The 116,377-nt window shown below is 55.0% G+C and overlaps 1 protein-coding gene and 4 pseudogenes across 5 annotated transcripts; 3 read left to right on the plus strand and 2 right to left on the minus strand.

Annotated features, from left to right (window-relative positions):
• Positions 1 to 1,216: 1,216 nt before the first annotated feature.
• Positions 1,217 to 91,907, minus strand: TSPEAR (thrombospondin type laminin G domain and EAR repeats). Its single transcript, XM_082459878.1, has 12 exons — positions 90,945 to 91,907; positions 35,246 to 35,466; positions 27,726 to 27,964; positions 25,775 to 25,865; positions 24,501 to 24,657; positions 23,095 to 23,226; positions 22,122 to 22,348; positions 20,614 to 20,800; positions 19,457 to 19,686; positions 8,287 to 8,474; positions 5,741 to 5,842; positions 1,217 to 2,784 (listed from the first exon to the last, which is right to left on the minus strand). Exons 1-12 carry the CDS (start codon positions 91,027 to 91,029, stop codon positions 2,631 to 2,633), a joined length of 2,013 nt encoding a protein of 670 aa, XP_082316004.1. The 5' UTR covers positions 91,030 to 91,907; the 3' UTR covers positions 1,217 to 2,630.
• LOC309659802 lies at positions 30,284 to 30,914 on the minus strand (annotated as a pseudogene). The gene has a single exon. The product of its transcript is annotated as an uncharacterized misc_RNA (transcript).
• LOC309659591 lies at positions 43,303 to 44,070 on the plus strand (annotated as a pseudogene). The gene has a single exon. The product of its transcript is annotated as an uncharacterized misc_RNA (transcript).
• On the plus strand, positions 49,408 to 50,065 carry LOC309659592 (annotated as a pseudogene). Its single transcript has one exon. The product of its transcript is annotated as an uncharacterized misc_RNA (transcript).
• LOC309659593 lies at positions 76,866 to 83,912 on the plus strand (annotated as a pseudogene). The gene is made up of 4 exons: positions 76,866 to 76,883; positions 77,002 to 77,136; positions 77,342 to 77,480; positions 83,331 to 83,912. The product of its transcript is annotated as an uncharacterized misc_RNA (transcript).
• Positions 91,908 to 116,377: the final 24,470 nt, after the last annotated feature.

Below are 116,377 nucleotides of genomic sequence, written 5' to 3' on the forward strand. Positions count from 1 at the left end.
CGGGACTAGACCCAGCTGTCCTGACTCCCGGGCGCCTTTGCCCGTTTGAGCCTTGTGTCCTCGGGGGCTGGGGGTGGAGGACTCTCCGGGAAAACTGTGTGTAGAGAGGAGATGTTATCAGAACTGGCTCGGGGGATTGTGGCGGCTGCGAGCCCCAAACCTGCAGGGAGGTGGACCTGGGGGAGAGCTGGGAGAGCCGACGCGCAGTGCCGGGCCCGGGGCGGTCTGCTGGGGAAGCCCTCCCACTGATTGCGTGAGGCCCCACACATCACACAGGGCGATCTCTGTACCCAGAGTCCACTGATGCAAGTGTTCGTCTCGTCCAGACACACAAAGGCAACCATCCCAGGCGTGGAGACAGGGGTCTCGGAGGCCCTGCTGTGCTCCTGGCCCGGAAGGCTGCCCCTCTCCTGTGTGGGTGCCCTGCCTCTGGGGGCCCTTCCGGGGGTCCACCTGTGCAAGGAGCCTGGAGGTGACGTGGCACCCCAGCCCCCAGCCAGCCCTGACTGCAGCTGCCTCTCCGCAGGCCCCCTGGCCCGTGACCCTCCTTCTGTCCCTCTCACGGGCTGCTCAGGCCCTGCCTCAAATCCCGGTTAAAATCAGAGCCCCCAGCTGACCAAATGTCCCTCTCAGGGAGGGTGGACGGTTGAGCAAATCAAAATCGAAATGGGAAGCCTGCTTGAATCTGAACTTCAGATAAACACCAAGAACTCCTTTAGTATATATTCTATGCAACACTGGGGCTATGTATTTTTTTTAAAAAGCATTCATTGTTTATCTGTAATTCAAGTTTAACTAGGGATCCTGCATTTCTGTCTGGCACCCTCGGCCCACCCTCCCTGCACCAGCAGATCCATAACCCCTGGGCCAGGCCCGCTGGGGCCCCCGGCTGCCCAGGGCAGGGACACAGCCAGGCCTAGGGACCATGACAGTAAGGACATGTGGGTCCAGCAGGGATGCGGGACTGCAGCAGCAGGACCTGACTTGGAGTGACGGGGCACATCCTCTTTCTCCAAAGCACGCAGCGTATACAAGGGCACGGAATTGCCCCGGGGGCGTCCTAGACCTGGGCCGTCTCTCTCACACAGGTGCCCTGGCCTGGCCCCAGAACCCCCCTCCCCACCGCCCGTTCTTTGACATTCTCCCGGGCAGGGGACATCCTTGTCCAAGGTCAGCCTCAGCCTGCCGAGGCACATGGCTCAGCTACTGGCCTGAAGGAGGCTCTAGAAAAATCTCCACTTTGGGAATTCAAGAGGGCCCTGGTCACAGTCTTGAGATCCCAAATCTGGTCAGGATAGACACGGAGCCGGCTCACGTAGCTTTCCTTCCTGGGAAGTTGGGCCTCCCCAGTTCTCGCGTGGAACCGACCACGGAAAGCCAGGACTCTGGCTGCCTGGAGCTGCCACCGTGCCCCTGGCTGTGTGATCCTGGGCAAAAATCAGCCAGAATTTCGAGACGGAAAGAGCAGAACATTAGACCAAGCATGGGGCCTTCCTGCTGCTGAGGTCCTGGCTCCTATATCCCATCCTAGAGCAGGCGGGGCCTGGGTAGTGGAATAGGCCTGGCTTGGCTACTGCCCTGTGGTCTCCTGGCTGGATTAGGACCCCACAGGGTCTTCCCAGCAAAGCTCCTGGCATGGAGAATTCCCCTTCCACCGAGGAGGCTCCCCGGTGCTGATGGCACCTCCCCTCCTCCTCCCCTAGTTCCTGGGGTGGTGTCATGTCACACCTAGCAGCCATCCCAGGGAGGCAGGAGGCCCACGGCCGGTGTAGGTTCAGGGCATTGGACATGGGAGGAGCTAGACGAGCGCTGGCACTTCAAGTCCATCCGGTACACCCACAAGGCCAGCCACGATGACCGGGGACGCCAGCCTGGGTGCAGAGGCAAGAGGGTCCCATCGACCCGGGGTCTCCCATGGGTGTGTCTCAGGGAGGAGACAAGACCCGTGCCATGCATGCTTGGGATTGCTGACCTGACCCTACCCCACTGCATTCATGGGTAAACTGAGGCTGGAGGAAAAAGCTCCTGCAGAGGAGAGGCGTGTTGGTGACCAGGGACCCAAGGGCACATCGGGCCGTGGCGGCAGAGTGCGTGCTACGGCCCCGTGATTGCTCTCGATGAGGGTCGAGTGTCCGCCAGAAACACACAGACGCAGCAGAGCTTTTTGTAGAGAGCATCATAAATACATTTCAGTATAGACAGAATACAATAAATAGCTGGTACAAATATGTCAAACAGCATCAAGCCGGTTCCCATGTCTGGGCTCCCCAAGCAGAGCCGAGCATCTGGCCACGTGGTGGGTACCACGGCAAGGTGACCAGGCCCCGCTGTTTTTGAGGTAAAACTTTGTATGAACTTTTCCTTTAAAGTGAAATCCCTGCAGGACACCAGACTTGCAGGGGCAGCTCTGGCCTTCCACCTGGACACCCACAGAGCCACATGAGTCCGGCCACCATGGTTACTGGGGTGGAAGTGAAAACATCCCCGGCTGGACAAGAGCCAGGGGTGGCGAGGTGGTGGCTCTGGAAGCCACAGCTTCTCCCAGGCTCGTCCCCCTCCCCGGAGGTTCCTTCTCAGGTGGGGTTCTGGGGTGCGGCCAGATGGGTCCCATTCCTGGGTCTCTGGGCCCATCACCCTGTCCTCAGCTTCAGGACCCGGGACAGCGGCTCCTTGGCGCTGGAGTAGACCAGGTAGGAGCCGGCAGCCGTGCGGAAGGTCTCCCAGTCCCTGCAGCCGAAGGTCGGGAGGCTGTGCACGGCCACGAAGCCTTCGTACCCCTGCCACCTGTGGGGAGAGACACTGTCAGCCTCGGGGCAGGGGCGCCGGTGCCAGGCTGCTCTGAGAGGAGAAGGTGCCTGGGCGTCGGGGCTCCCACTGGACACCCCCCCCCCTGTGATCCTTGCCAGGCCTTCTTCACCTGCTTCTCCCACCGGGCACAGCATGGAGGGGCCAAGCATTCCAGCCTCACAATCCCCCCAGCTTACAATCTTGGGGAGCTGGGCCAGGAGGGGCCTTCTCAGCCTGCATGAAGAAACTGAGGCCGGGAAGGGGGAACCTGCCCTGTGCAAGACCCCGCAGCTGCTCTGATCCACCCAGGGTCCTGCTCCCGGCCCAGAGTGCCTTCGGATGCCTCCATCGGGCGGGGGATGGGGAGGGGCTCCGGTGGGTTAATAGCGGGGTCCGAGCTGAAGCCCCCTCTGCACTGCTGGGGTTGACAGTGACGCACGGCCCTCAGACACACACCTGGCACCACTCGGGTATGGCACCCATCTTTGGATGCAGGAACCCCACGGCCGGCACACGGCTCTGTGACCCCCGCTCCCACACGAGGACGCTGCACCCAGCCCTTCGTCCTGCCCCGGCACAGCCAGCGGTTTCTAGGTTTTGCCCTTCAAAAGGGATTTATCGACAGGTAGCTGTTTCCATTGGGTGGAGGCCCCAGAGTGGGCCGCTTGGATCAAAAGCCATTGTAGTCTTAATTTAAATGTTTTTCCAGATGACTTTCTGGAAAGGTTGGGGTGATTCTTGTCCTGGTGGGGAAGGGCCAGCCCCCCCCCAACACACACACACACACACTCAGCACTGTGGGTCTTTAAACAGCGTCCAAACAGATGGGGAAATGCGTCATCCTCGCGCTCTGCAACAACAACTTCTAACGTGTTTATTCACATTGTCCATTTTTAGTTCTGAAGACCCCTATTCATATCTTTTGCCCATTTTTCCAGATTCAAAAAAAATCTTTTATTAATTTGTGGAGTTCCTGTTCTGCCATATGTGTGGTGGACAGTTTGTCCTTTGATTTTGAATGGGACGCCCTTTCCATAAAAAACTTTTGATGTAGGTGGTCGGCCTGGCGGCCTCTTTCCAGCCTATGCAAGGTCTCACATCTTCTCTGTAGAACTTTGAGGTTTTACAAAGTCATCTTAGCTTTTCTTCTAATATTTCTGTTGTTGAATTTTTGACATTTAGGTGTTTGCTCCTTATAAAATTTACTTTGTGTATAATATGAAGCAGAGGTATAGGTGTGTTTTCTTCCAGATGGACAGGAAATTATTTTATTAATTCATCTTTTTCTCATTGAGCTGAAATATAGCATTATCACACTAGATGATTGTGAAAGATCGGCTCTTTTCTGGACTGTATTCTACTCCTTCTACGTATTTGTTTATGTTTAGCAAAAATCATACTGCTTTATTTGCATGCTGTCAGGACCTCCTTCACTACTCTCCTTTTCAACATTTTCTTGGCCATCTTTGAAAATTTATTCTTCCACATGAATTTTTAAATTACTTAAATTTTTAAAATTTTAAATTACTTAAAAATTTAAAATTACTTAAAGTTTTAAAATTATTTAAAATTTTAAAAATTTAAAAATTACTTGAAATTTAAAAATTACTTAAAACTTAAAAATTACTTAAAATTAAAAATTTTTTTTAATTAATTAAAATTTTTTTAAATTTTAAATTACTTAAAATTTTAAAAAGCTTTAAACTACTTAAAATTTTAAAATTACTTTGTCTTGTTGAAAACAGCAATTAATTAGAAAGTCTAAAGAAAATTGATGATTTTTCTAATAAAGTATGGGTAAGCAAACTTGTCTCAGGAAGAGACGTAAAACTTGATTAAACCAATAGCCACGGGGGAGACTGGACAAGCTGCTCCACAAACACTATTGAAAAGGAACCAGGCCGAGACGGCTTTGTAACTGAATTTAACCACATCGTAAAGAAAACAGATAAGTCCTACTGTTCAAACTATCCCAGCCCACAGGTGTAGGTGGTGTGCCTATTAAGTTAGGTTCCATATCAAGTGTCCAGAAGAAATCACAGAGCAATTTCATTTCCTATTACAGATACAAAAATCTGAAATCAATCATAATGATTGGTAGCCAGTGACACGTTAAATAATTGCACATCCTCGTTAAGTGGAAATCGTCCCGGAGTGCAAGGTCACCTCTCATAAATCATTATGTCAACAGATTGACCGGGAAGATGCACGCCAGGCACTAAAGAGTGCCAGCGGGGCGAGACTGCTCACATCCTGTCAAACTGTGTAACGCCCAGACCGTTTCCATCACATCAGTCGGACGGAATGGCCGGTCACTGCTCCTACGATTCGAAATCATCCTGGAATTTCTAGCTAATTGAGAAAACTAGACAAGCAGTAAAAACATTAGAAATACAGAGGCAAAGTTGCTTTTATTTGTAGGCGTAGTTATCCTTCTAGAGCTCCCACAGACATTTCTTCAGGAAACCATTAGAACTGAAAGAGATAACGTGGCTGGATGGCCAGACACAACAATTAATTGTCAGGATACGCAGATGGAAATGGACATGTGCTTACAACTCGGAAAACTCCCAGAAGTGAATGTATTGCGAACACCACAGTGCCTCTATGACGAAGTGTAAAATTTTATTGAAGGACACATGAAAAACAGAGGGATCTACCATAGGCCTGGATGGAAACATTTAACAGGATAATATACGACTAACTCTCAAATTAGTGTATCCACACACTGCATCTCTGGCCAGAATCCAAAGTCGTGAGCATCAGCGAGACTAGTGGTCACCTGGCTAACCCAGGGGCATCACCCAGACTCAGCCTGCACTCAGGTGCGCTGCGTGCCAGGTGACACACAGGGCCCGATAACCTGTGACTCGCTCTGAGCCTGTGGTCACCAGTGGGGAAGGCAAGCACACCCCAGGTGAACCGAGGTGGTGAGGAGGGGCAGGGCCTTTACCTGTAAATAATACTGTTTACCGAGAAGGTATTTCCGTCGAAGGAGTTTGCAACCACCAGGAAATAATCTTCTCCCACTGAGAAGAACTCCCAGTCCAGAGCACTGCAAAAGCAAGTGAGCGGACATTAGGACACAGGACTCGGAGATGTTGCCATGGAACTCGGGGGGCTGGAGTCCAGCCAGTCCCCCCCCAATCTCAGAATTCAGGGGGGTAGGTCCCACTTCCAAAATCCACAGAAGGGGGAGAGATTTTCTCAGTCACACAGCCAGTTGGTCTATTCCCGGGAAATGCAAATTAATTGTTCATTTTTTTAAATTAAAAAAATTTAATTGTACTAAAATACACATAACACAAAACTGTCTGTTTCACCCATTTTTAAGCGCACAGCTCAGTGGCATTAAGCACATTCACACTGTTGTGCAACCATCACCACCATCCGTCTCCAGAATTTTTCCATCTTGCCAAACTGAAACTCCATCCCCATGAAACACTCCCTCCCATCCCCTCCTCCAGCCCCTGGCCCCCACCGTCCTGCTGTCTGTCCCTATGAATCTGGCTCCTCCAGGGACCGCATATCAGTGGATCGTACGGCATTTGTCCTTTATTGACTGGCTTATGTCACTGAGTATCATGTCCTCAAGGTTCATCCGTGTTTTCACAGTTGTCAGAATGTCCTTCCTGTTTGAGGCTGAACAATATTCCATTGTAAGGATGGACCACATTCTGTTTATCCATTCCTCTGTCTATGGACACTTGGGTTACAAGTGTCAACGCTGATGCTATGAACATGGGTGCAAAAGTCACTCACTTAGAAGAGGTTGAAATAGAGGAACAGTCCCAAGCTTGTGGTCACTCCATGAAGGCCTGCAGCACCCTCTGGAGGCGGGAACTTGAGGACACTGGCCGTGAGGTCACCCACTCACCCGCTCCTTCCCTGACACCCGTTCAGGTGCCAGCAGGGTCTGCTGACATAGAGACATTCCCCTACATTTGCAAGCTGTGGTTCTTACTGCAAACAGACCACTGCATCCTGTCTTCAACAAGTGCCTCCTGAACTTGCTAAGGGCGAGTCTGTGCTCAGAGATGGCTCAGTTCCCAGGGGTCTGACAGAGGGCTTCCAGGAAGGACATCCCAGAGCGCTGTCTATCCAAGGAGGCCAACTGGGCATCAGCCATGTTCCCCAGTCACCGCTCTGATTACTGCATTACTGTCCTGTGTCCACTTTACAGATGAGGAAACTGAGGCCACAGCCTTGCAGCAAGTGGGAGTCACTTGGATGCCAAAGGTCAGGCCGGTGCATCTGCATCCAGTGGCCTCAGGGTTATGGCTTATTCAGGCAGTAGAGGGCCATTCTCTCTTGGTCGATACTCACCTGTGGGCTCCTTCTCAGTGGGGCACTGAGGGTGCCGGCCTAGAGCTCCTACAGGACCCTGGATGTGAGAGGGCCCACGGGGGTCCCTGGGGACATGCAGGGGGGCCGAGGCCAGTGGGGGCCCTGGGGCTCATCACTGCTTCCTTCTTCTATTGTTTGGGATCCTGTCTCAGGCCACTTCCAGCCATGGCCAGTCACGATTCGGTCATTAAAAAAAGTGGTGGCCATGACCATGTTCATTGAGGGGCAGCACGAGGTGTGGCTGTGGGCAGCAGGGCAGCCGTGTGGTCCCCGTGCGGTATTCTGCCAGTCGCAGCTGGGTTCTAAAACCGAGGCCGTGGAAAAGAAGCAAACAGCAAAGTGTTGAATGAAACTGTCTGCCCCACAGCTCACATCAGAAGCTGCTTCAGCTTAATCCAGGAGGAAGTGAACGTCTGGCGTTACTTACTGTTCTTCCTCTAAAGCAGCACGACAGTAAGCCCGCTGACAGTAATATGAAGCATATTTTTATTCTTCAGAACCACACCATTTGGTCAAAAGGTGGAAACGGACAAATGTCCATCAGCTGATGAGGGATAAACAAAGTGTGGTAAATAAATACAGCGGAATATTACTCAGTCTTTAAAAGGAGTGAAGCACTGAGGTACAGCGTGGATGAGCCTTGAAAACATGCCGAGTGAAGGAAGCCAGACACAAAAGACCACATCGTATGCATTCCATTCACAGGCAATGTCCAGAACGGGGAAACCCAGAGGAACGGAAAGCAGACTGGTGGGTGCCAGAGGCTGGGGAGGTGGGGGGAGAGGCAAAGATAGCTAAAGGGTGGGGTTTCTTTTTGAGGAGATGAAAATATTCTAAAGTCACTGTGGTGATGGTTGCACACACCTGTGAATTTAATGTAAAAACACTGAATTGTAAAAAGCACACACACAAGCCACATCGTTTGAAAGCAGAGTCAAGATTACAACAGGAGCTGCAATCACTCAGCGGGCCCTGGAGAAAGTAGGTCTGCAGGGAGTGGGGAGTGAGACCACGTCACACCTCCAGGAAGCGGGGCGGGGGTGGCACCCGTGGCTTCCGGGTGGCACAGGCGCGCTGCCGTCTGTGGGCTGCCGGGCGGGAAGCGGGCACCCTTGGATCCCTGCCCCGCCCCTCTACCCCGCGCCCTGGTACCTGCATGTGCGGATCTCCTGGAACCTGACGAACGTCTGCGCGGTGACATTCAGTTCATAGATGACGGAGTTGATGACGTAGGAGTCGTTTTGCACTTGCATTTCCACGTCGTAGCGGTGACTATTCGCGACGGCGAGAAACACCCTCTCCCCGATGTGGAAAACCTCCCAGTCTGCGGCGCCAAATGTCTGGGACGGTGAGAAGGGGGCCAAGAGCACGCGTGAACGGAGACCCTCAGGACGGCCACCCATGCGGCTCCAGACCCTGCACGCTCCAGGCGCCAGGTCGGGACCCTCCCGCCAGCGCTGCGCTTTCCCAGCCTCACTGCACGTGAGTCAGGGGGTCATCTGCATAGAGCGCTTCTTACCACCTGTGCCGCCCCTCCCCCACGCCCCAGTGTGCCCGTCCGGGAGGTCCAGCTGCTATGACATCTCTTCCGGGGAGCCCTCCCTGCTCCCCCCGGTCAGGCTCTGAACTCCAAAGCAAACTCTAGGGACCTCCGGAGTTTCTCACTACACACTGTCCCTGGCCTGAGGCTCTCCTTTGGCTCTAGGGACCGTCCCATCTCTGGGTGCCTGTGCTGTTCCTCTGAAATCACTTATCGCCCTGGACGGTGAGGTGTGCATGGGGCAACAGGGCTGGACCTTTACATGAATAGCCGGCTGCCAAGCCTTGGCCCCAGACGTCGAGCTGCATAAGCTGATTTGCAGGTGGGACCCAGGAGGAGGAAGTTACGGCCAGCATCTCGGTGGCACTGGGGTGGGGGTGCATGGGGAAGGGGAGGACCAGAGGAGTCCAGATCCAGGCCCTGGTCTGAGCCCTGAAGAGAGAGGGCGGGGCAGAAACGAAAGGAGTGACCACCCCGGAAGGCAGCAGATGGCAGGGGCTTAAGTGGAGGCAGGGAGAATGTGGCAGCTCCCCGCAGCAGGGAGGGGCCTGTGGCTGGTGGAACAGCGTGCCAAAGCTCCTGGGGACCCCAAACCACAGCCTGAGGAGGCTGCTGGGGTCTGAGTTCCTACGTCAGCAGAAAGGGGTTGACTCTGTCATGGGCTGGTGAGGGCTGCAGAAGCTCCGATGGAACACTTTGCATTGAAATTGTCTTTAAATGTTTTGCCTCTTGACTTCTGGCTTCTGATACTGGTGGAGAGACTTACATTAGACTGACCCTCCTGCTGATAATAATCGTGAACTCTGGATGCAATGCTTAAAAAAGTACACAGTTGTTTAAAGGTGTTGGACAAGGGCCAAGGGCAGGTGGAAAGTGGGGGGGATGCAACCCCCGAATGCATGTTTATCTGACGTTTTCTCTGAGGGTACTCCCCATCCTGTGTCACATGGGCATGACACTCAAATGGAGGCAGCAGGCTGGTTGGACCGGGGAGTCCAAGGTAAGAGTTTGGGGCTTGCAGAGTCTCTAGAAATGGAAGGGGACTACCCTAGGAAGGAGGGAACCCCAGAAGGGGGAGCCCCAACGTCTCCTTATTAACTTCTTTCAAGTCCTGTCCAGCTCCTGAAGTGCACACACAGGGGACAAGATCCCAGGGACCCAGAGACAAACAACAACTGAGAGGCTGAAGGAACTGACCAGAGAGTTAAACACCTGGGGAAACAGGCAGGCGAATGTGACCCATAATCAAGAGAAGAAATAGCAAGTAGAAATAGGCTGACAGTGCAAATATTGGAGTTAACAGATGTAAACTTTACAGTAGCTATGATCAGAATCTATAGGGAAATATGTGTGTAATGAACAATGAGATGGGGAGATTTGGAAAGCTAGGAAAACTCTAAAAGGAGCCAAATAGAAATCCTGTACCTGAAGAGGAAAATATCTGTATTCACAAATCTATTGCATGGGATCAAGAGCTACCTGGACAATCCAGAAGAAAGAATCAGTGAACTAGAAGATAGACCGATAGACATTACCTGAATTGAAGCACAGAAAGGGGGAAAAAAGTTTACAATAGGGATTTCCCTGGTGGCACAGTGGTTAAGAATCCGCCTACCAATGCAGGGAACACGGGTTCGATCCCTGGTTCGGGAAGATCCCACATGCTGCAGAGCAACTAAGCCCGTGTGCCACAACTACTGAGCCTGCGCTCTAGAGCCCGTGAGCCACAATTACTGAGCCCCCGTGCCACAACTACTGAAGCCCGTGCACCTAGAGCCCATGCTCCGCAACAAGAGAAGCCACCACAATGAGAAGCCCATGTACCGCAACAAAGAGTAGCCCCCACTCACCACAACTAGAGGAAGCCCGCGTGCAGCAACGAAGACCCAATGCAGCCAAAAATAAATAAATATGTTAAAAAAACGTTTACAATAAAGGTGAACAGAGCCTCCATGAGTGAGGAATAATATAATGCAGTCTAACATGCATGTAATTGGGTCACAGAAGGAAAAGAAAAGAGAATGAGGCAGAAAAAGCATTTAAATAAATGATGGCTAATATGTTTCCAAATTTGATTAAAAACACCAAACCACAGATCCAAGAAGATCAGAGACCCCAACCAGAATAAAGACAAAAAAAAAAAACCCCACACCTTGACACATCATATTTAAATATCCGAGAATAGAAGGAGAAGATTGCAAAAGCCACCAGAGGAAAAAGACACATTCGATATAGGGAAACAGTGGTACCAATGGTACCCTGCATCTCATCAGAAACAGTGGAAGCTTGACGTCAACAGAAAACCATCTTTAAAGTAAACGAAAGAAAAAACATGAACCCAGAGTTCTACAACCAGTGAAAATATCCTTCAAGGTAGAATAAAGTCATTTTCAGATAAAAGTGGTAGAATGAATTGCCAGCAGACCTGCTTTACAAGAAGTACCGAAGGGGGCTTCCCTGGTGGCGCAGTGGTTGAGAATCTGCCTGCCAATGCAGGGGACACGGGTTCGAGCCCTGGTCTGGGAAGATCCCACATGCCGCAGAGCAACTAAGCCCACGCGCCACAACTACTGAGCCTGCGCGTCTGGAGCCTGTGCTCCGCAACAGGAGAGGCCGCGACAGTGAGAGGCCCGCACACCGCGATGAAGAGTGGCCCCCGCTTGCCGCAACTGGAGAAAACCCGTGTACAGAAACGAAGACCCAACACAGCCATAAATAAATAAATAAATAAATAAATTTAAAAAAAAAGAAGTACCGAAGGAAGCTGTGAAGCTGAAGGCCGATTACACCACAGGAGAGTAGCGTCTGCGAAAGGGATGCAGAGGGCGTTGGGAATGGTGAGCATGTGGGTGTAAAGACAACCGACAGCAAAAATGATAAATTGTGGAGCTTATAACCTAAGTAGACGTGTGAGTATATACATGCTCACAGTAGCCGGACAGACGGGTGGGGGTAAATGAAATCATGTTGTTGTAAGGTTATTACATTATATGTAAGGTATAATATTAATTCAAAATAGATTGTACACCTGAAACTAACACAACATTGTTAATCAGCTATACTCCAATATAAAATAAAAATTTTTTTAAATTTGAATTGTACATATTAATAGGGACTCATGGTTAATAAAAAAAAGTAGATTGTAGTAAGTTGAATACATATACCGTGATTACCGGAGCACACAATTACACAACACATTGAATCAATACAAAAAAGAGGAGATAGAAGACTATGTATGTGACAGAGGGCTTGCATCCAGAACATATAAGGAACTCCTACATATCAATAATGAAAGGCAAAAAATAAAATAAAATATGGGTAAAAGACTTGAATAGGCATTTCGCAAGGGGACTGTAGCAAGCCAGCAGGTGGATGGAAACCCGCCATCTAGTCACCAGGGGATTTTGACTTAAAAACCACACTGCGGTGCCGCTTCACACCCAACAAGTAAAACTGCAAATACAGACAAAACCCGGTGTTGGCAAGAGCGCGGGGCGGCTGGGACTCATGCTGTTCGGGGGAGTGTGTGAAATGGTAGAATCGTTTTGGAAAATTGCTTGGCAATTTCTTCAAAGTTAAACATCCGCCTACCTTATGGCCCAGAATTCCACTCCTAGGTTTTTACTGAAGAGAAATAAAAACAATTTGCCCACGGAAAGCCTTGTATGAGATGCCTTTAGTAGGTTTATTCATAATAGTGAGAAGCTGGAAACAGCTCAGGTCGTACGACAAGGAACTGAGCCTGGAAGCCATGCAGCGGGCAGGCTCGGGCCCGGGCTGCTTCCTGGGGACACCGCGCGTCCCCAGACGCAGGGGGCCGTGGCGGGGGCACAGCTAGTCATCCGATGCCCAGCGACGCTGGAGGAACACTCGCATCCCCACCCCACGTGGGAAGCAGCTCCGCTTTTCTTTACCCAGGCCGGGCAGGGCGGGTCTGATGGGACCCCTCCTCGGAGGTCCCTTCCCCGCTTGCAGGTGGGTCCGCGCCGCCCAGCGCGTCCTCTGGCCCCGGCGGGTCCGGTACCCGGCCCGGTCGCCCGGCTTGGTGTTTTCTCCACGCCCAGCAGAGGGCGTCGCCGCCCGGTTCGCGGAGCCCCGATCCCGGCCAGAGCCGCTGCTGTAGAAACAGGCCTGGGCCCGTCCTGAGGAGCCGAAACAAGGGAGCTTAAGCTAAAAGTGACACACGAGGACAAGGACAGGGGCCAGGACACCTGGCGTTGCCAACGCCTTCCGGGCCAGGAGCTGGGCTGAGGCCTTCCTGCATTGGCGTCCTCTCCTCACCGCGGCTCTGGAGGTGGCACTATGTCCCCTGGGGTCACCCGGAAACTTCCGAGCTGGTGGGGACACTCGGGCCCGCGGGGCCGCCAGCCTCATCTGTTCAGTGGCCGCTTCATAGAGGGCCGACGTTAAAAGACCCGCACGAGTGTGCAGAGTGACACGCGCGCCAGCTCCGCCAGGTCGCAGAAACCACCGGAGCGGCCGGTGGGTGAGATCGCCGGCTCCTCCCACCCCGGTGCTGATGAGACCACGTCAGTGCGAAACGCACACACCCGCACACACACCTGCGTACACGTGCACGTGCGCAGACACACAAGACACCTGCATGCACACACCTGTGTATACACGTGCACACACCTGCATGTACACGATTTTACACACAATCCTGCATGCATACAAGTGTATACATGTGCACATACCTGCAAGCACACATGTGCACACACACATACCTGCAGGCACACAAGTTTTTATGTACACACCCACATGTATACACCTGTATACCCTTATACCTGATGCACACACATGCATTGTGTATATCCATGCACATGCTTGCAAGCACGCACGTGTACACACACTCCTGCACGTGTGCACACCCGCACAGGACAAGGGGCCAGGGCTGGTCTGAAGAGGGGGTATCTCGCAGATTGCCAGGGCTGCCTTCCAGTTCCGAGTCACTCCACCCTCAGCTCACTTGCCTTGAGCCCCAGCGTGGAGGGGGAGGGGCGTGCAGATGGGGGTCGGTGAAGGGGCTGCCAGGGCCTGGGAAAGGTAAGAAAAGGGCCAGGAACCGAGGAGGAAGGACGGGGGCGTGGCCAGCGGCAGGGAGGCGGGGAGGAGCATCCAGGTGGGCGTGGCTTAGCGCGGTTGGGGCCGGGCGTGGGGGTGGGGGTGGTGGGGGGGTGGTCTCACCCTACCTCCGCGCTGTGCAAGCAGCTGGGTCAGGCGCCAGATACAGCAAGTACGCGGAGCCCCGTTCAATTTGAATTTCAGATAAACAATGGTTTTTCAGTGTATGTGTATGGACACGCTTTTACTAAAAAATGATTCGTTGTTTATCTGGAATTCACGTTGAACTGGGTGTCCTGTATTTTATCCGCCAGAGGCTGGCAGAGACCAGCATGGGGCCCCCCTGGCTCACAGCCATTGGCTGGCGATGAGCTCTCCTCGCGGAGTGGGACCAGCGCCTGCGCCCTCAGCCAGAGGCTGGGCTCCTCCCGCTCGGAAGTGAATGGGGGACAGTCCCCACCCAGGGCTGCTCCAGCCTGGGCAGGGGGTGGGCGGGCCTGAGGCCCCGCTGTCAGGCCGCTCCTGGGTTCTAAGTGCATTAGGGACTCATCAGGGAGAGAAGAAGGAGCTCCCGCATCAAACAACCTGCCAAAGCCTGCCTGGCACCGGAGCAAGGCCAGGCACCTGCTGGGCTGGTGGGCCCTTCCCGCCCTCCTTCTGAGCGGAATTCCCCTGGAGCTCTGCCCCGGAATCCCCTGGCAGCGGGCCTGGCAGGCTCTGGAGCACCTCGAGGGATGATGGTGCTTCCAGCACTTGGCAGCCGGGAGCATCTGGAGCCCCTGACAGCCTCCCTCGAGGGTGGGTGGGCTCCCGGTAATCAGCGGATCACTTGCTGGGGGGGAGGCCCTCAGGTTCCGGCTCCGAAGGAGCAAAGACCCAAGGTCTGGGAGTGCCTGGGGAGGGAGGGGCGGGGCGCACTGCCAGGGCAAGGCAGGCAGCCCCCCAAAGGGCCCTGGGGGGACGCTGCCATCCTCACTGTGGGCAGCTGGCTAAGGTGGGTGAGTGTCCCATCCTAGGAGGCTTCAGGGGGTGCCCCTCCCAGCTCTCCCCTGGCCCAGCAGCCCCTCCAAACCTTGCTCCTCCCCAGGCTGCCTGGTCCACTGCCCTCTTCTACCTCACAGAGCAAACCCGAGGCACAGGAGGAAGTGCCAGGGCCCTTGCTAGCACCTGAGCCCGGCCCCTCCCGGTGCTGAATGCTGAGGGCGCTCTCACACCACCCTCCTTACAGACGTGCCTCCTTTTCCTTCGTTTCTGGACGTCTACATTCCTGGTGGAGACTACGTTTCTGACAAGCCCACAGCTTCACCCTCGTCCCCAGACAGCCACTGATAGCTCTGGGCAGCGCCTCTGCCCGTCCCCTCCACCTGCCCCGACGCACGCCTTCCTGGGGTTCACTGGCCCTCTCCACTGGGGCCTCCATCAGCCCTTGGCTGCCCCCTCCCCCGCCCTGAATTTCCCGCTGCTCTCGGTTCTCTTTTCTGCCAGTGGCACCTCCATCAGCCCCGCCTCCCAGGCAATAAAGCCCTAATGGTGGTCCACCGTTCCCCTCTCCCCTCCCCCGGCCCCTCCATGCTGGGTCTACACGTGATGACCGTGACCGCAGACCCCACCGCCAGACAGCTCAGGGAGCAGAAATCCCAGCGCTGGAGGCTGGAGTTCTATGGACAGAGCCCATTCCTTCCTGGACACACCCCGCTCAGACCTCCTTTGGTCCCCGATGGCGAGGCCAAGTGGTTGGAGCTGTGGTCTCTGCCACCTGAGGAAGGTTCCAGAATTCCTGGTGGGAGAGGTGGGGAGGTCTGGAGGGTGGGGCTGAGGAATTCGTCCAGGGTGGGCAGCCAGCCTCCCACGTACACCTGAGCCACAGACCTGGCGTGGGCACGGCCCGGGCCCTCCTGGTGAGCTGAACTCACCCCGCAGCCCTGGGACCCCGCCCAGCGCCCCTCCCAGCACCGTCTGTGTGCACAGCTTCGCAAACACCGGCGTGCGCCCCTTGCCCAGCTGTCCCTCCAGAAAGGTTTCCCTGTGATGTGGGCGCCTCTCCACCCACACATGCTTTCAAAGCACCGGCCTCTCCTGCTTCAAAGCCCATGGCCGTGAGAGATGGTGCAAAGCTCCAAATCAAGTGGAAACACATGAAGACATCTCCAGGACCTAAGAGGATTAAAACACAATATGAAAAATGCTGGAAGAACATGAAAGTGGGATCTTGTGGGTTCTGAGGACTCATCGACTGTGAAGAAACACGGGTCATAAGAGAAGGCGGCCTTCAGGCAGTGCCCCGCCGTTGTTTGCGGGCTCGGGTGGCAGCAGTGCCCCCTCACAGCCCCCGAGTCAGCTCTGCCCGCTGGCCGGAGACACGCTCTCTCGCAGCCACTGTGGTCCTGCTCTCGCCCGCCCTTGTGGGTGATTCTTCCAGCTGACGCCACACCCCTTGGCTGGTACTCCTTTAGGTCATGTAACCCGGATGGCCCCCGCTCTGGCCCAGCTGGCACCATCTCTGCCCCTTGGCCCCGGCCTCCCTTCTGTGTCTGAGGCCTACGGCAGGGCTGGGTGCAGACTGGAGCTGAATCCAGATGCTGCCTGAAATGCAGAGTTTCAGTGTCTCACACATCTGGAGCTGGCACACTGGGGAGCGCTCAAGGAGATTGGCCAGAATCTCCTTGGGATTTGGAACATACCGCACGGGGGACAATGGCAGGAACTGAAGACTATTCTGAGAGATTTGGGGTGACTGTTTCCAAATATCTAGCAGACAAGCCGGTGGAACAGGGGAGCAGACCCCTGTGGTGTCCAGAGAGCACAATCCTGCAGCCTGGCACAGAGGCCCGGCAAGCGGCCTTCTGGTCAACCACACAGGTGCCTAGCAGGGCTGTCACACCAAGCATGTGATATGAAGAGGGTTCCTGCAGCTGGTTGGGGAGTGCATCTTGGAGATTATCATCCTGTAGTTGCCAACACTGTGATCCAGCCTCACCTACATTTGAGCAAAAGGCCAGTTTAGGAAGGTCTTCATCATGGCACTTCATCAAGGGCCTCAACCAGATCCCCAGCTCCCCGGGGCACAGCTGCCAGTGACAATGCCACCCACTGCCATGCTCAACATTAAACATAAACAGAAAACTAAGGGTCCTCCAGATGTTTTATAAAAGACCTGGAACATGAGAGTCAGGCTATAACATATACATACACTCATACTGGAAGAAACTGAGCTGGTTCTAGGAACAGAAGAGAATTTTAAAAAATTATAATTATCAGACTTCCCTGGTGGTGCAGTGGTTAAGAATCCACCTGCCAATGCAGGGGACACAGGTTCGAGCCCTGGTCCAGGAAGATCCCACATGCCGTGGAGCAACTAAGCCCATGAGCCACAACTACTGAGCCTGCGCTCTAGAGCCCGCGAGCCACAACTACTGAGCCTGCGTGCCACAACTACTGAAGCCCACGCACCTAGAGCCCGTGCTCCGCAACAAGAGAAGCCACAGCGATGAGAAGTCCGTGCACTGCAGTGAAGAGTAGCCCCTGCTCGCCGCAACTAGAGATAGCCTGCGCACAGCAATGAAGACCCAACGCAGCCAAAAATAAATATAAATAAAATAAATAAATTTAAAAAGAAAAGAAATTACACAAACTCTTAAAAAATAAAATTATAATTATCTTCAGAAGTATTCAAGAAGATACCGCATTTATAGAGTAAATACAGAATGCCGTTAAAGGGAAGAGTTCTTGGATATTAAAAACACGATTCCTAGCATTACAAGAAGATGCTCATCAACATGATTAGAGAATAAAGGTAAGGAAAGCTTCTAGGTTGTAGAAAAAGAAAAGATAGATTCAATCCAGGAGACCCGAAAGCTGGCTAACCGTTCTAGAGAGAGGGGAGCATGAGACGACCAAGAAAAACTAAGAAAATCTCCCAGGCCTGGGGATGCATGCCTTCAGGTTGAAAGGGCACTGAAACCAATCAGACAGGAAGCACGGGGAACCACTGTGAAGAAACCTGTGGGCACTGAGGGCAGAGAACATCAAAGGAAAGACACCTGGGGAGGCAGGGGGCTGCCCTCAGTGTTCCCAAGGAAACTTCCACCCTAAAATCCTGCACGTGGTACATCAGGCAGGGCAAGGGATGCAGCCACCGTGAGTGTCCACACTTCCTGCCACAGAGGGTGGTTCTCACTGGGATGAAGCCGGCGAGGTCACGGCTCCCCCAGCCTGTGGCTGAGCCGTCGGGGCACGTGGCCCACGTGGCCGCCGAGGGCAAGGGGTGAGCTCTCACCCTCAGCCCAGGATTGACGTGGGCTCACTCTGCTCAACACCCAGTGGCTGGCCCTGGTCACATAACCTGGCTGAGCTGCAGGGACGCTGGGGAGTGTCGGGGAGCACCTGGAAGGCGGGGGGGGGGGGGGTGGGTCCTTGAGGTCAACCAGAACACCGGACATCAGAATTGGACATGGTGGCTCCAGCCAAAGATGGCGGTAAAGGAAAATTCCAGAAAGGGGACCATTGTCAGTTCTAGAGACAGTCAGCCCGGACAGCACAGGCAGGAGGGCCCAGGAGGGGGGTTATGGGAAAAGAGGGGTTTTCACGGGCGCACACCAGCCAGAGACCTTGCAGACGTAGTGGGAGCACCGGCACGCGGGTGGAAACTCAGGAGGCACTGAAGACACAGTGTTCGCAGGGGCTCTCGGGGACGGGGATGGCCAGCAAGAAGCCAGGGGACGTTACCATGTGCAGAGACGGGGGTTTTCTTCCCCAAAAAGGAAAGAAGAGGGAGGGAGGGACTTCGGAAAAAGCAATTAGGAACTTGTCAAAAAACATTATGTGCAGCACATGGGGTCCACATATGAAGTGAGCCATGGGTGGTGGGCTTGTGGCATGAAAGGAGAGTCTGAACCGCATTCAGGGATGGTCCCCAGGCGTGGCACGAAGGTCATCCCACCACTGACATCACTGAGAAGGGAGTGATCACAGCCGTGCTCTTGGCTCTGCACGAACGACACGGGGACGCGGCCAGGACGATGCAAATGCCGACAGTGACTCTCGATTTTAGAATCATCCATGGGGGCTTGGCCTGGGGTCGGACACTGAGAGGGACAAGCCGGGTGGCTTGGAGGGAGGAGGGCGAGGGAAGGTGGGAGGAGGGTTGGGGCCCCATATCGTCACCCTAGACCACGGTGGGCGTGAAGAGGGGATGCCAACGCCGCCCACTAGCCCGGAACCCGGCAGCACATGCGTGGTTCAGCCGGGCATCCGGGGCCACACCACGTAATAAAGCCTTCTTGCTGCCTCCGTCAGAGGTCTCTCCGGGCAGCCTGCGACAGCTGGGACCAGCCGAGGGACGCTCAAGGTCTGCAGGGAAGGTGGACAGTGCTGCCGCCACCCCTGGCCAGGTCAGAGGCCAGCTGCCTGCTGCCCCAGCACAAGAGCCTGACGCCCACATAAAGGTGGGTCAGACTGTGAGGGCCCCCAGGGGCCAGGGGACCCGGCTGAGCAGCTGGGCTGCCGGAAACTCCGTGCCAGGGCAGCCCTCCCGCCTCATTTTAGGGCTCCCCAGGCTACATTTGGGGTCCCAGGGGCTCGGCCTGAGCCTTATTCTGGGGAGGCACCTGGGTGCGGAGGCCCAGGCTGGGGCCCTGGTCCTGGCTCGTGCGGCCCGGGTCCCGTGTCGCCCAGGGGCCAGGCAGGGGTGCGGGGCCGGCGCTGAGCTCAGGGCCTTACCAGGAAGGACTGAAAGATCTGGAAGGAGCCGCCCAGCCGCACGTACAGGTGGGAGTGCAGCCGCGTGGACGTGCCGTTGAAGGCGTTGGCCACAGCCAGGAAGGCGTAGGGCCCCACCGTGAAGAACTCCCAGTCGTAGGCGCCTGACGTGGCGATGGTCTGGTTGGCCTCGAAGAGCCGGGTGCCTGGGTTCCACTTGTAGACGACGCTGTTGATGTTGTGGTTGTCGCCTGGAAGCCGAGTGCCATGGAGGGAGGGAGACGCGCCTCCGTGGCCTCGCGGCGGCCTCAGCAAGACCCTGCCGCCCGGACCCTGCCCCCAGCGCTGCAGCCCGTCCCGTCCAGCCAGGCCCTGCTCTCCTGCACCCTCCCCAGGCCCCCAGCAGTGACAACGCCCTTCACGTGAACTTCCTGCCTCTGTGCCCCGCTGAGAACCCTCGGGGGCCCCGCCTTTGGACGGCTCCAGACCGCCCTAAGGCCTTGCAGCACGCTGCACGTGGGACCCCCGGCCCTCCCCGGCCTCACCCCTCACACTGCCCGCCATCCCCTTCGTGCGCCCCCCCGCAGGTCAGGCCTGCCCAGATCGTGCTCCCTGGAGCCCCTCACCCACCCCCAGGGCTGGGCCAGCCTCTCCCGGGACACTCACTGCCATGGGGGGTATTGGGTGGCGGGCTCCTGGGGTCCCCTCTGCCCATGAGCGGTGGTGGGGTCTCCTCCCCGGCCCCGCCCCCCAGAGTTCCCCGGCAGGTGTAGACTCAGGTGATCGCTGAGCCACAGAGCCTGCCGAGGCCAGAGGTGCCCTGCAGGGCCGGCTGCCCCCCGGGGCCCTGTCCCCCGAGAGCTACAGGGCAGGGAAGGGCTCACTGTGGTGGCTCGGGTCAGTCACCTGGCCCAGAAGCCAGGTTTCCCAGCCCCAGACTGTCCCCCACCGCACCCACCGCATCCCACAGAGTTTGTGCCCAGAATGGGTGAGGGCAGGGACGCCCCCACCTGGACAGATGAGGGGGTGCCCCGGTGTGTGCCCCCTCAGACGCCACTGTCAGATCGCCAAGCCCGAGGACACGGGCCGCGTGTGGTTTATTATACATTTTTAATGAGATACACTGAACCCTGCAGGTGATCCCGCCCTGGCCCTGGAGTCCAGGCCATAGCCCCTACCTTCCCGGTGGTTGGCCACGGCCAGGAAGTGCTCCCCGGCCACCTCGAAGGCCTCCCAGTCCCGGGCGCTGTGGGTGAGGACCCTCTGGTACGGTGTGAACCTCAGCCTTCTCTGGCTCCATTTGTAAATGACAGAGAACTCCTGACCCTTTTCATTCGGTTCAAAATTAGCCACAACCAGGAAGATCTGGGGAGAGGACCAGGACAGCATTCTCGTGATCCGTGCGAGGGGTCGGCACTCGAGGCTTCTGAATCTCGGCCTCGGGACGGGGCTGAGCCGGGGACTGACGGCCTGGGGCGGGCCCAGGAACCCAGCACTGACTCTCCAGATCTTAATTACATTAAGAGCCGTAGCCGCGTCCGTATTTACCAGCCCACGAGCTCCGTTCCTATCTCCCAAACCCAGGAAAAGCTTTATGCGCAGAAACGTTCTTCATCACCCGGGTGAAGAGGAAAAATCTTAACGCCCTGCTGTCTCAGGAAGCCCATGTTTGTCACGCAATCGAGGACAACATGGCAATGCCCTACATGTGACGTGAGCTGGAGGCCAGATGGCGGGTCGTGTGATTGAGGCAGGAGCCAGAAGCCCGGGGGTGGGGCACGCTCAGGGCGGCTGAAGCAGCCCCAGGTATGCTCTGCTGCTGCTTAGGGGACGGGGCAGACTTTTTTCTTATTTTTCTAAAGTTCCCAATTTTTCTTTAATATAAAGTTGTTTTTTATAATGAAAAAAATATAAACCTTTAAAATGTCATCAACCATAAAACCAGAGGGCTAGTCACTCTGTCAGCAGGCTGGCTTGGAGCGCAGGACCCTGAGGGTCGGTAGGGATGGGGAGCAGAGGTTTGTCTGTTTTGCTCAGTTTTGTCCCCAGTCGGGGGGGCCCAGGTGAGGGCAGGGCTGCACCTGGCACACGTGTTAGTGAGCAAGCGACTTGGGGGCGGGCACGGGGAGGTGAGGGAGAACTCTCGCAAGGGGACGACCCTCTTAGCCCTGACCCGTGGGCCGCTGCTCAACGCAGCCCTGGTGGAAGGAAGGGGAGTCTGCCCGCGAGGCTTTCCCACCCAAGGCCTCCGGGCCCGGCCCTCACCATCCTCACCTGTCCCCTCCATTAGGACATCACGTGTCCCCAGTGTTTATGGAGCGAGTAAAGGAAGGCTGGGAATGGAGGCCTATTTTCATTCTGACGTGATGTCCGCCCTGCTGACTGGTTTAGGTCAGATTATCTCAAAGGTTTAAGGAGGCAATGGTGGGTCTGCATGGAGCTGGGGAGCATCTCAGAAACGGGCTTATCTCTATTTTGCGGAAGCCGAACAGACTTTCTCAGTCACATTCTGGACATAGAGATGCAGCCGTGCCTGCCTTTAAAAGCCATTTAGATCCTGCGTGAGGCTTCGAAACCAGTAGAAGTGCTTTTCCCCATAAAATCTACATAAGGAGCCCCAACCTTTGGGCTCTGTGGGGTTTTCCAAGGTAAAAAGGATCGAGAAAGTCTCCGAATGCAGACTTGCCTTTTTTCCAATGGTGAAATGTCTCCAGGACTGTGCTTGGTGCGTGGGAATGTCCTGGTACGAGGAGAACTTCCCGTCGGTCCATTTGTAGATGGCGGACGTGGTTTTGCGGTTGGCAGTGGCCACGAAGAGCCCGGCCTCAGGGATGACGAAGACCTCGATACCCAGCGTCTCCGCGTTCGTGAACAGGCTCTGGTGCTCCTCCACGTAGTCCAGCCTTTCTTTGGCTTGTGACAGAGACACAGAGACCCAGTCAATGCTTCCCAGAACAGAAGCCGGATGGACGTCCCGGGGTGCGACCCCAGGGACCTGGGCCATGGCCCGGAGCATTGTGGCCTTGAGTGCCGTGCCACCCTCACCAGGAGGCCCGGCAAAGGAGCCTCTCATCCCCGCACAGGTTTTAGGGTCTGCAGAGCCCCCAGGGATACTAGGCGGGTGGAACTGACGCGTCAGGTCCCTACTAGACGTTTCCCACGGCTCGCGGCTTCCACGAAAGGCTGTGCCCTGACGTGAACTAGAGAGTAGAGGCCACGGCTCGCGGCTTCCACGAAAGGCTGTGCCCTGACGTGAACTAGAGAGTAGAGGCCACGGCTCGGGGACGTTCCCCTGGAGCCAGTTCCCGTTTCCCGAGGACCCCCTTAGGGAGCATCATGGAACCTCTCCTCACCTCCCTGCCGACAGAACCACTCCCGGGCTCCCGGCACCATCGCGTCCAAGCTTGACCCGAGTGGGCGGAGAGGGTAAGGAGAGCAGGTGGGGCTCCTGGAGCGGGGCTGGCCCCTCAGGGAGGCTCACGGCCTCCCCTAGCCGGCTCGAGAGCTGACAGCCTGCCAGCCTGCCAGGCGGGCCCAGGAGGGCACGTGTTTCCAGGTGACGCACGCAGGCTCGCTGCTCCGTGGGGGGATCGTCCCTGTCCCCAAGTATCGCTGGCTCTGAGAAGACCCCGAGGTCCCCAGAGCCCCACCCACCTCACCTGCTAACACGGAGACCCACTCGCTGCCCACGCACAGGTATAGCCCCTTGCGGCCGGCGTCAAACCAGAACTGGGCGTCCTCCGCTTTGGTACACGGCGGCCGGGATCCCAGCGTCACCTTCATGTCGGCTTCTGCGGGGAGGCAGGAAGATGGGTGTCCAGTGGGCACGTGCTCCCCGGAGGAGGGCAGAGGCAGGAGTGTCAGGTGACCCCTGACCCAGGCGCTCCTGCTTTCGCCTTCACCTCCACCCCCTGAGCTGCCACTCGGGGAACCACTCGGGGTCTCGGGGAGGGAGGGAGACCCAAGAGCCCATGGCCTGCCTGGGGTGTCTGTGCGCGGGATGCAGAGATGCCCCTGCAGTCCGGCCTCCCGCCCACCTAGTTCTTCCCCGTGACCTCAGCCCTTCTGAGAGCCCTGAGTAATCACACCGCCCCGCTCTCCTCTTCCATCTGAGACTCGTTGGCACGCGTCCACCCAACTTCCGTTCTGCTTAGTTCTGAGGCCCCTTGACCCCTGACCCCGGGGGTCACAGCTTCATCCCAGGTCCAGCCCTCACCCTGATGGTGCCACTTGGCCCCTTTACAGCAGCGTCCGCGCTGAGGCCCCGACGGCCAGTCTGTGACACTGAGTGCGTCCTTGACCTCTTGAACTGGCCGGCAGAGGCCTGGGGCCGGACTCCTGCCCGAGGCCCAGCAAACAACCCAGAGGCCGTGTGCCTCTGGGAATTTGGGGACACGGGTCCAGGATTGGGTCTAAGGGCCAACTTGCTCAGGGGGCTCCCCTGACTCGTGAAGCAAGGACCGTGAGGCTCGAGACAGGGTCGGGCTGTCTCCCCGCCTCCCTAGTAGGGAGGAGGGGCTTTCAGATTCTCCACGGCAGGGGATGTGGTTTAAATAAACCGTCAACACTAACTTCACATTGGGGAGGTGCAAACACAAACTAAAGACGGCAAAGCTGGGGACACTCTAGGCTGGGGGTTCGCAGAAAACAGCAATGAACCTCACGAAGGTCGGGGTCCCCGCGGGGGTGGGGTGCTGACGCTTGATGTCTGTTGGAGAGGAAGGGGAGAAAGGGCCCCAAACGCTGCCCTGGGGGCAAAGCAGGCAGCAGGTGGGAGTTAGGGACGCAAGATGTGTCAGCTCAGCCCCAGGTCCCAGGCGGGACGAGCAGTCAATCGAGGGCACGGTCCAGGCGGGGGTTCAACAGCCATGGGGGGCGCCCTTGGGAGGGAGGCGGGTCTGGCGGCACCATCTGCCTTCCCTGCGGGGCCGTCTGCGTCAGGCCCCGGCGTTCCCTTCATCCATGTGCCAAGCGCCCTCCTGTCTTGTGCCCGGGGAGGTTGGAAGTGACAAGGCTCCCAGGGTCTACCATCGGCGTGGGGAGGGGGCGGCTGTGGCCTACTAACCATAGGGATACTTTAGCACCTCATTATCCTCCGGCCTCCCCGTGAGTCCCCGCAGGATAGGGGGGATGGACAGCAGGGCGAGCTCAGGATTCCTGCAGGGACAGAGCCTCGGGGTGGCGTCTGAGCCGGGCAGCAGAACCAGCTGCCTCACCAGGCCCTGCAGAGAGAGTGACAGTGCACTGAGACCTGCACTGCTGGAGAGGGCCCCGACCACTGGGCTCAGCCCACCCGGACCCCGAGGGAGGCGTGGAAATGCGGGCGCGGGTCTAACCTCTGAAGCCAGGAGAGAGGGTCAGCCCGTTGGGTAAGGGGGGCACTGGGAGCAGAGGTGGAGAGCTGTGCGCCATTCGAAGGTGATTACACCACGGAAGGGACTTTTCCTGCGGACTGCCCTACAGTGACTGGGTACATTGCTCATCCATCTATATGTCCATCCGTTCGTCTGTCTACCTATCTGTCCATCCATCCATTCATTGATTTGTCCATCTCTGCCCATCCATCCATCTCTTTGTCCACCCATCCATCCATCCACCCACCCGAATACCCATTCATTCATCCATCCATCTATACATCTGTTCATCTATCTGTCCATCCATCATCTATCTGTCCATTAGTCTGTCCATCCATCCATCCACCCAAATGCCATTCATCCATTCATCTACCTGCCCACCTATCTGTCCATCCATCTGTCCATCCACCATTCAGCTATCTGTCTATTAGTCTGTCCATCCATCCATTCATCCATTCAACCATCCATCCATCCATCCAAGCATGCCATCGGTAAATATTCAGAGCATGGTTCTTTACACTGGACACAGCAAGAAACAAAAGCCCTTACCCTCATGGAGCAAGGTCCCCCCCTTCCCCTGCACTCTAAGGGAGAGACAGGCAATGAGCAAACACACAGCTGGCCTGAAGGTGGTCAGGGCTACAAAGACAATCTGGGGAAGGGGATGAGAGGGCTGGGTGTGGATGTCATCTTCTCAGAGTGGAGGGGAAGGCCTCCATGGTATGAGGGCACAGGGCAGGGCCCCAAAGTCACAGGGAGTGTGCCATGGCAGGAGTGGGACAAATGTTCTAGGAGGAGGGCACAGCAGGTGCAAAGGCCCTGTGGTGGGAGTGTGCCCGGCACGCATGGGACTCCACTGAACCTTTATGCTCCCCATTCCCAACGGCACACACACAGTGTCAAACCGGGGTGCCAGACCAGTGGTGACAGCCCCCCAGGAGCACTGGTGTGGGGAGGTCCAGGCAGGCAGCTCCTCCATACTAACCGTGAACTGGCCTTTGGTCCTCCTCCGGCTGCCGATGAAGAACCGGGCTCCTTGCACCGATAGGGTGGCCGGAAAGGGCATATCAGCCATTCTGAAAACATTGGAGGATGGTTTTAGGGCCATGGGAGAGCAGGGTCATGGACCATTTACATAGAAAAGGATGGGGGCAGCACCGCCTGAGGCTGTCCGGGGTCAGCCATAACGAGTACCACAGGCTGGGAGCCTTAAACAACAGAAGTGTGTTCTCTCGCAGTGCTGGAGGCCAGAGTCTGAGATCAGGGTGTCAGCTGGGTGTGCCCCCTCTGAAGACTCCAGGGGAGGGTCCTGCCACCTCTTCCAGTTGCTGGGGGCTCCTGGAGTTTCCTGGCTTGTGGCTGAATCGTGTGGCCTTCTCCTCCATGCCTCCTTGTAAGGTCACTGTGTCAGGGCCAACCTACTCCTCAGCTTAGCTCGGTTATGCCTGCAGAGCTGCTGTTTCCAAACGAGGTCCCATTCTCCGGTTCTAGCGGATGTGAATTTGGGGGGACGCTCTTTGCCCCAGGATAAGGATCTTCTACAAAAGCGTGTGCTGCGGAGGTGTTCAGTGGCCCCTCTCCATATCACGGGGGTCTCCAGTGGCTTCTTCTGGCATGGGGTCCCCAGCCCGCCCCCCTCCTCTGAGCCCGGGGCCGTGGGACAGATGATGTCGGGGCCAGACGGGATTCACCTCGCTGGTGAGCCGGGATATGTGGGAAGATGTGGCTGGAATTGGGTCTTGAGGTGCAAGTGGAGGCCGAACTCGGGATGGGGAAGAGGTGGGGACCTCCTGGATGGGGCGGCGTGGCTGGAGCTTCTGGGGGAAGAGCCAGGTGTGTGCTTCCTCTCCACTGCCCAGCACCTCCCGGACCATGATGCCACGTCCTCTAGTCAAAGCACCTGCTCCGTCCAGGGTCTGCTGTCTGGCTGCAGCTGGCCATGGCAAGGTCCCAGAACGCCTGCGCTCTGAGCACAGCTCCCAGGCTTCCTGGGTCTGGGTGTGAGCCCTCCAGGCCTGTGAAGCCCGGCCCCGGGGCGTAACTTCCTCCCTGGCCGCAATCAGCTCCAGCACCCGCACCGCCGGCCTTGTCCTCCTGCACATCGCCCCCATCACAGAACTGCCCCACCGCCGGCTCTCCCACCTGAGACGCCATCTCCCTGTAAAGGCCCCAGTGTATTTGGGGGCATGGTGGGGAGGAGTTGTGATAAAGGCATGTTTAAACAGTGTATAAGTGTTAAGGAGAATTTTCTATTCCAACAAGTTTCATAATAACAGAGCAGAGTGAGATTCTACCTTTGAAAGGAATATTTGTCATAATGATAGATTTAATGTAAATGGACCATTTGTGATTAAAAAAGAAAGAGTGGCGAGCCCCAGCCAGCAAGGATGGACGCTGAGGGCCGGTGGGGGTCGTCCCGGCCCAGCTTACTCGGGAGCCAGGCCGTGGGGACCAGGCCACGGCAAGGACAAGAGATGGGCTCGGGCTCTCGAGTGCCCGGGGTTGCGTCAAAGCTACTAAGGTGATTCCGCACGTTTGTTTGGTGTTCTGGTGAATATTTACTCCCTCGTCCCAGAAAAGGAAACTGAGTCAGAGAGGTTAAGTGATGGGTTGAAAGTCACAGAGCAAGACCTGGGCCTCAATCAGGCGGCAGCTCCTTTTGGGCCCCGGGGCCCGAGTTCACGCTGACCTTCCTCTGGGCCTTGCCTCAATGCTACGAGCTCCGCAGCGCCCGTAGATGGGTCGAGTCCCATCCCCCAGCCCCGGCGGGCAGGCTGCGGCTCCCTCCCTGCCCGTGCGCCGCCACCCATCGCCGCCTTTCTGGGGGACGGACCGTTCCACGTCCACCAGCCAGTGAGCCTGGCGCTCCTCCTCCAGCCTGACCCCTGCCGGCAGCACACGGCCCCCTGCCACCCGCTCCGGCGCCGGGTACCTACATGTCCACGGGGAGGCCGCAGTCCGTGGTGAGGGAGAAGGAGCCTTCGGACACGGCCAAGACCAGCGTGTGCCACCGGCCGTCCATCAGAGCCGGGCCGCGGAAGGACACGCGGGCCCGCCAGGCGCGCGCCCCGGCCTCCCTGAGGAAGAGGAAGTGCAGCTGGGCGGGCGAGTAGCGCAGGCCGAGCAGCAGCGAGTCCCGCTCCTCCGCCACCACCGTGAACAGGTACTCGTTCTTCTGCAAGAGAGGGGGCAGCGGGGGCGGGGCAGGGAGGGGGCAGGTGAGGGGGGGCAGGTGAGGCGGCAGGTGAAGGGGGCAGGTGAGGGGGCAGGTGAGGGGGGGCAGGTGAGGGGGCAGGTGAAGGGGGCAGGTGAGGGGGCAGGTGAGGGGGCAGGTGAAGGGGGGCAGGTGAGGGGGCAGGTGAAGGGGGCAGGTGAGGCGGCAGGTGAGGGGGGCAGGTGACGGGGGCAGGTGACGGGGGCAGGTGAGGGGGCAGGTGAGGGGGGCAGGTGAGGGGGCAGGTGAGGGGGCAGGTGAGGGCGCGGTAGGTGAGGGGGGCAGGTGAGGGGGCAGGTGAGGGGGGCAGGTGAGGGGGCAAGTGAGGGCGGGTCTCTGGGCCGCAGCGCCTGAGACAGTATCCACGGTCTGCGATGAAACCAGATGCACCACTCACACCCACAAGGACAGCTGCTATCAGTAAAACAGAAAATTGCAAGTGCTGGTGAGGATGTGGAGAAACTGGAGCCCTTGTGCGCTGTTGGTGGGAAGGCAGCAATAAAATGGTGCAGCTGTTATAGGAAACAGTATGGAGATGCCTCAAACAACTAGTGTGGAGTTACCATCTGACCTAGCGATTCCACTTCTGGGTATATGCCCAAAAGGACTGACAGCAGCGTCCTGAAGAGGTATTTGTACACCCGCGTTCACGCGAGCCTTGCTCTCAATAGCTAAAATGTCAAGGCAGCCAGTGTCCATCGATGGAGAAATGGATAACTGAGATGTGGTCCATTCATGCAGTGGGATATTGTTCAGCCCTAAAAAGGAAGTTCTGGCGTCAGCGTGGATGAGCCTTGAGGACATGATGCTCAGTGGCGTAAGCCAGTCACAGAAGGACAGGTAGTGTACGACCCACTGATGTGAGGTCCCTGGAGGAGCCAGGTTCACAGGGACCGAAGGTAGGTGATGGGCCGGGGCTGGGGGCGGTAATGGGGAGCTGTTATTTAATGCGTGTAGAGTTTCAGCTCGGGGAAGATGAAACAGGCTCTGGAGACGGACGGTGGTGATGGTTGCACAACAGTGTGACTGTCCTTAATGCCACTGAACTGTGTACTTAGAAAGGGTTAAAAAGGGAAATTTCATGTTACGTGTATTTTACCACAATTTAAAAAACCCCGCGCCACCCGCCATTATCGCGATCTCCAAATGCCAGCATCCCCAGCTGCACATCATTTTCCAGCTCGGACCAGGGAGAGACCATATATACTTGACTGTACGTAAGTGCAATTTAGAGTCTGTTCATTTCTAGCCTAACACAATAAAAAGCGTAAAGAAATGAAAATGATTAAACCTGAATGCTGAGCAGATACGATAAATACAAAATATAGTTTTTTAGCAAGTCTTTGCCCATGTAAAACTATGAGTGAATTCCACGCAACTGTTATACTAAAGAAGTGGAAAAACTCCATGGTCCTCATGTTTAATTTAATGCCTAATTTAGCAAAATCAACTTGCACAGCTTGGGTCACACGGCCTCTGGCCACTCCGGGCGCTGAGGGGACACGTGTGGCCCCTGCACTTATCTTCCATGTGAAGGGAGCCTTCCCGTGAGCCAGCTCTCAGGAAGTGCATGGAATGGGTGGAAGTGACACACTAGGACAAAATGCTCACAGTGGTGGCTGGGCCCGTGAGGCGGGTGGCTGGGAAGGACGGTGACGTCACAGCCAGGGCGTCCGGGTGGACAGGCATCTTTACTCCCCCATGTTCACGTCCCAGGACCACGGAGCCTGAGCAGGCGCTGACCTTCGTGGAGAGGGCAGGGGCCCCACCCAGAGGGGTCAGGCCACTGACCTTTGGGGTTCTCAGTCGCTCACCCCTAGAAATACTCGTGGCTGGAGGAGACCAGTGTCTGGTCAAAACCCTGTGTTTCCGCCCAGTAAAGGTGAGAGAAAGGAATCGGATCAGGTGATGAAGTGAGTTTATTTATCCGGGTGCCCGAGGAGGCGCTGACAGGATGGAAGTCGAGGCCAAGTGACCCAGGCAGAGGAACTGGGAGGGGGGACAAGTGACCCAGGCAGAAGAATTGGGAGGGGGACAGGTGACCCAGGCAGAGGAATTGGGAGGGGGAACAGGTGACCCAGAGGCAGGTGGAGGCGCCTCCTGGGAGGCAGAAGCCCGGGGAGCAGCGAGGTCGGGGTTCCCGGGGCAGGATCAGAGGTCAGTCAGGCCAGGACAGGGGGGACGAAGGGGACCCCGTCCCGAGTGGGGGCAGCCACCCAACCCAGGTCAGGACTGAGGGAGGCTGGGAGGACCGAGTCATGGGGGGACCTGAGCCCAGCTGGCCATGGGGGGACGTGCCCGGTCAGCAGCAGGACGTGCCCGAGGCGGGGACGCAGCAGGCGGGGCGGCACACGGGGCGACAGAGCAGGGACGCGGAGGAGGAGGGTCTGCAGCAGGACGAGGGGCGGGGGGTGGGCTGGCAGCACGGGGGTGCTGAGCAGGGGGCAGCCTCACAGCACACGGGCTCGCAGCACACAGGTGTGCAGCAGACAGGTGTGCAGCAGACGGGCACACAGCAGGCCTGCTGGCAGGGGAGCAGGTGCAGCAGGAGGGCTGGCAGCTAGACTGCTGGCAGCACGGGGCCGTGCAGGAGCTGGTGCAGGCTCTTTGGCAGCAGGGGCTGGACACACAGCTCACTGGGGTGCAGACGAGGGTCAGGCGGGGGCTGGGGCGCAGCAGCTGGGGGCGCAGCAGGGGGGCTTGCAGCAGCTCTCTGGGCAGCCGTCCACCTGCCAGCAGGAGCCGGTGGAGGAGTCACAGGGACCAGGCAGGCAGGGCCGCTGCCGTAGCTCAGGGCGCTGGAGCAGACGGACGGGGTGGACGCGGCCATGGTGGGGGTGGGGGGGCTGGAGGAGGGTGAGTGTGAGTGAGTGTGAGTGAGTGTGAGTGTGTGTGAGTGTGTGAGGTGCTCAGGGCTGTCCAGCTTCACACCCGTCCTCCGTGTTGTGTGTTGGCATGGCAGCAGCTTGGTGAAGTCCTTCCTTCCTTGTTTTCGTTTAGTGTCCTGCTCGGTCTTGGCAGCACCGGGCACTGTCTGTAAGTGCCTTTGGCTGGCGAGGCTCCCGAGTGGCGAGTGGCGGTGGGGCTACCCTGGCCTGTGTCCATCTCCAGAGGACACACAGTAGAAATCTTTCTGATGTGTTTGCAGGGACAGTAGCAGGCAGGCGACTTTCTGTTGGTGACAGCCCTCTGCTCCACTGGGGGCAGGGGCTGCTCCTGTAAACAGAACTCCTGCTCCAAAGGAAGGGACAAGGAGGAACAGTCCCAGGATCTGGGCTTTGAGGCGAGGGAGGTGTTTTCAGGTGTGGACAGGTCTGGCCATGCCCCGCTGGCCTGGCCACAGGGTGGGATGCACTTTGTGAGCAGATGCTGCTGGTTGTCGGGGGAGGTGAGGGGGCCTGTGTCCACTAGGAGTGAGCCCTGGGGCAGGTGTGAGGACAGGTGTCCTCCTGGGGCAGAGACTGGCTCACAGAGACGGGCAGGGATGCAGACGCAGGCTAGCGCAGAGAGAATGACCATGGGGGCAAATGCCTTTTGCTTCATTGTAGCTTGATCTTTTATAGAACCTCCCCTGATAGACTCTTAATGCTCACACCTTCCTCCTCTTCTACAATATCAGGGGGCTCCAGACAACATCAGGGGTTCCTACAGCCCCTGGGTGCAAATTTGGACAAGATCTCCTCCCTCAAGCACTCCGCCTCACAGGCAGAAGGATGTGGTGGCTGTGACCTGACCCTCCGTTGTCAGTTGTCATAAGAAACGTTCAGTAGCAGAGCCTCGCTGTCCGTGGGGCCTTGCCCACAGACACCTGCACAGCGTGCAGCAGCCCGTGCCCCAGTGCCCGGTCTACAGCTGGGACCTAGTGACATCTGCCCACAGTCCCTCGTGTCCCCACTCCTCAGCCACTGTACTCTGCCAGGTCTCTGAGGGGCAAGGGCAGGGCCCTTGGTGATGTGCCCGGCTGCAGGCCTCTGCAAGAGTAGCCGGGGCTCCATCAGGGACTTGTTGGGGGTCAGTGGGCTTCAGGGTGAGGCCTCGCTGACCTCTGATGGGTGGGGCTGGGGACTCTGCTGGAGGACCACAGGGCAGTCAGACTGCAATGGAGAAATATTACCTCAAAGCAATAACAGCTTAAAACTGTCAAAGCGCATTGAAAAACTCTAATCTGCACATCCAGGAAGCTTGATGAACTTCAATCTTTTGAACACAAAAGATTCACAAACAGACACATCATACTAAATATGCTTCAACATATTATATGCAATTGTTCTATGCTTTATAACAATTATACATGCAAATAATAACAGAGCTTCAAAATACATAAAGTTAAAACTGACAGAAATGAAGGGAAAAATAGACAGTTCAACAATATTAGTTGGAAACTGTAAAATACCAATTTCAATAATGGTTAGAACTACTAGAGAGAAGATCAAAATGGAAACATAAGACTTGAACAATACAATAAACCAGCAAGACCTAACAGACATCTGTAGAACGCCCTACCCAACAACAGCAGAATATACATTCTACAGAAATGCACATGGAACATTCTCTAGGGGAGAACATATGCTAGGACAGACAACAAACCTCAATAAGTCAAAAAGGACAGAAATAACACAAAGTATGTTTTCTGACCACAACGGAGTGAAATTAGAAATTAATAATTGAAAAAAGTGGGGGGGACTTCCCTGGTGGCGCAGTGGTTGGGAGTCCGCCTGCCAATGCAGGCGACGTGGGTTGGAGCCCTGGTCCGGGAAGATCCCACATGCCGCGGAGCAACTAAGCCCGTGCGCCACAGCTGCTGAGCCTGCGCTCTAGAGCCCGCGAGCCACAACTACTGAAGCCCATGTGTCACAACTACTGAAGCCCATGTGCCTAGGGCCCGTGCTCCACAACAAGAGAGGCCACCGTGATGAGAGGCCCGCGCACCACAACGAGGAGTAGCCCCCGCTCGCCGCAACTAGAGAAAGCCCAGGTACAGCAATGAAGACCCAATGCAGGCAAAAATAAATAAATAAATAAATTTATTAAAAAAAAAAAAAGTGGGAAGTTCATGAATATGTGGAAATTAAACAATACACACCTAAATAACCAAAGGGTCAAAGAAGAAACCAAAAAGGAAATAATAAAATACTTTAAGATGAGTGAAAACAAAGATCAAAATACCAAAACTTATGGGATGCAGCTAAAGCACTTCTTAGAGGGAAATTTATAGCTGTAAGTACCTATATTAAGAAAGAAGACAGGTCTCAAATCAAACCTAACCTTCCACTTTAATTAATGGATCAAAGACCTAAATATAAGAGCTAATTCTACAAAGCTCTTGGAAGAAAACTTTGGGATAAATCTTTATGACCTCAGATTTGGCATTGGATTCTAAGATGTGGCACTAAAAGTATAAGCAAGAAAAGAAAAAATAGGTAAATATGACTTCATCAAAATTAAAAAGTTTTGTGCTTCAAAGGACGCTATCAAGAAAGTGAAAAGACAACCCATATAATGGGAGAAAATATTTGAAAATCCTATATATGATAGGGGACTTATATCTAGAATACATAAGGAACTCATCACACAACAATTAAAAAGGCAAATAGTCCAATTAAAAACTAGGCAGAGGACTTGATTAGACATTTCTCCAAAGAAGAGACATAAATGGCCAATACACACATGAAAAAATACACACCATCATTATTCATCAGGAAAATGCAAATCAAAGCCACAATGAAATACTGCTTCAGGCCCACATGGGTCACTAGAATCAAGAAGTCAGATAATAACAAGTGTTGGTGAGGATGTGGAGAAGTTGCAACCCTCATCCAGTGCTGGTGGGAATATCAGACGGTGCAGCTACCTTGGGAAACAGTCTGGCAGTTTCTAAAAAGTTAATCATAAAGTTACCCTAAGATTCAGCAATTCCACTCCTAAGTATATACCCGAGAGAAATGAAAACACATGCCCCTACAAAAATGTGTACATGAATGTTTATAGCAGCATTATTCATAATAACCAAAAGGTAGAAACAAGCCAAATGTCCATCACCGATGAATGGGATGATCAGAATGTGCTATATACACACAGTAAAATATGCGTGGCTTTAAAAAGGAATGAAGCACTGATACACGCTACATTACGGGTGAACCTTGAACACATACTACATAAGCTAGTTACAAAGATCATATATTACAGTATATGATTCCATTTATATGAAATGTTCACAGTAGGCAAACCCACAGATACAGAAAGTCAATGAGTTGCTGCTTAGTGCTGGGGGTAGGGAGTGGGGTTGGTGGGGGGAGCCAGAGGGCTCGGGGCTTCTCTCCGAGGTGACGAGCATGAGCTACAACGTGCTGTGGTGAGGGCTGCACTGAGCAGCTGACTGCACCTTACACCACTGAATTGTGCACCTCAAATGTGTGAATCATATCTCAGGGAACCTGTTAGAAAGTTACTGAGCATGACAGGAAATAAAGAGATGGAGCTGACGGCGAGCCAGTCCTCCGGGGGACCCACAGGTTGGAGTCTTGTTCAAGAAAGCAGCTGCCAAGACAAAGACTTTCACCTGAGAACTGGAATTTACATTAAAAACAAGAAGAAAATGGAAATTACAGAACTGAAGATGCAATGGCTGGAGCTGAAAGCTCAGCAGCTGGGTTTGAGAGCAGATTGTACAGAATGATGAGGTTGAGCAGGCAGAAGCCCCCAGGGGAGTATCAGGATGGAATCACGGTCGACAGAAAACCAACTGGGAGAACCTCGGCTATGAGAGAATCGAGGATACTGACTTGGAATGTGAAGGATTGGTCACACGCCTAGGAAGTGCCTTGTCCTGGACCCTGGGGAAACCTCCAGGGGCGCTTCCATCCTAGCCAGGGACGGTGGGAATGTTAGCTGGATCTGCGGTGGATGGGACTGCAAATCACAGGTAAACAGACCCCAAAAGGGTATGTTTTTGTTATTTTGTTTACATTTCCTGCTAAAGGATGTCAAACTAAAAACTCTGAGCCTTATCCCTAGCTTTTGACAGCTTAGCACACCAGAAAATTATGATTGCTGTACAGACTCTTCACATATGGTCACACAGGCTCTGCTTGCATACTCACAGTGATGGGGACCTCACTACCTATCAAGGCCGGCCACTCTTGACCGGATCAGTCGTGCCCTTCGCACACTCTGGCATTGAGAACGTGCAAAGGTACGGGAAGTGGGGGTCATTCTACAGGAAGAGTGGGAAATGTCACTGACCTTAGCGGGGAGACTGGGAACTTTCAAGGTTACGACGATGGAAAATTCTTCCGGGAAGAGGTCGCATCTGAAGAAAATCCTTGATGCAGGGAAGCTCAGGTCGTGGGGGGCAGCGGCTGAGAGCTGAAGTCCTCGCACACCTTGGACCTGTGTCACCCTGACCCCGACCGCAGTGCCATCAGGAGGGACCGCCTCTGCCAGGATGTCCAGGGGCCGCAGGTCTGTGTCAAGGAAATCACACGTGGGTTATGCCAGGGCGTTTACGGGGGCGCCCAGGTGTGGGTGTGCGGGCTCTGGTCTTAGTGTCTTACAGGGTCCTCGAAAGAGCCCTGTGAGCAGGGCATCACGATTATCCCGTGTGGACTAAGAGTGTCTCCTGCCACATCAGAAAACAAAGGATGTTTCAGCCATCAAGCCATCACATTACAGCCATCCCCGACATGCACCCTGAGGAGACTCAGGATGAGAAAACACGGGATGCTGGCCCCAGGTAGCTGAGGTGCACATCAAAGGAATGATTTCAGTGAGCCCGGACTTTTGCATCTTTCCACACACAGAAACGCACTGAATTCTTTAACTTGAGATGTCTGGTTTTCTTTAATTAACAGCATTCTTTTGATGGTCTGACTACCTGGTATTTTTACAAAACTCCTCTATATCCTGGCTCCGCCCTGACCTCGGAGCCGTCCCTCAGAGCCATCTGAGATGCTGTGTCCTGGTTAAGTCCTCAGTTTTGTCCGCTGAATAAACCATAACTCTCAACTTTTAGGTTGTGCATTTTTTTCAGTCGACACCCATCTATCCAGTGAGCAAACGGAGGCACCAAGGGTTCACGACCCACCTGGGTCTACCGTGACCTCTCCTCCCCACCCTTCCACCCCGTCCCCCTGGGTTTTGCTGCCATTTTCAAGTCAACCACCAGGCACTGTGCTGGGTGTGCTGGGGCACAAGGAAGCCCCCACCCGGCCCTGGGGAGCGCGTAGACCCTGGGAGACACGCTTGCACATGGGAAGCCTCCAGGGTCTGAGACAAGGCAGGCACAGCTTCCCCGAGCCCCCAGCAGAGCCGTCTGTGACACGGTCCCGGTGGTGCCGTCGGAGGGCAGGGCCCCCGACAGGACCTGGACGCCGCCCTGGCCTGGGCACTGCCTTCCCCACACGTTGTAGAGGAGCAGACAGGCTCCTGCTCTGCAGTTCAAGGTCATCAGAAACAAAACTCACCTGAGGCCAGATGATAGGAAAGGAGAGCGGGGCGCGCAGAGAGCACCTGTGACTAGAGGTGGGGCTCCAGATGGCCCGCCCGGCCCCGCAGTGGGAGGGAAGTGCTGGCTCGGGGCAGAGCCCATGGCTGCCCCTTGGACCCTTCCAGACTCGGCCACCATGTGTCAGGCGTGGCCTGGGACAAATGACAGACACGTGAGCATGAAACAGCCGTTCCCCAGAGCCATCTCCCTCGGGGTCTGGCGGTCCTGCTAAGGGGTCTGAGCCTGACACAGGGGTGCTGGCCCTGGAGGCAGCGGTCAGTGCACCACGGGGATGGGTCAGCAAATCAGCGGGGCTGCGGCCGTGAGAGCAGAGGACGCCGCCTCTGCGCACCCCCCGCGCTCGGGCCTGGCCCCCACCCTCGCCGGGGCTGCCCCTTCCCCCGTGCCCCGTCCAGGGACTCACAGCAGCCAGAGGGCAACCAGTGTGCCACCGAGGGGAGAGTGCGGGGGGAGCGGGGGGCGTCACAAGTGGGGCCGGATGAAGCGGAAGACAGGAGCTCATTTTCTCCATTAAGTCAAGGGAATTTAGGAAACAGGTCTCTCCGAACCAGTTCAGAGGAAAGATACCGAGCTCAAAGAAGAGAGGAGGAGAAAGCAGCTCAAAGTGAGAGCGTGAAACACGGAAGGAAAGGTCGGTGATTAGAGGGACCAGAGCAGCACAGGGGGAGCAAGGCCGAGAGGACAGAGGATTTGCATCCAGGACACAGGGAATTCTTACCACCACGGGAAAGCGGAGCGGCTGTGCAAGCAAGGAACTGGGCTCCTGAAACCATTCCACACTCGCTGCCCCGCCCCAGCGCTCAACATGGTACGGAGTTCGGGGCCATCAAGCCGGGGCACAGCCGGGGACGCGGATGTCCTCCGGGAGAGGGCCATCCTCATGTGCCCGGAGGCTCCCACGGGGTGGGGACATGCCCGAGGGTGCGGGGACCAAGGGCAGGCTGGACGGCGGTGGGCGGCCCGGCCGCGTGCAGAGCTGGACTCCGGCCCGAGGCTCCTGCCAGCCCGGGGGGTACAGCGAGACCGAGGGGTGTGGCAGCCGGAGCAGTGTCTGGGAGGACGGGCGTGCGAGGCCCTCTGGGGGATGTGGTGAGGGAGGGACGGCAGCTGCTCTGTGACGGGAGGGCAGGGCACTGTTGTCATTTACGCCACTGAAAGCGAGAAGCAGCCTGGGAGGAGAGAGCATCGATCGTTCCTGGGAAAGCACGTGTGTGTAAACTAAGAAGCTCGCAGCTCGGCGCTCTCATGTACTCCAAGGTCAAGGGCGGCGGTCACCCCGAGGCCGCTGTGTGTCAGGGACGGGGTCCCAGAGAGACGCCAGGGAGGAGTCTGGCATCTCAGGGGTGGACGGGTGTCCGTGTTCTGGGGGACGGACCTTGACCCCAGCCTCGGGCTGCCCAGGCCGGGGGTCAGATTCCACTTGCTGTGTGGTTGGGCCTGGCTGGGGTCCCTGGGGAGCACGGGGCTCTAAGTAAACACTGTGCACCCTAAATTCACCCGCAAACTGAGAGACACAGGGCACGTGGGCCCTCCACCAGGCAGGCCGCTCGGCTTCCAGGACCTGCCTCAGCCCGGCCAAGCCCCAGGCACTGGCAACTGGGGGACCCGAACTCGGCTAATCCCAGGGCGAGCCTCTGCCCCATTGCTTAACTGAAACGGCCTCTTCCTGGTGCCCCCCCCGCCCCCCAGAACCCATGCAGGCCCGAGCGGCCTGTGGCCTGGCAGGTTCTCATCCGCACGGGCTCTCTCCACCTGTGCCTGGTCCACACACCCGCACACCTGCCGAGGGTTCTCCAGGTTAACAGAGACAGTGCGTTCGTGCCTGCCTGGGAAAGTCCTGCTGGAGGCAGGAATGAGTGAGTGACCGAGTTCACAAAGGTCAGTGCCACCTCAGGACATCCAGATGCCTAAGTGATAGAGTCCAGCAAGTTAACCGATGGGACACGTACACTGGCACCTGCTGGATTCATGCTGACAGGCTGGACGGACGGACAGACAGTGGCCGAGCCATAGATGCATGGCCACAGAAGCCTGACCTACAACCTCGGCAGCGACCAGCCCCGAAGCCAGCCCTCAGCCTCTGCAGCCGCTGCCCGGAACGGCCAGAGCGTGGCCAGTGACCACCAGCTTCCCTAACTCTCGTCCTCACGTCCAGTTCGGGACCCCACGGAGAAAACCAGATCTGCTCCCTAACCAGGCACACGGGGCGCAGCTGCTGGTGCACCCCCAGCTTCCCTCGCCGACAGCCTCCATCAGGCCGTACCCGGGCCTTCCTTTTTCCACTCTAAGCTGTGCCTGCCTGAGCCCCTGCCAAACCCAGGTGACGCTGGTGGGCCCCTGCCAGAGCCAGCGGGATTAGCAGCCGGGCTTGCCCTCATTTGTGTGGTCTTCGTCTGTTCCACAAAGGCTTCTTGAAATGCCAGTTTCCAAAATAAATAGTCGTTGCCCTCAGGTGCTTATAATTTAGCAGAGAGACCGTGGCGGCCACAGAGAGATGAACTCAAAGCTGGCTACCAGTAGGGCCCTGACCTAGACCTCAGCGTCGTAAGATCTGGCCCACGACTGACTCGCTGCACCTCTCCGAGCCTCAGTTTCCTCATCTGTAAAATGGGAGGGTGGCGACTGTCCGTGTCAGGGGCTCAGCTGAGCTAGAGAAAGAGCTGAGCCACCAGGTGTCGGAGGAGCCGATCACAGCAACAGGCCAAGCGGAAGGAGAGTGAAGACTTTAACCCTGTACTGCGACAGTGTCAGCAAGACCCCCCACCCCCCGGAAGGGCACCAACAGGCGTGCCAGGGAGCCCAGGACAAAAGCCACCTGCAGTCTGATGAGCCCTGGGGCCAGGGAGGGAGCGGGAGGAAGGGCCACGAGTGGGAAAGCACTGGGGCGTGGGCCAGAGTGGGGAAAGTGTCTTCACAGGAGGCCTGAAAGGAGGCCGGGAGTGCAGATGTGCGTGTGAGTGTGGCCGTGGCCACGGCCGTGGCCGGTGGGGCCAGCTCCCCCCAGGACGGCAGTGCCCTGGCTGTGCCCCAAGTCTGGGGGGAGTGGGCAGCGTCCTTGTGAGGCCTGTGGTTGGCCTGCGAGATCTCTCAAAGCAGTTCTGGCCGGGACCCAGGCTCCTCGTGCCCCGGAAAAGTCCCCTGGGGAGGCCCCCTGTGCTGGGGCCGCGAAGACCGAGGTTATTTGGTGGAGGGGTAACTGCCTTATGCTGGATGCACAGGTGTGAGCCACAGGCCTGCAGCCAGGTGGACACCCGGCCAGCTTCAGACGGTCTCTGAGATGGGCCCCTCCACTGCGGGTGGGGAGGGCGGGAAACGAGATGGCCAATAAGATCCTCTTTACTCTGGGGATTTCGTTGAGTTCACTGGGTGCCCAGGGACCAGGAGCAATTCATTCCCAAGAATTTAGGTGAGGCTACTATTAGGTCTGCCCTGCGGGACAGTGGGACCGATGACACTGCCATAGTCACAGAACAGTCCAGTTTGGGCCCAAGAAGAGGCAGATGGACCAGTGATGGGGAGGTCCGAGAGCTCAGAGACCCACGCAAGCAGGGACGACACGTGGTCCGGGCTCCACACAGATCCGTGGAGGGTGGACCGATCCGTGGGTGGTGGTGGGAAAGCTGGGCTTCGGTGGGGAGATAAGCCAGGCCCAATTTCTCCCTGAACAGGACACAGGTCATCAACTCCAGCTGGGGTGGAAAGAGAGACTTCCACGTCAGAGGGAGAAGTTGGGGGCTCTCTTTGTGACCTGGGGTTAAGGAAGATTTCTCAACACTAGACACAAACCATCAGAAAGAAGCTGGTCCATCTGCTTACATCAAAACAAGGATTTCCGCTCAATAAAGGACACCATGGGCCATGCTCTTGTCACAGGACAGAGCAGGAAAGGGGTTTGCCGTTCTTAAAGCTGACAAGGGGTGAACACACAGAAGGAACAAGGCACCCAGGACACCAGCAAGGAAAACATAAGAACAACCCTTACCCCAAAGGCAGGCAACCTAAGAAAGAAACAAGTCAAATATGATGAAAGCTAAGTCAATACGGTCAATGTAAATTCAACAGTGACAAGGTATCACTTTTCTCCTATTACACTGGTTAAAAAAGGAAACAGGAAAAAATATAAAGATGGAGCACAGAAGCAACCTAAATGTCCATCGACAGGTGAATGGATAAAAAAGCTGTGGTACAAAAAAATATACACGATGGAATACTCCTCATGGATATGGATATGAAAATCCTGAACAAAATATTAGCTAATCAAATCCAGCAACATGCCAGAAAGAGAGTACATCACAACCAAGTGGGGTTTATCCAGCAACTCAAGACCGCTTCAGTATTCAAAAATCATTCAATGTGGGTACACAGCACCTCTCTGTACTAGCTTCCCAATTTCCTGTGAATCTGTAACTATTTCAAAATAAAAAGTTTTAAAAAATCAGTTACTGTAATTCACCGTGTTAACAGACTTAGAAAACAATATGATCATCTCAACAGATGCATAAAAAGCATTTCATGAATCCCAACATCCATTCATGATAAAATCTCTCAGCAACAGAAGAGAACTTTTAGCCTGAGAAAGCTAGTCTAGAAAAAACTACAGCTAACATGATCCTTAACGGTGAAAGACTGAAGGCGTTCCCCCTAAGTTCAGGCATGTGTTAGTTGACATACATGCACCTCCTTGCTCTCTCCACCAGAGGGCACGGGGGAAGTGACACCCAGCGGCAGTGAGCACACCTAGCTCCAGGCCTTGGTTTCTAAATGCCACCATCCACTACAAGGCACCGGGGCTCCTTGGAGAAGTGGTTGATTCCAGGGATGCTGGAAGGGTCCAAGAGCCGAATGAAAGCGCTCCAGGGGTCAAAATGTCACAGATTGGTCACTGTCCCAAAGCTGGAGCAATTCGAACAAGAAAATAATGATAATATTGTAATAGAACTCAATAAAATTAACATTCTTTAGTCCATAACAGGACAAATAAACATATTGGGGGGGGGGAACAGCTCTTCCTTAGAGAAGAATTTTAATTAATAATTGGAGATGGGCCGTAGAAGTAGAAAATCCCATTAGCGCACCACAGTCATCATGCTGTAGGCATATCCCCAGAGGGGTGCTGAAACCACAGGGCAAATGTTTCAGCGGAAGGAGGATATCTGCAAAGTCTCAAAGAATCTCCCCCAGATATTTATTAATTACAAAGGGAGAAATAGTCACATCTTCAGTGATTAGACATAACAACACCAAGTAACCCCTGCTTCGCTGGACACATTACTTCTGTGGATTCTTCCCCTAAATGTGACAGCCCAAGTCGAATCATAAGAAAATGTCAGACAAACCCAGCTTGAGGGACAGCCCACAACACACCTGATCGCTGCTCTTCAAAAGTGTCCCAGTCACAAAGGACAAGGAAACTGTGAGCAATTGTCCCAGACTAGAGCCAACTAAGGAGATCTGATGAATGCACCGTGGGGCCCTGGAACAGAGGGAGGATACTCCTGAGAAACTGGTGAATCCGAAAAGTCTGTCCTTAGTGAACAGTAATGTCCCAATGCTGGTTTCTAAGACTTGGTAATGGATCTACAGTTCTGTGCGACGTTAACAATAGAGAAACCTGGGAAAGGGGCATACGTGAATTCTCTGTACTCCTTTTGTGATCATTCCATAAAATAAACTAAAAAAAAAAATCAACCCATGAGCTCAAACCACGCCTGGACCGGCAGAAATTGTGGGTGTGCTCCAAACCTGTCAGGCCACCTGCTGCCTGCACCCCGCCGTTCACTACTGTCCCTGAGAAAGAAGAAAGAACACCTGCTCGGCTTTTCCTTCCATCCCAGACTCTGGCCATGTGTCAGCCTCAGAGCAGGGACAGCACATATGAGGGGCTGAATTGCGTCGCAACAGGATGCTGCAGCCTCAGCCGCCAGCACCTGTGAATCTGACCTTATTTGGAAATAGGGTCTTTGCAGATATAATCAAGATAAAATGAGGTCTTTGGGGTGGCCCCTAATCCAACCTGATTGGTGTCCCTATGAAAGGGGGCAATTTGGACGCAGACAGGCACACATGGAAAAAGCCCTGTGAAGGTGAAGGCAGAGACCAGGGTGATGCTTCTACAAGCCAAGAAACCCCAAGAATTGCCAGAAAAGCCCCAGAAGCCAGGAGACAGCCTGGGGCAGACCCTCCCCGACAGCCTTGGAAGGAACCAGCCCTTCCAGCACCTTGGCCTCAGACGTCCGATGTCCAGACTATGAGATCCATTTCTGTTGCGTGAGCCGACCCATCTGCTGTGCTCTTACTGCTGCCTTGGACGTGATGCAGGGCTGCCTACGAAGCATGACTCACGTTATCTTTATTTAGAACCCAGTACCTTCCAACCACGGAGGCACGTGACCTCGTTCAGCCAGCTGGGCGACCCCAGCAGCGCTCACCCTGACCAGGGGCCAGGGCCCCGTGCCCACAGACACCGGCCCCGACTCGCGACACCGCCTAAAATGACAAGGTGACTTACACTCCACCCTGGGGTTTCTTTCTAGGACAAAAACGAGTAAAGACGTCCCAAGCCAATTTCAAGAGTTCTGTGAGCTGAGCAACGACTCCTGGAACAACAACAGCTGCCGCTCTTTCTGTGGACCTGCTCTCAGCAGCAAGCAGGAAGGGAGGGTGTGGAGCCTCCCCAGGACAACACACACACCCGGGAGGGGAGAAGCCGACAGCCGAGCACATCACACACACACTCACACTCCTCACACCCTCCTCCAGCCCCACTGACCCCGCCACGGCCGCGTAAACCCCATCCGTCTGCTCCAGCGCCCTGAGCTACGGCAGCGGCCCTGCCTGCCCAGTTCCTGCACCGGCTCCTGCTGGCAGGTGGACGACTGCCCAGAGAGCTGCTGCGAGCCCCCTGCTGCGCCCCCAGCTGCTGCGCCCCGGCCCCCTGCCTGACCCTCATCTGCGCCCCGGTGAGCTGTGTGTCCAGCCCCTGCTGCCCACCAGCCTGCACCAGCCCCTGCACAGTCCCGTGCTGCCAGCAGTCTAGCTGCCAGCCCTCCTGCTGCACCTGCTCCCCTGCCAGCGGGCCTGCTGCGTGCCCGTCTGCTGCAAGCCCGTCTGTTGCTTGCCCATCTGCTGCACACCTGTCTGCTGCACACCTGTCTGCTGCAAGCCTGTCTGTTGCACACCTGTCTGCTGCAAGCCCGTCTGTTACACACCTGTGTGCTGCAAGCCCGTGTGCTGTGACGCCACCCCCTGCTCAGCCCCCTCATGCTGCCAGCCCACCCCCTGCCCCTCGTCCTGCTGCAGACCCTCCTCCTCTGTGTCCTTTCTCTGCCGCCCTGTGTGTTCCTGCCCGGCCCGCTGTGTCTCCGCCTCGGCCCTGGAGCCCTGCTGCTGACCGGGCACGTCCCCCCAAGGCCCGCTGGTCTCCAGGGTCCCTCAGCAGAGGGGCTGAGCTCAGAGATACCAGCACTTAGCCTCCTCCAGGAGTTTATCCCCCAGAAAGGACACCCACAGGCCATCTCCTCTGTGTCACCAGGAATGATGAGGACTTCCTCATCCTCCAGGGTCTTCTCAGCAATCGCTGCCACAGCCATCCCAGAGCCTAAGCCCAGGCCGGAGTCATCACAGCGGGTCCAGGTCATGTCTCTCTGGGCCCCGCGCCTCCTCCCGGCCCCACCCCTCTCCGCTCCCCTGGGAGGACCTGCCTGCCTGGCCTGCTAAACTCGCCTTCTCGACTCCATATGCTTCTTCATCTGTCTTCTCTGCCACCCAACCCCCAGCCCCACGCCTTCTCAGAGCTGTGCAGTGGGCCGAGGCGCTGCCCACCCGGCCCTCCTTCCTTCCCGCTTGCCACTTACAGAGGTCTGGTCAACCTTGCGGCGGTAAGGCTCTTCCCCACCCCACTCCCCTTTACTCGTGCACAGGCAGCCCCACAACAAATCGCTAGCAAATCTATCCCGTCCTGGCATCGGCTTCTTGGAGAACCCAAGCTGACACATGCACCCTCATTTTAGTGCAGAAAGAAAGGAGGGAGGGAGGGACAGAGGGAGAGAAAGGGGAGGGGGCGGGGAAGGAAGGGAGGAAGGGAGGCAAGGAGGAAGGAAATGAGTAACTAAGCTATGGCCCAGTGCTAGAGCAACACTCGTACATGAAAAATTCTCACCAGCCTCTGGTTGCCTTTAAATTACTTCAATCTGTTCTGAAGAATTCTGGCAAAATTTTCACCTTGATTTGCATGTGTCTCAATTTAAACACATAATGGCTTCATCTACTCATTACTTGTGCGTATCACCTTTTCTTGGATCCTGGAAAGACCTTGGTGCACTAAAATACAAAACAAAGAGCTGTGCTAATAAACCAACAAAGGAAATAATAGGAAATCATAAACAAAATCAATGAATCCAAAAAGAAGGCAGAAAAAGAAGAAAAGGGGAAGAAGAATGTGGGGCAAATAGACAGCATTATCACACTAAACATAGGTTGTCTACATACTCCAATTAAAAGACTGGTGGATCGAGTTTTTTAAAAAAGACCCAACTTTATGCTGCCTATAAGAAATGCATTTTAAATATAAGATGAAAATACGTTAAAAGTAAAAGATGGAAAAAGACATATCATGCTAACATTAATCAAAAGAAAGCTGCAGCAGTTATATCAATACCATAAAAAATAGATCCCAGATCAAAGAATGATCTGGAATGAAGAGAATCCTTTCATAAAGATGAAAGAGCCAATTGATCTTAAATGTTTATGCACCTAATACCAGACCTTCAAAATGTATGAAGCAAAAACTGATTGACCTGCAATGAGAAACAGACAAATCCACTCTTATGGCCTGAGATTTCAACAATCCTCTCTCAATAACTTATAGAACAAGCAGACAGAAAATCAGAAAGGATATAGACTATTTGAACAATACTATTAACCAATTTGAACTATTTGACATTGAAGGAACACTCCACCCCCAAACAGAATAACCCTTCATTTTAAGTGAAGGCAAAACATGTACACATTTGTCAAGACAGACCATATGGGGGCTATAAAGCAAGTCTCTATAAATTAGAAAAGATTTAAGTCGTAAAATGGGTATTTTCTGACCACAGTGGAATTAAATTAGAAAACCAGTAACAGAAAGATCTTGTAAAATCCCCAACTATTTAGAAATGAAATAGACTTCTAAATAACCCATAAATGAAGAAATGAAGAAAAGAGGAAATCAGAAAATATTTTGACCTCTATGAAAGTGAAAATACATATCAAAATTTGTGGGATGTTGCTATAGCAATACTGAGGGGGACATTTGTAGCACTGAATGTCCTTGTTAGAGAAGAAAGTTCTCAAATAAATGACCTCAGCTTCCACCTTAAGAAACTAAGAGGTAAATTAAACTCAAAAAAGAAAGACAATAACAAAGATCAGAGTGGAAAATCAATGGAATGGAAAACAGAAAAATAAAAATGAAAATCAAATAAACCAAAAGCTGTCTCCTTGAGAAGATTGATAAAATTGATAAATCTTTAGCCATACTGACCAGCAAGTCAGAGAGAAAATAGTAATCACCAATATGAAGAATCAGAGATGTGACATCACTAGAGATCCTACAGACATTGAAAGTATAATAAGGAAACATTATGAATCACTTTATGCCCATAAGTTTGACAACCTAAGTGAAATGGATGAATTCCTTGGAGGCCACGGACTACCAAAACTCACTCAAGGAGAAATATATAGGACTTCCCTGGTGGCACAGTGGTTAAGAATCCGCCTGCCAATGCAGGGGACACGGGTTCTAGCCCTGGTCTGGGAGGATCCCACATGCTGCGGAGCAGCTAAGCCCGTGCACCACAACTACTGAGCCTGCAGTCTAGAGCCCGCGAGCCACAACTACTGAGCCTGCGTGCCACAACTACTGAAGCCCACACACCTAGAGCCCATGCTCTGCAACGAGAGAAGCCACTGCAATGAGAAGCCCGTGCACCGCAATGAAGAGTAGCCTCCGCTCACCGCAACTAGAGAAAGCCTGTACACAGCAACAAAGACCCAACGCAGAAAGAAAGAAAGAAGAAATATATAAACTGAATAGCCCTATAGTCATCAAAGAAATTGGATCTGTAGTTTAAAACCTCCCCACAACCCACCTGTCCTTCGACAGGTGAATGGTTAGCAAACTGAGAAACACCTACACCTTGGAGTCTTACTCTGCAATAAAAAGGAGCAAATTATTGACACACACCACAGCCTGAGTGGATCCGAAAGGAATTGTGTGGAGTGAAAAAAGTCAGTCTCAAAAACCGACATACCATATGATGCCATTTACATAACATTCTCAATTTTACAAAAGAATAGAGATGAAAAAGAGCCAAGTGGTCATCAAGGGTTAGGAATGAGAGGGCGGGTGGTTGTGGCTGTAATGGGGTAGACAGAGCGGAGCCTCGTGGTGATGGTACAGTCCTGTATCTGACTGTGCTGGTGTTTGTATGATCTACAAATGTGAAAATACTGCATGGAACTACACACACACACACACACACACACACACACACACACACACACACAAATGCATGTAAAACTGATGAAATCTGGGGACTTCCCTGGTGGCGCTGTGGTTAAGAATCTGCCTGCCAAGGCAGGGGACACGGGTTTGAGCCCTGGTCCGGGAAGATCCCACATGCCACAGAGCAACTAAGCCCGCGAGCCACAACTACTGAGCCTGTGTGCCACAAATACTGAAGCCCGTGCGCCTAGAGCCCGTGCTCTGCAGCAAGAGAAGCCACTGCAATGAGAAGCCCACGCAATGCAACGAAGGGTAGCCCCGGCTCACCACAAGTAGAGAAAGCCCGCGTGCAGCAACGAAGACCCAAGGCAGCCAAAACTAAATAAATAAGTAAATAAAAATTAAATGTAAAAAACTGATGAAATCTGAATAAGACCTGTGGATTGTTAATCTCCTGGTTGTGATTTGTGCTTGTTACCCAAGATGCTGTCATTAAGGAAAACTGGGTAAAGGGTACACAGGAACTCCCTGTACCTCCTTTTTGGCAACTTCTTGGAAATCTATAATTACTTCAAAATTGAAAATTTATTTATTTATCTTTTTTAAAGATTTTTTTTAATGTGGACCATTTTTAAAGCCTTATTGAATTTGTTACAATATTGCTTCTGTTTCATGCTTTGGTTTTTTGGCCACGAGGCAAAAAACTCCCCAACCAGGGATTGAACCCACACCCCCTGCATTGGAAGGCAAACTCTCAACCACTGGACCGCCAGGGAAGTCCCAAAATTGAAATTAGAAAAAAAAAACAAAAAACTTTCCACGAAGAAAAGGCCCAGATGGCTTCACTGGTGAATTCTATCAGGCGTGACACAAAACACCAGCACATCCAACAAGCCCAGCGTCCACCATCTCGGGGGCACTAGGAGAAGGCCACAGGAGATGCTGTGGCCTTTGAATGCCCCAGCAGCTTCCCTTGAGCCTAAACCAGGGAGCTGCCCCGGTCCCCCCGTCACTGTCACGTAACCACTGAGACCTCCAGGATCTTCCTTCCACTCTCAATATTGTTCCGGGACACCCGGAGCTGAAGGCCCCTCCCCGTGGGATATACCAGCAGGGTGAGGACCTGGCTGCCTCCTTAACTCCCCAGACGGCCCGCCTGACCCTGGGGATGGCTCCAGCCCAATGCTCGCCCACCCCACGTGCCCTCCCAGTTGCGGGTAGGAAAGACAAATTAATCCAGCAGAATCCTGGCTGAGTCCCAGCACGGCCCCCTGCTCCTGCCCAGCTCCTGGCCTCCCCCCTCAGGGATGGGCTGTCCTCCATGCCCCTGCCCAGGGGCACCAGGAGTAGTCGGGCACTGTCCTCCAGGCATAAACCCTGGGACCCCCTCATAGCCACAGCAAGCTCACCAGGAGCCACCACGGTGTCCCCCCGAGGGAATCACGGCCACACATGTCCCCTGACCCGCCATCAGGGAACCTGCAGAAGGAACAGCTGGACCACAGCCCAGCCCAGCCCAACACCAGCCTCTTCAAGGGCCAGACCCCGGGCAGGCGGTCAGCCAGGTACCCAGTGGGCAACTGACTCATCTACCGAGGCTTCCGGGCCAGGCACCAACCAGGAACGACAGGAGGGACAACACACACACCGAGGAGGGTAAAAAAGCCGACAGCCGAGCACATCACACACACTCTCTCACACACTCACACTCACACACACACACACTCACACACACACACACACACACACCGAGGGTAAAAATGCCGACAGCCGAGCACATTACACAACACACTCACACACACACACACACACACACACACTCTCTCACACACACACACACACCAAGGAGGGTAAAAAAGCCGACAGCTGAGCACATCACACACACACACACTCACACACACACACTCTCTCTCACACACCAAGGAGGGTAAAAAAGCCGACAGCCGAGCACATCACACAACACACTCACACACTCACACACCGAGGAGGGTATAAAAGCCGAGAGCCAAGCACATCACACACACACTCACACACTCACACTCACACTCACACACACACACACCCCAAGGAGGGTATAAAAGCCGACAGCCAAGCACATCACACACACACACTCACACACTCACACACACTCACACACACACACACACCGAGGAGGGGTATAAAAGCTGACAGCCGAGCACATCACACACACACTCTCACACACTCACACTCACACACACACACACACACACACACACACACACACCGAGGAGCGTAAAAAACCCGACAGTCGAGCACATCACACACACACACACACACACACACACACCGAGGAGCGTAAAAAAGCTGACAGCCGAGCACATCACACATACACACTCACTCACTCACACTCACACTCACACACCCTCCTCTAGCCCCCCCACCCCCACCATGGCCGCGTCCACCCCGTCCGTCTGCTCCAGCGCCCTGAGCTACGGCAGCGGCTCTGCCTGCCCGGTTCCTGCACCGGCTCCTGCTGGCAGGTGGACGGCTGCCCAGAGAGCTGCTGCGAGCCCCCTGCTGCGCCCCCAGCTGCTGCGCCCCGGCCCCGTGCCTGACCCTCGTCTGCGCCCCAGTGAGCTGTGTGTCCAGCCCCTGCTGCCAAAGAGCCTGCACCAGCCCCTGCATGGCCCCGTGCTGCCAGCAGTCTAGCTGCCAGCCCTCCTGCTGCACCTGCTCCCCTGCCAGCAGGCCTGCTGTGTGCCCACCTGCTGCAAGCCTGTCTGTTGCACACCTGTCTGCTGCACACCTGTCTGCTGCAAGCCCGTCTGTTATACACCTGTGTGCTGCAAGCCCATGTGCTGCAAGCCCGTGTGCTGTGAGGCTGCCCCCTGCTCAGCCCCCTCGTGCTGCCAGCCCACCCCCCACCCCTCGTCCTGCTGCAGACCCTCCTCCTCCGCGTCCCTCCTCTGCCGCCCCGCCTGCTGTGCCCACCTCCTCCTGCCAGCCCAGCTGCTGCCGCCTGGCCTCCTCCGTGTCCCTGCTCTGCCGCCCGGTGTGCTCCTGCCCCACCTGCTGTGTCCCCAACTTGGGCACATCCTGCTGCTGACCGGCTGGATCGTCTGCCCCCCACAAGCTGCTGTCTCTCGGGAGCCCCTGCCCCTCTGCTGGTGCCAGGACCTCCCTTCTCCCCCTCGCTTGACACTCAGTGGCTGCCCAGAAGGGATTTGAACCTGCCGTCCATCCCACAGACCCCTCGACCAGGATGGACTGCGGGCCCCGGGCGCCTCCTCTGTGGGGTTGGCAGCTTGAATCCCATGTGACAAAGGTCAGCTGCTATCATCAATAAAATACTGTGTCCTCCTCAAAGACATTGTCTCGAATCCGAGTTCAAGCAGCTGAGAGACCACAGGATCTGAAAGCGGGTGCCATCTGCAGGCTCTGTGTCCCTTCCTACCCCAGGGCCCACCCTCCCCAAAGCCGGCAAGGGAGGTGGGCGTGGGGGCAGAAGGCTCGGACCCTGAGCGGGCCCTGGGCTCCTCCCATGCCCACCCCGCTGCCTGTGCAGGTTAAAGGTACGTGAGGAGCAGCAGAAACCCTGCTGGGTCGGGATCTGAGAGTCCTGGACGAGCACCGTTGCAGGGAGGTGCCCACCCAGAGGAGGGCTGCCTGCATGCTGGTCTGCGTGCGAGTGCCTGTGGGCCCCGAGGGCGGTGCAGGGTCGGTTCATACATCACTCGTTCTGCTCAAGATTTCAAGGCCTGAGTGAGGAGGCACAGAGCAAAAAAGACATCTTGTGAACAAACCCTCAGGACAGTAGGAGGATGAGCCTGCAGTCTCAGTGGACCACCAGCACTAGAGTCAAGTGGGCAGCAGTCAGACTGACCAGGTCAGCATCGGATGCCCTACTTATCACCCCATCAATAACAGACTGATGAGGCCCATAGGAGCAGGAGAAGAGTGGAGGCCAGGCAGGAGGGACCAGGAATTGAAGGCACCTCCCAGGGGGCCCCGCCCCCACCCCAGCTTAGCTATATGCAGGGAAGTGGGGACAGAGCAAAACCCAAAGAGGACCTTTAAACAGGAAGTGGTTAGATCATAAATCTGCCTCAACTCTTAAATACCTTGCCGAGTTTATTCAAGACCTGTACTCTTTACTTATTCATATTTAAGAAAAATACGACAATCTCCATAGATAAACAGAGGCACCGCATCCTCGGCTCGTGGCCTAGCGTCTGGCTTCCCTCTTCCCGCGGCCTCGCCTTCTGTGGCCGAGTCTCCCGGCCCCTCTCCCAAGTCCCACCCGGATGACTCAGGACCATCCCCCATCACAAGACCCTTACTTTGCTCCCGTCGGCAAAATCGCTTTGCCGTGTGAGGGGACGCGTCACGGTCCTGGGGGCGGGCCGTGGGCATCTCTGGGGGACCACGGAAGGTCCCCGCGAGGCTCTTTCCCCCCCATCGGGAGGCGGAGGAGCCCTGCTTGCCAGTGGAGCATCTCGTTTCCACTTAGACTCAGTTGCGGAGCAGAAGACCTTTTCACCTAAACGGGGTCAGTTCAGGAAGTTAGTGACTTGCCCTCAATCCACGCAGAGCAGGGTGAGGACTGACCTGGTGAGTTCGGGGGACAGAGTGGGGTCCCTCGGGCTGAGCGCTGGGAGCTCGCCCCTCGGCCGAGAGGCCGCCTTCCCACGCTCGGTCACCCAGGGCAGGGCAGGAGGGCTGGCAGGAGGGGGCCACACACACAATGGGCTTGCAGCTCACGGGCACACACACAGCAGGCTTGTGTCTCAGAGGCACACGGCAAGAAGGCTGGCAGAAGCTGGGCACACAGGAGGCCGGCTGGCAGCCCTCAGAGCAGCTGGCGTGGCCCACGGCGGCATGGGGCTGGGTGGGGTCAGGGCAGAGGGCAGGGCTGGTCCGGAGGCTCCTTCCCCGGGGCCGCCTTCATACCCGGGCTGTGGCGTCCTGGCCACGTGGCACCCGGGTGTCTTCCTTGTGGCGGACCCCTTGGGTCTCTTCCTGGAGTTTCCAATTGCAGTGACTCAGTTCAGGAAGCTCCTTCTCAGCTGGAGGCTGACGGTGACCCAGCGGCCCTGTGATTTCTGGAATCGGAGCCTGGGTTGGATGGGGAAGGGCTGTCAGTTGGGGACGGGGGCCCCACTTCATGGTTTTCAAGGCCCTCCCCAGTTTTACACACCCTGTGCTTTGTCCACACAAGTACGGCCACACTCACCGCACCAGCGTCCCCATTTCGATTTGGAAACTCAGTGATCCAGAAGGTTCTCCCTCAGGGTCGGGCTCCTCACTGGGGGCTGTGGCCACGTTATGGCCATAATCATAACGGCGGGTGATGATTCCAGCTTTGTGCCAGGGCTGAGCGAAGCATTTTACGTGGACTCTCTCGTAACTGATCAATTATCAATCCTGCCACCATTCAAGGGGCAGGGGATACCCCATTTGCACAGATGTTCAATCAGGAAGATCTGGAAGGATCCCAGGATGTGTGCACGTTCTCACCACTGCGAACGGAGAAGCAGGCATTGAGGCTGCTCGGCCTCACTCTGGAATCCATGGTCTTTCCATTGTGCCTAACGGTGCTGGGGCCTTAGTGGTGGTCTGAGATTCTTGGATCTGTAAATTGGAATTTTTTTAAATCAAAATTGGTCAGAGATTCTTGGATCTGTAAGTTGTAATTTTTCTAATCAAATTTGGGGATTTTGTCCATTACTTCTTCGAAATATTCTTAGGCTTCAATGTCATTCTCTTCTCCCTTTGGGCTGAAATTCCTTGCATGTTAGCCCTTCTGATATGGTCTCATAGGCCCTCTTCATTTTTCTTAACTCTTTGTCCCTCTTCTTCAGATTGGATACTATCTACTGATGTGTCTTCAATTTCACCGACTCGTTCTTCTTCCATCAGCCCAGGGTTGTGCTGCCTGGTCCTCGGGTTCCATGGTCTGAATCTGTCCCCCCTGGGCTTCCCTGGTGGTGCAGTGGTTAAGAATCCACCTGCCAATGCAGGGGACATGGGTTTGAGCAGTGGTCCGGGAAGATCCCACATGCCGCGGAGCAACTAAGCCCGTGCACCACAACTACTGAGCCTGCTCTCTAGAGCCCACGAGCCACAACTACTGGAGCCCGCACACCTAGAGCCCAAGCTCCGCAACAAGAGAAGCCACTGCAATGAGAAGCCCGTGCACCACAACAAAGAGTAGCTCCCGCTCGCCACAATTAGAGAAAGCCCGTGTGCAGCAACGAAGACCCAATGCAGTCAAAAATAATAAATAAATAAATTTATGAATCTGTCCGCCTGCACCGGCTCCCCAGCACCCCATGCTGTGGGATTTCCTTCTGCTCCTGGAACACGCCGGTTTCTGCAGCAGGGTCCTCACAGCCCCCTGCCTGCCTCTGCCTGGAGCCCCGCCCCCGACCCTTCACTGCACCCAGTGCCGGCTCAGCATCACCTCCTCCCCGAGGCCCCCAGACCACCCACCAGCACCCACGTCTCTCTATCAGCTGAACCTGCTTTCCTTTCCAGGCCTCAGCGCCCCCCGGAATGATTCCATGCATTCATTTTCCATTTATTCATTGCCCTGGAAGGCTCATGAGGCCGGACGTCTCTGCTGCCAGCCCACAGTACAATCTGTTGCATGAGCAAATCAGTTCTTGTATGATTACGATAAGGCAGAGCTGGCAAACTTTCTGTAAAGGGCAGAGAGTAAGTATCTCAGGCTTTGCAGCTACATGGTCTCGCTCACAATGACTCAGCGTTGTCAGGGAAAAGCAGCCCTGCTTTTACAGGGCTATTTACACACTAAATGCACGGGCGTGTCTGTGCCCCAGAGAACTTCATTCACACACAGGCAGCAGGACAGACTTGTCTCACAGACGGCAGTTTGCAGACTCCTGCTTCAATGTTTTCCTGTGCGAAAAAAAAACCCAAAATACATGACGGCCTCAAAGTCTTCACTGACGGCATGAGACAAAAAGGAGTAAAAGGGTACAGCACTCTGAGTGGATCCTGGGGTGCTCTGTGCACAGCGATGGCCTGGAGAAACACCACGAACCCCACGGGAAGGCAAACCAGAGCATCCTGTTTGCAGAAGGAGGAACTGGCCTCAAAGCCAAACTAATTTGTGGTGGACAGCAGCACAGGAGAGCGCGTCCCAGGATAACAAGATGCTGGGGAAACACGATGGCCGCAGCCACGAGGAAGTCAACAGCTGTGCTTCTGTGTCGCTGGAACGCCCACGGCCCGGGTATAAAGGCCCCGGGGTGGCAGCCTGCAGACATCACCACCCAACACTAGCCCAGCCCCACGCCACCATGTGCCACACCAGCTGCCCCTCGGGCTGCCAGGCCGCCTGCCGCGTGCCCAGCTCCTGCCAGCCGTCCTGCTGCGGGTCCAGCCCCTGCCAGGCGACCGGCGTGCCCGTGAGCCGCAAGCCAGGTGTACACGTGCCCGTGAGCCACAAGCCAGTTGTACACGTGCCCGTGAGCCGCAAGCCAGGTGTATACGTGCCCGTGAGCCGCAAGCCAGTTGTATACGTGCCCGTGAGCCGCAAGCCAGTTGTATACGTGCCCGTGAGCCGCAAGCCTGCCGTGTGCCTGCCCGTGAGCTACAAGCCTGTGCGCGCAGCCTCCTCCTGCCACTCCTCCGTGTGCTGCCAGCCCTCCCGCCCTGCCCTGCTCTGCAGACCCCCCCCCCCGTAGCACCCCTTCCGGCTTCTTATCACGTGCCTCCTCCCAGCGGCTCCCACTGCAGACGGGGTCACATCTGCACCCCTCCCAGCACGAGTCCTCGGTGGACCTCCAGGTTCTACACGTGGCAGGTGACAAGCACGCTCAGCCAACCCTCTGAACTCAGGCGAGGAGGTGGCAGGATGATCTGGACCCTTCTGTGAGCTGGCGCATCCCCCCTGGGAAGCCCTGGTCCCAAGGGTCCTCCTCTGTCTCCAGCAGGAAACCACGCCCCATGTGAGCCACATAAATCATGCTTTCTCAATGCAGCCTGTCCCCCTGTTTTAGCTTCACATATTTTTGAAGTTGCCTTCCTGAAAGTATATACAAATCACAAGCACGGAAGACCCTCCTCAAAGAGCCCTCTTCCCGATGGCTCAGCTGAAGGTGGAGGGTCCTTCGTGGGTGGAGGGTGGGGAAGGTGTGTCCTCACGTCCACCACTCGAGACTCACATTGTGGATGGGGAAGGACTTCCCCTCCCTCCGAGTGGGGCACAGGAAACAGGCCTGGGTCCAGGGTCCCACCTGGTGCCTAAAGGATGTCTAAACAGGGAGGGCTGGAAACACACAAACCCACCACATACACAAAGGGGGTCCGGCCATCCCAGGGAGAAGAGGCAGAAGTCTGAGGAAGCCTCACCCCCAAGCCCCAGGCACACAGGGCCTGCCAAGGCTGACCCTGGGCTGGGACCAGAGACCCCACCCCGGCCCCCTGGCTCCAGCCCGGCCAGCACAGATGCCTGAGCAGCGTCGTTCCCCACCATGGAAAGGCAGACGCGTGTAGAGGTCCCTTCTGTGTGGAGAACAGCTGAAAGGTAGGACAGAGCAAAAACACTGTATTCCCCAGCCCTCGTCCTAAGCACAAGGTACTGATGGCTCCCCACAAGGAATTTGAAGTTGCTGGTACCCTGAAGGTCCTCAAAGAACACCAAAACCCAAACCAACGTCAACATCTGAGCAGGTTGATTCAAACTTCCCCACATACTGATGACCTGACACCTATTCCCAGGATAAAACACCGTTTATGTCCATTTAAATTAACATATGATATCTGAGATTAACAAAATTTAGAAGACATTCAAAAAAGCAGCAAAAAGTATCAATCCATTGTCAAGAGACAAAGCAATCAACACAACCAGACTCAAAGTGACCCAAATGTTGCAGCTGTCAGAATGAAACTTGAAAATAACTGTGACTAATATGTTAAAGGGTTTAGGGTAAAACACGGACCACACATATGAACAGATGGGGAAGTGCCACAGAGAGATGGAAACTACAGGAAGTAGTCAATCAGAAAGTGTAGAAATCAAAATACAATATCAAAGATGAATGCCTTCAGTGAGCTCTTCAGTAGACCTGACACAGCCAAGTGTGGAATCATTGAATTCGAAGATGGGGAAATAGAAATTACTGTATTCAAACACAAAGAGGAAGATGGTGGGGGGGAGGGACAAGAACAGAACATCAAAGACTCTAGGACAATTTCAAATTATCATTGATGCATGTAATTAGAGTCCCAGAAAGAGAAGAGAGAGAAAAAAGGCATAGAAATTACCTCTTCATAGAAGAAATATTTGAAGAAATGATAGCAGAGAAATTTTCTGAAAATGATGAAAGACATAAGACCATAAATCTAAAAATACCAGAGCACCTCAAGTGAGATAAATATCTTCCCCCTACAAAAAAAAAAATGACCTGGACACATCATATTAAAATGGTGGCTGTCAAAAACCAAACATAAAGAGGAAATCTTGAAAGCACCCATATGAAAAAGACATGCCATGCACAGAAAAGCAAAAGTAAGAATTACATCAGAGTTCTAATTAGAAATTATGCAATCCAAAAGACAATGGAATGACATTTATAAAATACTAAAAGAAAAATCTGTCAGCCCTGCGAAGCTGAAAGTAGCTTTCAAAAATGAAAGTGAAGGGGCTTCCCTGGTGGCGCAGTGGTTGAGAATCTGCCTGCCGATGCAGAGGACACGGGTTCGAGCCCTGGTCTGGGAGGATCCCGTGTGCCGCGGAGCGGCTGGGCCCGTGAGCCACAACTGCTGAGCCTGTGCGTCTGGAGCCTGTGCTCCGCAACAAGAGAGGCCGCGACAGTGAGAGGCCCGTGCACTGCGATGAAGGGTGGCCCCCGCTCGCCGCAACTGGAGAAAGCCCTCGCACAGAAGCGAAGACCCAGCACAGCCATAAATAAATAAATTAATTAATTAAAAAAAAATGAAAGTGAAATAAACACTCTCTCAGATAAACAAAAAATGAGAGAGATTAACAGAAGACATACACTACAAGAAATATTAAGAAAATGTCTTCAAGCCAAGGAGTGTGATAGCATCAAGAAACCTGGATCTACACAAGGAAAAGAACGGCTCTAGAGACGATTTTAAAAGAGAAGATAAATATAAGAGGCATTACAAGATAATTGAGTGTCTTAACCTACATGAAAGTAAAATGTGACAATAACACAAAGGATATGAAAGGGGCATGGATGTGCCCTGCTGTGGAGTCATGACAGTATAGATGAGGTGGCATAATATTATCTGGAGGTAGATTGTGTTATATTAAAGGTGTATAGTATAAACTCTAGGTCAATCAGCTTCCAAAAGATGTATAGGTAATAAGCTAAAAGTAGAGATGAAATGGAATAATTAAAAATATTAAACATAAAAAGAAGGAAAAGAAGAAAAAGAACAGATGGGACAAATAGAACACAACTAGCAAGATGTTATTTTACATATATCAAGATATATTTAAAAACATCAACAATTACATTAAATGTAAAATGTCTAAACATCAAAATCAAGACAGAGATTTTCAAATTGGATGAAAAAGCAAGACCCAACTATAAGCTATCTATCAGAAATCCCACTTTATGTGTAAAAACATAGATAGGTTAAAAGTAAACAGATGGAAAAATATACCACACAAACACTAATCAAAGTTGGAATGGCTATATTAATATCAAAAAAAGTATATTTCAGAGCAAGACATATTACCAGGGATAAAGAGAGATATTACATAATAAAAAAGGGGTTGATTCACCAAGAAAACTTAACAATCCTAAATGTGTAAGCAATTAACAACAAGTTTCAAAACACATGAGACAAAAAAATGATATAGAACCAAAGGGAGAAACAGACAAATCCACAATTATCACTTGAGTTCAGCTTCTTAGTAATCAATCAAACAAGTAGACAGAAAATTTGTAAGGATGTAAAATCCTGACAATACTATCAACCAACTTGAGCGAATTGATATTTACAGAACACTCCAACCGACAATAACAGAATACATTCTTTTCAAGTGCACATAAAATATACACCAAAAATAACATATTCTGCACCATAAAATAAACTTCAACAAATTTAAAGAAATTGAAAAATACATATATTCTCTGACCACAATGAAGCTAAATTAGACATTAATAACAAAAGGACAGAGGGAAACCCACACACACATACACACACACACATATTTAAAAATTAACCAACCCACTTCTAAATAATCCACGGTTCAAAGGAGAAGTCACAAGAGAATTAGAAAATATTTTTAATTGAATACAAATGAGAAGACAATATGTCAAAACAGGTGGGATAAATGCTTCTATTCACAAAGAAGAAAATTCTGGAATCAATTATCTAAGTTTTCACGTTAAACTAGAAAAGAAAAGCAAATTAAACTCAAAATTAACAAAAGCAAGGAAATAATTTAAAATACCAGAAAAAACAATGAAATAGAAAATAGAAAAACAACAGAAAGAGACACCAAGTAACTAAAAACTGCTCCTTTGAGAAGAGCAATAAAATTGCTAAACCTCTAGCTTAGTCAGGAAAATAAAAAAGAAAGAAAAGATACAAAATACAATATTAGGAATAACAGCATTATTGCAGATCTTACAGTCATCAAAAAGATTATATCTTACAATATTACAGATCCTATAGTCATTAAAAAGATTATAAGGGAATGAGATCAACAACTTAATACCAATAAATTTGAAAACTTAGGTGCAGTGGTCAAATTCCTTAAAAGACTTAATCATAAAAGCTCATTCAAGAAGAGATAGGCAAGCTAAATAGTCCCATATCTATCAAAGAAATTTAATTTGCGGTTAAAAATCTTACAACATAGAAAACACCAAGACCAAATGGCTTCACTGGCAAATTCTACCAAACATTTAAGGAAGGAATACTGCCAACTGTCCACGAACTCTTCCAGAAGATAGAAGGAAAGTACTCTTTCCAACTGATTTTATAAGGCCAGCATAATCTTGATGTCAAAATTAGACAAACCATTACAAGAAAATGATGGAACAATACCTCTCATGAACAAAGATGCAACAATCCTCAACAAGATATTAGCAAATCAAATCAGGAAATATATAAGCGAGGTAAAAGGGCATGATGGTGTGATTCCTTCATCCCAAGAAGACAGGCTGGTTCCGCGTTCAAAAACCAATATATGTAACTCACCATATCAACAGACGTATCATCCCAATAGATTCAGGAAAACATTTGAAAAACTCCAACATCTATTCAGGATAAAAACTCTCAGCAGACCAGGAATTAAAAGAAACTTCTTTTAAATAATGTCATTTGCAGCAACGTGAACGGACCTAGAGAGTATCAGACTAAGTGAAGTAAGTCAGAAAGAGAAAGACACACATCAAATGATATCACTTGCATGTGGAATCTAAAAAAATGATATGAATGAACTTGTTATGAAACAAAAACAGACTCACAGACAGAAAACAAACTAATGGTTATCAAAGGGGAAAGGAAAGAGGGATAAATTAGGAATTTGGTATTAACAGATACAAAATACTATATATAAAATAGATAGGGGCTTCCCTGGTGGCGCAGTGGTTGAGAGTCTGCCTACCAATGCAGGGGACACAGGTTTGAGCCCCGATCTGGGAAGATCCCACATGCCGTGGAGCAACTGGGCCTGTGAGCCACAACTACTGAGCCTGCGCGTCTGGAGCCCGTGCTCCACAACAAGAGAGGCCGCGACAGTGAGAGGCCCGCGCACTGCGATGAAGAGTGGCCCCTGCTCGCCACAACTAGAGAAAGCCCTCACACAGAAACAAAGACCTAACACAGCCAAAAAAATAATAATAATAATAATGAATAAATAAATAAAATTTTAAAAAAATAAAATAGATTAACAACAGGGACCTACTGTATAGAACTGTATTACAATATCCTGTAAAAACCTAGAATGGAAAAGAATCTGAAAAAGTATGTGTGTGTGTGTGTGTGTGTGTGTGTATAACTGAGTCACTTTGCTGTACACCTGAAATATTGTAAATCAATAAAAAAATAAATTAAAAAAGGAACTTCCTTTAAAGGCCATCTACAAAAAAACTATAGCTAATACCAAACTTAATGATGAGAGACTTCGTGCTTTCTTCTTAAAATCAGGAAAAAAGCAAGGGTGTCCAGTTCTACTTCTTCCATTAATTATCACACTGGAGTTCCTAAATAGTGCATTAAGGGAATAAAAATAGGTAAAGTGCATACAGACCAGAAAGGAAAAAATAATACCATCTCTATTAACATATTACATTATTGTCTATCTAGAAAATCAAAAAAATTCTTTAATAAAGCTACTAGAACTAATAAGTGGGTTTAGCAAGGTCAAAGAATAAAGGTCAATATACAGATATCAATTTTATTTCTATATATTAGCAATGAATAATTGGAAATTTTAAAATAGTACCATCTACAGTAGCATAAAAAATACTGAATGCTTAAGGATGAATCTTGGGGGAAATGTGTAAAATTTGTATGTTGAGAAATATAAAACATTAGTGAGAGAAATCAAAGAAGACCTAAATCATATATCAGGTTCATGGATTGCCAGGTATGTCAACTTTCCCCAGATTGGTGTACAGTTTCAACACAATCCCAAAACTGCCTCCGAGATTTGATCTGGTCCTGGTGCACAGAGGCTGGGTTTCCGCATCAGCAGCGCCTCGCTCTGGCCTCACCACTACAGCACCCGACGCCTGTGCTTTGCACCTGGGGGTCTCCAAACGAGGCTCCATCCTTCACAGGTGGGGGGGCACTGGGAGCAGGGTGGGGACCGGCTCCCCAGCAGGCACCCTCCCCGTGGGGCCCTTGCAGAGAAGCATTGCCCGCTTCCACGCAGAGGAAGCCTGCGGTGCAGACGGCAACACTGTAGCCGGGAGAGCAGACGCGCGGGCAGCCGCCCCAGAGAGGCCCGCCCACGCCCAAGCCTTGTACCTCATCACCTTTCCAGCCCCCAGGGCAACCGGCAAGATCAAACTGCGGCACGTCACCCTTTGGCTCTGCTACTCGGCCTCACTTGGAGGCTCGCCTCTGTGCCAGGCTAGCACGGAGGTCATTGGTAACTTCTCTTCTGGAATGTTCCCGGCTGGAATCAGTGCAGGCCTGCCCGTGAACGGAGGGGACTGAGGTCCAGGCATCAGGGAGTAGCCGGGGCATCTCTACATCACACGGGGTGTCCACTCCACCCATCGCTCGGTTTTTAAAGATGAACATCTGGGGGACTTCCCTGGCGGTCCAGTGGCTAAGACTCCCCGCTTCCACTGCAGGGGGCGTGGGTTCGATCCCTGGTCAGGGAACTAAGATCCTGCATGCCGCATGGTGCGGCCCCCCAAAGTGATAATAATAAAATAAAATAAAAATAAAGACAAGCATCCATCCACGATTCTGCAAAGGCTCAACACAGCATTGCCGGGCCCCGGGGCCAGGCCTCCTCACACACCTCGGGGACCCCACCACCCCCTTTCTGCCCCTCGCTCCCAAGAGTCCACTGTCTTGGACGTGGGGATCCTTTGGAATCCACCTGTGCCAGTGTCACCCACCAGACGCCCTTGCCAGCTGCTGTCTGGCCTGGGACCAGGTGCCAGGTGAGTCTCAGGTGCCTTGCCTGTATCAACAGGGGTAAGGATTGCTTCCTTGGAGATTCAGAGGAAGTTTTATGGAGATTGTGGGTGGAAAAGGCCATGCGGGGCCTGGCGCGGGGCCGGCAGGGACACCCGGGGCTGAATTCCCTCGCTCTCAGCGGTGACCGGCTGGTCTGCCCTCGCCGGGGGCTGCAGGGTCTTGTGGGCGGGAGTCTGGGCACATCACCCCAGTGTCCTCCCCTCCTTCCCGAGACCAGGACCCCACACCAGCAGGCAGGACGCCCAAACGTCCCCACAGGAAGAGGCCCCAGTGGGGAGCTGGGCGGGGGGCTGAGCAGCGGTGCCCCACCCCCCGCAGGGCAGGCGCAGACACCCTGCGGCGTACGAGTGTCGGCCCCCAGGGACACCGGGGGGACGGGTGCACCAGGACCCTGAGTCCTCCGAGCAGTTTGTCACCCCCAGGCACCAGTAGAGCCCAGTGCCCGGCCCAGCACAAGCCCAGCCCACTGTTGGCGCCAGCCGCTCCCACCCCGAGACTGCACTCCATGTGGGGCTTCCTTGCTGGGCTGGACACCCAAAATGGGGACAGGAAAGTGAAAAGAGCATTAACAGCACAAAGAGTGGCCGTGCTGCCGGGACACACGGCCCGGGTAACAAAGGCTGCCGGAGAGGGACCCCCCAGACCAGCCCGGCCCCCCGGCCACCATGTGCCACACCAGCTCCTCTGAGGGCTGCCAGCCGGTCTGCTGTGGTCCCCTGGGCTGCGCCCCCATCTGCTGCCCTCCCCTGGCCTGTGGGAGTGACTGCGGCCACCCCGACCCCCCACGTGTCTCTGCTGTGCTGTCCGTAGGCTGCACGGCCACCTCCTGCCAGCAGGCCTGAGACCCTCAGTCCGCGTGCTGCCCTGCGGGCTGCGGCCCAGCCTCCTCCCGCAGCCCGGCCTGCTGCGTGCCCTTGACCTGCCAGCCCATCACGTGCGAGGCCTCCTCCTGCCCCGCCGGCATCTGTACGCCTGCTTTCCTCTGCATCCCCCCCCGCTGCTGAAGCCGTGGCCACCAAAGCCATGGCTCCCTGGTCACGGATAGCCGAGCTGTGCCACGAAGGTCTTGACCCTCCAGCTCTGCCCTCGTGGGGGCAAACTCTCCGGGTCCCACGCTGGTCTCCAGCTAATCACCAAGGACCTTGCCCAGCTCCTACAGGGTGACTGAACCAGGAACCAACTCCCACCGGCTGGTTAAGAAATGGACCCATCTAGCCTCCTCTCCTTGGACATCGTCACGAGCACACGCCCCAGGGTCCAGAGGGGCGACTTGTCATCTGGGAGGCAGGGCTGGGGGTTGGCCCATCCTCATGAGGACACCCCCGAGCTCGGGGCCCACCTCCATCCTCCCTGCAGGCTGCCATCGCGTCCCTGCCCTCGCGGGTCCTGCTGCATAGCCTGTGAGGCCGGCCGAGCGCCACGCTGCCCTTGATCATGAAGCGTGGGACGTTCGGCCACACCTGTGAAAGAGCCCCCACCCGGGGGCACCAGCACCAGGACAGCAGGGGGCGCACTGGCAGCCCAGCCAGGCTGCACCCCTCGGCTCCCCGAGCTGCTCGATTCTTGCCACTGACCGGCCCTCGGCAGGGAGAAGTGGCACCTATCTTCTGAGCACCGAGGGGCGCCTCGGCCAGTGTCCCGGCCGTCACGACTCCTGGCCGTGGGCGCTCCTGGCCGTGGGCGCTCCTGGTCATGGGCACTCCTGGCCATGGGCGCTCCTGGCCGTGGGCGCTCCTGGCCGTGGATACTCCTGGCCGTGGATACTCCTGGCCGTGGATGCTCCTGGCCGTGGGCACTCCTGGCCGTGGGCTCTCCTGGCCGTGGATACTCCTGGCCGTGGGCACTCCTGGCCGTGGATACTCCTGGCCGTGGGCACTCCTGGCCGTGGGCACTCCTGGTCGTGGGCACTCCTGGCCGTGGATACTCCTGGTCGTGGATACTCCTGGTCGTGGGCACTCCTGGTCGTGGGCACTCCTGGCCGTGGATGCTCCTGGCCGTGGGCGCTCCTGGCCGTGGATACTCCTGGCCGTGGATACTCCTGGCCGTGGGCGCTCCTGGCCGTGGGCGCTCCTGGCCGTGGATACTCCTGGCCGTGGATGCTCCTGGCCGTGGATGCTCCTGGCCGTGGGCACTCCTGGCCGTGGGCTCTCCTGGCCGTGGATACTCCTGGCCGTGGGCACTCCTGGCCGTGGATACTCCTGGCCGTGGGCACTCCTGGCCGTGGATACTCCTGGCCGTGGGCACTCCTGGTCGTGGGCACTCCTGGCCGTGGATACTCCTGGCCGTGGATACTCCTGGTCGTGGGCACTCCTGGCCGTGGATACTCCTGGCCGTGGATGCTCCTGGCCGTGGGCGCTCCTGGCCGTGGATACTCCTGGCCGTGGGCGCTCCTGGCCGTGGATACTCCTGGCCATGGGCACTCCTGGCCGTGGATACTCCTGGCCGTGGATGCTTGAGGATGGAGAGGAGCCGGATGGCAGGCTCTCCCCTCGCATCTGACTCCACATTCACTGTTTCCCAAGCACCCGAGGGGGCCCATGGCGGACAGCCACAAGCCACCGCCGCAGAGCCCCAGCCCCAGCCGTGGGGGACAAGGTGCCCCTCGGCTGACCAGGCAGGTCAGGTGAATGTGCAGCAACGCCCCACATACCTGCTGGGCCCCAGCAACCTGCCGCCCTCTCCTCCCTCACGTGGCATCTACAGCCTGGGGGGTCAGTGCTCCGTCCCCATGCTCCTGGCAGGTGCTGCACTGTCAGGGGGGCTGCGTCGTCTACAGACTCTGTCGCTGGGGCAACCGCATGCCCACCTGTCACCTCAGTGTCCCCATCTGTAAAGCAGGTCTTGACCAGTGCCCGACTCAGGAGCGCTCAGTGAGATGCGGTTTACAGTGAGCTGCACCCGGTCCCGGCACATGTTTCCCTGAGGCACCCCCAGCCTGCCGGGCAGCGTTAACACCACTGAGAACCTGAGCGTGAGCCCACGACCCTCAAAACAGCGCACATGGGGACACGCATCCCCACGCCAAGGGCGACGGACACAACAGACTTTCCCAGAACTTCATGCTGTGGGTTGTTGATCACAGATTTGTAAGTACGTGTGCTTAAACAACCATAGAACTAAAAGGTGGGATGAGAAATGAGAGAAAGGAACAAGATACTATTTAAAAACAGATATTTGAGAGAACCAAATACGACTTCTAAAGCCAAAGCATACAAAATCACTGCAATAAAACCCACGGCCCGGGTGGGACGGCAGGTTGGAGAGACCAGGGCCTACGGTGCACACGAAGCAGGATGCTGACCTGAAGAAATTACACGGAAACTAAGACACCTTCTAAAAAATGGCAAGCGACTAGCAGACTCGGAAGATAGAGAAGGGCTGGTACACGTCACGTGGTTCTCCAGAGAGAAGCAGAGACAGAGACCGTGTTCCAGAAATGACGGCACATGATGAAAGAAGAAATCCACGCGGTGGAGACAGAGAATGCTTAGGAGAGGCAGTGTCCACAGCACCAGGGAGACGTGGGCTGGGACCCGGGGTCCGGGACCCTTTGCTGCAGGGCTTGCACCTGGACAAACATCTCCTGGAGCAACAGATACAAAGAAACTATAAGGGACTAAAAATAACTGCGTGCACGCACAACTGGGGCAAATTATGGACAACAAGATACAAAAAGACCAAAAACGCACCTGCCACTTCTGAAGGTCCTGCGCGTGATCCCTGCACACAGCACCACCAAGGGAGTGGGCAGCCGACCCAAGCCACGCCCCTGGCCCGCCCCACTGCCCCGCCCCTACCCTCAACCCATTTAAGAAGCAGCTCGCCCCCCCCCCCCACTTCCGGGAGCGAGCAAGGGCACCCATTACTTGTTCTCACTCCTTCCTGCTGCGGCACGAGTCCCAGTTAAGCTTTGCCTGAATTTTTCATCTGGCCTCTGATCAATTTCTATCGATTAAGGAGGCCAAGAACCCTGGTCGGTAATAAAAGGAGCAGCTTGACCGTGAAGAACAACGAAGAGGGGGCTTCTCGGCAGCGGCAGGCAGGGCGGCCGAAGCGCCGGGATGGGATGGTGTCAAGCTGGACCTGCATCCCCGACAAACACCCACCGAGAGAGAACCAGGACAGCACACGATCCTTCGGCGTTTACCAGCCACACCCTCACTGAAAGGGGTCTCAGGCAAGAAGGACAGCATCCCAGCAGGAGGGTCCGGGAGGCGGGGCAGTGAGGGCACTAGTTGGTAGGCGTGTGGATGAACAAATACGAGCTGAGTAGAATAATGACAACGCGGCTAATTCGTGGGGTTAGAAAAAAGTCGAGGTAAAACAAGAGCCCTGGACGGACGCTGCAGCTGAGTGGCAGAAACCTGCTTTCAGTGATAAGGAGGGTAGAGGTGTGACCAACCCCAAAAACAGAAAGGGCAGGAAGGTTGAAAGTAAAAGAGGAGAAAAAATACACCCAACCGTGGGACTTCCCTGGTGGTCCAGTGGTTAAGACTCCAGGCTCCCAGTGCATGGAGCACGGTTCAATCCCTGGTCCAGGAACTAAGACCCTGCATGCTGCCCGGCGCAGCCAAAAAAAAAAACCACCCAACCAAAGATATCTAGAACAACTATTTTAATAGACAAAATACACTTTAAGGTAGAAAATGTTATTATGAATGAAGACGATTTCTAATTAATCATAATAAAGTTCAATTCACCAGAAAAACGTAATAATCCCCAGCGTCCATATACCACAAAGTGTAGCCTCAAGTCCAAGGAAGACAGACAAATCTTCACAGGGAAAGACTGACACACTCTTCTCAGAACATGACAGAGCAAGCAGACGAACGGCATTAAAGGTTAATTTATTCAAAATTTGAAAATTTTCAAATACTTTTATTTAGCTTTAGATGATCTTGCTGAAATGAGACTCTGTCCAACTAATATTTTGGGTACATTTTGTCTCAAAGAACTTCCAAATTTATGAGGAAATGTCACAGTGGCCTAAAAAATTGCGGTTGAGGTATAAATACATTTGAATCTTTTACATCCATCAAAAAAGAATTTCAGCTAAATACCCCCAAAAATAGTATCTATCACAATGATACTCAGCTATGACTGACTATCATCACTTTGAAACAAGGGACTGACGTTTCCTTTTTGGCTTTGTTCCACTATATGACATATTGAAAATATCTGTGCTGTTTTCTGAAGCTTTTCTATGAAAAGTATCGTGGAAAAGTGGTTAAAACCATTCAGTATATACATAGCAAAATCAGGGGCAGAAATTAATGAAATAGAAAACAATTATCTGCACAGACCAACAAAGCCAAAAGATGGTTCTCTGAAAAGACAAATCTTTGGCTTGTGGAATTGGCCAGCAGAATAAAAGACAAGGCACGATAAAGACTCCTAGGAAATTGGGATTGAAAATTACGGCAGAACTACAGATATGAGATTTTTAAAATAATCATTGGCTATTACAACAATTTTATCCCAATAAATTCTCTAAAAATATATAAAACTTACCACAGTGAACTTCTCAGAAATCTGAATAACCTTTAACAATTAAAGAAATTGAATCAGGTGTTAGAATCCACCCACGAAGACAATACCAGACTCAGACAGTCTAGGAATAAATGTCTCCAAACTGGTCCAAACTCTTCCAGAGAATACAAAAAGAAGACAGCTCCCTCCCTCACTTTGTGAGGCTAGACTCACCTGAGCACCTAAAACAGGTAAAGACTGTTGATAAAAGGAAATGTATACAGTGCGATTCTACTTATAGGAGCTCAAAACCACTCAAAACACATCATTCCTTCTAGAGGAATGATGGTTACTCTGGGAGGTTGGGGGCTGGGGGTGATTGGAGGAGGCCCCGGACAGTGTCGGGGCTGGATATGCCCACTTCCTGGGCCTGGTGGCAGTTACAGGTAATGCTCACTCTGTGAATAGCCATCAAGCTGTGTCTTTATGTTTTGTGTACTTTTCTGCATGGGCATCACCCTATAAAAATATATATAAAATAGAAAATAAAGTTCCCAAGACATTTCACAACTACCAGACCGTCCAAACTTGGAACATCTGACCATGGTGGCTGTGGTTTAAGACATGGAATAGCCCATCTCACACCTGCTGGCAGCATCAAATGGGAACAACCCCTTTGTGGAGAGATTTACACCCTCTGGTGTGGGTGAAGACGTGCACGGTGACACACAAGCAGGGCACTTCTGGATAGATAAGCTCAAGAAACACTGGCATGTGTGCACAAGAAACAAGTTAAAATAATGGAAACTTGCAGCATTTGGGGTAGTAGCTAAAAATTAAGAAGAACCTAAATGTCTGTGACTGGAGACTAAACAGATAGACCATAGTACATTTGGTCAGTGGACTACTATACAGCCCTGAACAGATGCCAAGAGCTACGCTTATCAGCAGGGATGAATTGCTCCAACATAACACTGAGGGAAAAAAGCAAGTTACAAAAAGATACACAGCTTATGACAACATCTAAACTTTAAAAACATGCCAAGGAATGGAAATGTATTGTTTCAGAACCTGGATGAAGAAATGCACTGGGAGATAAACCCCAAGTTCACACAGGGGGTTCCTGCAGGGGGAGCTAGGGAAAATGCTTCAAAGGCAATAAAACTCATTTCCTTTCTCTGGCTCTGCTGGCATCTTTATCTGGCTGCACAGCTCACCTGGCAACACAGCTACAGCTCCTGCTGGCCTCCCGTCCCCACCTGCGCCGCGAGCTTCACAGGAGTTACCATCGGCCAGTTTAACCAGGGACCCCGAGGAGCCAGTCCAGCACGTGTGCCTGTGTGTGTGTGTGTGTGTGTGTGTGTGTGTGTGTGTGTGTGTGCCTGCGTGTGCACCTGTGTGCGCATGTGTGGTCCAGGTGGTGACGGGATGGATGAAGCCCCTGCAGTAACAGCCTGGAGCCGGGAGAGGGCGCAGACGGAAGGCGCTGTGACCGGGGCTTTGCTGGGAAGCCTGCGACTCAGCATCAGTTCCCACGTGCCCGACCTGAGACAGGAAACCTGGGGGTGGGTCTGTCAGGTCAACGGTGCTGTGGGCTCGACAAACTGCTCGGAAAGTAGAGCCCAGACTGACCTGACAGCAGGCGAGACGGGCTGCAGAGGCTGCGACAGCTGTCAGACCAGGCGGCGCGTGCGGGGAGGGGCCGGCGCGCCCTGGGTTGCCTGCGTGTGCGTGCGTGCGTGTGCACGTGCGTGCGTGTCGTATACGTGTTTACGCGGGACGTAGGAACATGCGTGAGTGTATATGTCCTGTGTGAGCACTTGCACGTGTGTGTGCATGCGCGTGAGACTGTATGTCCAACCTGACTGGTTCCGTTTCTGGCTCAGTTTTACCGAAAGGTAAAATTTGGGGAAATTTAAACCATGGAAATAGGTCCCAGATCACCTCGATAGATCAGCTCTATCATCTGCCTCCAGGGCATAAATTAAAAGGTTGGAAATCAGGGCAATCAGTAGCAAAAACGTCCTGGGAGGGACTGTGTCCCCTCCCCGCCCACAGGGAAGGGGAAGGGGCGCTACCCTTGACAGAGAGCAAAGGAAGCCTAGGGTTCAGGGGCCACGCCTGGAGAGCTGGGGCGCTTCGCACGGCACTGGGATCTCTGGCTGTATTGTGACATCTGGTCCCCTGAGGGCTGGAAGGGAAGGACCGCGGCACCTGGAGGGCACTCCCGCAGATGGGCAGTCATGCTCAGGCCCACAGGGCAGGGCTCTCTCTATGTCTGGAAACAAAGTAGAAGAGACCTTGGCCAACGCGGTGCTGGTGTATCTCAAACCACACCCATCTGCTGCCTTAGCAAAGCTCTGAGGAAAATTTGTTACAAAATAAATCCCAGAAACAAAAGGCATGGAATCTGTGGTTGCTTCCGAGGGGGGAGAAGTCAATTTTCCTGCATCTCCGTCAGCTCCTTGTAGCTTCACCTGCCCGCGGTGCTCCACCTGCGCCCAAGGCACGTTTCCTGAAAGTGCCCCTATGGTTGAAGCTGGCCCTGCTGGGCACACCGGCTCCCTGCCCAGCGTGTCCTGCAGGGCCCGCCTCTCCCGCGTGCTGTCATTCCCTCTGCCAGACACACTGACGGCGAGCACCTTGCATCGGGCGGAGCTTGGCTTGGCCCCAAATAGACAGGCCGTGGATGCCAACAGGAGTGTCAAGGACAGTCCACAGCCAGGTCCCCCCGCAATCCCCTCAGGGCCCGCACGCCCGCCATCCACTGGAGCAGATCTAACCTGAGATAGTCCCACGACAGGACAGTGGGGAGGGGTCTAAACCTATGGACTACACCGCACGGATTTGCGGAGGAAACAGCAACAGAACAGGGAGTGAAAAAAGTAAGTTCCAGAAGATTACATTCGGGATAATGCCCTTCCGACATCATGCGAAACCACCAAATCGGAAATTACACCTTTCGAGAATACAGAGAGATGTGACGCAACTGTATTTTTTTAAAAGGTAACAGGATAATGAGCACACATTTCCAACTGTGGTTGCCCCACGAAGTTAGGGGTAAATTATTGATGTTCTACTTTCCATGTTAGGTAGGGTATTCATGGGGGTTTATTATAAGAAGCAATAACTGATCATCAATTAACAGTGGGTGATACGTGCACCAGCGATGGAAGTGAGTCATGGGCTGAGGACCAGAGCTATCCTAGTTCTACGAACCTGACTCCAAAGCAGTCAGAGCTGCCCCACTGGGCTCGACTCCCCGTGACACTGGAAACGGGACGTCTTCCCACACGATGGGGAAGCTGGCCCTCACTCCCTGGGGCGGGACACGATAGCTGACGGGAAGCGAGACCAGCCACAGAAACAGACAAGTCGGTGCCCGTGCCACCTGCACCTGGGCCTCGTCGGCCACTCCCTCCGCCCAAAACCTCCCACCTTCCATGAGCCGCTGGGGACAGGTATCACTGAAGAGATCAGCCTTAAATCCTTGGTAGCAGACTAGCTGGCCAGGAGATAGAAATGAAAGACAGCCGGGAAGATTGTCGCATGGGGAAAGCACGATTTATTTGGCTCACGTGGGGCGTGGTTTCCTGCTGGAGACAGAGGAGGACCCTGGGGACCAGGGCTTCCCAGGGGGGATGCGCCAGCTCACAGAAGGGTCCAGATCATCCTGCCACCTCCTCGCCCGAGTTCAGAGGGTTGGCTGAGCGTGCTCGTCGCCTGCCACGTGTAGAACCTGGAGGCCCACTGAGGACTCGTGCCGGGAGGGGTACAGGTGTGACCCCGTCTGCAGTGGGAGCCGCTGGGAGGAGGCGCGTGATCGGAAGCAGGAAGGGGTGCTGCAGGAGGCGGGTCTGCAGAGCAGGGCAGGGCGGGAGGGCTGGCAGCACACGGAGGAGTGGCAGGAGGAGGCCACGCGCACAGGCTTGTAGCTCGCGGGCAGGCACACGGCAGGCTTGCGGCTCACGGGCACATATACAACTGGCTTGTGGCTCACGGGCACGTATACAACTGGCTTGCAGCTCACGGGCATGCCGGTCGCCTGGCAGGGGCTGGATGTGCAGCAGACAGCCTGGCAGCCCGAGGGGCAGCTGGTGTGGCACACGGTGGTGTGGGGCTGCGCTGGCGTCGGGAGAAGGGTGGTGATGTCTGCAGGCGGCCGCCCCGGGGGCCTTTATACCCGGGCCGTGGGCGTCTGGACAACACGGACACGACTGTTGTCTTCCTTGTTTTTGCTTCTTCCGGGCCATCTCCCGGGACATAGTTTTCTGTTGTAGATTTTAGTTGTTTGGCCCTGACATACCTTCATGACTAATTGCCCCTCTTCAAGCTCTTGGTCACTTGGCAACCTGCCTGCGTGCCTTACTGGCTCCATCTGGATTCTGCCTCATTCCTTAAAATTTCACCTGAGCCACTTTTGTACGAATCTCCAGATGTCCCTCTCTGTGTGACGCTGGTCCTCGAACAGCCACGGAAGCTGCTCTCCTCCTCGGCCAGCTCCACTGCGGATGCGAGGAGAGCAGAGCACATCTGCCTGGTCCCCGAGTATCCAGGGGTGTCGAGCTGGAGGTGGGGGGGCCAGCTGACACACACGAAGGATGGGGACTCCTCGGCCACAGGGTCCTGAGGACAAAGGGTTGGGTCTCGGAGAACTTCTGGTGGTTGGTGACCTTGGCTCCTCGTCTTGAGAAAGCCTTATAGAGAACCAAGTGACAAAGCCACGGAGACGCAGCTCCACGAAAAGCAGGACCAGCATGTCCCCAGGGAAGTGTGTGAGGAGCAGGGGCCCCGGGGGGCAGCGGCAGGAGATGTGCGCTGCTTGTGGAAGGGTCGCCTCTGGACACGTCCAGTGGGCACCGCCTGCACCCGTGTGGCCAGCACAACCTCGGGGCCTGCAGGTGTCAGTGTGGGGTTGTGAGGGACTTGAGGAGGGGCTGTCTGGTCTGGCGGCGGGTGGTACACTGACCAGCCAAGGTGAGGGGACACAGCCACTCCCGCCCGGCACCCACTTCCCGCCTCCCCCGGCTCTTGCCCGTCCTACAGCCCCAAAGCCACTCCCTGCCCTCCCTGGTGCTTTTGCTGTAAAATCTGGATATGCATGTGGCTAAACCTCCGTACCGTTTTCATAAAGAATTCAGGGTCTCTTATTGCACCTCCATCCTTGACAATGAGGAGGCTTAACTGAGAATTTAATGTAGATGATGGTGTTTTTGTAAAAACCAACAACAACAAACAAACAAACTCCTGCAAGAGGCTGCTGAGTTGAAAGACACAGGGCTGGATTGACGAGACTTTTCTAAGGCAGGGTCCCCAAAGACGGGCACACAGCCCAGCGTGGTCCAGGCACCACACAGACGCACACACATCCGGGCCCAGGGAAACACTCACGGGTAGGACCTGTCTGTCAGGGGAAACACTGCTCCCCACCCCTGACTTCTCTTCCACAAGGAGAGACACCCACCAGCACCCCAGCCTCCCTTGCAGGAGCAGGAGGATCATCCAAGGGGCGGCTCTGGGACGAGGAGTGGCACCTGCCTGCCTGTGGCGAGCACCTGCTGGTCTGCCTAGCCAGGGCGACCTCGGCACAAAGGCCCTTGCCCCTGGGGGTCTATGGTGTTCCAGGATAGCCTGTCAGCAGAGTCTGCCTCATTCTGTTCCAGAAGCCACACTCCTATCCAAGTCCTCTATCAGCAACGGGGGTGGATTTAGCTCCACCTGCCTGACAGATGCCTATGTCCATTGGTTCCGCACTGAGGCAAAGATGAAAGATACCCAGACACCTCCTCAAGCCACAGCCTCTGCTGCAGACAGAGTTGAACATGGAGACAAAATAATACTGGGAAAACCGGATGGAGAGGCTGGTACCAAGCCAGCCCTCCTGTCAAGTGTACAACTAAAGAAAATTGATGAGCCTCCATTCCCAGGCAGTGGGCAAGAAGCAGCACAGACTGTGACTCCTGAGAGGAAGGAAACCCACAAGATGACCTGCACATTTGCCCAGCTCTCGGCCTGGGGTCAACGCCCCAGATGCAGAACAGTGAGCTGGAGTTCGGGCAGAATGTGAGGGCCCCACTCTGCTGAAGAGGAAGAGACCAGTAGTTGGCACTGGAATCACCTAGAATCTGAGGGGGGCCATCAGAAAGGAGGGACCTGTGCATAAGCTCCCTGTAAATCTATGGAAGAGGGAGGGGCTGTCTATACTCAGGGCAAGACCACCGGAGTCTACAGAGAAGCTGCTGTCAGATTGAGAGTGCACTTCCCCTGGTGTCCCACTGAGACCCCACACAGTCTGCACCTAAGGGGCAGGGGTCCCTACTCCTTACCCTAGTAGGACCCACTCCAGACCTGCCCTGACAAAGCCTAGCCAACCCACGACAAGATTTCCAGGGAAGACAGTTTGGAAGTTGAGTCTCACCAAAATGTAGAGCTTAGGAAGTGCTTTGGACTTTCCACAGTTCCACCCTAACAAAGTGTAAAACCAAACCTGCACAAACAAGTTCAAGGTGATCAGTTAGTAAGTGACTGTCTGCTAGAAAATCAGTGAATAGTCAGTAAAAGATAAGAGAATGCAGGCTCTCCGAATGTATTACCATAATTTCTAATATACTATCAAAAATCACTAGGAAAATGTAATTCACAGTTAAAGAAAAACACAATAGTAATGCAACCTGAGATGGTCCAGATATTGGGCTGGCAGACAATGACTTAGAGCAGCTATATGTTTAAAGAATCAAAGGAAGGTATGTTCAAAGAATTAAAGGAAAATATTATTTCCATGAGTGAATAGATAGGGAATCTCAGTAGAGGAATGGAAACTTTTAAAAAAGGGAGGGGGGATTCTAGAAATGAAAAGCACAATAGCTGAAATAAAATATCCACTAGGTGGGCCTAACAGCAGATTGAAGATGGAAGAAGAAAGAGTGAGTGAATGTGAAGATACATGAATAGAAATTATCCAGTCTGAAAGAGAAAGAAGAATTAAGAAAAATGAGAAGACCTGTGAATGGAAGCAACCTAAATGCCCATCGACAGACGAATGGATAAAGAAGATGTGGTACATATATACAATGGAATATTACTCAGCCATAAAAAGGAATGAAATTGGGTCATTTGTAGAGACGTGGATGGATCTAGAGACTGTCATACAGAGTGAAGTAAGTCAGAAAGCGAAAAACAAATATTGTATATTAACGCATATATGTGGAACCTAGAAAAATGGTACAGATGAACCGGTTTGCAGGGCAGAAACAGAGACACAGATGTAGAGAACTAACGTATGGACACCAAGGGGGGAAAGTGGTGGGGGGTGGTGGTGTGATGAATTGGGAGATTGGGATTGACATGTATACACTGATGTGGATAAAATGGATGACTAATAAGAACCTGCTGTATAAAAAAATAAATTAAATAAAATTCAAAACAAAAAGAGATAAAGGAAGGATTCATAATTGTAAGCCCTTTTTAGAAAACATTCTAAGAAATGGTGAATAAGCTATAAATTCAAGGACAGTATGATATATTTTACTGTGAACAAATATGAGTTAAAAAATTGAGTCTCTGACTTATTAAAATACTGCCCACACACACAAAAAAAAGACCTGTGAGACAATATCATGCTAACATATATGTAAGTTCAACCTCAGAACTTGATTTGAGGTTGATTTGAAACAACTTACAGATCCAAGAATCTTAAAAAACCCAAAGCAGGATAAATACAAAGAAAACCAAATCTGGGCACTTAATAGTTAGTGATGAAAATCAAAAATAAAAAGAAGTATCTTCAAAGCAGTGAGAGAAAACAGTCTACATACAAGAAAAAAGATAACAACAGCTGACTTTTCATCAGAAACAGTGAAAGACAGAAGATAGTGGGATGACATCAGTAAAATGATAAAGACCAAAACTCCCAATCAAGAATTCTAGATCTATTAAAAAAAAAAAAAGGTGGTTCTGAAGAACCTAGGGGAAGGACAGGAATAAAGATGCAGACATAGAGAATGGACTTGAGGACACGGGGAGGGGGAAGGATAAGCTGGGACGAAGTGAGACAGCAGCATTGACATATATACACTACCAAATGTAAAACAGATAGCTAGTGGGAAGCAGCCACTCGGTGCTCTGTGACCACCAGAGGGGTGGGAGAGGGAGGGTGGGGGGGAGATTCAAGAGGAAGGAGATATGGGGATATATGTATATGTATAGCTGATTCACTTTGTTATAAAGCAGAAACTAACACACCATTGTAAAGCAATTATACTCCAATAAAGATGTTAAAAAAAATTCTAGATCTAGCCCCCCACCAAAAAAATAATTCCTTCAAAACTGAGGGTGAAGTGAAACAATTTCAGAAAAACAAAAGCGAGAGGATTCCTCACCTGCAGACTTGCACTACAAGAAGTACTGAAGGATGTCCTTGAGGTGGAATAGAAATGGACTCAGGTGGACACTGGCTGTACAGGAAGCAATGAGGAGCACAGGAGACGTAGAAAGCAGGTAAGTACAGAAGGCTCGCTTTCACTCTTCTAGCGACTGACTTGTAAGACAACTGACTGTTTCAAATGTATTGCTCAGTAACAAGGTCATACATGGACATGTGGTCACATGGGGCTGCCCCAAATTCTCTTTGTTTTAAGTATGGTTTTGACTTGTGGTCAGAGCCCAAGGAGGAGCGTGTGAAGGGCTGACCTCATGGGTCATGGCTTGTCCAGAAGCCTCAAGCTCACCTGCTGTGTGGTCTCAGGTCAGCTCCAGTCTCTTAGTTTTGCAAGTTCTGATCATGCTTTAGTTCCTGAGACCACAGTGGTCTTCAGCCTTGGGGTGACTTCATTACCGTGGTGTCGGACTCATCACAGGGCTTCCTAGGGGAGCCCCCTCTGTCCACACCAGCAGTCACAGGGGGCCTGCACAGGTGCAGAGGGTCTCGGGGACACAGCCTCAGAGGAGGAAGCAGCACTGCCCTGAGAGACGGCCACGCCCTGTAAATAGCACCCACCACAGAATAACATGCTGTGGCCGACATGTAGACAGAACACAGGGCAGGGAGGTGGGAGGAACCCGTAAACCACGCTCCGGCCCGCTGCCCCCCGCCCACGGAGGGGCACTGGGGAGTCTCACGCTGGCTCCAAGCTCGCTCCAAACCGCTCTGCAGGGCCCGGCTCACCAGACCCTTGGGTGCGGAGAGGAATCCAGAGGTTGCTCAGCCCCTCCCTCCACACTCGGTCCTCCTGGGACCGACCCAGTGCTGCCTGACCTAGGTGGGCAATTCTGAGTCGGAAGCTCACAGGGGTCACACACCTAAGCCATGCTCTCCAGGGCCAAATGTGATGGATATTTGCATCTGTCTGTCCCTCACTCTTGTCTGTGCCAACTGATTCTGGACTTTGGGGTATGTCACCAGTGAACCCCTAAGGTCCCAGCACCGTTAGGCACAATGGAAAGACCATGGGTTCCAGAGTGAGGCCGAGCAGCCTCAATGCCTGCTTCTCCGTTCGCAGTGGTGAGAACGTGCACACATCCTGGGATCCTTCCAGATCTTCCTGACTGAACATCTGTGCAAATGGGGTATCACCTGCCCCTTGAATGGTGGCAGGATTGATAATTGATCAGTTACGAGAGAGTCCATGTAAAATGCTTAGCGCAGCCCTGGCACAAAGCTGGAACCCCGCCGTTATGATTATGGCCATAACGTGGCCACAGCCCCCAGTGAGGCGCCCGACCCTGAGGGAGAACCTTCTGGATCACTGAGTTTCCAAATCGCAATGGGGGACGCTGGTGCGGTGAGTGTGGCCGTACTTGTGTGGACAAAGCACAGGGTGTGTAAAACTGGGGAGGGCCTTGAAAATCATGAAGTGGGGCCCCCGTCCCCAACTGACGGCACTTCCCCATCCAACCCAGGCTCCGATTCCAGAAGTCACAGGGCCGCTGGGTCACCGTCAGCCTCCAGCTGAGAAGAAGCTTCCTGAACTGAGTCACTGCGACCAGAAACTCCAGGAAGAGACCCAAGTGGGGGACGAGGAGGAAAGACAACAGGTCGCCACGAGGAAGACACCCAGGTGCCTCGTGGCCAGGACGCCACAGTCCGGGTATGGAGGCAGCCCCGGGGAAGGAGCCTCCGGACCAGCCCTGCCCTCTGCCCTGACCCCACCCAGCTCCATGCCACCGTGTGCCATGCCAGCTGCTCTGAGGGCTGCCAGCCGGCCCGTCCTGCTGTCTGCTGTCCTGCCCTGGGCTGCAGGGGCTCCTGCGATGCCCCCCGCGTGGCTCTGCTGTGCCGGCCGGCCTGCAGCTGCCCGTCCCCGTGCTGCCCAGTGGCCTCCGGCTGCAGCCCAGCCTGCCACGTGCCCAGCCCCTGCCAGGCATCCTGCTGCGTGCCCGTGAGCTGCAAGTCGGTCGTGTGGGTAGTCCCCGCCCGCCAGCCCTCCTGCCCTGCCCTCACCTGCAGGCCTGTCCCCTGCGGAACCCCTTCCTGCTGCTGACTAATCATCTGGAAAATCAATTCTCTGCTATTGATTTCAGAAGACTTCTCCTTGTCTAGTTATCAAGATTCCGTCCGCACATCTCAGTGCTGAATCGGGGGTGGACCCACATCCCATAGGGGCGGGAAATCCGCCATACTTTTCTTATCCATGAAAGCTTAGCAATCTATAAAAAATAAATCTCTGCCCCTCAGTGCTGGGTTTGTGTGTGATTTTCCCTAAGCCCTGTCTCCTTGAGGTTTGCTGTCCTGGACAAGCTGAGGCCAGCATGCAGTCCTGTCCTGGGGCAGTTCTTCTGGGACGGTCATGCCCCTTGGGACATTGAGGGGGGCGGGGGCCCTCTGGGAGGAGTGGTGGCCCAGGCTGTTGAATCCAAAGGGGACGTTCTCCTCAGTGTCTGCATTGAGGACCTTGATCCTCCTTGATCCTTTCCAGGGCTCTCTGGGAGCCTGGAAACGGTGCTGATGAGGAATGATCAATGGGGTGGGGGGCAGGGAGGAAGAGCCCGACGCACCTGCAGCTGCTTGCAATCTCCCAAAGGGCTTTCCAGGGACGAGGTTCGCTGCATGTTGCCCAGAAGCCTGGACCAGGAACCGGGTGACAGGGGAGCGGATTTCAGCTCAAGAGAAGAAAGGGTTTCCTACAAGTCAGAGCTACCCTGCAGTGTAATGAGCACCTGGCGACTGTCCCGGCTTCTGGGTGCTGGAGGCTGGAAGACAGCAGACAGAAGCTGGCACTGGCCACATGTCCATCAGCCCAGGAGCCGGTCAACAAAGCCCAATGTAGTCAGGCAACAGAATGCAATCAGCACAACAGCAGGGATGAACCTCAGAAACCCTGTGCTGGCGAAGGAAGCCCGGCACGAAGGCACCTGCTGTGTGATCCCATTAGATGAAGCCCTCAGACAAGCTGAACTAATAGGTGATTTGAAAAAATCATAAGAGTGGCTGCTTCTGGAGGGCTGGGGTGAAGTTGACTTGGGGGGGTGGGCAGGAAGGACGTTCCAGGTCATGAACACTGAACTCTAGTTAAGGGTATGCTTCCTAAAGTGCCTGAGTGATGTGTACAGCTGTTGGTAACTTACTTTGAAATGCTTCACAAAATAAGATACATGGATATGAGGGTTTCCTGGGTAGGTACCCAAGGAAGCAAATGAAGCACAGGGTCAGTGGTGGATTCTCGGAGTGGACGTGTTTAATCCTTTCAACTTTTCCATATGTTTGAAATTTTTCACAACAAAATGAAAATAAAAAGAGTTGAAACTATAATTAAGGTTTAAGGGGTTTAAAATAATTAAAATATTCATGAAAAAAACAGGAGCCACAAATGGAGTTCCTGCTTTGGATGGGGAAATTAAACCAATAGTGTCTGTGCCGCAGCAGAGTGAATGGGGGTGCAGTCAAAAGAATCTGGGTACTCGGAATTCAAGTGGAATGAGACTGGACTCCAGGTCAGCCGAATATCCGGAGTGCGGGGTGGTTGTGAGAAAGCCAGCCCTCCAAGAGAGTTGATGCCTCCAGTTCAAGATGGAGGGCTCAGCCCACCCACCATCCCACCCAAACTTCCCAAGACCCACCGTGGGGACAGGGGGGTCAGCTTACAGATGTATGAGGGGCTTGACACATGAGACGGAAGTAGAAGAGAGTGTGCTGACCACAAGGCAAGGCACAATAGGAGGGGCTGGCCTGGCCCAGGGGCACCGCGCCACTCTGCTCCCTGTGGGCAGGCCTGGGGGAAGGAGGATGGAACGTGGCCACAGGGAGGGGGGCCGAGTGAACGGCTGGACCCAGGGAGAGTGCCCGGCTGTCCCACACCCTCCCAGGACGTGTGTAGCTCCAGGGCACTTTAACCCCTCACTGGGGGGCGGGGGTGCAGGACGCTGAGGCCCCTAGGAAGCTGCTGGCACCCCAGTCCACAGCTCTCTCATTCCTGCATCTGGGCCCCCATCTCTTACTCCAAAGTGAAGCCCACTGCCTGACAGACCCCCACCCCAATCCCAGGCGCCATGTCAACTTCCCCACGCAGGTGAGATTTCTCTAACACAGCACAGAATGACACACACGGTGCAAGAGGAGCCCAGGCCACCAAGGACCACCCCCACCCTCACCCCAGCAAACGAGGAAAAGCAGCGGCATGAGAATGGAACACCAGGATACAAACGTAAAAATGCACCCCACAGGAGGCAGAAAAGTTAAGAAGCAGGGGAGACCTTTTAAAGATCCTAAATATAACACAAAGACATTCAAGAAGATGTTACAGTCATAAGACAAGGACAAGAGGCTTTGAAAAAGAAAAAATTAGAAAATTTACCAAAAATGGTCCACATTTTTAAAATGGCTTCTTTAGTTAAAAGTGGGATGGGGTCGACATATGAATGGATAAAGAAGATGTGGCACATGTATACAATGGAATATTACTCAACCATAAAAAGAAATGAAATTGAGTTATTTGTAGTGAGGTGGATGGACCTAGAGTCTGTCATACAGAGTGAAGTAAGTCAGAAAGAGAAAAACAAATACCGTATGCTAACACATATATATGGAATCTAAAAAAAAAAAAAGGTTCTGAAGAACCTAGGGGCAAGACAGGAATAAAGATGCAGACGTAGAGAATGGACTTGAGGACATGGGGTGGGAGGGGGAAGCTGGGGCGAGAGTGGCATGGACATATATACACTACCAAATGTAAAAAGTTGGCTGGTGGGAAGCAGCAGCATAGCACAGGGAGATCGGCTCGGTGCTTTGCGATGAGCTAGAGGGGTGGGATAGGGAGGGTGGGAGGGAGGCTCAAGAGGGAGGGGACATGGGGACGTGTGTGTGCATATGGCTGATTCGCTTTGTTGTGCAACAGAAACTAACACAGTATTGTGAAGTAATTATACTCCAGTAAAGATCTATTAAAAAAAAAAGTAGAATGGGGAATCCAGAGACCTGTCAGTTTGTCCTCCTCCCCTCCCCTCCGTCCCACCCCTCCTCCCTCTCACTCTCCCTCTCTCTCTCTCTCTCTCCTTCTCCCCCTCCCCTCTCTCTCTGACACACGTCCTCACCTCTGAAGTATCTCCCCAGGACTTGGTTTTAAAGTCTTGTCACTTTGACTCCCTCTCTCCCCAAGCTTCCAGAGATCATGGAATTGGCCCGTACGTCATTGGGTATCAGCGAGCAGAGCTTACAGCAAAGCATGGCCTTCACCCTTATGTCTCCACTGTCTTAAATTGTTAACACAGTATGATGAACCAGCCATGACTTATAGCTGACTTTCTCTATAATAAACTTATTTTTCAAGAATTCTTAAGTCCCCATCAACACACTAAGACTCTAAAAAATGACCAACATAACACTTACCAAGGACCAATTCATCCATATCATAACAACTGTAAAAATGCACAAGAGGAGGACATTATATATGAATAAAAGACTAAATTCATCAAGAAGATATAAGAATTAAAAACACATACACACCACACAACAGAGACCCAAAATATATGAAACAAACATTGGCAGAATTGAAGTGAGAAGCAGACAGTTCTCTAACAATATTTGAAGCCTTGAATACCCCATTTTCAATAATGGACAAAACATCTAGGCAGATCAATAAGGAAATAGAGGACTTGAACAGCACTATAAATCAACTAGTCATGACAAACACATACAGGACACTCACCCATCAACAGCACATTAAACACTCTCCAGGACAAACCATATGTTAGGCCACAAAACAAGCCTCAGTGGATTTTTTAAAAACTGAAATCATACAAAGGGTCTATTCCAAGCACAATGGAATGAAGCTAGACATCAATAACAGAAGGAAACTAGAAAATTCACAATATGTGGAAATTAAACAACATACTATTTTTCTTAATGTGGGTCAAAGTCAAAAGTCACAGAAAATTAGAAAATACTAATGATGAATTAAAATTAAAATGCAATGTATCAGAACCTATGGGAGGCAGTGAAGGCTGTGCTCAGAGGGAAATTTAAGGCTATAAATGCCTACATTTAAAAAAGAAGAATGGGACTTCCTTGGCTGTCCAGCAGTTAAGACTCCATGCTACCAATGCAGGGGGTCTGGGTTCGATCCCTGGTCAGGGAACTAGATCCTGCAAGCTGCAACTGAGAGCCCGCATGCCACAACTAAAAATCCTGCACGCGCAATGAAGATCTTGCATGTGGCAACGAAGATCTCACGTGCTGCAACTAAGATATGGCACAGACAAATAAATAAATATATAAATAATTTTTTAAAAAAGAAGTCATGCTTGGATTCTTTCTACATCTGTCTTGGTATTAATTACCACAGCAATTTAACATTAAAAAAGGAGAAGAAGAAGAAGAATGATCTCAGATCAAAAAACTAACTTAACACCTTGAGGAACCAGAAAAATAAGAGCAAACTAAACCCAAAGACAGAAGAAGGAAGGAAATAATAAAGATTAGAGTGAAAATAAATGACATAGAAAATAGAAAAACAGCAGACAATTAACAGACCAAGGTTGATTCCTTGAAAAGATATACAAAATTGACCAGCAAAGAAAAAAAGAGAGAAGGTGCAATAACTAAATTCAGAACTTAAAGTAGGGATATTACCATGAATCTTAGAGAAATAAAAAGTATTATAAAAGAATACTATGGACAATTGTATGCCAACAAATTATAACCTAGATGAAATGGAAATTTTTCCGTAAATACGCAAATTACCTAAACTGACTAAAAATGAAACAGAAAATCTCAACAGACCTCAACAGTAAAGATCTCAATAGTAAAGATATTGAATTATTAATCAATAACCTCCCAGGAAAGAAAAGCCCAGGACCAGATGGCTTTGCTAGTGAATCCTACCAGCATGTAAAGAATTAACACCAAACCTTCTCAAGCTTTTCCAAAAACCAGAAGAAAGAACACTTCCTAACTCATTCTATGATGCCAGCATTTCCCAGATGTAAAGAAAATTACGCGCTAGTATGCCTTATGAACACAGATGCAAAAATCCTCAAGAAAATACTAGCAAACTGACTCCAATAGCATATTAAAAGGATTATATACCATGACCAAGTGGGATTTATACCAGGAATGCAAGGTTGGTTCGATATTTTTTTAAAGAAATCAATCAATGTAATATACCACATTAACAGAATAAAGGGGAAAAAATGATCTCAATTGATGCAGAAAAGGATTTTGACAAAATCCAACACAAATTTCATGATAGAAAAAAACTCAAAATTAGGAATAGAAGAGAAATTCCTCAACAGTATAAAAGGAATTTATGAAAACTCCACAGCGAACATGACACTCAATGTGCCCTTCATTGGTATATGGATTCAGGAGGAAATAAAGAGAATATTAAAAAAGAACAAAATATGCTAGTGATTCCACTGAGTGTTGAGAAGTAGGGAAAATAATAGTAAGAAGCCCCAGAAAGATGCTCAGTGGGGGGCGAGGCAGGTGGCTGTCAGGAGCTGCTGGCCCTCTAGGGTCCACCCACGGGATTGGCTCTAGATTACTGGACACCACCTCTGTGGCTGGACCCCTGTTCCGTGGATCCCCTGGGCTCCAGCCCCTCGGGAGTTTAATGAGTTACTTGTCATGGGATTACGACGAGTCTCCTCAGGACCAACAACAAGGAAACGGCCTCTGCTGGGCCTTCCTGATGCAATGACACACACGCCTCACCACCACTTTCCAACCACCGGAAAACCTCACACGGCCTCACCCGTCCACTCCCTCACACATTCACCCTCTCACCCTCCTCCAGCCACCGCTCCCACCACGGCCGCGTCCACCCCGTCCGTCTGCTCCAGCGCCCTGAGCTACGGCAGCGGCTCTGCCTGCCCAGTTCCTGCACCGGCTCCTGCTGGCAGGTGGACGACTGCCCAGAGAGCTGCTGCGAGCCCCCTGCCATGCCCCCAGCTGCTGCGCCCCGGCCCCGTGCCTGACCCTCGTCTGCACCCCAGTGAGCTGTATGTCCAGCCCCTGCTGCCCACCAGCCTGCACCAGCCCCTGCACGGCCCCGTGCTGCCAGCAGTCTAGCTGCCAGCCCTCCTGCTGCACCTGCTCCCCCTGCCAGCAGGCCTGCTGCGTGCCCGTCTGTTGCACACCTGTGTGCTGCACACCTGTCTGCCGTGAGCCCGTGTGCTGCAAGCCCATCTGCTGCACACCTGTCTGCTGCAAGCCCGTGTGCTGTGAGGTTGCCCCCTGCTCAGCCCCCTCGTGCTGCCAGCCCAGCCCCTGCCCCTCGTCCTGCCGCAGACCCCCCTCCTCCGCGTCCCTGCTCTGCCGCCCCGTGTGCTCCCGCCTGGCCTGCTGCGTCCCCGCCTCGGGCACGTCCTGCAGCTGACTGGCACGTCCCCCCAGGGCCAGCCAGGTGCTATGGGCCACCCCCACCTCTGCCATTGCCAGCCACCGGCCACCCTCAGGATTTAACCCAGCACGAGCTGCGGTCTACACCTCTACATGAACGTGAGCTGACCTAGGACCCCAACAAGCAGGGCTTAGCCCATCTGTAGCCTCCAGATCAGGCCCAGATGAACCTGAGACAGCCCTCCCCTATTATTGCGGGTCCCCAGGTTTCTCCTGAAAGCCATGGACACTGCTCTTCGCCCCTAGCCTTTTGGGGCCCTACTCTGCTCCGTCTCTGCCCCTCCTGCTGCTGTGTGCCGTCCCCTCCCCTCACAGGGGTCTTGAGCTGAGTGAGTAAACTCGCCATCCTCCCCTCAGCTGGTCCTCCTTCCCAGCTGGTTGCATGTTTCATCGCTTCCGGCCCTCGGGGCTGACATAAATGACTCTGGCCTCAGCAGCCTTGGAGCCAAGCCATGCCCTGGGAGCACTTCCAAGGGTGTTGAGCTCTGAGGCCCACCCAGTCGTCCCCATGGCCCTCGACTCCTGCGTCTGCATCTCTGGGCAGCTCTGGGTGGCTGTGCTGTGTGTCTGAGATTGTGGTGGCCAACGCCACGTGGCCAGCGGGCCCCTTGGCGAGAGGGCCCCCTTGCCCCCAGCCTGGCTCTCCCTGGTCAGCCTGGGGACACGCAGAAGGCAGGGCCCCGCTGGCTTCTGGCCCCATGGGACACAGCTGAAGTAGAGCGTCCCTGCTGACCCCCAGCTGCGCCTGTCCCTCCACCTCCCCTCGAACTGCGCGCTGTATTCAGTCTTCAAATGTCCCAACCTGCCTTGTCTGTGCCACATAGAATAGTGACAACGTCCCCTCCCCAGCCCCGGCTCCCGGCTGGGTGCAGCAGAGGTCAAGGGGAAGAGACCAGCAGGTAGGTGACTTCCAGGGCCCACACTCTGGGGCCTGAGGCCTAGGCTTGCTGCCTGAGGGTGACACTTGGGGCCAGTCTGGATGGGGCCCCCGTGTTTCCCGTAGCCCCAAGCTTCCCATGGCCAGCCCTCATTCCTAACCAGCGTTCCCTCCACCGCCACCCTGCCCCCAGTGCCACCTCTAGCTCTTAACCCTACGCTGCTATTGACGTGACACCTCCCTCCCTCCCAGGAGGCCATGAAATCCAGCAAGACATTCCACAAAAGGAGGGGGATCAACAGTGAATGCCCCCTTAGAGCAGGTCTGAGAGATCACCTGACCCTCCGGTGGTCTCCCCTGGAGAACCGGGTGCAGACTCCCTGGCTGGCTTTTCCAGTGCCACTACCCCCAAAAGGGGGTCCTCAGGGAATATGTCAGTGGAAGTAGGGCCCTCCTGCAACTAGAACTGGGTGGTGGAAATGGGTACAGACAGACTAACGCCCTACGGCCCTCCTCCTACATTCTGGGGCTGCGGAGGGAGGTGGGAGTCCTGAACCCAGCCTCCCCTGGGGCCCCGCCCCTCCCCACCGCTCTCTATGGGACCCTGCCCCTGCCTCCTGGGACCCTTCTATGGAGGAGAAGGTGTGAGAAATCAATTCCCTCAGCTATTTCAGGGGCCAGAAAATTCACTGGGGCTCTGCCCACCAGGGCCTCCTCTATGCCTTTAGCAGCCTCCCTCTGGCCAACCCCACCAGCACCCCCATCCCAGACACCAGCACCCCCATCCGAGAGACCAGCACCCCCATCCCAGAGACCAGTGAACTGTGGGGCCCCAGCTTCCTGTACGCCTTGACTCCTCTGCCAGCTAGTGAAACCCACAGGCCCCTTCTCAGAAACACGAATTTAACTGCATAAAATATAATACTCCAGATTTCAAGGGGAGACCATTATCATTACCAATTACCAAAAAAAAAAAAAAAATTTTTAATGATGTAGTGAGATGTGGGCTTTTTTACTAAGGCATTAACAAGGAGAGCGGCGGGCCTCAGGCGGATGGGGGACAGAACGTTTGTGCATATTTGTGCGCGGCAGGAGGGTGCCGGTGGCTCAGCTGGTGACAGTCCCAGGTGTGGCCCAAAGCAGGCACATCCCTCACTGTCAGCTGCTGCGTCTGGGTTAGTTATGAAGACGAAGGTGCAGCGCGTCCTGCCCAAGTTCACGGCCACTTAATTCCAGCCCCCGACCCTGGATGGAGCCAGCTGCGTCGGGGACAGAGCGCACGCGGACGGCGGCGGCGGCCAGTCACCAACGACTGGTGACCCTTCCCTGGGGCGCCCCAAGCTCAGCGCTCGACCCCCCCAGACGCGCGACACGCCGAGCGAGGCATCACGGGGAGGGCCGTTCCCCAGCGCAGGGGTCCCAGGAGCGCCCACCTGAGCTCCGTCCCCGTGCGGCGGCACCCGAGCCCGGACACCGCTGACCCCGAGAGCCCCAGCCCGGAGCCATCGTCCAGCCCGCCTGCGCCACGTGGAGCTGCCGAGCCGCCGCGCCCGCGGCCTGGAAGAGTTTCCCGTCTCCCTCGGTTACCCGCGCTGCCGCGGCCGCTGCAGCAACCGCGGAAACGCGCGGGGCCAGAAAGACAACCGAATTTCACCACCTGGGTGGATGTCCTCCGGCTTCTTCCCAGCGGCGAGCGGGCGCGCACACGTACTCACACTAATGCTCACACGTGTTCACGCACCCGCGCACACTCACATATCCACGCGCGCGCGCACACCCCGCCTTCCCCTCGGCGTAGGAAGACCCCCCTCGGTCCACGCGCGCCCCGCGGTCCCGCCAGGCCGGCACGGGCGACAGCGAGGCCCGTGCGGTGGCCCCAACCCCGCCCCGCCCAGCCCAGAGGTGGGCAGCTCCCGCCTTCGGGGTCACCTCCCTTCCCCCTTCCATCACCCGAGGCCCGAGCGGGGGCGGAGGGGGGGCTCGCCGGGCTGCAAACCGACCGTGGGGTCACCGAGGAGGCGGGGTGGGCATCCTCCTTTTCCTCTCGCACCTCCCAGCGGCGGGTAAGTACCCCCTGGCAGTGCCAGAGATGCTCACCAGAGTGGATTCGCCGGAGACCCCCACAAAGTCCCCAAAGCGCCATGCCCCGACCTGGGGGTGGGATGGAAAGTGATCCACGAACACAGGGCTCCCCACCCCGAGCCCCAGCCCCTCCCGGGGACCGAGACCCGCGGGAAGGAGCCGGCTTTCAGGCTTTCTGCGCGGGGCTGGGGGTGGGGTCACGTGGGGGCGTTAGCTTGGGCATGGCTGCTGGGTGAGGAGGGGTCTCCGAGAGGCTCGGGGAGCCCCCAGCCCCCGGGCCGGACCCTCCTTCAGGCAGAAATGTGTGGTTGGGACGCCAAGGGTGACAGCCGGGGACCATGTCCCCGTCGCTCCCCAGACTTTCAGGATGGGGAGACAAGTGGGCACCCTCCCATCCCTACCCCACACAGACACAGAGGTCCGCTCTAAGCCCGGAGCTCAGAATCCACCCGGGGGCGGGGAGGGATTGCGGGGCAGGGGGGAAGGAGAGATGGGGGGGTTCCGGCTGGAAACAGAGCCCAGACCCCGAAGCACGCATTGGTGGCTTCCTAGATTTTATCCTGGAAAAAGACCTCCTGGAAATCTATGATTTACTCTTAAAAATCAAAACCAAAGAACCAGCATATAGTGTATGAGGTTGCATTATAAAAATGAATATTCTTGGTTTCCTAATTTCTGTGCAAACAACGCCCTGGTTTAACGGTTGAGAATTCTTTAAAAGGAAACGGGCGTCAGGCGGACAGTCTGTCTCCAGTTGCCAGCCGCACCCCAGCCCTGCAAAACCGTCAAGCAGGCCAGGTGGGCCTTTCAGCCTCGGTCCCCACACCACCCGCCACTTGGCGGCCTCTCCTTCCTGTGGCCCACGCAGAGTGGTCCCCCATGCCCGGCTCCGGGGGCCACCTGGGGTGTGGAGCTCAGATGAGGCTGGTGTTGAACGGGGCGCCGGCCTGGGGCTGGGGCGGCTCGGACGCAGCCTCGGGGGCCCCCAGCATCCGAGGGCGGGGCGGGAAGCCACACCCACGTGGACAAAGCAGGCTGATGGGGAACCTAGCGGCAGCTTCCTAACTGCAAACTGCTCAGCGGCTTTGCCCACGGCCCTGCTGACGGCTGTGTGAGCCCAGAAGGGGGCGTCGTGCCCTCACAGGACTCCCAGGACCCGGCGTGCGGGCCTCGCCAGGTGGCCAGGATTCCCCAACTCCCTGGGAAGCACTGCCCTTCCTGCAGCGTTTCCATTAACGGAGCCCAAAGGACAGGGTGGAAGGATTCCTGGGAGCCGCCAGCAAGGGAGGGGAAGGGCTTCCTCCCCGCCAACCCCATGCCCCTCGTCGGGCCACCCGCCTGCAGCCTTCACACCCCAACTAGCTTTTGTAATGCGAATCTGTGCCCCTCATTTCCTGGGCACTTCCTCTAGCTCCAGGGATGCAGCCCAGTCCAGACCCCAGGTCTGACCCCCCGCCCGCCCCGGGTTCCCCCACACCGGCCGAGAGCCTTGTCCTCGCACGGGGCCGGGCTGCAGTGTGACAGCGCGGGCGCAGTGCCTTCCTTGCAGGGGCGTCGAGCAAGTGAAGGAGGGAAGGGGCTGCTGAGGGTGCCATGTTTGCCAGGTTCGCGCCTCAGCGCAGCCCTGAGCCCCGGGTGAGGAGCCGCCTCTGACTTTCCCCGGGTGACAGAGGACACCCCGCGGCAGGTCACCCCGCTCCGAGCGCCCCCCCGCACCCCGCCAGTGACCCAGCGTTGGGGGCCAGCTGCCCCCGCTACGGCTTCCACAGAACCCCTCCGCCTTGGCCTCCCGCCCACGTGGAGACAATGCTGGGCCGGGACAGGCTGAGTCGGGGGTGGACGGCAGGCTCTTTGGCCACAGAGGCTGGTCACTCCCTGACCAAGAGCGCAGGTCTAGAACTCAGGCCACCAAGCTGTCCCCTGGCAGGACACCCGCAGCCACTTTCCTGGCACCATGCACATCACACCCCCCCAGAGTCGTGGACTTTGTGTGGGAGCTGAAGGTCTTCTACTCCCGGTCCAGCCTCTGTCCCAGGGCAGCTGGCCCGGCTTGCTGGAGCAGCGGAGGGGTCCGAGCATCAGAAGACCCAGGCTGTGGCCTGCCACAGCATCCCAGGGGAGCCCGCCCCACACACCCGCTGCGCGCCCGGAGCCCCGGCCTCTCTGCTCCAGACCCGCCTCACCCTCCCGCCCTGAGGCTGGTCCAGCAGCTGGTTTCCCAGCCTGCTCCTCCCACCCGCCCTCCGCAGCCTCGTTCGTGCTGACAGCCTGCCAGGATCAGCTGAGGCTCTCTGAGACTTGACCCGTCCTCAGATGCCCCTGTGCAGAAGGGCCAGCCCCAGGCCCCAGCCCTTATCAGAGGGACTGCACCAGACCCCGGGCAGAGATGTAACCTCAACTTCCTCATCGGCAAAACTGTCCACACCACCTCCTGTAAGGGGCTGCTCTCTCATGGTCACAGACTCGGACGGGCTTGGGGAAGGGGGACAGGACTTCAAAACCCGAGGTCGTCACAGCCAAGGTCCAGGCACTTCACACACAGCGGCACAGGCCCAGGAGCAAGGGCTAAGGGAAAGTGAAATCCAAACCCCACACAAACCCTACGGTGTAACCTCCTGTGCTTTTCAAAACCAAATGCTATCAAAGTGACTTCTTTAACTATTTGAGTCCTGACTAGCCGTTATCAAGTGTCTTGGGAGAGTTCCAAATTTAGTTCAATATTATTTACTTGACTTTTATCTTTTCTCCCTGGTTGTCAGTCTTTATAACTGGGTCATCTTTTAACTATTTGCAGCATACCTTCAGGGGAGAGGGGGCGGGCTTTATAAATAACCTTTATTATTACTATGCAAGTTGATTCTGTTCCCAGTGCTGAAGGGAACATGAAGATACACGTCTGTGACTCACCCCACCTGGGAGACACTGAGTGCTCAGGACGACGCAGAGCGGGTGCTGCGCCCCTGACCCCGCATGCGGGTCTGTCCTCCATGCTCAAAGCCGGGTGGGGGGGCGGCGGTGTTTCAGGGCTACAGGTGGGCTCGGCTTCTGTGTGGTTTGCACATCATGCATCCCAAGGCTGTGACTGCAGCAGGTGCAGGGGCCTTGGGGGCCCGGGTAGTCCTTCCCAACACACACCCGGGGGCTGCTCCCCTCCACCCGCACGGTCTGGCTGTTCCCTAGGGGGCTGGGGGTTTTTATAGCCCCCCCCCAAGTGTGAACACAGGTCAGCGTTCCAAACTTGGGTCATCATGGGCCATCTCCTGGTCACATCACTGGGAACCAAGTGCCATCAGAGCAAAGAGCCATAACACGCAGGGGACTTGGGAGGATTCCAGGAGCCCAGGCTGAGATATCTGCAAATAAACCGGGAGCCACGCACAATCCACCTCCGCGCCACCGCCCTCGGCGAGGCCCCGCATGCCCATCGCTCACTCCCCATCCCGAAGCTCAGCTTCTAGCTTCCGGGTCTCGTTTCCCCTTTACTCCGTTTGTCAGCGTTAGGTCGGATAAATAAAGTCTCTTGGTAGAAACTGCAGAAAGGCATGATGTCGTGGTCACTGGCAGGTCAACTCGGCCTTTCTAAGGAGGAGGGGGCGGGATCTCCCCTCCGACTCCGCTCTCCGCTGGAGGGGGGTCCGCGTGCCTGGGACCCGCCCCACGTGCCCCTCTTCTCGCGGGACAGGACTGCCCGGCCCCAGCGGCGGGCCTGCCCTCTGCCAAGTGCAGCCCTGGGTTCTCTGTCCACGGCGGGCGAGTGACCCGCCAGCCGCTGGGCCTCATTCCTCCGGCAGGTGAAGGGCCTTCCTGCAGGCCCAGCAGGTAAGTACTGTGGAGGGCCTGGGATGGGGGAGGGTAACCCTTTGAAAGGAGTCCCCACCCTGCTGGCTTTCCTATCGAGAGCGCCTCCGTGTTGCTCCCTTTAATCTTCTCTCCCTCCTCCTCCCAGGGCCACTCAGCACCGTGACCTGGACTCGGCCTGAGAAAGTGGCACCGCACGCCCGGCGTCCCTCCCGGCCCCCGCGCGCGCCCCGCCCCGTTCCCCCCACTTACCCGTGCAGGGCCCCCATCGCCCGGCGCCTCGGCCCGGGGTCGCCAGGGGCAAGAGCACGACACACAGAGTCAGCAGGACAGACATGAGGGGCCCGGGTCCCAAGCTCCATCCAGGGGCTCCACACGCGCCCGCACCCGGTAGGCACCTGCTCCTCGCACACCTGGCTCGGCCCTTTCAGGGCGGCCTCGGCCCGGCGGTCACTGGGGTGGCCACAACCCCGGGGCCTGCGCAGGGACAGCGGCGCCCGGCGGGGACGGGGACGCGACGCAGGTGGTGCTGGCAGGTCGGGCTGCAGCCTCACTCTATCTCATTCACACCTGGGCTGTGGTCCTGCCCTGCAGGTGACAGCTGATAACATCTTGGCGGGGCCTCGATTAGTCATTGGCAAAGCGCATTTTTCCCAAAGGAAAGACAGAAATAGATCATCAGGAGAGCTGAGAGCAAACCAGAAAACTCCGGGCCCGGTGTTCCCTGGGTGCAGGCCCCGCGCCCGCCCGCGGGCTGAGGACAGGCGCACCGGCCACCCGCCGCCGGGAGGAGGGAGCAGAGCCGGTGGGCGGTCCTGAGCTGGCCGTGGTCCCCACGCGGCCGCCCAGGGCTTTTATCTGGTGCCCAGCCCTCCCGAGGGCGTGTGGGTTTGTCAACCGTTGGCTTTCAGGAATTTCCCTCCGGAGGGAAGTCAGTCCTGCAGGGGAACAGCTAATGAGGAGACAGGAGCGTCCCGGGAGAGGCGTGGCCGTGAGGCGGGTGGTTCGTTTCCTTGGCGACCGGCCACTGGGCTCTGGCCTCCGCAAACCGCGGTCCACGTGCAACGCTGCTCCAAGCCAGACAGTTACTAAGTGTGATTATTCTTTTTTAAAACCCCTCCGTTGAGTGTGCAAGGACAGACCGGGGAGAGGGGAGGGGGAGAGAACTCACAGGCCCCCACAGGGCACCCTTTCCTCGTTTCAGAGGCAGCGTTATGGTCGTGAACCCCAAGCTCTCCCCGGGAAGCCCCAGCTGCGAGGTGTGGGCAGAGGCCGGTCTGACACAGAAGGGGCTTGTGGAGGACACAGACCCTGGGGTTAGGGCTTGGGGGGAGGGGGAGGGGGAGGGAGAGACAGAGAGAAAGAAGGGGGTGTAGGCAGAGAAAGAATATGTTAAAGGCTCTTCCCATAAAACAGCCACTGTGACTCCAGAGATTCTTGTTCCGTCTGCCTCTCCGTCTGTCTGTCCACACGCAGGTGTTTTACATCCTAGTCATAGGGTCTCTTTTTCTGGGGTCACATGAAGAACTCTGTGACCCCCCCCACTTACACCTGCCCCCTCAGAGTGCCGGGGATCCCTGGGGGGGCCTCCCTCACCGCTGCCCCAGGGCCCCTGCCCACCCAGGTCCGGCCGGACCCGCAGGGTAGGGAAGGAGACTCTGACCCCGCGGGCCCCCAGGAGCTGTGAGACGCTCACACACGGTACAGATGCGGGCACCATTTGATGAGAGGAAGGACGTAGTCCCCCCAAAGAGGGAAGGCCTGGTCTTTGGAGAAGGGACAGGAATTTAAATTGAACAAATTGAGCTTTTCTCTTTTCTTTCTCAATTGATGAGAACTTCGGGGTCACGGTGGCCCTGGGTGGGGCAGGGCAGGTCAGAAGGACAGGTGACTTCCCACAGGATGGGCAGGTGGCCCCTCGGGCAGGGCCACCAACCCAGGCAGCGTCCCTGTGACTCCTGCTGACCTCGCCACATGACCAATGACCTCTGACCCCCAAGTCTCTTGCTGACCATTAACTGGTTGATAAAAATAAAATCATGTATTGTTTTTTAACAGCCAGATTTGAAAAATCAAAATTATGTTACCTGGAACCCTTCCAAAAAAGTTTCCTTCTAAAAAAAAAAAAAAAAGTTTCCTTCTGTTACATTTGACCCAGTAATACTAGTCAGACTCTGGATGATCAACAAGGGTCTTTAGTGAAAATTTATTCATTTTTAAAGCTACAAAAATATGTGTCTGAACACAGAGAAAGCTCAGAATTTCCTTCTCTAGACTGGTTCCCGTGTGACCCTGGACAAGTCACATAAATGATCAGAATTGTTTCCACATCTGTAGAAAGTGCCTTGTAAGCCCTGCACGGCAGGGACGTCCTGTGAGCTACGTGCTGGGTTTAGTTTACATGAAGCAGCATTTCTGCAAACGCGTCCCGGTCACACGGCTCTGAGGGACGCAGCCAGGGTAGGGGGATTCCACGTCCCTCCCCGGGGACACACAAGCGCCCAGGAGTGGAAGCCTCTGAGCCTTTGGCAACAAAGAAAGCGGCTTACAGCTTCCTATCCCAGCTTTCCCCAGGCTCATTTGCCGTGGAAATCGCTTTTCCCCACATCACAGGCACTAAAGTCACAGAGACGCGTCCCCGGAACCCACTAAGACAAATGCGTGTGTGAAGAACAGAGCACAACCCTGCCCCTATCTGTGTGGTTGTTCAGAAGCTGCGCGAACTTTTCATAGATGGGATTTCCCTCTTGCGAAGCAGGCTGGGTAAGTCCCGGGAAGAGCAGGCCGGAATGCCAGCCCATCCTGGGTCGGCTAACTGCCTCCAAATGAAAGCATAGGAAATCTCCCGAGAATGTCCCCAAACACATCCTGCCTAACCAGTGCTGACTGCCCCTCTCCACTGTGTGTCCACTTCTCTGGAGCTGTTCAGCCCGGAAGAGAGGCTTGTATCCCAACCAGGGGTGATGCTTCCTCTAGGAAAATGGGGAGAAGTGACAGGTAAAGGAGAAATTTGAAATGGTAACTTTGGGTTACAAAAACATATCACCTAATCCCCTGGTGTTTCTATTAAACTAACCTGTCACTTACGCAGACTGTTGAACCTCAGTGGTTTTTAGTAATTTAAAGACACAAACACTCCTCTGAAATATGCCATAATTTGGTATTTAATGACCGTTGTTCTAAGGATGTTTGGAAATGTCTCTGGGGAACAGAAGAGAACACTTGGCATGTGACGGTGAGTGTCGATGGACTTGGGAGGACCCAGCAAGCTTGGGCAGTGAGGATAGCCGACCCCAGGCTAACTGCCCCTGGGCCAGGCCCCCTTCCAGGGCTGGGCTCCCACCTGGCACTGACTCACCTGGAGAGGAGCACATGAGACCCACTGTCTCCAGGAAATGCAGGCTAGAATTCCATTTTGAAAGTGATCTAATAAGAGAGGTCTCATTAGGTTATTAAGAGAATAGAGCTTGCTTTTCTTATCACAAGAAGCGTTCTTTAGATTACTAGGGCTAGTAACCCTTTGTCTGCTAAAGGGTTACTGCAAATATTTTCTCCCTGTCACTTCTTTTTTGATGCTTTGGTTTAAATGCTTTTTTTTTTTTGAATACTTTTTGATGCTTTTGTCTTTTGCCAGGTATTTAAATTTTTTATTTAGTCAGCAACAGTTTCCTTAAGACTTGTGGGTCTTGAAGGACTTTTCAATTTCTCTGCTGTTGTATTTGTGTAACTCTCTATTCCTTCTGGAGTGTGGTCTTGAATATTTGGAATGCAGTGAGTTGAACTCTATTTCCAGAAAGCTGTTATGCACGTGAAATTTATTAAATACCTCTCCTTTCCCACCACCTTGAAATATCACATTTATGGTGGATTCGGCTTCTACGTATACTTGGATCCATTCCGCTAATCTCTGTTCTACTAACCTCTGTCTCTTTTCTTTCCCAGCATATTATTTTGACAACAGCATTTATAATAAGTGTTCATACAGACAGATAAAGGATATATGCACTAGTTTTCACTTTTCAAGAATGTATTAGCAATTCTCACGTATTGTCCCATATGACCTTAAAAACGATTGGCTCTCATCTCTGCCTTTCAAATGAAATTTGAACAAATGAGCAAAAAGCATTACAGGAATACCTATTGGAATGGCAATAAGTTTATAGATTAATCTCAGAATACTGGATATTTTTATGATATGAAGTCTTCCCACTCAGGGATATGTGTATCTCTCTGTTTATTCCAATCTTGAATTAAATTCATCAAAAAAATTATAGTTTTGACTATAGAGATTCTGTACTTTTTCTGTAAAGTTATTCCTGTAAATATCCTATAAATTTATTTATGATTTTATCATCATCATGAACATAAGCCCCCCATTTCCACTTGTCGTTGGTTATTGCTAGTATAAAGAAAATTGGGGGAATTCCCTGGCCGTCCAGTGGTTAGGACTCAGTGCTTTCACTGCCGAGGGCCCAGGTTTGATCCCTGGTAGGGGAACTAAGCTCCCACAAGCTGTGTGGGACACAGCCAAAAAAATTAATTAAAAAAAAGAAAAGAAAACTGGTTCATTTTTGTACAGTTATCTTGTATCTAACAACTTTAAATTTACTAAGTGATTTTAGAATCTCTTGTTTTTCTAGACAAACATTGTCTACAAATAAAAATAATGTTGGCCCTTCTGTTTTAATATGTGCGCCAGCCTGTCTTCTTATTTTATGGCATGAACTAGAGCCTTCAAAACGATGTTGGAAACAGTGACAATAGCGAGCTTTTCTCATTCCTGAGTTCAGTGGGAATCACAGTAGAGTTTGGAAGCACTATCATATTAAAGAATTTTTTCTCTTTTCCTCTTTTCCTGCAGAGGAGGAAGGGCTGCTGCATTTTCTCAAATGCTTTTGCACCTCGATCGATATGATTTCACATATTTTCTATTTAATTTGTCAATGGAATTAATCACAAGATCTCTTCCTAATGTTGAACCATCCTTACATTCCTGGGGTAAAGCACACAGGGTCGTGGTGCACTTTTCTTCTGATACACTGCCGAGTCCACCCAACGTTGCACTTGGAATGCTTGCTTTCATACTCACATCCTTCTCTTCTCCTCGCTCTCTTCCCAGACAGGCCCCTGGGGCTCAGTCTTACCCCCAGACGCAGGGGACACAGGCTATACCTCTGTGCTGAGCATCAGGCCGTATTTGCAGCTACTCACCTGACATCCCCCACCCGCCGGCATCTCAGAGGCACTGTCCCACTGCTCCCCACTCAGCACAGACCCCGTCCTGGGTGCAGGCTAGAAACCCAGGACTCATCCTTGGCACCTCCCTCAGGAAGTCCCATTGGACTTGGTTTACCCCCAAATACTCCTGCCTCCTGCCCCCCGCATTCCTGGTCCAGCCACCCCCATTCCACACTGCCTCTGCTCAGCCATCTCCCACGCCCTCTGGGCCTCCTGCACCTGCCAGTAGCCACCTCTGCAGACTCCAGACCTGGCCTGGCTGGTCTCCCTTCAGTGGCTCCCAGAATAAAGACAACATCCAGGGTGTGGCCTGGGGTCCGGCCCTGCCCTCCACCCAGCTGCAGTTTCACCTGTCTACACACATGCCACGTCCAGGCTGTGCCTCTTCCTGCCCCGGGCTGTTCCAGGTGGGGCAGCTCCCCACCACCCTCCGCCTCCCTGGCCTGATTAACTCCTGTGGGGAAGCCTTCCTGCAGCAGCTCCCTCGTTCAGGTGACCCTCTGAATGATGTCTGAAGCTCCGGCGCCCAGGCCACACCTTGTAGGGCTCAGCCTTGTATCCTGGCATTGAAAAACATGTAATCAATGAGTGAACTTACTATCTTGATCATGGGGTGATACTAAGGTTATCCCAGCTTTATAAAACTAATCGGGGTGCTTTCCAGGCTTTTCCATGGTCTAGAATACTTTGACTATGGTAAGAATTTGTTTTCTGGTGATAAACTGGGCCTCATTTGTGAAAATGTTTGGGCCTTCTTCTTCTTGCAACATTTTAAAAAACTTTTCAAGTCTACAGAAAATTTGACAAAAAATGTGCTTTAATGCAGCAGTTGTTAACGCTTTGTCATATTTGCTTCTCTCTCATGCCTATATGTGCCTATAGAAACTCTTTTTTCTCTTGAACCATTTGGACATAAATTGTTAACATGACCTTCACCCCTAGATATTTCTGCATGTGTTTCCTAAAATAAGGACACACTCCCATGTTTCTACAATAAGATTATCATACCTAAGAAAAATACCATTAATCCAATAATGACCATATTTAAGTTCCAGACTGGGACTCTTTCAATGATATATGTTTCAAACAAACTTACAATTTCTTTTATGTTTATTTGTTTACTCTTTATACTTCTTCATGAGTTAATATTGATGACTTATTTGACGAGGGATCAGCGAAGCGGCCTGAGAGCTGACTGTCATACAGGCCAGTGCGGACGAGGAATCCTGCGGCAGCTCCAGAAGCGTCAAGACAGAGAAGAGATCTCTGGGCTTGGAAAGCGTGGGAAACGATGGAAAAACCGGAATCCTCTTCTCATCCTTCAGCTGTGGAAGAGGAACTTCACGGAACTGGAATGAGCGGTGTAGTAGGGAGGTTCATTCTGCCTTGGGATTAAAGATGTTTATAGGGGGGGGTCAATGCCAGTCTCTTCTTTGCCCTTAAGAAAAGTTTCACTGTATAACAACTACTTTATCCATAAAATATTACTCATTTTCATTGTATAAAAATATAATTAAGCAAAAAAGGGGAAAGGGTGTCTCTAATTCTAGACAATCACTTTTAAAATTTTAGTCTAGATCTTTCCATAAGCCTATATGTAAATATATATCTGATACAGTTTCACAATGTGACATTATGTCATACATCTTTGCCTAGACAGAGGCAATGTAGAACGGTGGTTAAAACACAGACTCTTAAGCCAGAATTCCTGGCTTTGAATGCTGGCTCTATTAATTATTAGCTGTGCAGATCCTAGGCAAATCACTTAACTTCTCTGTGCCTCTGTTAATTCCTGGGTGAGATGGGCATAATGACAGCCCCTGTCTTGCCAGTTTGTTGGGAGGGTTACATGAGGTGGTATATACAGTAAGCGCTTAGAATAGCCCCTGAAGTATTATGAGCACGAGACACAGAGCCACTGCTGCTTCTGTTGTTCACTTACTGTACTGTGAACAACTTTCCAATAAATACACACCAGTCTCGTCATTCTAACGGCTGCTCCCTGATTCTCCATGACGACACTCCTGCTGGTTAAATAAGGAGAGTTGCATCACGTGGCAGACGCGCAGGCTCAGTAGTTGTGGCTCACGGGTCTAGTTGCTCCGCGGCATGTGGGATCTTCCCAGACCAGGGCTCGAACCCGTGTCCCCCGCATTGGCAGGCAGATTCTCAACCACTGCGCCACGAGGGAAGCCCAAGATTAACATTTAAATCAGTAGATTTTGAATAAAGCAGATTACCTGCCATAAGGTGAGCAGGCCTCCTTCAACCAGTTTTAAGCTTCAGGAGAAAGACTGATGTGCTTTCAAGGAGGAGGGAGTTCTGCCCGAAATCTGTATTCAGACTGGAGCTGCAATGTCAGCTCTTCCCTGGGCCTCCAGCCTGCCAGCTTGCCCTGCAGGTTTGGACTTTTTGGACTCGCTAATCTCCACAATTACGGGAGCCAGCTCCTTAAAATCAATCTCTCTCTCTCTCTCTCTCTCCTGTTGCTTCAGTTTCTCTGGCGAACCCTGACTACTATAGCTAAGGCAGTGCTTCATAAATTATCTTCAGGACACACCCTAGGGTGGAGAGGGGAGCGCAGAGTGGGGGGAGAAGGAGGAGGAGGAACTGAGAAGGTGAGGCTCCTGGACACTGACCCCTCTGCAAACAGAGCTCTGCTTTTACTGTGCTTATCACCTGGAGTTCCGTGAGATGTCACTTGAGGGGGAAAGGGTCTCCTACGTTAAGATTTAAGTCTAGAAACCACGGTGGTAGGGAAGTTCAATGTGATCCATTTACGTGGATCCAGATGGTAGGATCTATTCTCAGTGGGCACCTCTATTCCTTGAGTAGGTTACCACACGCCTTAGGCACTTATTTACTGTTTTCTACACTATTCTGCCCTATAATGACATCCCAGAAGCTTCTAAGGGACTCTTTGTTATAACTCCACCCAGACAAACCCTGTCCAAGAGCTCAGCATTATGTCATATTTATGGTTCAAGGAGGCCCTGGCAGTTTTCCTTTGAAGGTTCTGGGCTCGGCCAGGTTTGTCGCAAATGTGGCCCAGGGAAGCCCATTCCAGAAAGAGGGAAGGCAGCTCGCTGTCACCAGAAGCCTGCCTGGAGGAGGAAGCCATGCTGAATTTCTAACACCGCAACCCCCGTCCCAACCCCGAGTAATTGTTTCTAGAAGCATGTTTACTGCTGGAGTGGTCATCTCTAAAGGCTCCACCCATTATGTTGGGACCAAATGTGGGATGGGGGAGTGGAGTTGGGTAGAAGGAAGTATGACCCTGCTTTTCCCCCACTAACAGGCTTTTGGCTTATTTTAAATACCAAAAGCCGGCTTCCCTGGTGGCGCAGTGGTTAAGAATCCGCCTGCCAATGCAGGGGACACGGGTTCGAGCCCTGGTCTGGGAAGATCCCACATGCCACAGAGCAACTAAGCCCGTGAGCCACAACTACTGAGCCCATGTGCCACAACTGCTGAAGCCCACGCACCTAGAGCCCGTGCTCCGAAACAAGAGAAGCCACCGCAATGAGAAGCCCGCGCACCACAACGAAGAGCAGCCCTCACTCACTGCAACTAGAGAAAGCCCATGAGCAGCAACGAAGACCCAACACAGCCATAAATAAATAAATTAAATAAATTTTAAAATAAGTAAATAAATACCAAAAGCTGCATTAGTTTAATCACTCAAGTTAGTTTTATTAGCTGGTTATAAAAAGGGAGCAGATGTGAAGTGGCCAGGTAGCCAGGGCATTCTGCTTTGTGCTATTTCTATGACTGCTGTGCCCCAAAGGCAGGACAAGGGACGTCGCACATCTGCCCTGTGGAGGCCAGGCCGCACCTCTCAGCCTCGGTGCCGAGGCCACCAGGCTGCTTCCTCCCCCTGGCCCACCAGGCCTGTCATTCCCAGCTGGCCGGGGACACCAGTTCCCACCTCCAGGCCAAGCCCATCCTTGCCACACAAAGCATGTTCTTAAAATTCTTTACAGATTAACCTACATTAATCTAAGCCCGATAAAAGCATAGGTTTTATCTTCTACTCGGAGCTGCACTGTAATTTCCCCCAACAACCTGGTGAAAAGACCAAGAAAACGTAGCAACCAGCAGCAGGGCCTGGAGGGAAGCTGCAATTACGGGGTGCAGGCGGGCGGGGCAGCACCCACTTCAAAGGCTGGGGATGGGGGCGGGAGCAGGCAGAGCTGTAATTAGCGGCCGCCGAGGAGCAAGGAAGCCGTGCGTGCGCACTCAGGGCGGCAGGAACAAAGGCCCCACTGTTTGATGTGAATCCACCCGAGTCCGGGAGGGGAGGTGTGCACCTCCACCCTGCACCCTGCACCCGGGGACCCCGCCAGCCGCCCTCCCTCTGCCCAGTCGGTGCAAACTCAGGGATGCAACAGGCCAGGCTCTGGGGAGACCAACGGGGCTCATCTGTTCCCTATCAGTGCTGGCCCGGGTGCCCCAAGCAGGACGGAGATGGGCGTGGTCTGCCTCCCACCCTTGGGGGGCATCTGCCGGGACAGGGCTAGGTCTGTGCCCTGGCCTGCACCCTCTCGGGACCCCAGCTGCCCTTGGCAGGCAGAGGTCAGACCCTCCCTGGGGCTGGGTGTCCCGGGCACCTGAAGAGCAGGGCCCCCGCCCTCCCTGCCACAGGGACCTTGGGATCTGGGGAGGGAAGCCAGGCTTGGGGGGCCTCCAGAGGGACCTACCAGAGAGAAGAAAGCTCGGGGTCCAGGGTGACCACCCATGGGCCACTTGCCTGATGGCCAGTTGGCCCCAGACTGGCCCCAAATCAGAGTACTTTGGCCTCCATGTTGGTGTCTTAGCCTTGTTACCTTAAGACAAACCATGTCTTCCGAAGACACAGGCTGTGCGAATGCTGCCCTGGGGCACCGTGTGCCCAGTTTTAAATGGGTTTCGGGGTAGTGACCGTGAACGCATAGTGTTCTGGCTTAAATAGAAGTGGAGTTTGGGGCACTTGTGGACTCTTAGTCCTGCATCGAGATCTTGTCTCGCGATGTCTTCTTGCCCAGGTAGGCGTGCGTGTCACTCTGCCTGGTCAGTGCGGGGGTCGGGCCGTGACCCCGCCTGCCTGGCTGGGGCCGGCGCGTGTCAGAGCGCATGCGGTCTCTCCGTTACTCCCACGAACGCCGGCCCGGCCTCAGCCTCTCTGCTGCGTGTGGGACCGCGGGGTCAGAGGCCGTGTGCCCTGCCCGGGCTCCCTGCACACCCCCTCTTCTTCCTCAGCTGAGCCGCCTCACTCCCCCCATGACCAGGTCCACACACCTGCCCCCTTGCCCTGCAGGTGAGGCCGAGTCCCGGGTCGCTGCAGCCCCCGGGGGTGTCCAGCCCCTCCTCCTCTCCACGGCCCTCATTCCTGAGGGCGCCCCTCCCTCCGAGCCCCTCCACCTGCCCCACCAAGGGCCATTCACTCCACCTGCTAAGGGAGGCTCCGGGACAGCAGTTCTGAAAACCCGGTGCCTGGGACCTCCTGTGCCCTGACCCGGGGCGCAGGCTCCCGAGGGGCTCCTTCCCCACCCTGGAGAGTCTCGTGCCCCCTGGGCCCCCTCCTCACTCGCCCCCTCCTGCTCCCGCCTCTCAGCACAGACCTGGAGCCATCTCTCCCCTAATCTCACAGAGCGGCACCTCCCGAGAGGAAGGGCTGCGTGCGCCCTGGAGCGGCAGGTGTCCGGGGGTGGGAGGCGGGGGGCCCGCGTGGGCTCCCTGTCCCCGGGGGCCGAGACCCGTCTCAGGTCTGCGAGCGGCTGACCTCCACGCCCGCGGTGCCCGCAGCCCCGGTGTCCAGGCTCGTGGCTGCGTCTCTGCCCCTGATCCCTGGTTTCTCCCTGGTCTGTCTTCTCACAGCTCCACTCAAGGGTGCCCGCTGTTGGATTAGGGCCCACCCTGCCCCAGCCGGGAAGGTGGGCTGGGCCAGTGCCACCGTCCTGGCGGTGGGGGCCTGGGCCTCGTGCCCCCCGCGGGAGCTCGGCATTGAGAGCGGCCGGCCCTCTGACCCAGCGGGTCCCGCCGGGGACACTGTCACAAACTAGTCCCACAGAAGCACGAGGACAGAGAAGAAGGCTGTCAGCAGCACCGGTGGAGGACGGAGGCATCCTGGCCATCAGCCGGAGGGGCCTCGAGTCGGGGCGCAAGTGCGTGGAGGAGCTGCAGGAGGAGGGGGCACATCGGCACGTTCCCCACGCTGCCTGCGGCTCGGGAGCCCGGACGGCACCGAGGGTGGTGAGCGCCAAGCCCCACGGGGGACCCCAGGGGACCTTGCACGGCGCAGGCAGCTGCAGGCCGGCGAGGGGAGCTCACCGCCACCCCCGACCCCGGACACTGGAACCAGGGGAGGCACCGCCTCTGGCCGCTGCCCCACGTCCCTCCGCAGGGGCCAGCCTGGGACCCCGGAGACCTGGCCAGTCTCCCCTCCCCACCGGCCCCTGTGAAGCAAGGAAGACCATCTGCACCCGAACTGTGCCCTGTCCCAGAGCCCGGCCCGATCCCCCGAGTGGCATGGGCCCTAGGGCCAGCTGCCAGCTGTTAGCGGGGCAGAGGGGAGGGGTGCGGGATGTGCCACGCACGGCCCCTCAGAGGAGGAAGCGAAGATCCCAGACGAGAGATGTGGCCCCAAGGTGGTGGGGGCGGGCCTGGGGGTGCGGGCTGGGAGCTCCGGGGGCGGCCCAGTCTCTCCCTCTCTCTGCCCACCTCTCTCCCACCCTCATCTCTCTGTCTCTCCCCCACCCCCTCTCAGAGCCCAGCCGCCACGTAAAACGGTCCAGGCCACCCCGCTGGAGAGGCCACGAGGCAGGGCACTCAGGCACCCAGCTGACGACCAGCACGACGAGGCTAAGCCCGCGAGGCCGCCTTCGTGGGCGCGGAGCCTCCAGCGCACGGGAGCCTCCAGACGACGGAGCCCGGCCAACACCCTGACGGCAGCCTCGAGGGACGTCTGAGCCAGAACCGCCCAGCCCCGTGGCCGCGGGATGCCCGACCCTCAGAGACAGAGAGCAAATGTGTGTCTGTCTTGAGTAGCTAAGTTTGGGTGACATGTCACAGAGCAGGTACTCAGGCAGGTACCCTCTTCTGTTCAGACACAGCGTTTCCTCCTGTCAGCTGACTGCCACCTTCACTTCTCTATCCAGCCCCATCGTCTACCGATTGGATGTGGATCAAACTAACAGCAATGCAACGTCAACCCCAACTCACGTGAGACACTCAGCCAGTCATTGAAGTACTCGCGTGAGCCCCGGACTTCTGAGTGGCCTATGACGTGGTCATCAATTCAGTGTTAATGTCCAGTGAGGCTTGTTTGGTCCTATCAATCAATGATACATGAACCACAGAAAAACCCAAACAGCCATCTAAGCAAGAGATGCATTTCCCAAAAAAAATGCCTACTGTGGTTTTAAATATTTTATCAAAAGATATAATTAGGACTTCCCTGGTGGCGCAGTGGTTAAGAATCCGCCTGCCAATGCAGGGGACACGTGTTCGAGCCCTGGTCCGGGAAGATCCCACATGCCGCGGAGCAGCTAAGCCTGCGCACCACAGCTACTGAGCCTGTGCTCTAGAGCCTGCGCGCCACAACTACTGAAGCCCGCTTGCCTAGAGCCCGTGCTCTGCAACAAGAGAAGCCACCGCAATGAGAAGCCCGCGCACCGTAACGAAGAGTAGCCCCCGCTCAACGCAACTAGAGAAAGCCCACGTGCAGCAACGAAGACCCAACACAGCCAAAATATATATATATATATAATTATATTATGTTTATGCAGGGTTATGCATCTTGTACTAAGATTAATTTAAGGGAAAATCCAGAAAAATCCAAAAGAAATTATTGAGCCCTGTGAGCCTGATGCTCACAGAACTTCTTAAATGCTTGTTTCGATTGGCACACCGACTCCTGTTGCAGAGAAGTGGGATAAGACGAACCACAAAAGCCTTTCCCAGGAAAACAATGGGACTCTGGTTAAACTGTGAGCGTGGGTAGCGCGGAGCCCTTCGTTGAGAAACCAGCTCCCCCGGCTCGGCTCCGTGTTGTCCTCTGGGTGTCAGTTAGACAAGCCTGCTCTCGGCGTGCCACGTGCAGGCCGCCCCCCCGCCCCCCCCCCCCCCCCCCGCAGCACCTCTCCTGCAGGTGGGACTACCCGCTGCCTAGGCAGGAAGCGGCTCAGGGGCGGGGCAGCACCTCTCCTGCAGGTGGGACTACCCGGTGCCTAGGCAGGAAGCGGCTCAGGGGCGGGGCAGCACCTCTCCTGCAGGTGGGACTACCCGGTGCCTAGGCGGGAAGCGGCTCAGGGGCGGGGCCTCCCAGAGCAGCCCCAGGGGCATCACCTGGGTACCCCTTAGAAATGCAAATTCTCAGGCCCCACCCAGCTGGGGGCCCAGGCCTCCGGGTGACGCGGCTGCTGGGTGCGGAAGGACGGGGAGCAGCTGTGGGGAGGAGGAGGGACTCGGAGGCGGGAGGAGGAAGAGTGGGGTTTTGTATCTGCGGCAGAAAGGCCGAGAACGCAGACCCTCAGGTGCGGGGAGGCGTGGGGCAGGGCGGGCCGCGCCGCAGAGGGCGCCAGGGCGCCGGGACGCGGGAGGGAAGGTCAGAAACGAGGCAGAGCCCCGGTTCCCCGCGCCCTCCCCCCACAGCCCCAGCGGGAGGCCGCGCCAGGCACGATTTCCCTCCAGGCCGCTGTTCAGTAAAAGCCACACGCCACGCGACGAGGCCGGACCTCAAAACCCCCGGCTCAGGGAAAGCAGCCAGGCCCCAGGAGCACGGTGTGCGACTCCGTTTCTGTGAAGTGCTCAGAGGGCAGCTCTGCAGCAGCAGAGAGCGGATTCGGGGGTGCCAGCGGGAGAGGGGAGGGGAGTGACGGCTGATGGTTCACCTTTGGGGACCAGACAGAGGTGATGTCTGTACGGTAATGTGAACGTGCTAAATGCCGTTGAACGGTCACTTTAAAACTGGTAATTTTATGTTATATGCATTTTCTCTAAAAAAAAGCCCGCTGGGGACCACAGCGTGATTCCGTCTGTCACCCGCCCACACTTCCATTGTCACTTAGGTCAGAGATCCTTTCCCGTCAGCACAGCTGCCCCAGTACCAGAGACCAAAGGCCTCATTGATCAGCGGGTCAGTGATGCTGGTGGGCTCTGCCCGGCCCTGTGGCCCCAGGAGGGTCCCAGACGGGAAGAACCTCTTAAGGCCTTGGCAGGGGGGTGGCACTCCAGGGCCGGATGGAACCAGTGCTCAGGCTGCCTCTTCCCAGGGACTCCCCAGGATGGCAACGGTGCAGCTTCCCCACGGGGCTGCCCTGAGGCCGAGGGCGCCTGGTTTGCGCTTAGCTCAGAGGCCGCCTAGCTCAGAGGCCGGGGCTCTGGACCAGGCGCCATCACCACTGAGAGCTGTCACACGATGCCGTGTCCCAGATCACTGCCTGCAGCCCCTAAACGGGGACATCAGGAACAGGAAAGGCAGGCGCCAGCGCTCAGGCTCAGATGTCGAGCGGGTCTGGGGGAGCAGGGTGATTGCAGTCCCCTTCAGGGTGGGTGGCTCTGGTTCTCCCCACGCGGCCGAGCCTGACCAGGCGTCTCCAGACACAGGACGCTCGCCGCTGGCCCAGCCGACCCCTGGCTCCTCTCAGGCTGGTCCCAGGAGCTCCCACCCGGCCAGGGCAGCCTGCACCGTGCTGGCTCCGCCCCCGGTCACCTGCCAGGGACCCCACGTGAAGCAAGGCTGCCTGAGCCAGCCCCACGCTGGGGGCCGCATCCTGCAGTGTCTGTGCTTACAGGGACCTTCCACCAACCAGAGTCCACCTGAGCCTCGAGTGAAAAAGTCCAGAGGCCTGGCGGCTGGGTCTTTGGAGCCTGTGTCTAGGGATAACGTGGGCCACCCAGCCCCTGCCCAAAGCTGTGAAGCACTTGGCCAGATCTTTCCAAGATCTGTGCAACAATCTTGCAGTTCATCCCCCCTGCACCACCAGGCTGAGCAGAACACAGTTCGTACCGAATGAATGAGTGAATGATGTCCCTGCCCCACTGACACCTCACTGAGGAGCTGGCGGATTCCTGGGGCTCCCCCAAGCCCCCCTGCTGCCCCACTGCACTCCGCCTAGGACTCAGACCCTGGTCTGGGGTGCCGGCCGGCTCTCACTGGCTCTGGACGGCAGGAGGGGCCCTGCCGGAAGCTCTTACGTTTCTGGCAATGGACACAGACGCTGGGCTGTGGACATAGAGGCTGAGCCGTGTCCCCTGTGCTCTGCTCTCTGCGCGTCCAGGTGACGAGTATCTGCCCAGATGCTCTTACTCACAAACCAACACAACGCCCCGCTGGTTTCTTGCACTCTGAAACTAGAGTGGTTTTAGTCAGGGCTAACCCCTCGCTCCCGGTGGCGGGTATCGGCGTATAACAGGCAGAACTAAACGCCAGGCGCGTGTGTGCCAGACGGTCGAGCCAGGTCCACGACCCGCAAGTGGAGCGAGGGCAGTGCCCCCACAGAATCTACCAGAATGCGCAGACCAATTACCGGTGAGCTCCGCAGACGGGAACAGCCCCGTGGAAGCTCCGGCCCTTCCAACACTCCAAGCGGCTTCGCTCCCTGGGATTTGTTCCTCTGACCTGCCGTGGGCCCCTGAGCTCAGGCAGGACACGTGTGTCACTCACTCTCGGGGTTCCTCGGGCTGCAAAGAACAAAATCTGCCCCTGGGGACGGAAGTGGATGGAGGGCTCCGGGGTCACGGGGCCACAGGACGTCTGTCCCGAGGGGGATGTGCTTGGGGTGCGTCTGTCCTGGGACCCTCGGCTCAGGGCTCCAGCCCCCGAGGCTCGGCCCTAGTGGCTGAGGCGTAGATTGCAGGCTCCCCGTCCCAGCGACGGCAGCCATGGAGGAAGGCAATTCCCAAAGGGCGCTGGGGGGTGGGGCATTGCCAAAATAGGGGAGAAGGGGCCCAGGGCCCAAGCAAGCACCTCACATGTCACACCGCCGCAGCTGTCCCCGTCCCCCCGGCCGCCCCAGCCAGCAGCCTTAGTCCCTTGCCTCTGCTCCTCCGCGGATCCATCGGCAAATCCCGTGGGTTCTCCAAAACCAGCCTCGAGTGCCTCCAGTCTCCATCTTCTCCGCCCACAACCCCCTAGCACGGCCTCCAGCTGACCCGGCTTCCGTGCGCCCTGCCCCACCCGTCCCCCGCCAGCAGGAGGGGCCTTTGAAGACGCCACTCCACGCGGGTGGCTCCTGGGACCTCGATGGCCCCACCACCTGTGGAGGGAGAGCCACGCTGGACACGCCGCCCATGGGGCCACGTCCGGGCCGCTCCGTCCAGCCTCACCGGGGCGCCCCGTTCCCAGCCATCTCTGTGCACGTTTGCGTGTGGGCATGTGTGTATGCATGTGCCTCTGCACGCGCGTGTGGCTGTCTAACCAGTAAGGACAGGGCCCCACGAGACTCCGAGGCCTGTGCGTCTCCTCCAGCCGCAGGTGATGAGCGCTGGGGGCAGGCCCAGCTTTGATAGGATCTGAGCAGACCAGGTGCGCAGGGCAGCTGCAGGTGAGGGAGGGAGCTGGACAGGTTCCGAGCACGACTGACTCCTGGAGGGTCATCGCTAATGAGGGGCTGGCGACTGGTCTGGACACGCGGTGAGCCCGCCTCTGTGTGTGTGTGTGTGTGTGTGTGTGTGTGTGTGTGTGTGAGTACATACATACACGAGGGTGAGGGTGGGGCTCCCCATGCCGGTGCTCTGGGCAGAGGTGGCGTTGGAGGCACCCTGGAAGGCAGCGTAGTAGAAAGTGCCCGTTACTCAAGGCCTCCTGCCCTCGAGGACCCTGGGGAGGTCAGCCCCCTGAGCCACAGTGGGCGACGGCGGTGACAAATGACAATAACAACGGACACGGGTCCTGTTTACGTCGAGCCCCTGAGCGCCAGGCTCTAGCTCCAGCGAGAAGGATCCAGGCCCAAGCCCAGGTCTGGCTGCTCCCGAGCTAAGTTCTCAGCCACCCCTGGGCAGCTGTGCGAGGCCCTCCATGGGGACTCCACGGTCTGACCTCAGGACGAGCCCTCCTGGGGTCAGTTTCAATCACTACGTCACAGCCAGCAGGGTGGCTCCTCGGGGAATGGGACGCGGGAGGCCCTACAGCAGCACACGTGGCTCTGCCTTGAGGATAAAGGCTCTGGACTTGAAGCTGGGCCGAGGGAAACAGAGGAGGAGCCGCAGAGAAGGACGCCCCTCCCTGGGGGCCCCTGGTGCGGGAGGCTCCCGAAGCTGGGACATTCACGCCATCAAGGAGGCACCAGGCCAGTGCTGGGAAAGGGGACCGCTCGTTCCATGAACACTTACGGGGCAGGGAATCCAAGCCAGGCCCGGCTCTCTGTACAGGGCAGGAGGCCATCATGTCCCCCAGATTCACACACTGAAGCCCCAGTGTGATGGTTTTTGGAGGTCATGAGGGTGGGGCCCCAGCGGGATTCGTGTCCTTGAGAGAAGAGGGGGAGACCAGAGCTTCTGCTCCTGCCCTGAGAGGACACGGCAAGGAGGCTGCAGGCCAGGAAGAGGCTTCTCACCAGACCCGACCGTGCAGGCACCTGGCCTCGGCCTCCGGGCACCAACCCACGAGAAGTGAACATCCGTTGTTCAAGCGGCCGCCCGTGCATTTCACGTGGCAGTGCCATGCCTTCCCCATGTGTCTCCATAGAGACAGACAAGCAGCTAGAGGGAAGGGTGGGGTGCTGGGGCAGACAGTGGTGGGGGTATGAAAAACACCCCCCAGTGCATTCAGGGCCGAGTGACAGCAGGAGCCCGCGGGGGTTGCGGGGGGAGGAAGGGACCAGGAAGGCGCCCGGACCTGGGAACCCGGGCTTGGCTGGACCTGGGAACCTGGGCGTTGGCTGCCCAGCCTGGCTGAGCCCTCACGTTGGAAGGCAGGGCTCCTGAGAAGAGGTGGGACGCCCCGCAAAGGGCTACACTCTCTGGGTGACCACAGTCCCGAATGCAGCGAGTCTAGGAAGGTGGCCCTCAACGCAGCAGAGCCAGGGACCCTGTCCTGGAGGAGTGGCAGGCACGGAATGCTGGGACAGGAGTCAGGGCAGTCACACTTACTCGTGTGCATTTGCAAAATTTAAAAGGAAACAGAGTTCAAAAATATGCATACAGCTGAGCGAAATCTTGGCTGGTCCGCTCCTCCCCAGCAGACATCACAAGCCCCAGGTGAGCCCATGGTCAAGTGCAGGGAGAGGCTGCAGGGGAGGGAGGGGATGAGAGGAGAGTCCTGATCTAAGACCGGCCACCCCCCAATCCTTCCAGGCCCGGGAGGCCCCATCCTTGTCCCGAGCCCTGTGGGTGACTGCTTCTGGCCAGTGGGCTGTGAGCGAGGTGACCGCATCCCAGAAGGGTAGGTGGCGGGGGTGGTCCTGGCCCACGTGTCAGGCACCTGCAGGTCACACTCACTGAAGACGGGGAGGGGACACCCGCGAGGGACCCAGCACTGCCCAGTGCAGCCGGCACACCCAGGCCCTGGGCTCAGCCCCTCATCCCGGGAAGGGCTGGCCTGTGGCTAGTACGGCTGCAGAGCTGGGCCTGGGCCCCGGAATGACGGGAGGAAACTCCGGGCGTGAGAGGACCAGGTGAGTTCACCTGTCCAGTCCTGGCCACAGAGCAGTGCGGGTCTGGCTGCCCGGCGCTTCCTCCCGTTCTGATGGGCGATAGGTCTCGGCGTCCTCGGGGCTTCGCGGATTTGCAGCCCTTGCTGCTGAGACCCAGAGACCTTTCTCGTGATGAAGCATCCTCTAGATGCAGGCCCAGAAGGACACCTGGCTCCTCCTTCTACTCAATATTCAGATGGCAAGTCGTTCCTTTAAAGCACCTTCAATAAGATTTAACTGCATTTTCAAAAGAATTAGATTTTCAAAAGCTTAATTTTAATAATTTTGATTTCCATGTTATAATCATTAATTATATTTGAATTTTGCAAATCATCCGTTATAATTTGCACTTTCACTTTTAATAGGTACCTTTGAATACCTCAGAAGAGAACTTTTTGAAAACACTGAAAAGTACTTGTCATTTATCTTTCTATTTAACTTTACTTATTTGATGGAAACGTATTCAAGTTTTGTACACTTTGAATATAATCACAGCTTTTAAGAATATTTTAGAGCAACACTGTCAATAGATATTAATTTAGTGAAAATCTTGAGTATGATGTGATTAGTGATTCTGTTGATACGAGGGTAAGAATATACATTTTATGGGATAAATGCACAACAACGAGGGAATAAACCGTGTCTGTGTTCATTACACATCCGACGTCACCAGCTCACCAACAGAGGCCCCAGACCCAAGCGGCCACAGATAAACTGCTTTCGTGCCTTGCCGTCGACACCTCCTGGTCGGGATGGGGACAGACGTGTCTTACTTCACGGTTTATTGTCTCCCCTTCGTCCTTCCCATGCGCAGACACCCCCGTCCCCGCCACCTGCTGGCTCTGAGCCCCTCCCTTCCTGGAGGGGCCGTGCAGGGGAGGAGCCCCAGCCGAGAGCCCCTGCAGACCCCCTGGACCGGGATGGGCAGCGAGGAGCGGGCCCGCCCCCCGGCCGTCCCGGAGCCCCGCAGCCACCTGGCCGCAGCACGAGTGGTCACCCAGGCCACATCTGGAGACCCCGCAGGCTGCTGCGTCAGAGGACGCCCCTCCCTGGAGCGCTGGGCTGAGGGGCCGGCCCGTGCCCGGGCAAGCCCATGGGGCTCCGGGCGGGGGCCCCAGTCTCGGCCACCGAGGCGGCCTGGCATGTGCCGATGCACCGGGGACCTCGTCTGCCACCTACGGTCAGCAGGGATGCAGCCGGTGGGCAGGGGCTTTGGCGGGTCCCGGTCCTCCGGATGAGGCTTGGGCCCCTACCCCGGCGGCAGGCAGCTGTCTCCCCGGAGACCGCAATCACCTGGAGCCAGGCGTGCGCAGGCTGGCAAATCGCAGGTGATTCATGTGGCTAATTTCTTTATGACAATCAAGCTAAATTAGGTTAATTATTTTTTAATGATTCTCTCAAGGGTACGTGAAACTACTTGAAGCCAGTCCACAAACGTGGAGCGCTGCCGGGTACGGGGCGCTATCTGATGGACGGGATGCCAGCGGCAGGGAGTGCCAGGGGCGGGGGACGGCGCTGAGGCCAGGCCTCTGCCCTGCTCCGGGAGGGGACTGAGGGCCCTTTGCGGGATGTCCAGGCACTTAGATGTGAGTGTGTGCTCCGGGCACTGCCTGCTTGCCCAGCCCTGCGGCCCCTCCCTCGATAAGCCTGGACACCAAGACCTGGGTCACCAGCGGGCCCCTGGGTGCCGTCACCATAGTGGGGTCCCCACCCCAGCTCCTCCGTCCTGGCCCCCTTGTCCCACCCACCCTCTTCCATTTAGCAGCACAACTGAACTTCCTAGATCAATCTAGAAACCGTGGGATGCAGGGCCCCCCCGCCTGGCTCCTCCCCTGAGACTTCAGCCTTCCTGACCCCCACCCCTGGTCACAGCCCTGCTCCGGGCCACCTGCCGGCTCAGCCATCCCTCCGGAATGTTCTGGCTCCCCCAGTTAACCCTGCAGGGGAGCTCGGGGGGCTGCACACAGCCAGACAGAGCACCGGCCACGGCTGGCTCCTCCTGCCATCAACGCAGAACCTCTGGCAGCCAAGGTACCCCCGCTGCCCCAGGCTGCCCCATGAACCGCCCCCTCGCTCACCACTCCATCACTGTGGCGGGAAACCCTGCCCTGCTCCCATGGCCCGTACCTCCTGGGCGGGCTGCCCCACGGACGCTGGGTGCCCTCCGTGCACCAGTCGCTGACCACACCCGCCACGGTCCCCGGGCCAGGCACACCTGCACGGTGGCCTTGCCGCATCGGGGGTTCTGGTTCTTGCTGCTTTGGGTCTTTGGATGGGCCTGACACCAAGGTCTGTGCGAGGCCCCCAAACAGAGTGTGGGTTCATACAGAGGACGTTCGGTCAAAGCCAAAAAATAATGTGAAACACACTTTAAAAGTAACCTCCAGGCGTCCAGGGTGAGAGAGAAGATGGTGCAGCAACGTGCCCCGGAGCAAGGATGGCTGACAGCTGCTCAAATCTGGCAGACACACAAACTTACACACTCACAAAGCTCCATGACACCCAAACAGGACAAACTCAAAGGGGCCCAGGGCCAGACTCATCCCATTAAGAGAACCAGAGACGGAGGCCGGGGCCTGGAAGCCGTCAGAGGGACGGAGCGCTCAAGGGACGGCAAGTCCAGCCACGAGGGTTCCTCGCCGGATGTGGAGACCAAGAGGCAGCGGGGACGGCGAGTCCAGTCCGAATCCCACGTGGGGTGCAGCATCTCCAGGAACAGGGCAAAACCAACAGGCTGGGAGGAAAGAGACGAGGAGGACGTTCTCAAGGCAGAAAATGTCACCAGGGGGACGAGGCCCCAGAGGCCGGGGCAGAAAACAGAAAGAGTGAACATCTCAACAAGGATAATACGTTATCTGTCTCCTTGAAAGTCTTTAAAATAACTAAATCCTGAAAGCAAAAACCAGCATATCGTCTGGGTGACACCCCCCCATGTGCACACGTGACACGGATGACAAATGGGGGGTCCTGCGCGGCTGTATGGGTTCTGGGTGTCACTTAAAGTGGTAAATTATTAACATAGACTGTGCAAAATAGGTATGTCTACTGTAATCCCCAGAGCAATCGTTAGAAGATTAATACAAATAAATATATTTTAAAAGCTAACAAACTAAACAGAATACTAAAAAAGATTCAAATAACCTAAAAGAGGGCAGGAAAACAGGTACAAATACCCCAACCAGAGGAGCAGACAGAAAGCAAATAAAGCTGTAGACCAGATCCAAGCACTTCAATGACTTTATTAAACAAAAATATACTAATTAAAAGAGAGATTGTCACATCGGATAAAAATAATAAAAGCAAAGAAACAAGACCCCAATACATGCTATCTATAAGAAATCCACTTTAAATATAATGCTATATATGGCTTAAATGTTAAAAAAAAAAAAAAATTCCCCAAAGAAACCAGCAAGTCCAGATAGTTTAACAGGTAAGTTCTACCAGACTTTCAAGAAACAGGTGATCCAGTGAGAAAAAAGAACAGAGACTCCCCAAAGTATCCTTGAGGTCAGTCTGACTCTGATGCCAAAACCAAGACACAGAGAGGAGAAGCCAACCCACTCCCTCCTGAGTGTAGCCAGAAACCCCTCAGCCAAACGCTGCCGATCAAGTGGAACAGACAATTTCAGGAAGAACACCGCGGATTACCCCACAAACACAGGATGGTGCAATTATAGAAAAATCCGGAAACGCAACTCACTTTACGGATTAACAGGAAAAGGGTGCTCATGGGTGCAGGCGGGCGGCAGGGGCGGGGCAGGCATCATCAGAGCAAGAGAAGTCTGAGCAGCGCCCCGAAAACGACCCGGAGCAGGGGCTGCCCCTCAGCATGGGGAGGGGGTCGGGGGGCAGGCTCTCCTGGGCAGTCCTGTCCTCCGGTGACCGGGAGCCCTCGGGCTTCATGGCACAGGGGCCGCAGGACTCAGCGTGTGCTCTGAAAGGCGAGTGATCTGGGGGGAGCTTCTACTTCCCTGCGGCGACTGGCAGCCCCACTCCGTGGTGCCCTCGGCCCTGGGCAGCAGCGTGATGACACCCAGCGGGCACCTCGCTGTGCTCGTCCACCCTGATGGCACGTCCACAGCGGGGAGCGCTGATGCGACGGGGTGGCCCCGGCCGACGGGGGTAAGAGGAGACACAGAGATCTGCGCTGAAGGGCAGGCTCCGTTCTCTCCAGAGGCGTTCCAGAGACCCCCAGGGGCCCTGGCTCAAGTACGCATTGTGACCACTCCCTCGACCACCCACGGGCCCCAGCCCAGAAGAAGGCCGGCCCCGAGGCCCCCCTGCGGGCCCCACCTGCAGGGTGCGCTGAGCCCCGGCCCGGCCCACCCCTCCTCCCTCTGCTACCCTGGCTCAGGCCCCGCTCTGGGGAGGCCTTGGGCCAGGTTTGGCCGAGGGAAGCTCCAGCATGTCCCCGTGGCCCGGAGGAGAGTGGACAGATGGAGGATTCACTCTCACCCTCCCCCGTTGCTGGTCCCTGGCTGGTGGCCGGTCACAACCCGGTGACCTCAGCTCCGGCGCAGCAGGGCTAGGACGCCCTCCGTCTCTCGCCCAGGCCTCAGGGTCCCTGTAAGACTGCCGGGATCCCGGCGGTGCCCAGGGGGTGCAGGGGCGGGACGTGAAGGCCAAGCTCCATCCCGCCCCGCATGGCCAGACCTCAGTGGTCTCATCCTCCCTGGATACCAAGGGTCCAGTGCAGGCGCCGGCGCTCCCCCTCCACCAGTCTTCAAGGCCCAGAGGCTTCTTGCCCCGGAGGAGCCCTGTGCTGGCACACGTGGGGTGGGGGCACCGGCCTGAAGCAGGCAGGGCCGGGCTGGGCGAGGTGGTGCCCAGGCTGCAGGTGGGGCGTCCCTGCCACCCGTCGCCCCGTGGAGCTGCTTCACGGGCGGGAACTAGTCCAGCAGGGAGAACCCGGTGAGAATCCCCGCGTCTGCTCTGCCCTGAAGCTGCAAGTGTTTCCTGTGGTTCCAACTCGTTTAGTGCATCACCCAGGATTTCCAAAAGCCACCGGCAAAAGACAATCCTTGGTCTCTCATCTCCACCGAGTCGGTTCCAGCGTCAGGTCCTCTGCCGGGAAGGTAAGCCCACACGCGCGCACACGCTCACACCCGCTTGAAAGGGACGTGTCGCCACCGTTCCCTGGAGCGAGCACGAGTCACAGGGACATCCAGCCGCTCACACAGCTCCGCTGAGCCGTGTGGGGTGGGGACAGGCCCCGTCCGCGGCCCCCACTCAGCAGGCCCGGGCGCCCTCACAGTGCTGCTGCCAGGGCCCAGTGGGAGCTGCTCGGACAGGGCAGCCCACGGCTGCCACGCAGCGACCTGCGCGGAGGGACAGAGGTGATGCTGTCTCACCGCCCCCCACCGCCATCCCCACCGGCCCGTCCCCCGCAGCCTGCGCCTCTCCAGGGGCCGAGCTCAGCTCCTTGCACGGCTGGATGCCCAGGCCTGGGGCCCATGAACACGTCCACCCTTGTCAGGGCCCCTGAAAGGAGATGACACCACCAAGCCGCCCTGGGACTCGAGGGAGGGCCTCCACGGCGCGGCTGCGCCCCTGCTGGCTCCGCGAGCGCCCCCGGTGTCACAGCAGACACTCCCCGCCCCGGGGACCTCTCCCTGCCATGCTCCGTGCGTTTTACACGTCGTCCTTCACGTGACAAGTGTAGTCAGCAGAGAAGGTGAGGCCGAGGACGCCCCACATGTCGTGTCCGAAGGGCGGCAGGTCGACTCGCCCCAGCAACGCTGTGTCCGCGGGGCCACAGCGGAACCCACCCGGGCGCCGCGCCCCACGGGCGTTCAGATGAGGAGCCCGGGGCGGCGGGGACCCGCCAGCTCACCGGGCTGACGAGGGCCGCGGGGACGCAGGCAGTGGCGGGCTCCGGGGCCCCACCCTAGGACGGAAGGAGGGGCGCAGCCAGGCGGGGGACAGAGCACTGCTCCCCCGGGGCTGCGGGCGCCGCAGACAGCTGCGGGGAGTCTGCGCCCAGGGCACACGTGGCAGCCCCCAGCAGGGCAGGTGCTGGTGGAGAGAAGCTCAGGGTGACAGGGCTGGGGGCCCAGGCAGATGGTGCTGAGGGGAGGCTGGAGGGGCGGCCTCGGTGACCCGGCCGGGCTGGCATCCTCAGGAGCTGGGCTTCGCTCGAGCGGGGAGGTGGTGGGCCCGGGGTGAGGCCACACCCAGGACACAGGCCAGATGCCGCGGGGCCCGGGCGGCGGGGGCAGGGCTCGGGGACATGGTCAGGGGTGGGGAAGGCACACTTCTGCCTCTGCAGGGACTGGACCGTGGTTCCGTGCCCTCTACAAAGGCCAGTCCAGTGTCCTGCTGTGCTCTGAGCTGACTTCCAGGGCCGGGGCATGGCCTTCTGGCCACATGGCCCACGGTCAGGCCTTGGGGGGGGGCGGGGGGAGTGGCAGCAGGCGATCCTGAGCCTCCCCCATGTAACCAGGGCGGGTTCTGTATTCCACCCAGGAGCCCTGACTGACGCACGGGACGAATGCGTCACACCAGCACGACCTCTGAAAAATCAGCAACCTGACCTGTACAAAAACCAGACGGAGAGCAGCCACAGCCCACACATGGGAGGGAAGGGTGGAGTGGACCCTGGGGGCTCCGTGTTTCCAGTCATCCGGGGCCACAGGGCCGGCAGGGACGCGCCCCTCCCCCCAGAACACGCCCAGGACAACGCAGTGGGGCTCCCACACCCAGAAGATAAAACCCCGGAACTCCCCTCTCTGTGCCCGGAACCAGATTGGCAAACAGGAAGACAAGGGTGGGCATTCGCCTCAAATATCCAAACATTTGCGGAAGACCAATGCCATGGAGAAGGGGCACCAAGCA

This window comes from Balaenoptera physalus (assembly GCF_965194825.1).
Source record: "Balaenoptera physalus genome assembly, chromosome: 4".
Classification (NCBI taxonomy): Eukaryota; Metazoa; Chordata; class Mammalia; order Artiodactyla; family Balaenopteridae; genus Balaenoptera; species Balaenoptera physalus.

What these genes read in the sequence shown, in the direction of transcription:
- TSPEAR (XM_082459878.1), bottom strand. Translation starts at nt 91,029, where the DNA reads ATGTCTGTCCTGCTGACTCTGTGTGTCGTGCTCTTGCCCCTGGCGACC. An exon ending in GGTGCTAAAGTATCCCTATG is followed by an intron (nt 23,227 to 24,500) that starts GTTAGTAGGCCA and finishes GCCTCCCCGCAG; the next exon opens with AAGCCGACATGAAGGTGACG. An exon ending in CAGGAGATCCGCACATGCAG is followed by an intron (nt 5,843 to 8,286) that starts GTACCAGGGCGC and finishes TTGCTTTTGCAG; the next exon opens with TGCTCTGGACTGGGAGTTCT.